We start from the raw sequence: 144,179 nt of genomic DNA, 5'->3' as shown, positions 1-144,179 counted from the left end.
ATAGAAAGTTATTATAATATTTTTTACTATATTCCCTATGCTGTACATTGCATCTTATGACAGTTTAGTTTAGAACTGGAACTTTATACCTCTTAATCTCTTCACCTATTTTGCTAATCCCTCCCCCACTGACAAGCATCAGCCTGTTCCCCATATCTGTGAGTCCCTTTCTATTTTGTTTCTTTGTTTTGTGTTGATTTTTAGACATTACATACAAGCAAAATTACATGGTATTTGTCTTTCTCTGTCTGGTTTATTTCTTTTAGCATAATATCTTCTAGGTCCATCCATGTTGTTGCAAATGTCAAGGTTTCATTCTTATTTATGACCAAATAATATCTCATTGCATATATGTTCCATATCTTCTTATTTTAATTTTTATTAATTATAATTTATTGTGTTAACATGTATTCAAGTGTTCCACTCAATATAACTTCCTCACCCACCACCCTCATGGCCCCCATTGCACCTTAATTACCCTCCTCCCCCTAACTTTCTTCCCTTCCCTCCGGGATTTGCTGTCCTGTTATCTGTATCTATGTGTTATTTATATATACTTTCACTAATCCCTTCACCTTCTCTGATCCCATCCCCTCATCCTCCTTCCCTCTGACAGCTGTCCCTCTGCCACTATATCCCACTTCTGCCTCTATGGAATCCTCAGATCACTTTGTTCATTAGATTTCACATATAAGTGAGATCATATAATATTTGTCTTTCTCTGCCTAGCTTATTTCACTTAGCATAATAATCTCCAGGTCCATTCATACCTTCACCAAAGGTAAGATTTTCTTCTTTTTCATGGCTGCATAGCATTCCAGTGTGTGTGTGTGTGTGTGTGTGTGTGTATACCACCACTTTTTTTTATTAAATTTAATGCAGTGACATTGATAAATCAAGGTACATGTATTGAGAGAAAACATCTCCAGATTATTTTGAGATTTGATTGTGCCCCTCATCCAAAGTCAAATTGTCTTCTGTCACCTTCTATCTGGTTTTCTTTGTGGCCCTCTCCTTCCCCACCCCATATCTCCTTCCTTGCTCCCTCCCCCCTCCCCCCACATCTCCACCCCCGTTGCCATCACATTCTTGTTCATGTCTTTGAGGCTCATTCTTATGTCCCATCTATGTATGGATTCATATAGTTCTTAGTTTTTTCTGATTTACTTATTTCACTCCGTATAATGTTATCAAAGTCCATCCATGTTATTGTAAATGATCCGATGTCATCATTTCTTATGGCTGAGTAGTATTCCATAGTATATATGTACCAAAGCTTTTTAATCCACTCATCCTCTGATAGACACTGGGCTGTTTCCAGATCTTTGCTATTGTGAACAATGCTGACACAAACATGGGGGTGCATTTCTCCTTTTGGAGCAGTTCTATGGTGTTCTTGGGGTATATTCCTAAAAGTGGGATAGCTGGGTCAAAAGGCAGTTCGATTTTTAATTTCTTGAGGAATCTCCATACTGTTTTCTACAGTTGCTGCACCAGTCTGCATTCCCACCAGCAGTGCAGGAGGTTTCCCTTTTCTCCACATCCTGTCCAGCACTTATTCTGTGTTGTTTTGTTGATGAGCGCCACTCTGGCTAGTGTGAGGTGACATCTCATTGTGGTTTTAATTTGTGTTTCTCTAATGATTAGTGATGTTGAGCATTTTTCCATATGCCTATTGGCCATCTGTATATCGTCTTTGGAGAAGTGTCTATTCATTTCTTTTTCCCATTTTTTGATTGGATTGTTTGTCTTTCTGGTGTTGAGATTTACAAGTTCTTTATAAATTTTGGTTATTAACCCCTTATCAGATGTATTGTCAAATATGTTCTCCCATTGTGTGGTTTGTCTTTTTATTCTGTTCTTATTGTCTTTAGCTGTGCAAAAGCTTTTTAGTTTGATATAGCCCCATTTCTTTATCCTGTCTTTTATTTCCCTTGCCCGTGGAGATAAATCAGCAAATATATTGCTCTGAGAGATGTCAGAGAGCTTACTGCCTATGTTTTCTTCAAAGATGCTTATGGTTTCATGGCCTACATTTAAGTCTTTTATCCATTTTGAGTTTATTTTTGTGAGTGGTGTAAGCTGGTGATCTAGTTTCATTTTTTTTGCAGATACCTGTCCAATTTTCCCAACACCATTTGTTAAAGAGGCTGTCTTTACTCCATTGTATTTCCTTGCCTCCTTTGTCAAATATCACTTGTCCATAGAGCTGTGGGTTTATTTCTGGGTTCTCTGTTCTGTTCCATTGATCTATGTGCCTGTTCTTATGCCAGTACCAGGCTGTTTTGAGTACAATGGTCTTGTAGTATAACTTGATATCAGGAAGTGTGATACCTCCCACTTTATTCTTCTTTTTTAAGATTGCTGAGGCTATTGGTGTTCTCTTTTTGTTCCATATAAATTTTTGGAATATGAGATCTATATCTTTGAAGTATGTTATTGCTATTTTAATTGGTATTGCATTGAATTTATAGATTGCTTTGGGTAATATAGACATTTTAATGATGTTTATTCTTCCTAACCATGAGCACAGTATATGCTTCCACTTGTTTGTATCTTCCTTGATTTCTTTTATCAATGCTTTGTAATTTTCTGAGTACAAGTCTTTAGTCTCCTTGGTTAAATGTACTCCTAGGTACTTTATTTTTTTGGTTGTAATACTGAAGGGAATTTTTCCCTTAATTTCTCTTTCTGACTGTTCATTGCTGGTGTATAAAAATGCTTCTGATTTCTGAGTATCGATTTTATATCCTGCCACTTTGCTGAATTTATTTATCAGGTCCAGTAGTTATTTGGCTGAGTCTTTAGGGTTTTCTATATACAATATCATATAATCTGCAAATAATGATAATTTTACTTCTTCTTTTCCAACTTGAATGCCTTTTATTTCTTCTTCTTGTCTGATTGCTGTGGCTAGGACTTCCAGGACTATGTTAAATAAGAGTGGTGAAAGAGGGCACCCCTGATTTCTTCCTGATCTTAAGGGTATTGCTTTTAATATTTGCCCATTGAGTATAATATTGGCTGTGGGTTTCTCATAGACAGCTTTTATCATGTTGAGGTATATTCCCTGTATTCTCACTTTGCTGAGAGTATTGATCATGAATGGGTGCTGGATTTTATCAAATGCTTTTTCTGCATCTATTGAAATTATCATATGTTTTTTCTCCTTCTTTTTGTTTATGTGATGAATCACATTGATTGATTTACGAATATTGTACCAGCCTTGCCTCCCCAGAATAAATCCCACTTAATCATGGTGTATGATTTTTTCCATATATTGTTAGATCCAGTTTGCTAATATTTTGTTGAGGATTTTAGCATCTATATTCATTAGAGATATTGGCCTATAATTTTCTTTCTTTGTGTTGTCTTTGCCTGGTGTTGAAATCAGAATTATGCTCGCCTCATAAAAGGAGCTTGGAAGTCTTCCTTCATCTTAAATTTTTTGAAATAGTCTGAGAAGGATAGGAGTTAGTTCTTTGAATAGTTGGTAGAATTCAGTTCTGAAGCCATCAGGCCCTGGACTTTTCTTTGTTGGGATTTTTTTTTGATAACTGTTACGATCTCATTTGGAGTAATTGGTCTGTTTAGGTTTTCTTGATTCTTCCAGATTGATTTTTGGAAGATTGTATGTTTCAAGGAATTTGTCCATTTCATCTAGGTTGTCTAGTTTTTCGGCATTCAGTACTTTATAGAATTTTCTTACAATATTTTGTATTTCTGTTGTGTCAGTTATTTCTCCACTCTCATTTCTAATTTTATTTATTTGAGTCCTCTCTCTGTTTTTCTTGGTGAGTCTAGTTAAAAAACATCAATCTTGTTTACCTTTTCAAAGGACCAGCTCCTAGTTTCATTGACCTGAATTGTTTCTTTAGCCACTATGTCATTTATTTCTGCTCTGATCTTTATTATTTCCTTTCTTCTACTACATTTGGGCTTTACTTGCTGTTCTTTTTCTAGTTCTTTTAGATGCAGTGTTAAGTTGTTTATTTGAGCTTTTTCTAGCTTCATAAGTGTGCCTGTAGTGCTATGAACTTCTCTCTTAGTACTGCTTTTGCTGTGTCCCATAAATTTTTTGTTGTTGTATGCTCATTGTCATTCATTTCTAGGATTTTTAAAATTTCTTCTTTGATCTCATTCTTTTTTTTTATTAATTTTTTTATTTACTTTTTTAGATTTTATTTATTTGTTTTTTTTAGAGAGAGAGGGGAGAGAGAGAGAGATAGAGAGAGAACAGAGGGAGGAGCAAGAAGCATCAACTCCCATATGTGCCTTGACCAGGCAAGCCCAGGGTTTTGAACCGGCGACCTCAGCATTCCAGGTCGACGCTTTATCCACTGCGCCACCACAGGTCAGGCTGATCTCATTCTTAATCCATTTGTTATTTAACAACCTGCTATTTAGTTTCCATGTGTTTGAGAATTTTTGAGCTTTTCTGTTGTGGCTCATTTCTAGTTTTATGCCGTTGTGATCAGAGAAAGTGCTTGATATAATTTCAATCTTCTTAAATTTGTTGAGACCACTTTTGTGCCCCAACATGTGGTCTATCGTAGAGAATGTACCATGAGCACTTGAAAAGAGTGTATATTTTGCTGCTTTAGGGTGAAAGGTTCTAAAGATATCTATTAAATTGAGTTGATCTGGCCCTGGCCGGTTGGCTCAGCGGTAGAGCATCGGCCTGGTGTGCGGGGGACCCGGGTTCGATTTCCAGCCAGGGCACATAGGAGAAGCGCCCATTTGCTTCTCCACCCCCCCCTTCCTCTCTGTCTCTCTCTTCCCCTCTTGCAGCCAAGGCTCCATTGGAGCAAAGATGGCCCGGGCGCTGGGGATGGCTCCTTGGGCTCTGCCCCAGGTGCTAGAGTGGCTCTGGTCACGGCAGAGAGACCCCCCGGAGGGGCAGAGCATCACCCCCTGGTGGGCAGAGCATCGCCCCTGGCGGGCGTGCCGGGTGGATCCCGGTCGGGCGCCTGTGCGAGTCTGTCTGACTGTCTCTCCCGGTTTCCAGCTTCAGAAAAATACAAAAACAAAAAAAACAAAAAGAACAAAAAATAAATAAATTGAGTTGATCTAATGTGTCCAATAAGTCTGCTGTTTCTTTGTTAATTTTTTTTCTTGAGAATCTTTCTAGTGATGTTAATGGGTATTGAAATCCCCTACTATTATAGTATTGTTGTTAATCTCGGCCTTTAAATCCATCAAAGTCTGCTTTATTTAGGTGTTCCTATATTAGGTGCATAGATATTTACAATAGTTATATCTTCCTGTTGGATTACTCCCTTTATCAGTATGTAGTGGCCTTTATCTCTTACTATATTTTTTGTTTTAAATCCAATTTGTGTGATATAAGTATTGCTACCCCAGCTTTTTTTTCATTTCCATTTGCATGAAATGTTTTTTGCCATCCTTTTACCTTCAATCTATGTGTATCTTTTGTTCTAAGGTGTGTCTCTTGTAGACAGCATATGTACAGGTCCTGTTTTCTTATCCACGCAGCTACCCTATGTCTTTTGATTGGATCATTTAATCCAGTTACATTTAAGGTTATTATTGATATGTAGTTGTTTATTGCCATTTTCTTCTTTAAGGGTGTATTCCTTTTTTGCTATATTCTTTTCCCACTTTGATCTGTTTACAACAGACCCCTTAACATTTTCTGCAGCATTGGTTTGGTTGTAATGAATTCCTTGAATTGATTTTTGTCTGGGAAGCTTTTTATTTCTCCTTCAATTTTAAATGATAGCCTTGCTGGATAAAGTAGTCTTGGTTGTAGGTTCTTGTTCTGCATTACTTTGAATATTTCTTGCCATTCCCTTCTGGCCTCAAGTGTTTCTGTTGAGAAGTCGGATGTCATTTTTATGGGGGCTCCTTTGTAGGTGATAACTTTTTTTTCTCTTGCAGCTTTTATATTTTCTATTTATCGCTTAGGCTTGGTATTTTAATTATGATGTGTCTTGGTGTAGGTTTCTTTGGGTTTCTCTTTAGTGGAGTCTTCTGTGCTTCTTAAACTTGTGAGTGTTTCCTGCATTAATTTAGGGAAGTTTTCAGCTATGATTTGATTGAACAAAGTCTCTATCCCTTGTTCTTTTTCTTCTTCTTCAGGAACCTCTATGATGCACATGTTATTTCTCTTCATGTTGTCACAGAGCTCTCTAAGAGTTTCCTCAGACTTTTTGAGTCTCTTTTCTTTTTTTTTTCTCTGCTTTCATGCTTTCATTCCAATTGTCCTCCAACTCGCTGATTCGATCCTCAGCTCTATCTATCCTGTTTTTAATTCCTTCCATTGTGGTCTTTATTACTGATATTGTATTTATCATCTCTGACTGATTCTTTTTTATACTTGCTATTTATTTATTTAGGTGTTCATAATGCCATCCATTGTTGTTCTAAGATCCCTAAGCATCTGTAAAGCCAGCAGCCAGGGCCAGGGCCGCTATCACAGCAGCCTTCTGGCCTATGCAGGTTCACATTGGATTTGGACAGTAGGTAAAGAAAACAAAAACTGATGGGCCATAGTCTTTAATTCTAGCTTGCACCCGGCGGGCAAGTAAAAATACACACTGGGCTCCAAAACCCAGTCACATTCAGTGCTCACAAAGCCACTGACTTATCCGAGTTTCCTAGAATCAAAGGTTTCTAGCTCATCAGACTTATTCACCTCTGTTCCCCATCTCCTTCCTTATCCCAGATACAAACTCTACACAAACTGGAATCTCACTCAGCACTCCACCATCTTGGCTGCTTCTCCTGGCCTCCTCCACGTGGCCTTTCTCTGCTCTCCTCTGCTCTCTCTTCTAATGATAATCTCAGGAACCAAGAGCGCAAACTCTCATTCCATCCTCATTTTATAGTGTAGAAATCCAAACCGTTAATCCAATATACAAAATAGGGAAGTCTCTAATACAAAGTCACTTCTCTGAGGCATGATTGGATTGTACCGCCCTACATCAAAAAGGGTAGGAAAGGCTTAATCCCAAAACCAAGCCCCAGGCTACAAGGATTCTGCCTGCCTTTAGCCCACCCCAACACACATTAATATCACCTGGGCGATGGCCTCCTCGTGTCATCTTTAACAAAGTGAGCATAATACATTTTATCTGCCCAACAGCATCCTTACAATCATTATTTTGAACTCCGCATCTGGAATTTGATTATTTCTATATCACTCAGTTTATCTCCTGAAGCTTTCTCTTGTGGTTTCATTTGGATTTCACTTTTTTGTCTTCTCATTGTTTATGAGAAGAGTTTTGTTTGTAGAGTTGGTTGAGTCTAGGCTTGGTGTTCTCTGCCTCCTGTTTTCAATTGTGTTATTTTTGGGTCTTCTTGGGTTGGTATCAGCTATTATTTGTAATCTACCTTCGGATTTGGGCAGCTTTGAAGTCTTGATTTGTTTGTTTTCTTAACAGGTGATAGTCTTTTTACTGATCTCAGCAGGGTGCTTTCTTGAAACTGTATCCAGGAATGCGATGGGTGTAACCTGAGACTTTGAAAGCCTCTTCCACCAACTAATCTCTTGGGGGCAGGGTGTTTTCTCAGCTTCAGTAGGGGGAGGTGTATCTCAGATCTCCATGGAGACCTGAGTTACTGCCCCTCCTCCCCACTTCTTGTTTTCAGCTGTGTCTTCTTGTGCTGATTGTAGCTAGAGAGATGTCTGGAGATCTCTGATCCTGAAGCAATTCAGTACTGTTTTGTGGAAGGATCATTCCCTCCCCCAGCTGCCTCCAGCATGGGTAAGTCAGCTTTTTTAGGTCATCTCCTGCATTTTTTAACCCCTCACGGTCTGTCCCTCTCTCTCTCCTTTCCACTTGGGAGATAAGCTGGTCTTTTCAACACACCTCACTCCCTTTTGGCCAGGCAAGTGGCTGTGAGCAATATTTTCTGCTCTTTTCCCTGGAGTAAGATCCCTTCTGGGCTCTCAGCCTCACCGCCCCCCCCCTCCATTCCTGTAAGCAGGGGAGATTGAGGCGCTCCCTACCAGGTTTACTGTAGCTTCTCCTTTGCTCCTTGGTTTTTGAGAGCTGTTCTTGTAGTCCAGAGTTGGTTTTTCAAGCTGATTTTTCCTAAATTGATTTGTATTCCAGTTTGTTGGTGAGCTCTGGGCATCTGTGCATTCGCCTACTCTGCTGCCATCTGTCCCTTGGATGCTGGTTAGGTCCCTGCCCAAATTTTGGCACCAGTTGTGGACAAGTCCTGCCGGGGGTCTATACCACTGCTTTTTAATCTACTCATCTACTGACAGACACTTGGGCTGTTTCCAGATCTTGGCTATTGTAAACAATGCTGCCATAAATATGGGGGTGCATATCTTCTTTTGAATCAGTGATTTGGTACTCTTAGGATATATTTTCTAAAAATTAAATAGCTGGGTCAAAAGGTAGTTCTATTTTTAATTTTTTTTGACAAAACTCCATACTATTCTTTACAGTGGCTGCACAAGTCTGCATTCCCACTAGCAGTGCAGGAGGGTTTCCTTTTCTCCACACCCTCACCAGCACTTATTGTGTGTTGTTTTCTTAATGAGCACCATTCTGACTGGTGTGAGGTGATATCTCATTGTGGTTTTAATTTGCATCTCTCTGATGATTAGTGATGCTAAGCATTTTTTATATGCCTATTGGCCAACTGTATATCCTCTTTGGAGAAGTGTCTATTCAGTTCTTTTGCCTATTTTTTAATTGGATTGTTAACCTTCCTGGTGTTGAGTTTTAGAAGTTCTTTCTAAATTTTAGTTATTAACCCCTTGTCAGACTTACTGGTGCATATGTTGCTCCATTGTGTGGGTTGTCTTTTTATTTTGTTAATGATGACTTTTGCTGTGCAAAAACTTTTTAGTATGATATAGTCATATTTGTTTATTTTGTCCTTTATTTCACTTGCCAGTGTACCACATCATTTTATCCATTTTTCTTTCAGTGAATAGTTTAGTTGGATTGCTTCCATATCTTGGCTATTGTTAATAATGCTGCAATAAATATAGGGGCCCATATATCTTTTTTAATTAATCATTTCAATTTGTTTGGATAAATACTTAAAATTAGATTATATGATAGTTATATTTTTAATTTTTTTAGAAACCCCATACTGTTTTTCATGGTGACTAAACCAATTTACATTCCTACCAGCAGTGAACATGTATTGCCTTTTCTTCACATCCTTATAAATACCCGTTATTTACTGTCTTTTTAATAATAAGCATTCTGAGAGGTGTGAGGTAATATCTTATTGTGGTTTTGATTTGCATTTCCCTGATGACTAGTGATGTTGCACATCTCTGCATGTGAATACTGTCCTACTGTATGTCTTCTTTGCAACAATTTCTATTCAAGTCCTTTGCCCACTTTTTGATTGGATTGTTCATTTTTTATATTGAATTTTAAGTTCCTTGTATATTTTGGATATTAACCTTCCTTGTATATTAACCCTTTATTGAATATACTATTTGCAAATATTTTCTCTCACTCAATAAGTTGTCTTTTTGTTTTGTTATGGTTTATTTCCCTGTGCAAAATATTTCTAGTTTGATGTAGTCACGTTTACTTCTGATTTTGTTGTCCTTTTCTGAAGAGACAGATCCAAAAAAGTAATAAGAAAATAAGAAAGAAAGAAAGAAAGAAAGAAAGAAAGAAAGAAAGAAAGAGCCACTGAGCCACTTCACCCACAGGTGTTGTAAGGTACCAAAAACTACAGAATTAATATTAATATTTTAAGAGGCTTAGGAACATTTTATTAATTTAGGTTAAGGTGTGCAGAGAAATTGTGAGAATAGTCTCTGTACTGTGTGATTGGCATAGTCAGGATGGCCCTTGGCATTGTATTGTAAATGCAAAGGGGAGAAAAAACATGGATCCCCAGACATTCCACCACGCCTGTGGGGAAAAGGGTGAGTGGCTAGCCAGGTACAGGGAGAGAAAAGCCAAAATAAACCTTTTCTCATAGCAATGAGCCATTTGCGGGCATTTGTCCCCACTGAAACTACCTCTCCTATGTAAATGGGTGTGGTTAACACATGTGACTCTGGACAGAGAGATAGCAGATGAACACTAGATAATATAGGAATGCCTTTTAATATGTAAAGAGACATCTTTCTACCATTGTGTTGGCTTGTAAATTTTGTTTTCCCCAAAAGGATGTATGGCTTGCAAATTGAACGTGGTCCTATCATGTTAAAGGACATATGACTATAACCAATTGTGGTAAGGGGCTCCTAATTGCAATTTTTGCTTTTGTACTTCCCACTTACAAAACTATAAAAACTAAGTAGAATAAGGGCCAGCACGAGCTTTCTCTCAGACAACTGTCGGAGTTTGCTGCCGCTTGGCCAAGCTAGACAATAAAGCTTTGATGTGTAAATGATGGACCTGGTTCCTGTCTTCAATGTTTTGGGTCCCTCCAGATTAGGCTTAACATTTGGTGCATTGGCCAGGAGATGAGGTACCACCGTTGGTCTGCACACCATAGCTTTATTGTTCAAACCTGGGTAAGTAGAACAAGGTCATGACCGTTTGGTTGCCACGCGAGCCCTAGCTGACGAGCTGGGAAGGGGCTGGTGGCTGTCTCCGCTCTGACGCAAGGTTGGGAGATTTGGGAGGGCACCCCGCTTTTAGGGAACCTCGTTTGAGTTTAGATATTCCGAGCTCGAGGGAAGGTGGCCCCTGTTTGTCTATCTGTTTTTGCTGTTTATCTGTTTTTACTGTTTGTCTATTTTTTGCTATTTGTCTATCCATTTTTGTCACTGCATTTGTTAAAGCTTTTAGAGAGTGAAGCTTTTAAGTACAGTGTGGGGGGAAAGAAGGGAAGGCGTGATCGTGTGTACGCCAAGGGGGACAGTGGGCATCCTGGGCATCACGGGGTCACCCATGTGTGGCGGTTTTGGGGATTCCCATGTGTTTTCCTGGTAGACCCGCCTGTTGCCCTGAGGGGCTTCCCACACCCGCTTGGTTTCCTCCACATGCACTTGTTGTGGACCCCTCCCTGACACAGGTGCCCAGCTAGCCCCAAGGGTGCATGCCCTCTCTCACCGCGCAGTTCAGCAGCTGCCTCCGGCATCCCAGGGCTGGTTATGTGGGGTGCTTCCCCGGCCCAGCGTCATCATGAGGAAAGCGCCTTTCGGCGCGTGTGGGGGGGGATGGTGTTTGGCTGGGGGGAAAAAGAGGAGCCCAGTCAGTATCCTGGGGCTTTGGGACTGCCTCTGTGCCTGGAGGGGAGCCCGTGGGGACACATTCCAGAAAACACCAGAGGAAGCCCGGTTCCCACCCCCACCAGACCCACCTTCCCCTCCCCCGAAACCCCACGTGCAGCCCAAGGGAAGAGCTCTCAGAGGTACCATGCAGAGGCCCGCAGTGGGCCTCACACCCTCAGGCCTCTCAACCCTGCCTGGGGGTGGCATCCCACAGGATGCCTACCGGGGCACGCACGTGCTTGACCAGTGCGTGGTGGCTTCCCAGGTCAGTGGGGGTTGAGGCTGCTTTCAGCTGCTGGTTGTTGCAGTTCTTAGAATTTATAAATGGTTGGAAGACTGAGATTATATTAGAGGAGAGCAGAGAAAGGCCACGTGGAGGAGGGAGGCCAGGAGAAACAATCAAGATGGCGAGTATTGAGTGAGAAGCCAGTTTGCGCAGAGTTTGTGAAGGGAGAAGGAAGGAGATGGGGAACAGAGGTGAATAAGTCTGGTGAGCTAGAAACTTTTGATTCTAGGAAACTCGAATAAGTCAGTAGCTTTGTGAGCACTGAATGAGTAGGTTTTGGAGCCCAGTATGTGTTTTTGCTTGCCCACCAGGTGCAAGCTAGGATTAAAGATGATGTCATCCCTACAAATTTCTAATTTCAATTGGAGTAAATATAGCATGCTCACTTAAATTTAAATAGGATAGAAATGTTTTAATAAGTTTAGAAATGTTACTTGAAAATGCATTTACTATGTTTTGTTAAGTTAACATAAAGACAAGTATTTCTTACAATTTTGAAGTAAAGATATTATAAAGTGTACTCAACAAATGCTTAAAAATCTGTGTGGTGACAAGGGAGAAAGAAGAGCCACCCCAAGCAAGGCTCTGATTCCATTTGTAAATATAGGAGAGAGTTAAGATTCTGTTAAAATCTAAACTTGTTTCAGGAGTTAAGCTGTCTGAGATGACTACATACTACCTCTTTCTCTTTAAAGACCGGTTTAAATTCTGTTTCCTCTATAAAGTAATTTACATATAACCAGTCAAAATTAATCTTTCATGACACTGGGCTACTGTACCAATTTATAATACCTCTCTAATAGTATTAATACATTGAATACTTTGTTATTGTTATATGGGTATCTTACTTAACATATTAGACTATAAATTACTTAAGTAGATTCATTTTTGTATTCCTGATAGTATCTCACCACTGCAACCATGCATTGTGCAAGTATGTGCTAAAAATTTGTTTTAATCTGTTGGATGAATATTTTAGATACATCAGAACATCTTATTCTTTAAATATTTATTCTGAATGGAAGGTCTATGTAATTTTGACATTCAGGTTTTTATGTTTAAGTTTATTACAATAAATCTGTTTATTTCCTTTAGTGTAAAAAAACCTCTCATTCTTGAAAAGGTACAAATATAAAACTTAGAAAAAATAACTAGAACCATCAGAAGAATGTTTACCAACAGGTTTGCTAATTTTTTTGGAATTGGGACTTTGTTTTGTTTTTTTAATAGTGATCAGAATAGTACAGTACTAAGAAAGTTCTGGGAAATGTCAGTTTTACTTTAAAATGAGAATCTGCTGTTTCTGTATTTTATTGTTTTCAATTAAACTTTGTGTTTTGGACTTTTTAAAAAATTTTACTCTTAAATACTAATTTACAGGTTTATTCAGCAACTGAGAGACTCTAAAATCCTACAAAAGATGCCAAAACTTCTTTTCTCTTTCTGCAAACATCTACCCTCTTTTATTTAATCCAGTTAATAATGCTATTTTGTCTTTTTCCAATCAGCTCTAGGTATATGGAAAAAGTTTATATAGGCAGATGGGGACCATCAAACCCCTCAATGAGATCTTCTGAGCATGGCATTTAAGGTTTATAATGACCAAAAGAGGAACAGAAAAGGCAGACAAAGCCAAAAAGAGATCAGGCAAAATACCAGCTCTTGGCATACACCCATAAAGGCTCCAACGCCCTCGAGAGACTTCATAGGACTCCTATCAGGGCCCTGCTTCAAGAGTGGAAAGGAAGGTCATTGAACTAAAGCCTGCCAGGCTTCTTGGCCCCCACCAGGGACATGCCTTTACTATGGGGAAAAATGGACACTGGAAGGTAAGCTGCTCCCTCACTCCTCCAAGGGAGGGTTTAGTCTCTTCTAGCCCTGCTCTGACTACCTGTGACCTGACTTTGCCAGCCTACTGAGGCTTGCCACTGAAGACTAAAGGTGCCCAGGGCTATCGGCCCCATCTCACATTGCTGTGGATGAGCCTAGGGTATTTCTTCCAAGTAGCAGGTAAATTGATCTCCTTTCTTATGGACACAAGGGCCACTTACTATGCCTTGCCTGAATATTCAGGGTTTTTTTTTTATTCATCCCTCTAAGATCTGTGTTGTGGGTGTTGATAGTCTTATTTTCTGCTGCTTTGTTTAATATTTAGTGTTTCCTTTATTCCTCTTGCTTCAATGCCCCATACCTATTTTAGGCTGGGACTTACTCCTAATTTAGACGAATTTACCTCTGCTACCCAGGACAGTGTATCCACAAGTTCTCTTCACCATGCCATGATTGCAAAGCTCCAGAGAAAGGCACCCTGGGTTCACCTCTCCAGTTTAAAGAAAACAGAAGCTCTGTCTCCATATGTGCTGCAGATGGCTTTTCCAGTTTACCTGAATTGTCACCAGCTAGAAGCAGTGGTCATTGGGACTTGGGCTCTAGCTGCAAAGCATGGAAATGTGACCACAACTCCAGTGCCTTGTGAACTTTTCCTGAATGTATATGACTCCTGCTCCTTGGGACACTTCTCAAACTGAAGTGGGTTAGGTTATATTTACAAATAATAGAACGGTAATAGTGTCAACATGGACTTGGTGAAATTACATTAACATGTTAAGGACATTTAAGACTAAAAATTTTATTTTAAATCCTGTTGTATTAGTTAAGACTTTGCTTAGTAATCTAATAGGTTTTAATCACTTAATTGTATTAGGACACTTGTTATAATATCTGTTAGCATTAGTTGTTTTATTGTTTATTTTATATTTTTCCAGTCTGCCTCCAAATATGAACATGACAATTCAGATGAGTAAGAATCACAACACACAAATTTGAAATTTTAATATCTGTTGGAGACCGAAATATAAACAGGGGTTTTTTTATATCCAGGGGACAGGTGCTGGGCCTAACCACCCATCTCACCTGCCCAGTTAACAAAGAGCAATACCTGATTATTGCTTATACCACCCTGGTCAAATGCCAGCTAGGGGCCGTCAACTTCCTGGTCCATCGACCTACGTTTCAGCCCACCTACCAGCCTCTCCCCTCGGTAGATACCACATCTTATCCTCCCATTCAGAGGGGGGAATGAGGAGCCACTGAGCCACTTCACCTGCAGGTGTTGTAAGGTACCAAAAACTACAGAATTAATATTAATATTTTAAGAGGCTTGGAGAACATTTTATTAATTTGGGTTAAGGTGTGCAGAGAAATTGTGAGAATAGTCTCTGTACTGTGTGATTGGCATAGTCAGGATGGCCCTTGGCATTGTATTGTAAATGCAAAGGGGAGAAAAAACATGGATCCCCAGACATTCCACCATGCCTGTGGGGAAAAGGGTGAGTGGCTAGCCAGGTACAGGGAGAGAAAAGCCAAAATAAACCTTTTCTCATAGCAATGAGCCATTTGCGGGCATTTGTCCCCACCGAAACTACCTCTCCTATGTAAATGCATGTGGTTAACATGTGTGACTCTGGACAGAGAGATAGCAGATGAACACTAGATAATATAGGAATGCCTTTTAATATGTAAAGAGACATCTTTCTACCATTGTGTTGGCTTGTAAATTTTGTTTTCCCCAAAAGGATGTATGGCCTGCAAATTGAACGTGGTCCTATCATGTTAAAGGACATATGACTATAACCAATAGTGAGTAAGGGGCTCCTAATTGCAATTTTTGCTTCTGTACTTCCCACTTACAAAACTATAAAAACTAAGAAGAACAAAGGGCCAGCGTGCACTCTCCCTCAGACAACTGTCAGAGTTTCCCTGCCGCTTGGCCAAGCTAGACAATAAAGCTTTGATGTGTAAACGATGGACCTTGTTTCTGTCTTCAATGTTTCCTGTCCCTCTGGATTAGGCTTAACAAAAAGAAAGAAAGAAAGTTGCTAAGGCTGCTGTCAAAGAATTCACTACATTTTTCCCTAATAGTTTTATAGTTTCAGGTCTTACATTTATGTCTTTAATCTATTTTGAGTTTATTTTTGTGTATGGCACAAGGAAATGATCCAGTTTTATTTATCACATGCAAAAGTTTAAGAGAAAATATATGTCATAAGTTTTTATAGGTATTTCTTACAAATTTAAAATCACCAAGGGTTTATTTAACTTGTTTGGTTTTTACATAATGTTTAAAGTAAAAATGCAGCATAATAAAATGGACACTTTTGTAAGATTCTAATATACATATTACCTATTAATACCTAGAAAAGCAAATGGTCCTGGATAATAGGCTCAAATGAACTAAGGTTCTTTATTTTAATCAAATTGCTGAATTTTGGTTCAAGTAATATAAACATTATTGTGTACTATTTTGTTAAATTTCAATGATACCTAATTTTTTGAAAGATTTTCTTTATTTATTTTACATGGGGCAGTACAGGAGCAAGAAGTATCAACTCATAGACACTTTACTTTAGTTGTTCATTGGCTGCATGTTGTATATGCCTTGACTGAGCAAGCCCAGGGTTTTGAAATGGCGATCTCAACATTCCAGGTCAACAATTTATCCACTGTGCCACACCACTAACCAAGCCCAATGATGTCTTTTTAAAAGAATGAAAATTGAAGTAAAACTTGTACAAGTTGTACAATAAGCAATGTAAAGTCTGATTGATTCTTAGTTTCAAAAAATAACTACACAGATTGGTAATTGTGGACAAGTCCTGCCGGGGGTGAGGATGATGGAGATGCAAAACCTGACTCCAAGGACCAGTTTCAGTGATGCAGATCCACTTTATTCAGGAAGTAAGCTAGCTTATATACACAGGTTCAGCCTATAGGGTGTTACAGTGTATCCTTCATAGCCAATGGCTGAAAAGATATGGGAGTTGTGTGGTTGATGCTGAGTCACTTCCTTATAGTGGGCGAGCTCCCTTCCTGGGTATGCCTAGGAGAGTTCTGGAAGCTGGAGTGTTCTCACAGCATTGCATCAGCCACAGCTGCTAGGAATGGGCTCTGCACTCCACCCACATCTCTCCCTTCTCTTTTAATTAAGGCCAATTGAACTTGATGAATGACAGCTTGCTATTGTTGTAGCTTCTGAATGCTACACATTATGCAACGGAACCCTAGTAGAACTAAAACAACTATAATACCTATTATACTATATGCTAATAGAGTAGCTGGATTAAACAATGAAGTAAGCTTCTGTAATGTTTGACTAGTTATGAAATAACTTAAGCAGGGGATTCCTCCTAGGGGTCGGGATGTCATTTTCCTCCCATTGTGTTACAGAGACCTTCTAGGTGCCATTAAACACAGTTCCATTTTGATTGCAAAAAAATGGATATAGGTCCATGCATGTCCCCTTCCCACAAAGGTCCCAGTGTTCAAACACAGAACGGATGGCTTGCCGTGGGCTGTGTACTGCATATGGTTGCAAGGGACATTACACAAATTACAACAATATGACAAATTATACAATTTCAACAATTACAGAGGTACGTTTTACAAGTCTCTGAGCACTTTGCCAAAAGCACAAAATGTCCTTGGCCTTCTTTCTAGCCATTTGAAAAGCTTCTCAGGGCAGGAGAAGGGCCTACAGGAAGGCTTCTCCCCACCCCCATCAGGGTATTTTACATTGTCCAAAATCCATATGTCCATCCAACAAAGGAGCCAGTGCTTACTCAGGTCGTAGTCTAGGAAATCAGTCTATGCACATGAGGCCTCAGCTACCCCCCTCATCCCTGTCATTCTGGCAAGTCTTACACTGTCCCAAAGAGGAGCATATGGCAATGGCAGTCAGCATTTTTATCTCTGCTCAGAAGAGCATGATGGCATGCACCCCTGTGTCCCAAAATGTCAGCGAAGCCATTAGTGGCTTAGCAGGCACTCCCTGGCGTTCCAGTAGCTACTTGGTGATGCAAGTCTGGCTTCCATTCATCCTCTCACTGCAGCTGCCACCATTTACCTTCTGGAGCCTGTGAATCACAACTCCGGCCCAATTTTCCTCATCTTCCAAAGATGAACTGAAAACACCAGCTCACACTGCTGGATTCGAGCCCTGGGCTGTCACCACCTCTATCTGAAATTCAGCGGTTACTATAGCACACATAAGCAAGAGCAGAGCACCAGGGCCTAGGGGCCCATCAGGGGCAATTCTCTGGGCCCACCCCGCCAAAGCCTCCACTTCCCCCCAGGTGATGGGGCATGCACACTGGCTGGCTGTGAGGTCTTCTTCTGGAGCACTGAGGACCTCCTTCCCTCAGGCGTAGTCAGTGTGGAGAAGGCCAGGGCTATGGCTTTGGACAGGTGAAGATTGAATCATTTAGTGGGTGCCCAAGAAACCCTGTCAAGCAGGTTGGGGGGGTTCCTGGGATCCAAATTGGCTGAAAAACACAAGCATAACCTCTCCCTTGTGTTAGAAGAGGGTGTAATTCCCACCACTGTGCTGTGTCTGGGTCTTCCAGCATCATATCAGAGAGAGGGGTGGGGGAGAGAGAGAGTGAGAGATTCAGAAAAATAGACAAGACAGACAGAAAGAAAAAAGACACATGAGGGCATATAGGCTGGCCCATGGGTCTGCAGCAAGAACATGTGCTGGAGTTAAAGCTGGGGTAGAAAATGGAGTCTGAGAGGCTGGGGTGGGGCATTGAGCCCTGGCAGGGAATATGGAAGTAGCGACTTCTTCTTTTTCCGGTGGCAGAGCTGATGGCACAGTTAGCAATTCGGTTGGTTTTGTTTCTGTGTGCTCAGCCACGATTTTGTCAAACTTGGAGGCTAAACTACTTTCCTCCTCAGTGGAGGGGGGGGGGGATGAATAGGGAGGTAAGGGCTCTTCAGAGAGAGAGGTAGCCTGAAATATCTTTAGCACTGGCAGAGGGTCTTCAGCAGGAGCACTGGTCAGGAAGGCATGTATCACAAGCAGGGCAGGAATGAGGCCGAGAGGGAAGGTTTGTCCCTCATGTACTTCAGCTGAATGGACACACCATAAAGCTTGGGCCCAAGTATCAGGGTCCCAAAGAGGCGAGTCCTGGAGCCAAGGGTTGAAAACTGAGAGGATTTCCCAGTAGGTACAAAGATCCTTTTCACTAACTTTAACTTCCTACTCTGCAATAAGGCATAGAGGGCTAAAGCTTGTGGGGCTCAGGAGTAAGAAAGAAGGTTTCCCATTGCAGAGGGTCACTCACCCATCACTTGGATGCTAGTTAGGTCCCTGCCTGACATTGGGTGCCAGCTGTGGACAAATCCTGCTGGGGATGAAGATGAATGAGACGCAAAGACCCAACTTCAGGGACCAGGTTCAGTGACGCAAATCCACTTTATTCAGGAAGAAAACTAGCTTATACACACAGGTTTAGCCTATAGGGTGTTACAGCATGTCCTTCATAGCCAATGGCTGAAAAGACCAGGGAGCTGCATGGTTGGCGCTGAGTCACTCCTTATAGAAGGGGGAGTTTCATTCCTGGGTGTGCCCAGGAGGGTTCTGGGAGCTGGAGTATTCTCACAGCATTGCATCAGCCACAGCTGCTAGGAATGTGCTCCACCCACAGATAATGTTTAACTAAGCAGGTGTTCATGACAAAGAATGAGATTTTTTAAAACTACTAACATAAATGAAAGTAGAAGGATTAGCATATCAGAAGGAAATCTATATGCATGTGATAGACATCTGGTATAAGAAAAACTGAGCCCAGCCATTGTAATAAATGAGAGGTAATAATTAAAAATGCATATGAAGCCAGTGCTCACTGTGTTAAAATCTCTCTACAAACTAGAAATAAAAGGAAAGTACCATATTTTTTGCTTCATAAAATGCACTTTTTCCCCCAAAACTGGAGAGGAAAATGCCTGTGCATATTATGGAGTGAATGTTCATTTTTTTTTAGCTGCTGCAGGGTGCTGAGCTGGTAAAGATATGTATAATGAGCACCAGTGGGAGCATAATCATACCCACTATGGTGGGATGCAGAACCCTAGCATCTGCTGAGTGATCTCCTGGTTCCAATTTCCACAGTTGCATGCAGTGCAGAAGGGAAGGCAAATGACGTGTGTGGGTGCATTCATCTGGCATCATTGAGGGCAGAAGTGAGAGCTGCGCTGCAGTAGTGGAGGGCTGCACTGCAGTTGCTGGAGTTCTGCATAAAGTGCTGACATCACCTGTTGCCAGCCTAATAACATTTCATTGGCTGACTGGCTAGCAGATAGGGGAGGGGCCAGGGGTGTGAGGCCTGTGCAGTGAACTGTGAAGTCAGTGCGAACACAGAAAAAGCAGTGGCAAACAGAGCAGGCTGTGCTCATCTCCATCAGTTTATTCCACCTGTAATCCAGGTAGTTTACCTACATAGTGACAGAGTAAAAATAACTGGACTTTCCCTAGTGCAGCAGCAGTGGAGGTTCATGAGAAAGGATGGATGAAAGAAAATGGAATAGAGTGTGGATTGAAAAAGTTTGGTCCAAATGTCCTAGAGGGCTTCTGAAAAAATCTGCCCTATTGGTGCTTGACTAGTTTAGAGCACATATTAGTGAAACTACACACACACACACACACACACACACACACACACACACACACAAAACTTTAAAGAAGTGAAGACTCATCTAGCTGTAATTCCTGGCGGTCTTACCAGCCAATTGCAACCTCTGCACATTTCCATCAACAAACCATTTAAAGTCTTTATTTGAGAAGAGTGGAACAAATGGATGGCTGCTGGTAATCATTCTTTTGCATGTGGCTTTCCAGTTTTCCAAGCATCATTTGTTGAAAAGGTTTTCTTTTCTCCATTGTGTTTCTCCCTTTATCAAAAATTATTTGACCATATATATGTGGTTTTATTTCTGGGCTTTCTATTCTGTTCCATTGGTTTGAGTGTCTATTTTTCTTCCAATACCATGCTTTTTAACTGTCGTGGCTCTATAATATAATTTGAAATCAGGTATTGTAACATCCCCAGCTTAGTTCTTTTTCCTTAGGATTGCTTTGGCTATTCAGTGTTTTTTATAGTTCCATATAAATCTGACAATTTTTTGTTCAATTTCTTTAAAAATGTTATTGGAATTTTGATGGGAATTGCATTAAATTTGTATATTGCTTTGGGTAATATGGTCATTTTGATTATATTTATTCTTTCAATCCAAGAACAAGGAATATTTTTCCATTTCACTGTATCTTTTTAAATTTGGCAGAGTTTTACTGGTGGTTTTATTTTGTTTTGTTCTTTGTATCTGGTTGGAAAATCCCCTTTCATATTTCCAGAAGTGGGTGTTTTCTGATGATAAATTTTGTCATCTTTTCTGTATCTGTGAATGTTTTTATCTCTCCTTTGTATTTGAAGGATAGCTTTGATGGATATAGTATTCTTGGCTGGAAGTTTCTCTTTTTCAGAACTTTAAATATTGGGGTCCATTCCTTCTAGCGTGTAGAGTTTCTGCTGAGAAGTCTGATAATAATCTAATAGGCTTTCCTTTTGATGTTGTATTCTTCTTTTCCCTGGCTGCCTTGAGAATTTTTTCTTTGTCATTTGTGCCAATTTCATTATGATGTGCCTTGGAGTAGGTTTGTTGGGGTTAATATAACTCGGTTTTCTGTTTGCTTCTTGAATTCAAGGCTTTAGTTCTTTCCACAGGCTTGGGAAGTTCTCATCTATTATTTGTTTGATTATGTTCTCCATTCAATTTTCTCTCTCTTTTCTTTCTGATATACCTATTATTCTTATGTTACTCTTTTTGATGGAGTCAAACAATTCCTGTAGGGCTTTCTCATTTTTTTAAATTCGTGAGTCTCTCTCTTCTTCTCTCTTTTGTGCCTCAAGTTGCCTGTCTCCTACGTCACTAATTCTCTCTTCTATCTTGCCTGTTCTATTAGCTAAGCTTGTTACCTCATTTTTCAGTTTATGAATTCAAAATATAAAATAATTTCTTTGTGAGTGAGGATCAAATGAGAGGAAAACTAAAAGAGAAAAGAAGAACTAAGAGAGAGGGAGAAAAAAGAAAAAGAAAAAAAAAGAAGGAAAGAAAAAAAGGAGAGAGTTATGTGTTTCGGAGTGTTACCCTCATAGAGAGAAAGAAAAAATAAAAGAAAAAAATGGGAAATGTAACACTTATGGGTAATGTAGTTCAAGATGAAGACAAAAGAATAAGATGAGCAGAGGATAAAAGGACTAAGGTGGAAGAAGAAAAAAAAATAAAGATAAGAAAATGAGACTAAGAGACATGGACAAGAGTGTGGTGGTTATGGGGGCAGGGAGGAAAGAGGGAGAGGGGGAGGGGTGGGGGAGGGGCACAAAGTAAACTAGATAGAAGGTGATGGAGGACAATCTGACTTCGGGTGATGGGTATGCAACAGAATTGAATGACAAGATAGCTTGGACATGTTTTCTTTGAATATATGTACCCTGATTTATTGATGTCACCCATTAAAATATAAATTTATTTATTAAAAAAGAAAATGAAAAAAAAAGTGGAAAATGTTATAAAGACTGTAGATTATTCTTGATTTTGAGAGGTTATCTTCTTCCATTTTCTTTCTTCTCCCTCTTTCTGGTTGGTGGCTCTGTACCCCAGGTTCTTCCCCTGAGGCACACTTAGGTAGAGATTTTCAGTTGATGTGTCACTATAGTGATGTCATATACTAGTCCTCAGTCTCATTGGTAGTCGGGGCTTGTTAGCATTTGCAGGCTCCAACAATGGGAGAGTCTGTTTTCCCGGAGCCTCTCTCCTAGTCTCTCCTTCCTAATTAGTAGCCTGGTGATCCAGCTATGAGGTTGCACCTGCCACTGCCTGGAGAGTAAGAGGCTCAAAGAACTGGCAAATTCCCACTCTATCCCCATTCAGCACAGGGCTCTCGGTTAGGCTCTGTAAGTCAGAGCTGCCAGAGTAATCAGGCATGGCTGGGGCCAATTATTCTCAAGGTGTCTTTCTATGAACCTCCAGGCATGTCTAGTATGCCTCAGCACTCTGTAAGACCACTCTTCCCAGGCTCTTTGCATTTTGTAACCTGTATTGGCTGAGAAGAAGATGACCTAGTCAATGACTGCAAGAACAGGAGGTCTTAAAAGCTGCAAATTCACCTGACCTGTGGTGGCGCAGTGGGATAAAGCGTCAACCTGGAACACTGAGGTTGCCAGTTCGAAACCTTGGGCTTGCCTGGTCAAGGCACATATGGGAGTTGATGCTTCCTGCTCCTCTCCCTTCTCTCTCTCTCTTTAGGCCCTGGCCGGTTGGCTCAGTGGTAGAGTGTCGGCCTGGCGTGCAGGGGACCTGGGTTCAATTCTCGGCCAGGGCACATAGGAGAAGCGCCCATTTGCTTCTCCACCCTCACCCCCCTCCTTCCTCTCTGTCTCTCTCTTCCCCTCCCGCAGCAAAGGCTCCATTGGAGCAAAGATGGCCCGGGCGCTGGGGATGGCTCCTTGGCCTCTGCCCCAGGCGCTAGAGTGGCTCTGGTCACAGCAGAGCGATGCCCTGGATGGGCAGAGCATCACCCCCTGGTGGGCGTACCGGGTGGATCCCGGTTGAGCGCATGCAGGGGTCTGTCTGACAGTCTCTCCCCATTTCCAGCTTCAGAAAAAAATGCAAAAAAAAAAAAAAAAAAAAAAAAGCTGCCAAATCCCTCTTTTTAGCACACAGCCCTGAGTATGAAAACTCTGCCAATCAGAGTCACCAGTTTAAACAGGTAGGGGTGCGTGTTAACTTCTGTTCAGGCTCCTTTCTAAGGTTCCTCGGGTATATCTAGTTAAATTTGCCTTAGTGTTCTGTGGGATTGCTCACTGCAGGCTTCTCCCTTGTTAAAAAGCCTACAGCTTAGCCTTCCCAACTTCTACAGTGTTCTCTGAGGTCTGTTCCATAGCAATGTTTTTCACATGTATCGGCTGGTAGGAAGTTGCTCCCACCACTACATGCAGAGCAAGAGGCACTAAAAAATATTACGTCTCTTGTCTTAGATCAGTGGTTCTCAACCTATGGGTTGCAACCCCAGCAGGGGTCAAACAACCAAAACACAGGGGCCGCCTAAAGCCATTGGAAAATACATATTTATTATACAATACCTTTTTAAATAAAATATGTATTTCCGATGGCTTTAGGCGACCCCTGTGTTTTGGTCATTTGACTCCCGCTGGGATCACGACTCACAGGTTGAGAACCGCTGTCTTAGATCATTGACCTGAGAAAGAAGACCTTGTCAGCCAGAGCCATTTGGGCATTGAGCAGACTGTGGGTTAAGCTAATTTCAGCTATTGGATCCATGGATCTGTTCCAGAGACTGTCTGCAAGCAGCCTGCACACCCTTCCCCCTAGCACTTCCATATTTTTTCATCTCTGGGAATGTTTTTTGTTAGCCTGAATGGCTGGAAGGGGTGCCTCGCCTGCCTGGAGAGGTCTGGGCATAGGAAATTTCACTTTCGTGCACTCCCTGCGTGCTGTTGTTCCAGGAGCAGGGATTACACGAGACTCTGGTCACAACCCATGCAGAAGACTACTGCTGACAGTCTCTGACCCTGCCCCTCTTTCCGGGAATGCAGCCACCCAAGCCCAGGGTGCTAGGAGAAACCACTCGCATACTGTCCGAGCTCTCTGACGAGGATATTGAGGGTAATGGAGAGGCTGCTGCTCTCCTGCCTTTGCTGGGGTCCAGCGCCGGCATTAGCTTATGTGGGCTGAGTCACCATGGGCACACTCTTTCTCAGCTTGAGTGTCTGTGCCCCAGCCCAGCTCTTTCCATGCCCCCAACCCTCACTTTCTCTCAGTTTCAAGTGAAAGCAGCCCTTGTTCAGGTTAGTGAGGAAGGCAGAGTGTTCCATTCTCTGTTGTATTTCCTTCAGGGTTGATTATATATTTAGCCACCTTTTTGCCCAATCATAGATTTTGTTCAGTGTGTAGGACTTACAGACACTCCTGGGATTGTTTTTTCTGTCTCTATTTGAAGATCTTGTTGAAATTTTGGGGAGAGGTATTGGGAGCGCTCCTCACAGCTCAAGTTCTCTGATGTCACCTGGCAATTTTATTCTTAATTTTTTGAGGACTGACCATACTTTATTCCATAATGGTTTTACTACTTTATATTTCCACCAACAATGAATGAAGGTTCCTTTTTCTCCACAACCTATTCAACACTTGTTATTACCTGTCTGGTTGATACAAGCAAATCTAACAGTGTGAGGTGGTATCTCATGGTAGTTTTGATGTGCATTTCTCTATAGCTAGTGAAGATGAGCATCTTTTCATGTATCTATTTTCCATTTGTATTTCTTCTTGGGAGAAGTTTCTGTTCATGTCCTTTTCCCATTGTTTTATTGGATTGTTTGTTTGTTTGTCTGATGTGGAGTTTTGTGAGTTCTTTGTATATTAGGCTCTTATCTGTGCTGTTGTTTGAAAATATCATCTCCCATTTAGTTGGCTGTCTGGTTTTTTGTCAGTTTCTCTTGCTGTGTAAAACTTCTTAGTCTGATGTAGTCCCATTGATTTATCTTTGCCATTACTTCCCTCGCCTTTGCAGTTAAATTATGGCCAAGGTCCATGAGTTTAGTACCTATGTTTTCTTCTATGTAATTTATTGTTTCAAATCTTATATTTAGGTTTTGAAACATTTTGAATTAATTTTGGTATAACAAAACAAACTGTAGCCAAGTCATTCTTTTGCATGAGGCTCTCCAGTTTTCCCAGTACTATTTATTGAAGAGGCATTCTTTTCTCCATTTTGTGTTTTTGGCTTCTTTATCAAAGATAATTTGACCATATAGAAGTGACTTTATTTCTGGGCTTTCTATTCTATTTCATAGGTTTGAGTGTTTATTTTTCTGCCAATACCATGTTGTTTTGATTATCATGGCTCTGTAGTATACATTGAAGTCAGGTATTGTAATGCTCTCAGATTCATTCTTTTTTCTTATAATTACTTTGGCTATTTGGGGTTTTTTATGGTTTCATATAAACCTGATGATTTTTGTTCAATTTCTTTTAAAAATGACATTGAAGAGAGACCTGAAGATGGCAGTGGAGTAGGCAGATACACAGACTCCCAGCTCACACCACCAAACCAGATTACAAATTGATTTAGCAACAATCAGCATGAAAAACCAAATCTGGACTACAAGATCAGTTCTCAAAAACCAAGGAACAAGGAAGAAGCCACATTGAGCCTGGTAGGGAGCACCAATGAGCAGTGACTCTCCCCTGCTTACAAGAACAAAGGGAGTGTGAGGCTGAGAGACCATAAGGGCTCTCATTTCAAGAAAAAGAGTAGTAAATATTGCTCACAGCTACATGCCTAGGGACCTGGGAACGAGGTGTGTTGTAAGGGCTGGCTTAACTTCCTAAAGGAAAGGGAGAAGAGAGAGACAGACGGTGACAGGCAGAGGAATGCATGGGAGGACCTGAGAAGCTGACTCGTCCAGTACTGGAGGTGGCCATAGCTGGGGGAAGGGTTGATCCTTCCACATAATACAAGACTAAAGTGTTTCTGGGTCATACATCTCCAGACATCTCTCCAGGTCCAATCAGTGCAATAAGACACAGCTGAAAAAAAGAAGTGGGGAGGGGGGCAGTAACTCAGGTTTCCACAGAGATTTGAAATACACCTCCCAATATTGAAGTGAAGAAGGCACCCCACCCCAAAAAAGAGTATCTGGCAGATCAGGCCTTCAAAGTCTCAGGACATTCCTGGATACAGTTTCAATTAAGCCCCCTGCTGAGATCAGTAAAGAAGACTACAACTGAGGAGAAAACAAACAAATCAATACTTCAAAGCAGCCCAAATCCGAAAGTGGATTACAAATAACAGCTGACGCCAACATAAGAAAACCTAGAAATAACACAACTGAAAATTGGAGGCAGACAACACCAAACCTAGACTCAACCAGCCCTACAAAAAACATACCCAAACACACAGACATAATAAGACAGAGAAGTGCAATCCAAATGAAACCACAAAATAAATCTCCAGAAAAGGAACTGAGTGATATGAAAATAACCAATCTGCTGGATGCAGAGTTTAGAATAATGATTGTTAGAATGTTTAGGGATCTAAGAACAACAATGGATGGTCATTCGAACACCTAAATAAAGAGATAGCAAGTATAAAAAGGACATTGAAATATTAAAAAAGAATCAGTCAGAGGTGATAAATACAATATCAGAAATGAAGACCACAATGGAAGGAATTAAAAGCAGGATGGGTGAAGCTGATGATCAAATCAGCGAGTTGAAGGACAAGATGAACAAAGGCATGAAAGCAGAGTAGAAAAAAGAAAAGAGACTCAAAAAGTCTGAGAAAATTCTGAAAAAGCTGTGTGACAACATGAAGAGAAATAATATCCACATCATAGGGGTTCCTGAAGAAGAAGAGAAAGAACAAGAAATACAAACTTTATTCAATCAAATCATAGCTGAAAACTTCCCTAAATTTATGCAAGGAAGGGTGTTACAAGTTCAAGCACAGAGAACTTCATTAAAGAGAAACCCAAAAAGACCTACACCAACACACATCATAATTAAAATACTAAAGCTAAGCTAAGTGATAAAGAGAAAATATTAAAAGCTGCTAGAGAAAAGATGGCTATCACCTACAAAGGACCCCCAGAAGGATGAAATCCAACTTCTCAAAAGAAACACTTGAGGTCAGAAGGGAATGGCAAGAAATATTCAAAGTAATGCAGAACAAGAGCCTACAACCAAGACTACTTTATCCAGCAAGGCTATCATTTAAAATTTAAGGAGAAATAAAAAGCTTCCCAGACAAAAAAAACAAAACAAAAAATACCTCAAGGAATTCATTACAACCAAACCAATGCTGCAGGAAATGTTAAGGGGCCTGTTGTAAACAGATCAAGGTGGGAAAAGAATATAGCAAAAGAAGAATACAGCTTTAAAGAATAAAATGGCAATAAACAACTACATATTAATAATAACCTTATATGTAAATGAATTAAATTATCCAATCAAAAGACATAGGGTAGCTGCTTGGATAAGAAAACAGAACCCGTACATATGCTATCTACAAGAGACACACCTTAAAAGAAATAAAGAGCCCTGGCTGGTTAGCTCAGTGGTAGAGCACTGGCCTGGCATGCAGAAGTCACGGGTTTGATTCCTGGCCAGGAGAAGCACCCATCTGCTTCTCCACCACTCCCTCTCTCCTTCCTTTCTGTCTGTCTCTTCCCCTCCCATAGGTGAGGCTCCATTGGAGCAAAGTTGGCCGGGGCGCTGAAAATAGCTCCATGGCATCTGCCTCAGGCACTAGAATGGCTCTGGTTGCAGCACAGCAGTGCCCCAGATGGGCAGAACATCGCCCCCTGGTGGGCATGCTGGGTGGATCCCGGTCAGGAGCATGCGGGAGTCTGTCTGACTGCATCCTGTTTTCCAACGTCAGAAAAATACAAAGAAAAAAAAGAGAGAGAGAGAGAAATAAAGAAAGTCACTACATAATGATAAAGGGAGCAACCCAAAAGGAAGATATAACTATCATAAATATCTATTCACCTCATACAAGAGCACCTAAATATATAAAGCAGACTTTGGTGGATTTAAAGGGTGACATCAACAACAATACTATAATAGTAGGAGATTTCAATACCCCACTAACATCACTAGATAGATCCTCAAGAAAGAAAATTAACAAAGAAATAGCAGACATATTGGACATACTAGATCAAATTGATTTAATAGATATCTTTAAAACCTTTCAACCTAAGGCAGCAGAATATACATTCTTTTCAAGTGCTCATGGTACATTCTCTAGGATAGACCACATATTAGGGCACAAAAGTGGTCTCAACAAATTTAAGAAGATTGAAATCATATCAAGCATTTTCTCTGATCACAATAGTATGAAACTAGAAATCAACCACAACAGATAAACTGAAAAATGCTCAAACACATGGAAACTAAATAGCATGTTATTAAATAAATATGGGTTAACAATGAAATCAAAGAAGAAATAAAATATTTCTAGAAACAAGTGATAATGAGCAAAGAAGAAGTCAAAATTTATGGGACACAGCAAAAGCAGTCCTGAGAAGGAAGTTCATAGCACTACAGGCATTCCTTAAGAAGCTTAAAAAAGATCAAATAAACAACCTAATCCTCCATCTAAAAGAATTAGAAAAAGAACTGCAAGTAAGTTCCAGAAGTAGTAGAAGGAAGGGAATAATAAAATCAGAGTGGAAATAAATGACATAGAAGCTAAAGAAACAATATAGAGGATCAATGAAACCAAGAGCTGGTTTTTTAAAAGGGTAAACAAGATCAATGAATCTTTAACAAGACTCTCCAAGAAAAGAAGAGAGAGGACTCAAATAAATAAAATTAGAACTGACAGTGGAGAAATAACAACCGATAGAACACAAATACAAAATATTGTAAGAAAATAGAACGAAGAACTGTATGCCAAAAAATTAAACAACCTAGGTGAAATGGACAAATTTCTTGAAACATATCATCTTTCAAAAATCAATCTGGAAGAATTAGAAAACCTAAACAGACTGATTACAACAAAAGAGATCAAAACGGTTATCAAAAAGCTCCTAAAAAACAAAACTCCTGGGCTTCACTGGTGAATTCTACCAAATATTCAAAGAAATAATTCCTATCTTTCTCAAGCTATTGCAAAAAATTCAAGAGGAAGGAACACTTCCAAGCTCCTTTTATGAGGTGAGCATAATTCTGATTCCAAAAGCAGGCAAAGACAACACAAAGAAAGAAAATTATGGGCCAATATCCCTGATAAATTTAGATGCTGAAATCCTAAACAAAATATTAACAAACTGGATCCAGCAATACATAAAAAAAAATCATACATCATGATCAAGTGGTACTTATTCTGGGAAGGCAAGGATAGTACAACATTCATAAATCAATTAATGTGATTCACCACATAAACAAAAGGAAGAAGAAAAACCACATGATAATTTCAATAGATGCAAGGAAAAAAAATTTGATAAAATCCAGCACCCATTTATGATCAAAACTCTTAGCAAAATGGGAATACAGGGAACATATCTCAACATGATAAAGGCCATCTATGACAAACTCACAGCCAACATTAATGGACAAAAATAAAAAGTAATTTTCTTAAAATCAGTAACAAGGCAGGGGTACCCCCTTTCACCATTCTTATTCAACATAGTAGTGGAAGTCCTAGCTACAGCAATCAGACAAGAAGAAGAAATAAAAGGCATCCAAATTGGAAAAAAAGAAGTAAAACTATCATTATTTGCAAATGATATAATACTGTATATAGAAAACTCTAAAGTCTCAGTCAAAAAACTACTGGACCTAGTAAGTGAATTTAGCAAGGTGGCAGGATATAAAATTAATACACAGAAATCAGAGGCATTTTTATACATGAACAATAAACTGTCAGAAAGATAAATTAAGAAAACAATCCCCTTCACTATTGCAACAAAAGAAATAAAATAGCTGGGAGTAAATTTAACCAAGAAGGTTAAGGACTTGTACTCAGAAAATTATAAAACATTGATAAGAGAAATCAAGAAAGACACAAACAAGTGAAACCATATACCATGCTCATAGTTAGGAAGAATAAACATCATTAAAATGTTTATATTACCCAAAGCAATTTATAAAATCAATGCAATACCAATTAAAATGCCAATGACTTACTTCAAAGATATAGAACACATATTCCAAAAAGAACACGAATTGCCTCAGCAATCTTAAAAACGAATAAAGTGGGAAGTATCACACTTCTTGATATCAAGTTATACTACAAGGCCATTGTACTCAAAACAGCTTGGTACTGGCATAAGAACAGGCATATAGATCAATGGAACAGAACAGAGAACCCAGAAATAAACCCACATCTTTATGGATAATTGATATTTAACAAAGGAGGTAAGAGTAAAGACAGTTTCTTTAACAAATGGTGTTGGGAAAACTGGACAACTACCAGAAAAAAAATGAAACTAGACCACCAACTTACACCATGCACAAAAATAAACTCAAAATGGATAAAAGACTTAAATATAAGCTGAGAAACCATAAGTATCCTAGAAGAAAACTTAGGTAGTAAGCTCATTAATATCTATCGTACAAATATCTTTGCTGAATTATCTCCACAGGCAAATGAAATAAAAGACAGGATAAATAACTGGGACTATATCAAACTAAAAACCTTTTGCACAGCTAAAGACAATATGAACAGAATAAAAGGACAAACCACACAATGGGAGAACATATTCGACAATACATCTGATAAGGGATTAATAACCAAAATTTATAAAGAACTTGTAAATCTCAACACCAGAAAGACAAACAATTCAATCAAAAGCTGGGCACAAGAAATGAATAGACACTTCTCCAAAGAGGACATACAGATGGCCAATAGACAAATGAAGAAATGTTCAACATCACTAATCATTAGAGAAATGCAAATTTAAACCACAATGAGATACCACCTCACACCAGTCAGAATGACGCTCATCGACAAAACAATACAGAATAAGGGCTGGCAGGATGTGGAGAAAGGGGACCCTCCTGCACTGCTGGTGGGAATGCAGACTGGAGCAGCCACTGTGGAAAACAGTATGGAGATTCCTCAAAAAATTAGAAATAGAACACCCCTTTGACCTAGCCATCCCACTTATACAAATATATCCCAAGGACACCATATCACCGACTGAAAAAAAGAAATGCACCCCGATGTTTATGACATCATTGTTCACTATAGCGATGATCTAAAAACAGCCCAAGTGTTCATCAGTGGACGAGTGGATTAAAAAGCTTTGATAAATATATACAATGGAATACTATGGGGCTATGAAAAAGAAGGAAATATTACCTTTTGCAACAATATGGAGGGACCTGGAAACTATTATGTTGCATAAAATAAGCCAGGCAGAGAAAGAAAAATATTATATGAACTCACTCATTTGAGAAATCCAAAGAATAATGAGAACTGAGAAACGGAATTGAGACAGAAGAGGGATCAAAGGGACCAGAGGAAAAGAGAACAGAGAGAAAGGGATGACAGGATGGGACAAACATGAAGGGAAGGGGGGAGTCCACTGTAGGGAGGGGGACAAGGGAGATGTTGAGGGGAATAGGGGGAAAGGGGGATGCATTTGGTGTGACCCTAGAATCTATGTAAACACAATTAATTAAATAAAAATTTTAAAAGAAAGCTAATGAGATAGGAATAAAATATGGACTTTTGTTTGTAAAAAATAAAAAATGACTTTGGAATTTTGGTGGGAATTGCAATAAATTTGTATATTACTTTGGGTAATATGGTCACTTTAAATTTTGAGTTGTTGCATGCTCATTGTCATTCGTTTCTAGGAATTTTTTTATTTCTTCTTTGATCTCATTCTTAACCCATTCATTATTTAACAACCTGCTATTTAGTTTCCATGTGTTTGAGAATTTTTGAGCTTTTCTGTTGTGGTTCATTTCTAGTTTCATGCCGTTGTGATCAGAGAAAGTGTTTGATATGATTTCAGTCTCCTTAAATTTGTTGAGAGCACTTTTGTGCCCTAACCTGTGGTCTATCCTAGAGAATGTACCATGAGCACTTGAAAAGAATGTATATTCTGCTGCTTTAGGGTGAAAGGTTCTGAAGATATCTATTAAATCAAGTTGATCTAGTGTGTCCAATAAGTCTGCTATTTCTTTATTAATTTTCTTTCTTGAGGATCTATCTAGTGATAGTGGGGTATTGAAATCCCCTACTATTATAGTATTGCTGTTGATCTCGCCCTTTAAATCCATCAAAGTCTGCTTTATATATTTGGGTGCTCCTATATTAGGTGCATAGATACTTATGATAATTATATCTTCCTGTTGGATTACTCCCTTTATCAGTATGTAGTGGCCTTCTTTATCTCTTACTATATCCTTTGTTTTAAAGTCCAATTTGTCTGATATAAGTATTGCTACCCCAGCTTTTTTTTTCATTTCCATTTGCATGAAATGTTTTTTGCCATCCTTTTACCTTCAATCTATGTGTATCTTTTGTTCTAAGGTGTGTCTCTTGTAGACAGCTATGTACAGGTCCTGTTTTCTTATCCACGCAGCTACCCTATGTCTTTTGATTGGATCATTTAATCCAGTTACATTTAAGGTTATTATTGATATGTAGTTGTTTATTGCCATTTTCTTCTTTAAGGGTGTATTCCTTTTTTGCTATATTCTTTTCCCACTTTGATCTGTTTACAACAGGCCCCTTAACATTTTCTGCAGCATTGGTTTGGTTGTAATGAATTCCTTGAGTTGATTTTTGTCTGGGAAGCTTTTTATTTCTCCTTCAATTTTAAATGATAGCCTTGCTGGATAAAGTAGTCTTGGTTGTAGGTTCTTGTTCTGCATTACTTTGAATATTTCTTGCCATTCCCTTCTGGCCTCAAGTGTTTCTGTTGAGAAGTCGGATGTCATCCTTATGGGGGCTCCTTTGTAGGTGATAACTCTTTTTTCTCTTGCAGCTTTTAATATTTTCTGTTTATTGCTTAGCTTTGGTATTTTAATTATGATGTGTCTTGGTGTAGGTTTCTTTGGGTATCTCTTTAATGGAGTCCTCTGTACTTCTTGGACTTGTGAGAGTTTCTCTTGCATTAATTTAGGGAAGTTTTCAGCTATGATATGATTGAACAAAGTCTCTATCCCTTGTTCTTTTTCTTCTTCTTCAGGAACCCCTATGATGCGGATGTTATTTCTCTTCATGTTGTCACAGAGCTCTCTAAGAGTTTCCTCTGACTTTTTGAGTCTCTTTTCTCTTTTCTTCTCTGCTTTCATGCCTTCGTTCCAGTTGTCCTCCAACTTGCTGATTCGATCCTCAGCTCTATCTATCCTGGGGTTTTTTTGTTTTTTTTTTTGCATTTTTCAGAAGCTGGAAACGGGGAGAGACAGTCAGACAGACTCCCGCATGCGCCCGACCGGGATCCACCCGGCACGCCCACCAGGGGCGACGCTCTGCCCACCAGGGGGCGATGCTCTGCCCCTCCGGGGCGTCACCATGTTGTGACCAGAGCCACTCTAGCGCCTGAGGCAGAGGCCACAGAGCCATCCCCAGCGCCCGGGCCATTTTTGCTCCAATGGAGCCTTGGCTGCGGGAGGGGAAGAGAGAGACAGAGAGGAAGGTGCGGCGGAGGGGTGGAGAAGCAAATGGGCGCTTCTCCTGTGTGCCCTGGCCGGGAATCGAACCCGGGTCCTCTGCACGCTAGGCCGACGCTCTACCACTGAGCCAACCGGCCAGGGCCTCTATCCTGTTTTTAATTCCTTCCATTGTGGTCTTTATTTCTGATATTGTATTTGTCATCTCCGACTGATTCTTTTTTTATACTTGCTATTTCTTTATTTAGGTGTTCATAATGACCATCCATTGTTGTTCTAAGATCCCTAAGCATCCTTACAATCATTATTTTGAACTCCGCATCTGGAAGTTTGATTATTTCCATATCACTCGGTTCATCTCCTGAAGGTGTCTCTTGTGGTTTCATTTGGATTGCACTTTGTCTTCTCATTGTCTGTTTTTGGGTTGTTTTATTTCTAGGGTTGTTTGAGTCTAGGCTTGGTGTTGTCTCCCTCCAGTTTTCAGTTGTGTTATTTCTAGGTCTTCTTGGGTTGGTATCAGCTCTTATCTGTAATCCACTTTCAGATTTGGGCAGCTTTGAAGTCTTGATTTGTTTGTTTTCTTAACAGGTGATAGTCTTCTTAATGATTTCAGCAGGGGGCTTCCTTGAAACTGTATCCAGGAATGCGATGGGTGTAACCTGAGACTCTGAAGACCTCTTTAGTCAACTAATCTCACTGGGGGCAGGGTGTTTTCTCAGCTTCAGTAGGGGGAGGTGTATCTCAGGTCTCAGACCTGAGATACTGGCCCTCCTCCCCACTTCTTGTTTTCAGCTGTGTCTTGTTGCGCTGATTGGAGCTGGATAGATGTCCGGAGATCTCTGATCCAGAAGCAATTTAGCTCTGTTTTTTGAAAGGTTCAGTCCCTCCCCCAGCTATGGCCACCTCCAGCACGGATGAGTCAGCTTTTTTAGGTCGTCTCCTTCATTCCTTAGCCCCTCACAGTCTGTTCCTCTCTCTTTCTTTCCACTTGGGAGATAAGCTGGTCTTTTCAACACACCTCGCTCCCTGGTCGCCAGGCAAGTGGCTGTGAGCAGTAGTTTCTGCTCTTTTCCCTTGTGTGAGATCCCTTCTGGGCTCTCAGCCTCACCCCCTTCCCTCCATTCCTGTAAGCAGGGGAGATTCAGGTGCTCCCTACCAGGTTTGTTGTGGCTTCTTCTTTGCTCCTAGGTTTTTGAGAGCTGTTCTTGCAGTTCAAAGTTGGTTTTTCATGCTGATTTTTCCTAAATTGATTTGTATTCCAGTTTGGTGGTGAGAGCTGGGTGTCTGTGCATCCGCCTACTCCGCTGCCATCTTTTTCTCCTGGTCATTTTAACTCTATCTACTCTTCCTATTTAAGAACAAGGAATATTTTTCCATTTCATTGTGTCTTTTTTGATTTCCTTTAACAATTCTTTGTAGTTTTCTTTATATATGTCCTTTAAATTCTTCGGTATGTTTATTCCCAAATTGATTTTTTGTTTGTTTGTTTGTTTGTTTTTGCTGCAACCATAAAAGGGATTATTTTTTTAAGTCATTATCTGAAGCTTCATTGTTGGCATATAAGAAAACAATAGGCTCTCTATATTAATTTTGTATCCTATGACTTTAATGTATTGTTTTATTGTTTTTAACAGTCTTTCTGTGGAATCTTTTGGGATTTCTACATACAGGATCATATCGTCTGCAAAAAGTGAAACCTTTATTTCTTCTTTCCGAATATGAAAGCCTTTTTTTTCTTTCTCTTGTCTGTTTGTTCTGACTAGAACTTCCAGCACTACATTGAATATAAGTAGAGAGAGTGGACAACCTTGTCTTGTTCCTGATTTTAGAGGAGAAGTCCTCAGTTTTATGCCATTTAATATGATGTTAGCAGATGGTTTGTCATAAATGGCCTTTATTATGTTATTTTTTCCCTATAGCCATTTTGTTGAGTGTTTTAAACATAAAATAAAATGCTTTTTTTGCATCTATTGATAGGATCACGCATTTTTTGTTCTTTGTTTTGTTAATATGGTGTATTATTTTATTTGTTTCACATATGTTAAACAATCCTTGTGATTCAGGGATGAATCCCACTTGATCATGGAATATTATTTTTTAAATATGTTGTTGTATTTAATTAGCTAGTATTTTGTTTAGGATTTTAGCATCTGTATTCATTAAAGATATTGGTCTGTGGTTTTCTTTTTTTGTGTTGTCTTTGCCAAATTTTGGTACGAGGGTTATTTTGGCCCCATAAAACGTGTTTGAAGTATTGCTTCTTCTTCAATATTTTGGAAGACATTGAGTAGAATAGGACCAAATCTTTTTTGAATGTTATATAGAATTCACTAGTATAGCAGTCTGGCCCTAGACTTTTATTTTTTGAAAGGTTTCTGATAGTTCTTTCTATTTCCTCCCTGCTTATGGGTCTGTTTAAGCTATCTACTTCTTCATGACTCAATCAAGAAAGCTTGTATTGGTTTAGAAATTTATCCATTTCTTCTAGATTGTTAAATTTGGTGGCATATAGTTTTTCATAGTATTCTACAATAATTCTTTGTATACCTATGATATCTGTGGTGATTTCTTCTCTTTCATTTTGGATTTTGTTTATATAAGTTCTTTCTCTTTTTTCCTTAGTGAGTCTTGCCAAGGGTTTGTCAATTTTGTTGATCTTTTCAAAGAATCAGCTCCTTGTTTCATTGATTTTTCTATACTTTTTCTTTTTTTATTATTTATTTTTTTATTTCTGAAGCTGGAAATGGGGAGAGACAGTCAGACAGACTCCTGCATGCGCCTGACCGGGATCCACCCGGCACGCCTACAAGGGACGACGCTCTGCCCACCAGGAGGCGATGCTCTGCCCCTCTGGGGCATTGCTTTGCCGTGATCAGAGCCACTCTAGCACCTGGGGCAGAGGCCAAGGAGCTATCCAGCGCCCGGGCCATCTTTGCTCCAATGGAGCCTTGGCTGTGGGAGGGGAAGAGAGAGACAGAGAGGAAGGAGGGGGGGTGGAGAAGCAAATGGGCGCTTCTCCTATGTGCTCTGGCCGGGAATCGAACCCAGGTCCCCCACACACCAGGCCAACGCTCTACCGCTGAGCCAACCGGCCAGGGCCTCTATACTTTTTATGTCCTCTATTTCCTTTATTTCTGCTCTGATTTTTATTATTTCCTTTTTTCTGCTGGTTTTGGGTTGCTTTTGTTCTTCTTTTTGTAGTTTCTTAAGATGTGATGTTAAGTTGTTTACTTGGGCTCCCTTTTGTTTGTTCATATAAACCTGTAATGATGAACTTTCCTCTTATTATTGCTTTTGCTGCACCCCAGAGATTCTGATTCTGATATGTCATGTTGTCATTTTCATTTGTCTGAACATATCTTTTGACCTCTGCTTTTATTTCTTCTTTGACTCATTTTTTAGATGTATGTTTTTTAATTTTCACATTTTTGTGGGTTTGTTTATTTCTTTTTTGCAATTGAATTCTAGTTTCAAAGCTTTATGGTTAGAGAATATACTTGGTATAATTTCAATCTTTCTGAATTTGTTGCTGTTCGTTTTGTGGCCCAGCATATGGTCAATTCTGGAGAAAAATGTGTACTCTGAGATTCTGTGATAAAATGTCTTGTAGATGTCTATTATGTCCAATTGTTCTAGTGTTTTGTTTAAGACCAATATTTCTTTCTTGATTTTCTGTTTGGATGAATGATTTAGAGCCATCAGTAGTGTATTGAGGTCTCCAAGTATGACTGTATTTTTGTTAGTTTTTATTTTTAGATCAGATAGTAGATGTCTTATATACTTTGATGCTTCTTGGTTTGGTGCATCTATATTAAGATGTGTTATGTCTTCTTGATTCAATGAAATGACCATCCTTGTCTCTGATTATCTTTGCTGTCTTATTGATATAAATATGGTTATACCTGCTTTTCCTTGGATAGTATTTCCTTGTAGAATCATTTTCCAACCTTTCACTTTGAATCTGTTTTTATCCTTGTAGCTTAGATGTGTTTCTTAAAGGCAGCATACAGTAGGATTTTCTTTTTTGATCTCCTCTGCTACTCTGTGTCTTTTAATTGGTGAGTTCAATTTACTTACATTTAATGTAATTATTGACACTTAATGGGTTTTCTATTGTCATTTTATATATTGCTTTCTAATATCTCTGTTTCTTGATTGGTTTTTCTCTTTTGTTTTTCTGTCATTTGTTTTTGTTTGGTTGAATTCCATACTTCTTTCCTCTGTTTTTTCTTTATTTTAAGCCATGTGTTTCTGTAGTGGTTTTTTCATAACTGGTTACCATTAGGATATTTAAAGAATATATATCATATATATTGTAGTACATTATCTCATGAGTGCTTTTGTACTCCATCTTTATTTGCTACTGCTAATCTTTGTCCTCTTCTCTTTTTTTTGTCACAGACTATTCTTGCCTTTATTGTGATTTTGTTGGAGTTTCTACTTGTGATTTTGTTTTGTTTTGTTCTTTGTATCTGGTTGGATAACTCCCTTTAGTATTTCCTGAAGTAGGTGTTTTTTGGTGATAAATTTCATCATCTTTTCTATATCTGTGAATGTTTTTATTTCTCATTTGTATTTGAAAGATAGCTTTGATGGATATAGTATTCTTGGCTGGAAGTGCCTCTCTTCCAGTACTTTACATATTAGGGTCACTGTCTTCTGGCTTGTAGGGTTCCTGCTGAGTAATCTGCTGATAACGTAGTGGCCCTTCCTTTATATGTTGTATTCTTTTTTTCCCTAGCTGCCTTGGGGATTTTTTTTTGTCATTGATTTGTGATAATTTCATTATGATGTGCCTTGGAATAGGTCTGTTTGGGATAAGGTAACTTGGTGTTCTATTTGCTTCTTGGATTTGAGGCTCTAATTCCTTCCACAGGCTTGAGAAGTTCTCATCAATTATTTTTTCAAATATGTTCTCCATTCCTTTTTCTCTCTCTTCTCCTTTTGATATAACCATTATTCTTATGTTGTTCTTTCTGATGGAGTCTGGCTATTCCTGTAGGGCTTTCTCATTTTTTTTTAATTCGTGAGTCTCCTCTTCTCTCTGTAGTACAGTGGTAGTCAACCTGGTCCCTACCGTCCACTAGTGGGTGTTCCAACTTTCATGGTGGGCAGTAGCGAAGCAACCAAAGTATAAGTAAGAAGACAAATTTAACTATAGTAAAGTTGTTTTATAAATATTTATTCTGCCAAACTTAGCAAAAATCCGACATAAAGTACTTGGTAAGTAATTATTATTATATGCTTTAACTTGCTGTAACTGCTTTATAAATTTTATAATGTAAAGTTACTCCCCTAATTTATAAATCACCATTACTGTGATACTGGTGGGTGGTTAGAAAATTTTACTACTAACAGAGATACAAAAGTGGGTGGTAGGTATAAAAAGGTGACTAACCCTGTTGTAGTATCTCTAGTCTCTAGTTGCCTGTCTTTTATGTCACTTATTCTTTCCTCTATCTGGCCTGTTCTATTAGCTAAGCTTGTTACCTTGTTTTTCAGTTCATGTACTGAGCTTTTCATCTCTGTTTGGTTCCTTTTTATAGTTTCAATTTCCTTGGTGAAGTATTCTTTTTGTTCATTAAATGGATTTTTAAGCTCTCTAAGTTGCCTTTCCAAACTTTCTTTTATTTCCCTGAATATTTTTAAGACTTCAATTTTTAATTCTCTCTAATTTTACTCCGAGGTTTTCAAGTAATTGAAATTTTTTTCTAGAGATTTTTTATCATCTATATGAGCTACATCTCTGTCTTTTGTTTCCAAGATATTTGATTTCTTTTTCCTTAATGGCATTTGAGAGTGGATTGTTAATAACATCAATAATAGACAATTAAAAATAAAATTAAAATTGAAAAGATACAGTGAAAAATGAAAATTTATAATGATAAGTGGAACAAAATCTACAGAGAACAAGGTGCAAGAACTGAGGAAAAAATGACAAAGGAGAGAAAAAAATGAAGTAAAAAACAAGCAAAATGCCACAAAGAAAAATATTAGTCCAAAGTGTAATAATTTGATGATAAATGGTAGAATGAAACAAAAAAAGAATAAAAAAAGATAATGAGGAAATGGAAAGAGAGAAGAGAAAAAAAAGAAAAAAACAAAAAGAAAAAAAAGTTTCTGAAATGAAACCCTCACAAAAAACAAAAATGAAAAATGTAACAACTATGGATAATGAAGTTAAAAAAGAAAAAAGAAAAATGAAAGAACATAAAATGACCAAAATGAAACAAAAGTTATAAAAATGTAATTTTTGCCCTGGCCGGTTGGCTCAGTGGTAGAGCGTCAGCCTGGCGTGCAGAAGTCCCGGGTTCAATTCCCAGCCAGGGCACACAGGAGAAGGGCCCATCTGCTTCTCCACCCCTCCCCCTCTCCTTCTTCTCTCTTCCCCTCCTGCAGCCGAGACTCCATTGGAGCACAGATGGCCCGGGCGCTGGGGATGGCTCCTTGGCCTCTGCCCCAGGAGCTAGAGTGGCTCTGGTAGCGTCAGACCTATGCCCCAGAGGGGCAGAGCACCACCTCCTGGTGGGCAGAGCGTCGCCCCCTTATGGGCGTGCCGGGTGGATCCCGGTCGGGCGCATGCGGGAGTCTGTCTGACTGTCTCTCCCCATTTCTAGCTTCAGAAAAATTAAAAAAAATAAAAAAATAAAAAATAAATAAAAGTGTAATTTTTTCCTGGTTTTGAGAGGTAATGTCTTCCTTTTTTTTTTTTTTTTTTTTTTTTTTTGGTGGCACTGTACTAGAAGTTTTGCCTCTGTGGGGCTCTTGTGAAGAGGTGTGCTGGTGTGTTGCTGTGGCAATGATGTAGGCTGGGCCTCAGTCCCGTTGGTAAGTGATGTTTGTTAGGGCTGTCAGGCTCTAACAATGGCAGTCTCAGCTTTCCTTGTGCCTTTCTCCACATCCCTCCTACCTGAGCCAGCAGCCTGAGGACCTAGCCATAAGCTTCACCCCAACCACTGTCTTCAGAACAAGAGGCTCTTAAGAGTAGCAAGGTCTTTCCTCCAGTACTGCTCAAAGCACAGTTCTGGGTAAGGCAGTGGCAACCAGAGCCAACAGTGAGAACAGGCAGGGCTGGGAGCCGATTGTAGATCAAGCACCTTTCTATGGGTCCACAGGCTGGTCCAGCCCACCTCAGTGTGCCAAAGCTCTAATCTCCACAGGCTTCTCCCTTGTGCACTGTTTGGTAGCCCATAGCAAGTAACATGTGTGCCCAGCTCCCACTACTTCAGCAATACATACAGAGGCCTGCACCCACCCACTCAGGTGCCCAGTGCCTGTGATCTCAGTCAGAGCTGGGAATGCATTCAGAAGCCTGCATTGGCCCACAGAGGTGCCCATCCCAGGCAGTCTCAGGCCAAGGGTTTTGGCCCATGCATGCACCCCGTGCTGGTGATCGTGGAGCTTGGAATGCACAAAGATGTTGGCAACAACCCCTGCAGGTGCCTATAACTGATAATCTCGGGCTAAGCCCTCCAGCCTGCATGCACGTGCCCAAGCCAGTGATGCTGACTAACGAGGTGGAGCCACTCGCAAACCCCCCGTGATGTGGAGCTGAGAACGCACAAAGATGCTGACATCAGCTCTAGCGGGCACCCTACACTGGCAATTCTAAATGGAGCCTGCCATCTGTGCGCATGCCCTGCACCCACAATCTCAGGCAGAGCTGTATGTTCTTTCTTCTGTTTGAGCACCTACCCTAACTCAGGTCCTTCCCCTCTAACTCAGATTCTACACCTCACTGGTCTCCAAACAAAAGCACCGCTTCCTCATATCAATGATGAAAGCAAAATACCCTGTTCTCCGTCTTATTTCCTTCACAGTCAATTATATATTCAGCCACCTTTTTGCTCAGTCATACCTTTGTCTGGTGTGTGTATATTTCAGGCGCTCCTGAGATTTTTTTTCTCTGTGCTTAGTTGTTGAATTTGTTAAAATTTCAAGGGGAGAAATTGGATGTATCCTTCATGGCAGCATTTCTCTAACCTCACTCTCTATCTGGTTTTGAGTAATGCTTACATTAATACATATACATATCTATATATATATGTTTACATGAATACTCATATATATGAATTTAAATAAATATATATATATTTGAACCTCATTGCACTGACAAATTCAAATGTATTCATTTTGATGATAAATTATAGACCATCAACCACCACCATAACACAATCTAAGAGACCAAAAGAGAGCCCCTCATTGGTTATATGTAGTTGTCTGCCAAAGTGACAAATGGATAGGACAAGGGATTTGAAAGTTTGCCTTTAGAAATAATTAGTAATGAACAACAGTAAAATTATTTGAGAAGTAAAATATAAAAATTATTTAACAATTCTTAGTCATTGTAGAAAGATGTAAATTGATGTAACTGTGATACATCATACTTACATGAATTTGCTCTGAATTAAATTTGTATAAATTAGGTGAATATTATGACCAAATTCCTTAAAGCATAACATCTGTAAGCAATAACAAATTTAAACTCTAATACAATTAATAATTTTTTTTACATTTACATTAACTTTATTGCATCTCAGTTATAACAAAATATTTTCCCATACCTTTTTTTTAATAAATTTTTATTAATGGTAATGGGATGACATTAATAAATCAGGGTACATATATTCAAAGAAAACATGTCTAGGTTATTTTGTCATCAAATTATGTTGCAAACCCCTCGCCCAAAGTCAGATTGTCCTCCGTCACCCTCTATCTAGTTCTCTGTGCCCCTCCCCCTCCCCCTAACTCTCTCCCTCCCTCCCTCCCATGTCCTCCCTCCCCCCCCACCCTTGGTAACCACCACACTCTTGTCCATGTCTCTTAGTCTCATTTTTATGTTCCACCAATGTATGGAATCATGTAGTTCTTGTTTTTTTCTGATTTGCTTATTTCACTCCTTATAATGTATCAAGATCCCACCATTTTGCTGTAAATGATCTGATGTCATCATTTCTTATGGCTGAGTAGTATTCCATAGTGTATATGTGCCACATCTTCTTTATCCAGTCTTCTATTGAAGGGCTTTTTGGTTGTTTCCATGTCTTGGCCACTGTGAACAGTGCTGCAATGAACATGGGGCTACATGTGTCTTCACGTATCAATGTTTCTGAGGTTTTGGGGTATATACCCAGTAGAGGGATTGCTGGGTCAGGTAGTTCTATTTGCAGTTTTTTGAGGAACCACCATACTTTCCTCCATAATGGTTGTACTACTTTACAGTCCCACCAACAGTGAATGAGGGTTCCTTTTTCTCCACAAACTCTCCAACATTTGCTATTACCCGTCTTGTTGATAATAGCTAATCTAACAGGAGTGAGGTGGTATCTCATTGTAGTTTTGATTTGCATTTCTCTAATAACTAATGAAGCTGAGCATCTTTTCATATATCTGTTGGCCATTTGTATCTCTTCCTGGGAGAAGTGTCTGTTCATGTCCTCTTCCCATTTTTTTATTGGATTGCTTGTTTGTTTGTTGTTGAGTTTTATGAGTTCTTTGTAAATTTTGGATATTAGGCCCTTATCTGAGCTGTCGTTTGAAAATATCAGTTCCCATATAGTTGGCTGTCTGTTTATTTTGATATCAGTTTCTCTTGCTGAGAAAAAACTTTTAATTCTGATGTAGTCCCATTCATTTATCTTTGCCTTCACTTCTCTTGCCATTGGAGTCAAGTTCATAAAATGTTCTTTAAAACCCAGGTCCATGATTTTAGTACCTATGTCTTCTTCTATGTACTTTATTGTTTCAGGTCTTATATTTAGGTCTTTGATCCATTTTGAATTAATTTTAGTACACGGGGACAGGCTGTAGTCGAGTTTCATTCTTTTGCATGTGGCTTTCCAGTTTTCCCAGCACCATTTGTTGAAGAGGCTTTCTTTTCTCCATTGTGTGTTGTTGGCCCCTTTATCAAAGATTATTTGACCATATATATGTGGTTTCATTTCTGGGCTTTCTATTCTGTTCCATTAGTCTGAGTGTCTATTTTTTTGCCAATACCATGCTGTTTTGATTATCGTGGCCCCATAATATAGTTTAAAGTCAGGTATTGTAATGCCCCCAGCTTCATTCTTTTTCCTTAGGATTGTTTTGGCTATTCGGGGTTTTTTATAGTTCCATATAAATCTGATGATTTTTTGTTCCATTTCTTTAAAAAATCTCATAGGGATTTTGATGGGAATTGCATTAAATTTGTATATTGCTTTGGGTAATATGGCCATTTTGATTATATTTATTCTTCCTATCCAAGAACAAGGAATATTTTTCCATCTCATTGTATCTTTTTCGATTTCCCTTAACAATGCTTTGTAATTTTCATTATATAGGTCCTTTACGTTCTTTGTTATGTTTATTCCTAGGTATTTTATTTTTTTTGTTGCAATCGTGAAGGGGATTATTTTTTTGAGTTCGTTTTCTAATATTTCATTGTTGGCATATAGAAAGGCTATGGACTTTTGTATGTTAATTTTGTATCCTGCGACCTTACTGTATTGGTTTATTGTTTCTAATAATCTTTTTGTGGAGTCCTTCGGGTTCTCGATGTATAGGATCATATCATCAGCAAAAAGTGATAGCTTTACTTCTTCTTTTCCGATATGGATGCCTTTTATTTCTTTGTCTTGTCTGATTGCTCTGGCCAGAACTTCTAGCACCACGTTGAATAAGAGTGGAGAGAGTGGACAACCCTGTCTTGTTCCTGATTTAAGGTAGAAAGTCCTCAGTTTTATGCCGTTTAATAGGATGTTGGCTGATGGTTTATCATATATGGCCTTTATCATGTTGAGATATTTTCCTTCTATACCCATTTTGTTGAGAGTCTTAAACATAAAATTGTGTTGTATTTTATCAAAAGCCTTTTCTGCATCTATTGATAAGATCATGTGGTTTTTGTTCTTTGTTTTGTTGATATGGTGTATTACGTTAATCGTTTTGCGTATGTTGAACCATCCTTGAGATTCTGGGATGAATCCCACTTGATCATGATGTATTATTTTTTAATATGTTGTTGTATTCGGTTTGCCAGTATTTTGTTTAGTATTTTAGCATCTGTATTCATTAGAGATATTGGTCTGTAGTTTTCTTTCTTTGTGCCATCCTTGCCAGGTTTTGGGATGAGGGTTATGTTGGCCTCATAAAATGTGTTTGGAAGTATTGCTTCTTCTTCAATTTTTTGGAAGACTTTGAGTAGAATAGGAACCAAGTCTTCTTTGAATGTTTGATAGAATTCACTAGTATAACCGTCTGGGCCTGGACTTTTATTTTTGGGGAGATTTTTAATAGTTTTTTCTATTTCCTCCCTGCTGATTGGTCTGTTTAGGCTTTCTGCTTCTTCATGACTCAGTCTAGGAAGGTTGTATTGTTCTAGGAATTTATCCATTTCTTCTAGATTGTTGTATTTGGTGGCATATAATTTTTCATAGTATTCTACAATAATTCTTTGTATATCTATGATGTCTGTGGTGATCTCTCCTCTTTCATTTTGGATTTTATTTATTTGAGTCCTGTGTCTTTTTTCCTTGGTGAGTCTTGCTAAGGGTTTGTCAATTTTGTTGATCTTTTCAAAGAACCAGCTCCTTGTTTTATTGATTTTTTTCTATAGTTTTTCTGTTCTCTATTTCATTTATTTCTGCTCTGATTTTTATTATCTCCTTTCTTCGGCTGGTTTTGGGTTGCTTTGTTCTTCTTTTTCTAGTTCCTTAAGGTGTGAAGTTAAGTGGTTTACTTTGGCTCTCTCTTGTTTGTTCATATAGGCCTGAAGTGATATGAACTTTCCTCTTATTACTGCTTTTGCTGCATCCCAGAGATTCTGATATGTCGTATTTTCATTTTCATTTGTCTGTATATATCTTTTGATTTCTGCGCTTATTTCTTCTTTGACCCATTCATTTTTTAGAAGTATGTTGTTTAGGTTTTTGTGGGTTTTTCCCCCTCTTTTTTGCAGTTGAATTCTAGTTTCAAGGCTTTATGATCAGAAAATATGCTTGGTACAATTTCAATTTTTCTAAATTTGCTGATATTGTCTTTGTGGCCCAACATATGGTCAATTCTTGAGAATGTTCCATGTACACTAGAGAAAAATGTATACTCTGTCGCTTTGGGATGAAGTGTCCTGTAGATGTCTATCATATCCAGGTGTCTAGTATTTCGTTTAAGGCCACTATATCTTTATTGATTCTCTGTTTGGATGACCGATCTAGAGCCGTCAGCGGGTATTGAGGTCTCCAAGTATGATTGTATTTTTGTTAGTTTTTGTTTTAAGGTCAATAAGTAGCTGTCTTATATATTTTGGTGCTCCTTGGTTTGGTGCATATATATTAAGGATTGTTATATCTTCTTGATTCAACTTCCCCTTAATCATTATGAAATGACCATTTTTGTCTCTGAGTACTTTTTCTGTCTTGTAGTCAGCATTATTAGATATGAGTATTGCTACGCCTGCTTTTTTTGGTGTGTTGTTTGCTTGGAGTATTGTTTTCCAGCCTTTCACTTTGAATTTGTTTTTATCCTTGTTGCTTAGATGTGTTTTCTTGTAGGCAGCATATAGTTGGATTTTCTTTTTTAATCCATTCTGCTACTCTGTATCTTTTTTTGTAAGTTTAATCCATTTACATTTAGTGTAATTATTGACACTTGTGGGTTCCCTACTGCCATTTTATAAATTGCTTTCTGTTAGTTTTGTATCTAGTTTGATTCTTCTCTTTTGTTTTTCTATCATTTGTTTTTGTTGTTTGTGTTCCATACTTCTTTCCTCTGTTGCTACCTTTTTTAAGTCAAGTGTTTTTGTGGTGGTTTTTTTAAGGGTGGTTACCATTAAGTAATGAAAAGGGTACCTACCATATTCATTGTAGTACCCTATCTTATAAGTATTTCTGCACTTCATCATCCTTTGCTACTGTTAATCTCCATCCTCTCCCCCCTTTTCTTCCTTTGTTGTCACAGTTTAAGTTTGGTTTTATTGTGTTCTTGGTGGAGCTGTTACTTGTGGTGTTGTTTTCTTTTGTTCTTTGAATCTGGTTGGAAAACCCCCCTTAGTATTTCCTGAAGTGGGGGCTTTCTTTTGATAAATTCTCTCATCTTTTCTGTATTTGTGAATGTTTTTATATCTCCTTCATACTTGAAGGATAGCTTTGATGGGTATAGTATTCTTGGCTGAAAGTTCCTCTCTTTCAGGGCTTCAAATATTGGGGTCCACTCTCTTCTAGCTTGTAGAGTTTCTGCTGAGAAATCTGATGATAATCTAATAGGCCTTCCTTTATATGTTGTACTCTTCTTTTCCCTGGCTGCCTTGAGAATTTTTTCTTTGTCATTGGTTTGTGTCATCTTTATTATGATGTGCCTTGGAGTGGGTTTGTTGGGGTTAAGAAAACTTGGTGTTCTGTTTGCTTCTTGAATTTGAGGCTTTAGTTCCTTCCACAGGCTTGGGAAGTTCTCGTCTATTATTTGTTTGAGTATATTCTCCATTCCATTTTCTTTCTCTTCTCCCTCTGATATACCTATTATTCTTATGTTATTCTTTCTGATGGAGTCAGACAATTCCTGTAGGGCTTTCTCATTTTTTATTATTTTTGAGTCTCTTTCTTCTTCTCTCTGTTGTGCCTCAAGTTGTTTGTCTTCTATTTCACTAATCCTATCTTCAATCTGGGCTGTTCTGTTAGCTAAGCTTGTTACCTCGTTTTTCAGCTCGTGAATTGAGTTTTTCATTTCTGTTTGATTTGTTTTTATAGTTTCAATTTCCTTGGTAATATATTCTTTGTGTTCACTGAGTTGTTTTCTGATCTCCCTATATTGCGTTTCTGTGTTTTCTTGTATATCTCTGAGTATTTTTAAGATTTCTAGTTTTAATTCTCTGTCATTTAGCTCCAAGGCTTCCAATATGTTAAGTCTTTTCTCCATAGATTTTTCCACATCTATTTGTGTTACCTCTCTTTCTTTTGTATCCATAATATTCTATTTCCTCTTTCTTATCGGCATCTGAGGGTGGTCTTATTGATAGCACTAATTAGAATTAATAAAGAGTAAAAAGAAAAAAAAAGAGGTAAAACACCCCACAAAAAAAAACAGTAATAATTTATTATTTCCCCCTTTTTTTCTCTCTTCTCTTTCCCTCCTCTCCCCTCCTCAGGGAAATATCGTGCCTATAATGGAGGGCCTGATTTGGGGTGAAGAGTTCAAGGGGCAAAAAAAGGGGCGTAGGGACCTACTAAATGCAAAAAAAAAAAAAAAAGGAAGAAAATTTTAGACAAGCATAAGATGATTTGCTTGTAAGTGATGGTCAACTAAGAGATATAATGAGAGGGATAAGAGGGAATCAGAAAAAAGGACCAAAAAAGAATAATAAAGAAGAAAAAATAAAAATAATAAGTAAAAATCTGTTGTATTAAGTGGAGCGAAGACTAAATACAATGGAGACCTTGGGTTGGGAGACCCCAAAATGCCACAAAAATAAACAAACAAGAGAAAAAAAATTAAAAACAAAAGCAAAAAAGAGAAATAAAGACAAAAAAAGCCTTGAGTCCCAAATTAACTAATTTGTTCATGATTGAGGATTATATGGGAGGAAAGTAAAATGAGAAAAGAAAAAACTAATAGAAAGGAAAAAATAAGAAAAAGAGAAAAACAAAGGAAGAAATAAAATAGGAGGAGAAAAAAACAAAATAAAGCAAGACAAAAAAAAAACAAAAGAGGAGAGAGTGAGAGTTAAGTGTTTTGGAGTATAACCTTACAGGAGGGTGAGGATGAAGAAGAAAAATAAAATGCAACACTCATGGGTAGTGTAGTTCAAGAAAAGGGAATCATAAGATGGGCAGAGAATAGAAGGACCGAGGTGGAGGAAATAAAGGCAAAAAGATAGAAGAAACAAACAACAACAACAACAACAAAAAAAAATTAGTGGATCAAGTTGTAAAGTCTGTGGGTTTTTCTTGATTTTGAGAGGTTAACTTCTTCCTTTTTCTTTTCTCTCCCTTTTCCTAGTCGGTGACTCTGTACCCCAGGCTCTGCCCCTGTGTCACTCTTAGGTAGGGATTTGCAGTTGATGGGATTCTATGGCAATGTCATATAATTGGCTTTAGTCTTGCTGGAAGTAAAGGCTTGTTGGCGTTTGCAGGGTCCAACGATGAGAGAGTTTGCTTTCCTGGAGTCTCTCTCCTAGTCCCCCCTTTCTGAATTAGCAGCCTGGTGATCCAGCTATAAGGCTGCAACTGCTTCTGCCTGGGGAGTAAGAGGCTCAAAGAGCTGGGAAATCCCCACTCTATCCCCACTCAGTGCAAGGCTTTGGGAAAGGCTCTGACAGTCAGGGCCTCCAGTGTAATCAGGCGGGGGTGGGAGTCAATTGTTGTCAAGGTGACTGTTCAGCGCCTATCATTTAGTTGGACCTCTCAACCCAGGCTTTCCACACTTTGTAGCCTGTTTTTGCAGGGAAGAAGAGGCACTAGTCTCTGCTTACGACTAGTGTAGTATAGACCTTATTATCTGCCAAGTCCTTCTTGTTAGCGTTTATCCCTGAATATGGAGGCTCTATCAATCAGAAGTTGCCCCCTGAGAGGCACTAAAAAATATCACACCTCTTGTCTTGGATCGCTGAACTGAGAGAGATCTTATCAATTAGAACCGAGGGTGCGCAGATTTTATGGGTTAAGCTAATTTCAGTGATTGGGTCGCACATGTGTTTCCAAAGGTATTTTAGGCTGCCTGCGCGCGCCCCTCCCCCAACCCCCAACGCTTGATTGTTAGCTTGAATGGCTGGGTGAGGTGCCCCGCCCACGGAGAGAATCTCCCAAGCCTCTCCCGCTCGCCCCGCCACTGGCGGCTGGACTGCACCAGGCGCAGGATAATGGAGCCCCCTGGGTGTGCGGGCCAGTAGGGTGCCCTGGGCGCATGGAATGCCCAAGGCACGCGCACGAATGGGGCGCTCCGGGCACCGGTGGCCGGTGACCCCCACTCGCAGTGTGCGGGCTGCTGGGAACGTCAGCGGTGCTCAACCGGACCGGGCGCGCGCGCGGCGGCTCGTGGCGGCTGCTCGCGGTGGCGGTTCGCGGCGGCCACTCGCGGCGGTTCGCGGCGGCCACTCGCGGCGGCTCGCGGTTCCCAAGTATATAAGCTGACTCACCGCAGGCGCACTCCCTCGCGGCTTGAATGAGCGTCGCTGCTGCGGTAGTTTCCTCCACACCCTCGTCTCTCAGATTCAAGTGATAACAGTCCTTTTGCTTTCAGTTTGTGTGGAACTCCGGAATGCTCCGAGGATAAATTTTTCTGTTTCTAGTTGATAAATTTGTTGTGATTTAGGGGAGAGCTGTCGGACGCGCTTCTCACGGCGCCATTTCCGTGACGTCACTCCACAATTAATAATTTAACTTCTAATATCAGTGTTCCAAAGCTGTGTGTGTGTGTGTGTGAGAGAGAGAGAGAGAGAGAGAGAGAGAGAGAGAGACTGACAGAGATGAAGGAGGGATAGAGAGAAACAAAGAGACATAGAGAGAGGATATCCTGGAAAATTCAAAGATTTTTAAAGCTGGGTTTATATCCTGTATCACCCCCATATAAAACCATGCCTGCATTCTGACTTTGTGTTCTCAGATCTATAAATGTATGCATGTGAATATATATGTAAGTTCCCCTTTTTAATAGAGTCCTTGTCATTTTTCTGTTTTTCACATAAATAGCTCCATTCAGTTCTATGGATAAAAAGCCTTACAACACTTGCCCGGAATCAAATGCAGATTTGGTATTGAAGCTCCATTTCACCCCCAGGTCTTCACATCTTCAGCCATTAGCTTAACCTGTAATCCTGGGGCGCCAGCGAGACAGAGCTCAGAGTAAAAGGAAGCAGAGGCTGGTGCAGCCACTTCTAGCCATGCTAGGTTATGAGGTCTAGATATTAACTAAAATTCTCATGAGAAGATAAGATAGAAACATGGGGCCTATTGATTAAAATATGATGGATTATGGCTCTGGCCAGTTGGCTCAGTGTTGGAGCATTCACCTAGCATGTGGAAGTCCCCAGTTCAATTCCAGGTCAGGCACACAGGAGAAGCACCCATCTGCTTCTCCACCCTTCCCCCTTTTGCTTCTCTCTCTCTCTCTCTCTCTTTCTCTCTCTCTTTCTCTTCACCTCCTGAAGCCATGGCTCAAATAGAGCAAGTTGGCCCTGGATGCTGAGGATGGCTTCATGACCTCTACCTCAGGCACTAAGAAGAGCTCAGTTGGTAAGCAACAGAACAATGTCCCAGATGGGCAGAGCATCAGTCCCTAGTGGGCTTGCTGAGTGGATCCTAGTTGGGGCACATATGGGAGTCTGTCTTTGCCTCCCTGCCTCTCACTGAATTAAAAAGATATATATATTATGGATTATTTGCAAATAAGATAAAATTCTTGCTGATAGAAACAGCAGGAAATACAAAGAAACATCTAATACAAACAATAAAATGCCATGGCATTTCCCCAAAATCTTTCTTAAAGACACAAAGAAAGCACTTAGGAGACTCTGGTAGGTGAACATTCCAGCCTTAAACTCCAGCAGGTATCTCCCTTCACATTTGGGATCAATTAATTTAGTAAACATACCAAAGTCATTTGCACTTTGCAAAATATTCTGTTAGTGACAGCAGAGAAGGTGAAGAACACCAAGGGATTAATCAGAGAGAGATGTAATTAAAACCAGAATGGCTGAAAAGGCTCAGAGGTCATAGGGAATTAAAATCTGACAAAAATTTCCATATAAATGAAAAAAAATGCAATGCACTCTGTTGGGACATTTAACTGCAAATATGCTGCAGTTACCAGAGAGGTTTCAGCAAACCTCTTAGGTCTTCAAACTTTGGAGAAGTTTGTAAATGAACTTGACAATATGTCATGAACATCATTGTCCAAAAGTCTTAGTTGAGACTAAAAATTATTTTTTTTAGAATAAATAACAACCTTCCTAGAAAAAAAGGACATGCTTTTCTGCATTGGTTCTCCATGGCACTTGAAAAACTTGGCTTAAGGCCTTGTGATTATTTTAGTTCTCTATTCTTTGACACATTCCAACAAGATAAGCAGTTCTTGTGCCCACTTTGCCTTTGATAAGGATGAGATGGCACAAGTTGTTTTTTTGAATTGCTCATCATGAGGCTAGCGGGATCCAGACTGTGCTTGAAGCCTAGGTACATGGCTCACTTGGCGAGTTTTAGTTCTGAGCAGTGATTGCATGGAGATGTATATGACCTCCACCCTGCTTTTCTCCCTCTCTGTGTCCCTAAACTTTACATTTGGAAGATGGCCACCCTCTGCCTGTATCAGTAGACTTATTGAGAACCCAATAAAACATTTGCTTTCTACCTGATCCACCAGGGCTCCATGTCACACAGTCCAAAATAAACAGGTATGCTGAGAAGAAAAAGCTCAGCTCAGGACCTAGGCTGGCCCTGTGTCCCAGCAGTTCACTAGCATGTTGTTTAATTCCTCTGAACTTCAGTTTTCTTTGTCATGGTATTAGGGTAATGCTGCCCCTTCCAGTTTCTCTGAAAGTTGTCAAAAAGACAAATGCCAAGCAGGAGGGGACTAACCCTGTGAGGAATGAGTCCCCCACCCCACTCCTTCCAAATCTGCACCCTCACATTGCACAGCACAGGTCTCGAAAGTACGCACACGTCTACATTTCTAAATTAGTTTTTATTTTTTTAAGACAGCCACCTCCAGCTATCTATCCACTGTCCCTTCTGCCTGCATCCTCCCAGAATTGCCAGCTGGTCTGTTGTCCGTCCTGGAAGAAGAGCCCATGGAGAACCCAGCTCCTCCGGGCCCGGTTTTGCTGCCCATGGTTTCAATGTGCTGTCCAAAGGGAGACTTCTTGGGTTGGGCTGCACAGTGAAAAGAAATAAGGCAGATCTGAAGACCCACCTTCCTATATCCTTGATGGCATACTGATCCTGTCCCACTGGTGGGAGCTGTTTTCTTAGACTCTTATGGCCATACGGAGGTCCGCATGTGAACCTTTCACAGAAGAGGGGGGCAGGAGGCAGTAAGGTAGAAGACAGGCAGTAATGGGCCAACTTAACCTGCCAGCAGACCAGGGGTAGCTGATTGCATTATGTTGACTCAGGCCTATAGGATCACCAAGCCCAATGACTCAGATTCAAGGATTCCACAGTGAAGCCAGGTCTCTCTCAGGAAGCCCATGTTCAGGTTCCTGCCTTTGCCCACCTGAGGCTAGAAGGTTTGAAAATTTTTCAAAAGTCCCTCACTGAGCAAGTTAGACATGGGGTCAGCAAGGACAGTGGGTATAAATCTTATTTGGGTTACAGTGTGGGAAATTTCAGCCGCACAAAAATCCAGCTTTTATTTCCCAAACTTCACCCAGGTTGATGTGGCGGGCAAGAAAGCAATTCTCCTGAGTCCACTGCTCATGCTCACAGCTGGGGAGGCCTCAAACACAAAACTTAGATTGTATCTTCTTTTTTTATATATATGCAGGGCTTTCTGTGAATTTGATACATGCTAAAGTTTTTTAACAGGAAAGCTTATTTCTCACAACATAAAAATTCCAAAACAAAATCAGATTAAACTACCTTCTGTTAAACAAAATTCTCAATACTCTTACTTCGTTTTTGTTTTTTGTTGGCTGTGTGTGTGTGTGTGTGTGTGTGTGTGTGTTTATGAGAAAGAGAGAGACAGGGAGTAGAAAGAGGTACAGACAGACAGGAATGAAGAGAGATGAGAAGCATCAACTCATAGTTGCAGAACCTTAGTTGTACATTGATTGCTTTCTCAAATGTGCCTTGACCAGGGGGTGGGAGAGCTCCACCCAAGCCAATAACCCCTTGCTCAAGCCAGCAATCCCATGTTCAAGCTGGTGAGCCTGCATTCAATCTGGTGCTCTGAGTGCCTGAGGTACTATGGAATATTACTCAGCAATGAAAAGGAATTACTGACATGTGCAACTTAGCTAGATCTCAAGGGCATTATGAGTAAAAAAAATCTCAAAAGGTCACATATATATATGATTTCATTTATCTAACATTTTCAAATTGACCAAATTCCATAAATGGCTATCAGATTACTGGTTACCAGGGTTAGGAATGGTGAGTGATGAGTAGGTGTGACTATAGAGAGGTGGCAGAAAGGATATTTTTATGGGAATGAACTGATTCTGTATCTTGGCTGCAGCATTAATTATACAACCTATGTGTGATAAAATAACACAGAGCCACCCAATGTCAATCTCTGGGTTTTTTGTTTGTTTGTTTTTATTGATTTAAATTTATTGTGTTTACATAGATTCAAGTGTCTTACCAAATGCATCCTCCCCCACTCCCGAATTCCCCTCAACATCCCCCTTGTCTCCCTTCCCCTAACACCCTCCCTGCTTTCCTCCAGGATTTGCTCTTCTGCTCTTATAACACTGTGTTATGTATATATTTCACCAATCTCTTTTCATTCTCTGATCTCATCCTCTCATCCCCTTTCCCTCTGTCCGCTTGCCACTGATCCCTTTGATCCCTCCTCTGCCTCTATTCTGTTCCTCAGTTCATATTGTTCATTGGATTCCTCATATGAGTGAGGTCATATGATATTTTTATTTCTTGCCTGGCTTATTTCACTAACATAATAGTTTCCAGGTCCATCCATGTTGTCACAAAAGGTAGTATTTCCTTCTTTTTCATGGCTCCATAGTATTCCATTGTGTATATGTACTACAGTTTTTTAATCCACTCGTCCACTGATGGACACTTGGGCTGTATCCAGATCTTCACTATTGTAAACAATGCTGCCATAAACATGGGAGTGCATTTTTTCTTTTGAACCAGTGATTTGGTGTTCTTAGGATATATTCCTGAAAGTGGGATGGCAGGGTCATAAGGCAGTTAAATTTTTTTTTTTGAGGAATCTCCATACCATTTTCCATAGTGGTTGCTCCAGTCCGCATTCCCACCAGCAGTGCAGGAAGGTCCCCTTTTCTCCACACCCTCACCAGCACTTAATCTGTGTTGTTTTGTTAATGAGTGTCATTCTGACTGGTGTGAGGTGATATCTCATTGTGGTTTTAATTTGCATTTCTCTAATGATTAGTGATGTTGAACATTTTTTCTTTTGCCTATTGGCCATCTGTATGTCCTCTTTGAAGTATCTATTCATTTCTTTTGCCCATTTTTGATTGGATTATGTTTCTGGTGTTGAGTTTTACAAGTTCTTTATAAATTTTGGTTATTAACCCCTTATCAGACATATTTCCGAATATGTTCTCCTATTGTGTGGTTTGTCTTTTTATTTTGTTCATATTGTTTTTAGCTGTGCAAAAGGTTTTTAGTTTGATATAGTCCCATTTCTTCATCCTGTCTTTTATTTCACTTGCCTGTGGAGATAAATCAGCAATATATTGTTGTGAGGGAGGTCGGAGAACTTATTGCCTATGTTTTCTTCTAAGATGCTTATGGTTTCACGACTTACATTTAAGTCTTTTATCAATTTTGAGTTTATTTTTGTGAATGGCGTAAGTTGGTGGTCTACTTTTATCTTTATGCAGGTAGCTTTTCAATTTTCCCAACACCACTTGTTAAAGAGACTGTCTTTACTCCATTGTATGCTCTTACCTCCTTTGTCAAATATCAATTGTCCATAAAGCTGTGGGTTTATTTCTGAGTTCTCTGTTCTGTTCCATTGATCTGTATGCCTGTTCTTATGACAGTACCAAGCTGTTTTGAGTACAATGGCCTTGTAGTATAACTCGATATCAAGAACTGTGATACCTCTAACTTTATTCTCCTTCTTCAAGATTGCTGAGGGTATTTGTGTTCTTTTTTGGTTCCATATAAATTTTTGGAATATTTGTTCTATATCTTTGAAGTATGTCATTGGTATTTTAATGAAAATTGCATTGAATTTATAAGTTGCTTTGGGTAATATAGACATTTTAATGATGTTTATTCTTCTTATCCTTGAACATGGTATATGCTTTCACTTTTTTGTATCTTCCTTGATTTCTCTTATCAATGTTTAATAATTTTCTGAGTACAAGTCTTTAACCTTCTTGGTTAAATTTACTTCTAGGTACTTTCTTTGTTGTTGGTGCAGTAGTGAAGGGGATTGTTTTCTTAATTTCTCTTTCGGACAGTTCATTGTTGGTGTATAAAAATGCCACTGGTTTTTGAATATTAATTTTATATCCTGCCAACTTGCTGAATTCATTTATCAGATCCACTAGCTTTACACTGAAACTTTAGGGTTTTCTATGTACAGTATCATATCATCAGCAAATAATGATAGTTTTACTTCTTCTTTTTCAATTTGGATGCATTTCTTACATCTTAAATCTACATTTCTCTTTTACTAGATTCCTTACCCCCCTCTTGTTCTGTTTACAAAGGACCTTAACATTTCTTACATCATTGGTTTTGTTGTAATAAATTCCTTGAGGGTTTTTTTTTGTTCTTTTTTTGTTGTTGTTGTTTTGTACGGGAAGCTTTTTATTTCTCCTTCTATTTTAAACAATAGCCTTGCTGGATAAAGAAGTCTTGGTTGTAGGATCTTGTTCTGGATTAATTTGAATATTTCTTGCCACTCCCTTCTTGCCTCAAGTGTTTTTGTTGAGAAGTCAAATGTCATCCTTTTGGGATCTCCTTTGTAGGTGATTGACTGCTTTTCTCTTGCAGCTTTTAGTATTCTTTCTTTATTTCTTAGCTTTGGTTTTTTAATTATGATGTGTCTTTGTGTAGGTTTATTTGGGTTTCTTTTTAATGGGATTCTCTGTGCTTCTTGAACTTGTGTGACTTTTTCTTGCATCAATTTCAGGACATTTTCAGCTATAATTTCTTCAATCAGGTTCTCTATCCCTTGCTCTTTCTCTTCTCCTTCAGGAACCCATATGATGCGGATGTTGTTTCTCTTCCTATTGTCACAGAGCTCTCTTAGAGTTTTCTCAGTCATTTTGATCCTCCTTTTCTTTTGCTGTTCTGCTTCCATGCTTTTGCTTATCTTGTCCTCTAAATCGCTGATTCGATCCTCTTTTTCATACCGCCTGCTTTTAATTCCTTCTAGTGTAGTCTTCATTTCTGATATTGTGTTTGTCATTTCTGTCTGATTCTTTTTTATGATTTCAGTGTCCTTTTTGATGCCAGATATCTCATTGTTTAGGTGCTTATGTTGCCTATCTATGGTTGCTCTAAGATCCTTGAGCATCCTGACAATCATTATTCTAAACTCTGCATCAGGCATGTTAGTTATTTCAATTTCTTTCAATTCTTTTTCTGGGGATTTCTCTTGTTAATTCATTTGAATTACACTTCTCTGTCTTCCCATTTTGTCTCTATATAGACTGCTCCTTCAAATATGTTGTTTGTGTAGCTATCTGAGTATAGAGTTGGTGTTGTTTGACTCCAGCTTTCAGTTGTGTAATTTCTAAATCTTCCTGGGATGGCTTCAGCTGTTTGTAATCTGTTGTGGGCTACTTATCTGCTGCTACTTCTCTTTTTGCTGTTTATGACTATGTTTTCTATGCCTTAGCTGGGTCAGGTGTGAGGAGCCTTTCCTTAAGATACCACTCTAACTATGGTTGTTGGGTCTTGATCTAATGCTCTTCGTATCTTGCCACTGGATGTACCAGCCCTGGACCTCCCTGGCCGGATACTGGCGAAGGCCAGTGGGAGTCACTGCTTTTGACTGGCCCTAAGCAACCTTCTTGGAGCTACAGGTGATCCAGAATCATCTTCTCCTCACCCAACACCCAATCCTCCAAGTCAGCCATCTTAGGCTGCTCTGGCCCACCCTGGCGTGAGGCAGGCCAGGAAGGAAGCTTCAATCTCTGGTTTGATGTTATTTTATATCATGGAAGATTGGGCTGGAACAGGTCAAGGGTCCCAAGACCTCTCTGTAATATCTTTGCAACCTCCTTTAAATCTATAATTATTATCTTTTGCAATCTCTGTGAGAAAGCTTTAGATTTTGTCTGAGAGAAACTATGAGAAATAGTAAGAGGATGAGGATATTTTTTCTGAGATCTAGCTGTGCTTTATTTTTAAAAAGTTTGAATATGTCCCAAAGCAAAAATAAATCTAAGCATGAGCTAGTTCTGCAGGAGAAAAAGAAGTTCTTCCCCTCTGAGTGCTTCAAAAAGATAGCTGCTCACTAACTCAATGACTAAGCACAGCGTGCAGCTGGGATGAGTCCATTGACAGGACTGACATGTGAGGGGGGCCCACGCCTTGGGAATCCCCTATTGACCAAAACTTAGGAAAGCCAAACATAGAGGCGACAGAAGACCATGGCCCTACTACTCCTTCCTCCAGGTTTACCCTCCCAGACCCACCACAGCAGTGCCCAGGGGGCCCTGGAGACACCAACTGTGTTGAGGAAGTGCCCTCCTGCTGCAGGAAGTGCATGTCATCAGCTGGGCTCAGAAGCAGGGTGTGTAGCATTGCAGGGCTTGACTTGCAAAATGTGTTGCCTCTGCCTAGCATTCCCAAGCACACAGGAGGCACCCTGAGGGCAGGGGACCAGCACACTCTCTGTGGGCAGCCAGCCCAGCCAGTGTGTTCAGAGGCAGCCAGGAGCCCTTAATCAACATCAGCAATGATAACACAGGTTAAGTCCAGCTGGCGGGTTTCCAGGAAAAGGGAAGTGATAAGCAGGAAAGAAACTGGAGGGTGCAAATGCCCTTCACAAGCAAACATGTTCCTTGGAGTGAACATGTAGGACACTTATTTTTAAGTGTGGTAAAATAGACATAACATAAACTTCCCATTTTAAGTATTTTTTAGTGTATAGTTCAGTGGCATTGATTACACTCACATTATTTGCAACCATCTCCATCCATCTCCAGAACCTTTTCATCATTAAAAACTGGAACTCTGTTTCCCCCTAAACAACATCTCCCACTTCCTCTCCCTCAGCCCCTGGGGACTACCCTTCCACCTTCAGTCCCAGTGCCTCATATACCCATAAAAGAACCATGCAATATTTGCCTGTGCTATCTGGCCTTTTGTGACTGGCTTATTTTACTTAGCATAATATTTTCTAGGTTCATCCATACTATGGCATGTGTAAGCATGTCATTCCTTCTACAGGCTGAACAATAATTCATTACATGTGTATACTATATTTTCTTTATCCATTGATCCAGTGAGGAACATGCTGTTGTTTCTACCTTTTGGCTACGGTGATTAAGCTGGAATGTACACAGGGGCACAAATATCTGTCCAAGTCCTGCTTTCAGAGTCTTCTTGTGAACAAAGGCCAAGTTATGCCCTGGCAACCCATTCTCCACCCTGAGACTACTTCCAAGGTGGCTATGGGTACTTGCTTTCTTACCCTCTCTGAACCTTATTACTGAACCTCCAAAATGGAAACAATGCCTCATCAGGTGTGACTAGTAGGGAGAAGAGTAAGGCAGCATTTTACTGAGAACTCTCAGTTTTCAAATCAACGGAGGCTCATTCAGTCCATTCCTATATCAACACCAGGATAGATTAGGTTTCCGAGAGGCAGGGAGTATGTGTGTAGGTGCCAAATGGGACCATGAGAGGGGGCCATAGAGGTACTGTGAATGCTTGAAGTGAAATCCAGATGATTGTAAGAGGCTACATAACACAACAGCCAGAGGGAAAAGCACCAGCAGGTCAGTGTCACTGAATGGTTGCAATGGGCCTTCAGGAGACCTCAATGAGGTTCAAGGCTCAGCTAGTGGATTGTTAGAGATCCCATAGCATGTTCTCAGTAGAGGCTGCTAGGCCAGGATACAGGCAGAACTCAAGTGCCCACCACAGTGCAGAGCGAGGTTCAGCATGACATCCAGGGCCTGGGTTCCAGAGCACCTGAAGTTATTAGGTCGACAGTATATCCTAGTCTTCCCATAGCAATTCCAGTTCAGGCCTCTTGTTCTGGCATGACCACTTTCAAAAGTGCCTCATTTTTGGCTTAGATGATAAATTATATGTCACCCTGGGTATTAAGGTAGTTACCAATGGGTCAGCATAAAAAGTTGGGCCAAAGATACCATGTCAAGGCCTGTGTCACCAGCAAGGCAGGAAGCATGGCCATACCCAGGTGAGGCAGAAAGAGGGCCTTCAAAATGGTGCCCTGGCAGCCTAGATGAAAATACCCAAGTCTGCCCCACCATTCAATCCAGCCCTGTTGGCACTGAGGCACAGCAGGGTTCTTCAGCAGGACCTGGTGGGGATGAAGCCCTGATAGCTAGAAACTTCAGGCAACCAGGGTTTTCCCACGGCATAGGTGAAGGCTGCCCTCTGAGATCTCCTTTCCTTCTCCTGTCACTGAAAAAACCCTTAACAAAGTACTAGCCATAGAACTTAGTAACACATACAGAGGACACACACTGTGACAAGTGGGTTTATTCCAGGTATGCAAAGCTATTTCCTTATTGAAAAATTTATCTGCCATTTTAATGAAAGAAAAAATACATAGGATCCTATTAATGGGTTCAGAAAAGCTTCAACAGAGTTTAACACCCATTTATGTTAAATCATCTCAGAAACCCAGGATTAGAGAGGAACATCCTCCACCTGATAGAGTATAAACAAAGGCCTGCAGCCAGCATCACGCAAAAGACTAAATGCTTCCCTCCTGATACTGGGAACGAGGAGAGGCGGTCTCCTCACCATTGCTACTCAACACCATTCTGGGAGATCTAGCTAGAGCAACAGGCAAGAAAAGGAAATAGAAGGCATGTGTGCTCCCACCACAGGAATCACCCCAGTGTGTTCTCCCAGCACCCAGGGACTTGCTGAAGCCTTTATCTGGGGACCAACCAAACAAAGACACAAGGGAGCAAACTGTTTACAGGGTAGAGGCCAGAGCTCTGCCACATACATAGCACTGACATGCAACAGTGCAAGTGTCTCTCCTCGGTGTGCCTCAGTAGTTTCATCTGTGAAGTGTGATAACAGCAAGCCTTGCATCATAGGGTCTTTGTGAGGTTTTAAGAAATTAGCAAAACACCTCAAATATGCCCTGGCATGGAAATATCAGGCTCTTATTACAGATTGCAATGATTGTTCTAGATTTTCTTTATGATTAAAAAAAAAAAAAAAAAAAACAGAAAAGAGGCCCTGGCCGGTTGGCTCAGCGGTAGAGTGTCGGCCTGGTGTGCAGGGGACCAGGGTTCGATTCCTGGCCAGGGCACATAGGAGAAGCATCTATTTGCTTCTCCACCCCCCCTCCTTCCTCTCTGTCTCTCTCTTCCCCTCCCGCAGCCAAGGCTCCATTGGAGCAAAGATGGCCCGGGCGCTGGGGATGGCTCCTTGGCCTCTGCCCCAGGCACTAGAGTGGCTCTGGTCGCGGCAGAGCGATGCCCCGGAGGGGCAGAGCGTCACCCCTGGTGGTCATGCCGGGTGGATCCCGGTCGGGCGCATGTGGGGTCTGTCTGACTGTCTCTCCCCATTTCCAGCTTCAGAAAAAAAGAAAAAAAAACCCAGAAAAGAAAAAGTCAGCAGCCTCAAGTTGAACTATGGAAAGTTAAGGGTTTCTTCACATATCCCAGGTTGTGACTTTTCATATACCTTGACACTGTATAATAACATGATAGGCTGTCTTTGGATCAATCAGGCAATTTGCAGAGGGGTAAAACTTGGAATAAGCTCTTTCTCTCCCTTACCCCCTTCCTTGTAGCTCGGACCACAATCTGGCAAATTATTTCTAGTCTGGAACCCCACTTTCAGATTCTCCGAGTTTTTCACACTGGTCTCGAACACCTTTAGTTTCCTGCCTCCGCCACTTCTCTCTCTCAGGCCTGTACCCTTGTGCCTTATGCCTATCATCCTGACTTTTCTACATTAAAGCCTTCTTGTAACTTATTCAGGCTCTTGTGAAACCTCCAGGCAATTAATCCAACTCAGCAAGCTATGGGAGAACTCTGTAAAAAGGCCACAGCTCATGTTTCCCTTACATAGTATTTAAGTAGAACCTGCAAAGATGCACACTGAGCCAAGAAATGAAGAAAGCCACCTTTTATTATTTTATTTAAGGAAGAAATTAAAAACTCAGAGCACATGAATTGGAAACAAACACTTTCTACCCTTAAACCTTTCTCCATGTTTATTGCCCACTATAAATTGTGGGGGAAAGAAAAGAAAAAAAGGCCAACAGCAATAAAACCCCCACAACAAAGCTGGAACAAGTTTGCAGACCACGGCAGAGGCCAGATTTACAGTTAAAAGTGGGAGTGTGTCTCAGCAGGGGCAGGCCATGAAACAGTCCAAGCTAATATCAGGGATGTGAAAACAGGCATTGTTGTTCAGTTAACTAAAGTCAGACAATTAAGCGATTTTCAAAAATCAATTAGCCGTAGGTTATAACCAAGATGACATGTTTTTACAACTTCTCCCGGGATGTTTTATTGCCAGAGGATGCTCATGTGGGCACTAGCACAAGAAAATAAAACACCAGCTCAAGAGGAAAAGTGCAAAAATCCAGCCTTGATTAATTAAAAGACCCCAGTCTGGAATGACAAACTCACCAAATGGGCAGCATGGTGTTGAAGCGATTCCTTGCCTGTGCCTCCATTCCATTGCAAAAAAAAAAAAAAAAAAAAAAAAAGCCATGGATCATTTTTTATCTTTCTCGTGTGTGTGTGTGTGTGTGTGTGTGTCTTTCTTTTTTTTACTGAGCACAGATACAGCTGTGAAAACTACAGATACTGTTTGAACTCACATATTTGTGCTTATAACTGGTGGTTCCAAGGAAACATCATTTTAAAAACTTTCCATGGAAAATGAGAAACGTATTTCTCAGGGTAAAATCTTAGTGGCATGCTATTGTTAATGGCAGGCTTTATTTCCTGACTTCTCTAAACAGGCAAAAAGTGAGAGCAGAGCTGTGCTCCTTCCTCTGTGCTGCTTCAGAGCGAGGTAAGAAATAGACCCAAAGGAGATTTTCAAATGTGTAATATAGAACACTCAGTAGAGCCCATTTGTAAGCAGCCTCATGGTCTTCCCCTTCCCATACCCACCACCCATGGGTGAGGTGTATTCTTCCACCTATGGGATTTTGGCTGGTCTAAGGCTTTAGTCAATAGAACATAGAACAAGTAATGCATGCTGTTCATTATGTTTGGTGTGAAGTCCCACTCTCCCTTCTAAAACTTGGTGACACATCTCAGTGTCACCCAGCCTGAGAAGAGAACTGCCTCCGTGGATCTGGTGGTCTGGTTCTGCTCCACCTTTTTTATACACCAGGATCAAGGGAGGGAAGACAGGGTAGGTTGGAGAAGTGCAGTGGTTTCCAGGACGGCAGGTTCCAGTGAGCCACCCCAGGAATGACAAGCAGGAAAGAAATAGCCTGACTCTCCATGCTCTGGTGTTCCTAATTACTGCTCAAATATGAAATTTTCTTATGATGGTGGCATATTGGCACCTACAAATTCTGCAAACATGAATGATGTGTATTCATGAGCTCACACACATGTGCACCTATATCCGTGCTATGGCATGGGTGCTTCTAGCTATGCATAGAGTTCTTCCTTAAGAGCTTATAAATAAGCAGAAGGGAGAGTAAAAACCAGAGATTTTGTCACTGAGAAGAGCAGTATAATGTGTCCCCTGAGACCCAAAGACCTGTGAGCAGGCAGAGGGCTTCCTGAGGAGAGACAAGGAGAGTGGAAGGGTGTGAGGGGCACCCAGAGGTAGCCCTTGACCTCTGTCTCTGGTTGGTGCATTTTCAATAATGGTGGGACTCTCCTGCCCCAGCTCTAGCCATTGCAGTGGCCAGAACTGTGAACAAATCTGAAGCATCATGACCACAGGGTGAGCCAAGAACATTTGGTCTTTTTAAGAAATTGTTGCCTCTACCTACAGGGCCTGAAGTCCAGGTGAACCGGGCCAGTTGGATGACTAACCATGAACGAGGAAGTGGATAAGAGTCTGGCTGAACCATCAGAGGCCAGTGGGAATGTTACATGGTGAGCAAGTGGCTGCTGGGACCAGCTGCAGTCAGTAGGCCTTCCTGGAGTGAATCTGGGTCTGCTAAGGATGAGTGACCTTTGCGTCTGATGGCAGGTCCTTGATCTGACCCAGAAGGATGGCGATGATAAGGGTGTCTGGGTTCCCAGCTGCAAAAGGTACAGTGCTGAGGAAACTGCTGCCCTTGCTTCTCCTGGCTAAAGAACAGCAGGACCCACCCCACCCCCTGAAATCTGACCTTCAGAGTCTCGAGACTCCATTTGCTATGCCAGTTCCTTCAGCTGAAGATCAGAGGAGAAGAGTGTGCTTACCTTGCATCCCTTTAGGCCGACTTCTAGCCGAGCACCCTGGTAGCCCCAACATGCATCTCCTCACTTATTCCCTAGGGCCCCAATTTTATTATCCTATTTCACAATGAAAGAAACCAAGGCCAGAAGCCATCTCTCAGACCTGGATATAGGATCCCCCGTTTCCCTCCCAGGCCCTCCAGAGGGTAACTACTAGTCAATGGTCCTACATGAGCCTTACTTATTTCTAGACTTCACATAAAGGTAATCAAATAGCAATCACTCCTTTGGCACATGTGTTAGGTGAGATTTCTCCATAGTGGTGCACGTAGTGACCATGTATTATATTGTATTGCAGTGGTATACTTTCTTGTATGGACACCCCACCATTTGTTTATCCACTTTCCTACTTTTGGACATTTGGGTCCTCCTCAGGGCTTGACTATTATGGGTAAAATTGTCTTTAACATGTCTGACATGTGTTTGCTGGGCATAAGCACACTCTTCCGATGGAGATACACCCAGGAGTGAGGCTTTCTATGCATGTACATGTGCTTAACTTTAGAAGATAATTTTAGCTTTCCAAAGTGGTTGTACAAGCTTACTCTTCCACTAGCCACAGAAAAGAATGTGGGCCACTCTTCATTCTTTCAGCACTTAGCTGCTCTGGTTTGAGGGTCTAGTGGCATTTCCCTGTGTTTTAATCTGACTTTCCCTAATGAGTTACATATGAAGAACTGTCTTTGAGCTCAGGTCTATTTAATTCTAAACCAAACTCTTTCCACTGTTACTCTAACATTATAGCCTGATGTGACCACCTCCCTTCAGGGTGACCAGTCTCCTCAGCACAGCTCATCACAGGCAGCTTCTGGAAGGGTTTCTCCAGAGAAGCAATGCTCTGACTGGAGCTGGGGTTGGTGACCAGTCCTATGTCTGCGCGTGAGACATGGTGTGAGGGCTAGCTGTCAGTTTATACACCCACAGCATGGAGCCCATTCTGAGAAGGGCATCTCTATGATTCAATTTTTCTATGACTAGCTCAAAGTTAATTGATAACTATGGTCAATAAAGCCCGAAGAACCCCAGGACAGGCGAGAAGTGTATGGCTGCATTATAAGAACAGGGTTCTCAGAGGTGAGATTGGAGCTGACCCCTGGAGGATGGGTGAGATAACAAGGGACAGATGTTCCACAGAGAAAAGGTGGGAGTAGCAGTGAGCATCATGAGCAAGAAAGCCAGAGAGAAGTGTGACCCACAAGACTTAGGGTGAGCTTTGCTGAAACTGAACCAATGCCTCTGAAATACTCTTACCACCTCTGTCCTTAAGACACCACTGATTTCTGCATGGGGAAGACCTTACATTCTCCTCGCCAGTACAGAAACAATGAGGTTTGCCTTTCAGTCTCTAGAAAAGTAAACTCTGAGCCTGACCAGGTGGTGGTGCAGTGAATAGAGCACCAGCTTGAGCCCAAAGGTTGCTGGTTTGAAGCCCATGGTCACTGGCTTGAGCAAGGGGGTCACTGGCTTGGCTGGAGACCCCCAGTCAAGACACATATGAGAAAGCAATCAATGAACAACTAAAGCAATACAACTACAAGTTGATATTTCTCAGCTCTCTCTCTCTCTAAAGTAAATAAATAAACTAATTAATTAATTAAAAAAATAAAAGGACCTTTAATCGAGGTGAGCAGGAAGCCAGGCTGTAACCTGAGCATGGGGAAGCATATTTTAGCAGTGGATGAGAGCTCTGTTTCTGTGCCTCTGCCGGTGAGGGAGCAGACACCCCAACCACCTCATATGGAGGCCTCTGGAAGGGTCTGCACAGGAACAAGACCCCTATTAGAGATGTCCCAGGGTGTAGACGACCCAGACGGAGTGCAGGCTGGGTGGACTGGTGTGTGTGTGTGTGTCCTGTGGAGAATGTCACTGTTTTGTTGTTCATCCAGTTGTTAGAGTCCTTTTCAAAAATAATCATCAGAAAGTGTGTCCAGCAGAGTAAAGGTGGGACAAATCTGAAAAAAAAATGAGATCTGTAAAAGAAACTTATGAGGAACACACTAGCCTAGCATATAAAATAGTATCTTTTAAAAGAAAAGATAATAAGAATAAATGTCCTGTGGTATGGGCAGATACTGCCATCACCATGCAGCTTCTGACCAGACCACTGTGGCCTTGACTCTCACATCTCTGCAGTGAGGTGTGTGCAGTTGAACAAGGTCAATTCCATTCCAACTTCCTGCTGTAGAACAGCCATTACGCCCTATTGTCTGCAGAAGCAAATGCAGACCCGAGGATGTAAGAACCCTCTCTGTCCTGGGCTCATACTCCCTGTCCCTCTGTGTCCCACTGCGCCACACCTCCCTGCCTGGCTTCCCCCTTTTTCTCCAGGCACCAGAGTGTTGCACATTATGTTAGTTCTACTGGGAGAACCCGTGCCCTCTTCCCAGCCTGGGGAAACCCCGCAGTCCTCACACTCTCTCAGCTGCCACACAGTCCCACACCTGCAGATGTCATGGCCTTTGTGCTTCTCTTCCTGAGCAGTGAGCTCCCCAGGAGTAGCATTGAACCACGAACTAGTATTCCTTCCAATAGCCTTTCCTTCTTCTGCCATTAGTGCCCAACACACTAGTGCTTAGTAATGTTGATTAAAGATATTCTGTATTTTCCTTTTGAAACAATGAACAAAAGGAGAAAAATAAAAGATATGGACTATGTCCTCCTCTCAGTAAAATAATGCAATGTCATCTTTTTAGACAGTAATAAACACGATTCTATGTTGGGATTTATTGAGGCAAATGATGCACACTCACTGGAATCAATCCAGCCCCAAAGCAGGGGGGCACATTAGGAGGGGACTGAGAAAGGGGCTTGAGCCCAGAGACAGTCTGTGTCTATGGGAAGCCCTATAAGAACAGGAGAGAAAGAAGGCAGAGTGGTCCCAGCTGTGGTGCTCAACCCCTGGCTTCCCTGGGCCAGAAGGAGGACATGGGGCCAGCAGCCTGAGGACAGAGCATCGAGCACATTCTATCAATCGCCACATGCAGCCTTTCTTGCATTCGGGGTAAGTGGCGGGGCTTTAATGGTGGGAATGCACTTCTCAGGTGGAGATCCTGGTCCTAGGCTCTCCCCATCTGCTGTGGCGCTGCTGCTCTGACCCTTGTGAGGGCACAGAGGCCTCCAGCTGCACGCAGGCACACGGGGCCATTAATCACTCCCACCACTGATTAATTGGCAGGAGGAGGAGGAGGAGAGCTATAAAAAAGACTTTGAATTCCAATACTTTCAAATCAGGCAATTTATTGCAAACAACAAAAATCTCATTCTCAGGCCATTAGCTACAATAGGAAAATATCAACCACATTCTAAAAATAACAAGGGACACATTATAACAGGATTCCAGTTCTGGACAAGTGGATGAGTACTTTGTGTGATGGAAACCTCAGGAACTTGGAACACAACTTTCTCTTCCCCAGACCCTCTGATAGGCAAGGCCACTGTCTGGAGCACGGCTCCAGCGTCCTTATCGTTACTTCCTTTCTTCTTCTTTCGGGGTTCACAGCTGCAAGGGCTGCCCAGGCATCATGTTTAGGCACAAACCTGGAAACAAAATCCCTTTTTATATAAAGTAAATAAATAGCTGGATTTGATATTCATAGGATTCTGCTGGAAGGGGTCCTCCTTTGCTGTGTGTTGTATTGTTTTGTTTCTGCGGAAAGCGGCAGAGAGTTACAAATGAGCTGAGTCTGGGTCTCATTAGACCACGGGAAACAGGTCGGCCTGATGCTTGAAACTCTCTCCTGATCACCACTGACAGGTCCTTAGACGCTTTCTCTGCCCTCAGTCTAGGCCTGGCTGGGCTTATAACTTCTTAGTGAGGAAGAGGCTGCAGGAGGCTTTGGGTCTGGGTATCTGCATGCAGCACAGAGCAGAGTGTGACATGGCCGTGAATCAATGGTCATCGACACCCTGCAGCCCCAACACTGGTTACATCTCAGGTGGGAGGCTGAGGGAGGCCTGAGTATCTTACGTTCTCAGGTGCGGGGACTCCCTGAGGGTCTGAAGACGTGCCCCCCAGTCCACTGTGAATACTCATAGCAAGTCCTGACTGCTGTATTCCCACAGCTGAGACCACTCTGCCTTCTTTCTCTCCTGTTCTTATAGGGCTTCCCATGGACACAGACTGTCTCTGGGCTCAAGCCCCTTTCTCAGTCCCCTCCTAATGTGCCCCCCCTGCTTTGGGGCTGGATTGATTCCAGTGAGTACACCATTTGCCTCAATAAATCCCAACATAGAATCGTGTTTATTATTGTCTAAAAAGATGCCACTGCATTATTTTACTTAGTTTATCGCAATCATGTTCTGAGAAATAGTTGTCTGAGAGCTGACGGATGAGGAAACTGATTGCAGAGGGCAGGACTTGCCTGAAGTGTCCCCAGCAGAACAGAAGTGACTGGCAGGGCCAGTTGGGGCCCCTCCCCAGCTGAGATCTGCTTTGCTGGGAGCTTGCACTTAAGCCTGCATGTCTGACCTTGTGCCATGCAATCTAGCCTGCAGGCTGCCTGGTGAATTGTCACAGAAAAAAATCAGAACACAAAAAAGGCCCTTGGTGCCCAGGATCCTCCAGGCAGCTGCTTTACTGCAATTTCTGCAGTCAGCAGTGCTGTGTTTATGATAACACGTGGAGACATCTCAGGGTATCTAAGCAGACACTCCAAACAGTCCACAGAGGGCCATCCATTCACACACCATTATAAATCACCATCACTACCATCATAATCATCACACCCCAACTCTACCACATACACACACATGTGCACATACATGCTTATGCACACACGCCATCTCCAAGATCCTCCCAAACCAGTCTGAACCCACAGCCTTCACCTGTGAATCTGAGTTGACCCGCACTGGGCTTGCTGAACTGACCTCAGCCCTGCCCTTTCAGATGCTTTCTTTCAGGCATGAGGTTAATAATCACTTCTGGTCTCAAACACTACCATGGAGGGGCTGGAAAACAAAACAACGCCAGTCAAACATTCTCAGACAGATGGCTCCACTACTAATGCTTCCTGAATGAAATAACAAACATGGGGGAGGGTCTGAGCATTAATTTGGCACTTCTGACAGGAAAGACAGCATGATGGATGGCTAAGAACAGATAATAGCGTCTGTGGCCCTCATAATGACGTAGAAGACAGTCGGACCTTAGAGAGCTGTTTTCAATTATTCCAGTAATGCTTTCATCCAATCGATGATCGATTGATCGATTTCTTTGTCTATCTGTTCAAGGGGACAGCAGGAGTCAGCACAGCCTGTCCGTTTCACTCGACAGTAGGACGTAAACAAGAAACATGTTTTGGAACAGTTTTTAGGAAATGTTTTCTCTTCTGCATTTTCTGTTTTTAAGAGAAGCTGCCCAAGAGAAGACAGCAAGGGGCCAAATCAGCGACGGCCAAGGGTGAAGTGGCTGTGTTCTCATGAGCAAGGAGGGTCTGCTTATACTCACTTGGGTTTTAGGACCCTGAGCACACCTGATTGCAGTGTTTTCCTTTCCACCAAGGTTGCCTTTTCTGAGCTGCCAGACTTGGTCTTTGGTGGTCCCAGGATGATGGAGGTAATTTGGACTAGGCTGGCCTCTCTTTCCCACGCCGTGGGGGAGGGCCCCAAGCTGGCTCAGACTGATGAAAGCCTTGAAGCAGGCTGCTCTGTGGCCTCCTTGTTTGGGGCAGGGGGTTAGTCAGGCAGACCAGGCTTTGAAAACACAGGGGGCTGTCTGCCCCTAGAAGGTGGGTTCAGCCACCCACCAGGGAGGCAAGACAACTGAAAACATCTCCCTGAATGCACACCAGTGACTTTTCTCCCAGGTCCTCCTAAAACTCAGACTACAGAAAGGTGGCAGAGTCTAAGTCTCCATTGCACACTCGGGACAAACATTCATCACACTGAAGGTCAGTGAGGTCACTGTTTTGATCTCTTGTTTAAACAGTCTGGTCTCTGTAGTGTTCCAAGGAATCCATGTCCCACAAAGTACAGGCACCTCCTGGGGCCAGCACCACCTCCTTGTGCCTGTTCTTGCCACATGTGTTTGTGCAATTCAACTGCCTCTGCCCACGTGACTTGATGGCCCTGTGTCTCTCACTGGGCAGCCAGTGCACTTGCTGGAGAAGCTAGCCCTTCACATCTGTGCCCAGCAGGGAGCCAGGGCTGCTCTCCCAGTAAGATTCCCACTATGATAAATAATCCTCTAGGTGGGGTTTTTTTGTTCTTTCTGTCATTCACATTTTAAAGCATTTAAAGCCATTTTTTTTCCCCAGATGAAACACGCCAAAGTTGTCATAAAATAAGAGTATCCAAACATGACTGAGTGAAAGTCCCTTGCCTGCCATGGTTTAGTATCTCGGTAAACCTCCATTCTACAAATGAGGACTCAGCAAGCCTCCTGAGGTCACCCACAGGCCAGCAGTGGCATTGCTGAAACTGCAACGTGGATATGACTGATTCCGAGCCTCCCTTCCTAGCAGCCACGTTGCCCCGCATTTCAAAGTTCTCCCCTGCTTCCCACGGTCTGCTCTCCCTGGCTTCTTTTCCCCACATGCCCCCCTCATTTGGAGATGTCTGAATGGGAAGCAACATTTTCCACCTGTGGGGACTCAGAGACAAAGCTCCAGTGTCTTCCCTGCAGCCGGGGGTTTAGCTGGTCCCCTGCTGTGGGAACATCCAGAAGGGCTTGCATTTCCTCCTTCAGATGGCATCCTGCCCCCACCTGGTTCTCAGTGCTTGGTGCTTGGAGCCCAGACAATCAAATGCAGGTGTGCTGCCCTGAAATCCATCCAGACTTCCAGGGGTAGACATGACCTTTACTACCCCATCAAGTGCATCCCTGAGGACCCTGCTCCAGGCTGTTCTGTGAAACCTCTCCCGCTATTTTTCCCAGACGAGTTTTACATTTCTGGAGTACAGACACTTCTACTCCAGTCAAAAAAGGAAGAAATGCTCTTATTCCCTTAAGAGTCTGATCACTTACCATTCACCATCTTTAATCTGAATTCTATGTCTCTCTGAACTTTAATATCTCCTCCACAGCGTTATAGTCGATGAGTTTAGGAACACAATTGAAAGCTAAACTCATGTGGAGTTTTTGAAAAGATTTAATATTTCTTTTTTATTATTCAGTAAGAAGAGAGGAGACAGAGACAGACCTGTGCCCCAACCGGGATCCACCCAGCAAGCTCACTAGGGGTGATGCTCTGCCCATCTGGGGCTCTGTGCCAGTGCTCAGCAACTGAGCTCTTCTTAGCACCTGAGGAGAAGCCATGGAGCCATCCTCAGTGTCTGGGGCCAATTTGCACCAATTGAGTCATTGGTGCAGGAGGGAAAAGAATGAGACACAGAGAGACAGAAAGAAGTGATAATGGGAGGGGTGCAGAAGCAGATGGGTACTTCTCTGGTGTGCCCTGATGGGAAATCAAAGTTGGGATATCCACATGCCAGGCTGACACTTTATCACTGAGCCAACTGGCCAGGGCCAAGATTCAATATTTCTTTGAAGCACATGAGTCCTTTTGGTGGGTACATACTTCTAGCTGAAGATTCTAATGGAATTTTTGTACTACTTATTATCTCTGTCCAAGGCGAACATTTATTCGGCACCTACCACACACTCATCAATGTTAACACTGGTGGGAGCGAGTGATATAAATATACAAATATATGTAGAAAACACTATGTGTGGCCTCGAGGAGCACATTAGAGACACAGACCTGAAGGCTCCCAGCACTGATGTGACATGAGACTGGAGTATGATGAACTGGCACAGAGTTGTGGTCTCTATAAGGGTGGTAGAAGTATGTTGTGGAGAAGGGGCCTCTGGCATTTGAACTGAAGAAGAAGGAGGCTTTGATAGATAGAAAAATTACCTGCAGAGGCCCTGGCCAGCTGGCTTAGCGGTAGATTGTCAGCCCAGCGTGTGGAAGTCCCAGGTTCAATTCCTGGCCAGGGCACCAGGAAAAATGCCCATCTGCTTCTCCACCCCTCCCCTTCTCCTTTCTATCTCTCCTTTCCCCTCCCGCAGCCAAGGCTCCACTGGAGCAAAGTTGGCCCAGGTGCTGAGGACAGCTCCATGGCCTCCACCTCAGGACCTAAAATGGCTCCACTTGCAGCAGAGCAACGCCCCAGATGGGCAGAGCATTGTCCCCCAGTGGACATGCCGAGTGGATCCCAGTCAGGCACATGCGAGAATCTGTCTCTCTGTTTCCCCCCACCCCCAACTTCTCACTTCGGAAAAATACAAAAAAAAAAAAAAAAGAAAAAGAAAAAGAAAAATTACCTGCAGAAGATGCTTCCCAAATAAGGAAAATACACAGGACACAGTGGTGCAAAGGGTCAAGAGAATTCTGCCATTACTAGGAATTGAGAGGAGAGTTGTGACTGGGGAGGGCACTGGAGATCATGTCCAAGTGTCCAGGTGGTGGCCCCTCTGGAATGTGGGAGCCCTGGGAAGAATGGTCAGGTTGATTTGTCAGCAATGTGGATGCCACCACTTTTCTTCTTGGATATGTGTCCTTGTAGATGAAGAAAGAAGCCATTCCAGGCAATCCTTCCACCTGACCCCCTTCTCTTCTCCTTAAAAACCAGGTAAAATGTGGCCCTGACCAACTTTCCCCCATCCCCTTCTGCCAGTCTTCTTTCTCTCTACTTTCACAAATAGTCTGCATGTGCTTCTCCAAAGGCATTTATTCCATCTATCATGATGGTTTATGGGTCCACCTGCTGCCTTCACTGACATGATAACTTGTATCAATATAAAGGGGAATGGTCTTCCCTTCACCGCAGCACACAGGTCACTTGAGACAGTCTTACAGGGATTCATTTATTCACAGTCACCTGAATACACAGTAAACATACAACAAACGTTTATAGGTGGGGAGGCAACAGGCATCTGGGTAGGTAAAAAATACATCATTTTCTATTTTCACCAGGGCCTCAAAGCCATAAACATAAGAAAACACTGGAATCTCAGAGAGGCAAATAACTAACAGCAAAAACTAGTAACAGGGTGCTGCCATGTTTTCCATGGGTTCCTTCCATGGAGCTCCCCAGAAGTACATAGAACCACTTTTCCCAAACCAAAGATAAACACAGGAGATAGGATGCCAGAAACTCAGCTTTAGGTCGGCCTCCAGGACCCCAAGTGAATTGCAGCCATTTACTGAGAAGTTTCCAAGGACAAGATATTCAACTGGCTACTGTAATGAGTAGGAGATGAATTAATCAGGCTCAGATAAGATGAAGTTTCAAAACCCCTCGGAGGACAGACGAACCCCAAGGGAGAGCTGAGGAATCAGGGCTTGCCTCCAGCTTGGCAGAAAGAGTTAGTTAGGTCCTAACCTATGATAGAATGGGCTTGAACATGTTTAAACCATTCTCCATGACATTATCTAAGCTGAAGAATAAGTCTGTAAAGCATGAGAGAATTAATCTTAAGCAAAGTGATGGAATTGCTAGATAGAACTAAAAATTGGCATCAGTACTGATTTTAAAATTCACTAATAACACAAACTCTTGAACCAGGGTTTCTCAACCTCAGCACTATGGATGTTTTGGTCCAGCTGATTTTGTTGTGGGAAACATTCTGACCATGGTAGGGATTTAGTAGTGACCTGGCCCCAATCCATGAGATTCCAGGAGCACCCCTTACCCCAGCTATGTCAATCAAAACAAACATCACCAAATGCCCTCTGCTGGCCATGTCACCCCAGTTGAGAACCACTTCCTTGAGCTCATTCAGACAGCATACCCACCTCTCCTTCCAGGTGCCACCTTCACACCTTTATCTGCTAGCCATCCTGGCTCAGACAGCACCCAAGCCCAGCAGATGCTGTCCCTGCTTACTCTGCAAGTACCATGTCGAATGTCTGCCACTCGGTCATGACAACCAGAGTGACCCTGTGCTCAACCAGCTCTCAGTTCCCACAGACAATATCCATACACATTCCAATGTCACCACCCATGTCAGTGGCCACCACTCTTCTCATTTGCCCCCTGTGTTCACTCTGATGGCACAATGCCCATTTAGAGGTAGTCTCCCCTCTCCCAATGCCTCCCACATTGATTCTGTTTTACCTTAGAAAGAAATGCATTCCAGGCTTTTATTTATTTCATCTATAAAATGACAATTAGAAATATCTGGTTAAACTCCCAGCCTAAGGCTGCGAGAGTAGAGAAGGTGAGTGTGTTGTCCTTGTACCAGATGGCTCCCTGCAATGGCTGCTTTGTGCCGCTGAGCTCCCTGGGAGGAGGAGTTCTGGGCAGCAGCCCTTCCACACAGACAGGAGTCCTTAAACTCAGTCTGCCACTTTGGGGCATTCAAGGATTCCATGCATGTCCTAGATGCTTAAACTTTCAAAAAAAATGCTAGCCTGACCAGATGGTGGCACAGTGTATAGAACATCAAACTGGGATGTGGAGGACACAGATACGAGACCCCGAGGTCGCCAGCTTGAGTGCAGGCTCATCTGGTTTGAGCAAGGCTCACCAGCTTGAGCCCAAGGTCACTGGCTCAAGCAAGGGTCACTTGGTCTGCAGTAGCCCCCCAGTCAAGGCACATATGAGAAATCAATCAATGAACAACTAAGGAGCTACAATGAAGAATTGATGTTTCTCATCTCTCTCCCTCCTGTCTGTCTGTCCCTATCTGTCCCTCTCTCTGACTCTCTCTGTCTCTGTCACAAAAAAATAAATAAATAAAAATAAAGCAAATGCCAGATGGACACACAAAGGAAATGCTAGATGGAAGTCTACATATTTTCACAGAAATCCTGGTGGAAACTTCAGCTGGTTTGCATACATCATTGATTTGCTCTATCAAGCCTCCCAAACAAAAGAAATCATGCCTTCCTGTCATACTTTGACATTTCAGTGGGGCATGGAAACTGAAAAGCCCTCTGTGTGTCTATCAGGGACAGAGATTTATTTCACAGATCTTAAGGGGCCATGAAGAGAACACTCAATAACCCTTAACAATCCCACCCAGTATGAAATGAGTCTGGTGCTCTTAGAAATGAGCCACAGTGCTTACTCAGCTGAAATGAGTTCAGACCATGAGTGCCAATGATAACAAAGAGTGTGTCACCCTCCAAAAACCATCCCTTACCACTCCTCCAGGTGGACAGCTACCAGGAGTCACAGAACCCATTCTTCAAAGCTGAGGTAGTTGCTCTGGGAGCCCCAGTGTTTCCAAATGTGTCCCCCATTGAGGTAAATGTACACCACCTGCCAAGAAGGAGCTGTGACAAGCCACATTTGATGTCCGTTAGCCCTGGCTTGACCCTGGTTTACTGGGAGTGAGACCAATAGTCAAAGGTGATTCCATAAGCAAATGAGGCCATGTGAGTCTCAGGTATCCGGTTCAAGGCCTTTGTTTCAAACAAAGTTTCATCATCTGGGAAAAGGGGATCATACTAGTTGTAAAAGGCTCCCCACATCACAGAGCTGCGTGATAATTTCATGGGATGCTACATGTGCGACGTGTTTACAGCTCCGGAAACATCACTTTGTGTGTCTAGTGCATGCAGAGTGTTTAGGTTGGCGACGCTCCTAAACGTCTCACATTGTTCATATTCTTGCTCAGCTTTCTGCAGATTCGAGACACTGCCAGGCACACGGCACCCCTGAGCCTCAGGGCTCATCACGGGGGTGGGGGGCTTCTCCCAAACACAGGCAAACTCTCCGGCTGGTCTCCCAGAGTGTACACACACCCTTTCTCCTCTCCTCCTGGCTTTGGTTGGGATCGTCCTAAATGAAAACACAATAGAAACTATTATTGTTTATTGCTGCAAGGCAGGCATTCTAATGACTCAGTTTAAGACTGGAACTTGAATCTGAGTTGACTTTCCAGACCAGACCCAGATACCGTTGGAGTTTTGTTTATCCCCACCTAGTTGGGAAAATTGTCTCAATGATTTGTGCGTCCGTGGCCTTAGGCACAGAATAAAATTTAGAGTCTGGGACATTTTCATTGGAAAACTGGGGTATTTGTTTGGAAGGGAATACTCCAAGTTCTGGACTCAAATGTTATATAGTCTTTATGTTACCTTTTTTTACCACATCAAGACAAGCGCTACAAATAAAGTTCCCATCTCTCCTCTTTCTTTCTGTCTCTTTCTCTCTAAAATAGTGGCTAGAACCACACTCTCTTCAAAGAAATTTACTAACTCACACTAAATAAATAATGTGTGAAGCATTTAGAGAATCACAGAGATTTGATATCATAGAGATATGATAATTAGAATCCACTGAACTCAACGAGGGCAGCTTGCCTGAGAGGGAACACAAATGTTTACAGATGCGGATGGTAATAGTGCTAAGAAGGGAGATTGCATTTCAAGATGACCTACACAGATGTGAGCAGAAAGGGGGGAAATGAGCAGCAAAGCAAAGCGATCAGGTTCTGGGATGACAAAGAAAGCTGGTTCCACACCTGGGACCATACCTCTTCATTGGCTGCTCATGAGCCATGCCAAGGGCTTCAGGGGACTGAGTGGGAAAGAACCAATTGTTGGGCATGGAGTTCTGCTGGGAAGTATGGGCAGAGGAAAGGAGGCCACAAAGGTTGTCAGTTACAGGGGACAGAGGCCAAAATCTAAAGATGAGCTGTGCAAAACAACTGAGCTCACTCTGATGTGTATTTAAATAGCTTTTGAGTAGAGTATAACAACAAAGTACCCCAGTCTCACTGGTGACCAAAATCATACCTGCAAGACCATTCCCTCTTGCCGTCACCAAAGCCTCCCAGTACAAGGCATGAGAATGACCCCCCTCTGCCCTTTCCTCACACCCAGATGAAGATACTGGAATCTAGAATTTAGGGATGTTCTGGTTATTCTACCTCTAGCGTAATCCCAGGTTCCCAGCAAGACTTGCCTTGAACTAAAACATCAGAACAGAAAGATTTTTGAAAATGTTTCTGACCTCAAAGCATATTTTATTTAATAACAGCAAAAACCACAACAATGATAAGGTCCTGGGAAAATATCACAAGGATGTGATCCAAAAAAACAAAAGGGTTGAAAATCACAGAACTTTGTAAATTAACAGGCACACTGTAGGACATTGAGGGCAGGAAGTTTCCCCTGCACTTTCTCTCTCTTTCTTCTTTCTATAAGAATTCCCAAACTACTCATTAAGAGACAGCACGGATAAAATACGGTAAAAAAAAAAATCAATTGCCAAAGAGCATCATGTTGGACACAGCATAAGATCAGCATGTTCAAGGACATGTAAGCAACCAGAGCCTTAGGAAACGCCAGGACTAGCTGTGATTGTCCTGGGCTACTGACGTGTATATATACACTGACACATAAATGATCACAGTACTATCTTTTCACTTGTTGCTAGGAAGCTCAAAGGTAAATGTGTGTCCTACCTCTAGCAGGGTTACGGGGTCTCCTGGAATGTGTCTGACTTGCTAGTGTATAACTTCTGCACTCATCTATTTTTCATATGCATTATGTCTCTTTGCTAGTTTCTTCAATTAACATTTTTACATAGGATTGTGTTATATATTTAGGTTATCTTAAATCATTTTTAGGATGGATAAGGTGAAGAAATCGTTTTATGGAAATAACTAAAAATAATCGTTCATGTTTACAAAACCAAAAAACCAAAGAGGACCTATGGATGTGTAAGTTCAATGTGCATAACAAGTCATGTGGTCCAGGATGTCTTTAGCCATACTGGTCTGATCACTGTCTGAACTATCATGAACTACGTCAGTCAAACAAGATGTGTTACGAGTGATAGTGAACGACTTCAAACAAGAAAAGATACAAGAATATGGATAATTTGAGAAAGCATCAAAGAAATGTGGTTAATCTAGAAAAGTCAAGATTTGGTAGAATATTCTAGAAGCCTCAAGGTTTTTGAAGAGCCATCAACTGGAAGAGAGAATGCATTCATTCTATTTCAATTCAGGCAACAGAATTAGAACCAGAGCTTGGTAGCCGAAGATGGGGCAGATCAGAGGTGAATACAGAGGGAAGTCCCCACCAGGGCATCTGCAGATCACAGGTGTCACTGTGCTGGGAGAGGGGAGTGATGAGGAAGCCAAGGCTGCACTGCCGAGAAGGGGCCCTCTCCAAGCTTCCTGATTGGGTAGCTGTGCTCAAGGTCTCTTACTAACCAAGAAGGATTCCAGACTCCAGAACTCTCCCAGATCAGACACCTTGGGCAAAATGGCTTTCCTTCCTGAGTCTCATTGTCCTCATGCCCAGTGTCAGGTTGGTGAACTTAAGTCAAGCTGGACACGCAAGGTGTCCCTCATCTGTAGATAACTGTCTGTTACACACTGCACCATTTTCCAAAGGGAGATTTACCAATGAGTGAAAGGCAGCTTTACTAAGTGAAGTACTAGTGTGAGACTTAGACCCTCCTGTCACGGGGTGATGGACACGGATATGTATTTGATCAGCCAGCCATGCAGTCCACTGCTCAGCCCTGTCCCCCACCTCCACCAGCAGGAGGAAGGAAAACACGCTTCTCTGAGCCCCACTGCAGACAAAGGGGAGGTTCACTGGTAATTGCACAGGACTGACCTGGTGCAGGATGGTCTGGGGAATTAAGGAAAACAAACTAGGCGAGACTCAAGTCATAGGCTGACAAGGAAACCAAGAGGAAATGAAGTCCACAAGGGCTCCTATGTGCATTTTAGAGTGGACAGAGCATAAGCCTAACCAGACAGTTGCTGATTTATGAAGTCTTTTTATTATACTACCTATTTTATACTATATTGCCTATTTTATATCATATTACCTATTTTATATTATATTGGAGGCTCTGCTCTTTAAGCCAGAAAAATAAACAGTAGTCCCACCCTAAACCCCTACCCCAATAGGTCTAGGTAGAAGAATATAAACTCTTACAATCTTCTGGCTCAGAATAAATGTTTCTATCAGAAGTTGGACTCAGGTGTTTGGACTTCTGGAGTTGGCCTTTCTGTGTTGAGAAAGCAAGGTTCACGTGAAACACAAATATTTTCAAAAAGTGAAGGGTTAAGGTTTGCAAATAAAAGGCAAAAATAGCTCTGTTGCCTACTGCTACAAAAAATATGTGGATTTCCTATTATTTCCTATTTTCTCTGTGTAATGGCTACAAAGTTCCTCTTGGGCCTTGGCACTCATGTCAGCAAACATGATGTTGTCAGCCAACTTGCTCCCAAGATGCCCTTCACCTCTGGGGTTACTAGCCTGGCAGAGCACAGGTCTGCCTTCTGCTCCTCACGGGAGTTTTCTGCTTCCAAGAAGCAGCTCTTCCATGTGAGATGATGCCAGTTCCCATGGAGTGCTCACCTGGGGCTTTTCTGACTCGAACAGCGAATTAGTAAAGTTTTCTGCTAACACAGGGAGCACACCCCCGCCCCAGGCTTTGTGGCTAGGAGCACTGCCTTGTGCTCTCAGTCGGCACCTACCATGGAGCAGCGCCCAGGACCATGCTGGCTGCTATGCCACACAACCCATGGAGCATGGGGAGGGTGCAGATGAAATAGTGACAACTCATCTGCAGGCCTCCTCACAGGGACATATGTGGGCATGTGCTTCCTGCTCTTCAACTTCATCTAGTGAAGTTAAACTTATTTCCCAAGAGCAGACTAAAAGCTAGAGTCTGACTGTTTACAGCCTTTAAAGGGATCAGTGTATGTCAGATTCAACATTCCTTGTAGCCTGGGACCGAGCTGCATTTTTCTAACACTGTACTGACCCCCAACCTGCTCTTGGTAAAAAAGATTGCTAAAGGGTGAATGGGAGAGTTAACAGAACCATCGCTGATACACCTGCATGAAGGTCAGCAGCTTGTGCCAACACTGAAACACTGAACAGTCTAACCAAGGTTCACTTCCTGCCATAGCAATGCTTGCCCTTTATGATATGCCAGAATTAGGAATTAACAGTCTTGGTGAACAAGGATGTATGGCGTCAGCACCGCCATGGGTAAGAACATAAAATCAGGAGAACTACCAAGGCGATAGAGCCTGGATTCAGAACCCTGGTGGCCTTTCCCACATAGCTCAGGTTAGCAGGGTCTGTGCCAGTCAGCGGTGGTAAGTGTATTCACATTGTTGTGCAACCATTATCACCATCCATCTCCACAATTTCTCCATCTTTCCCAAGTGAAGCCATGACTCTCCCCAGCCCCCCAGCCTCCAGGAACCACCAGTCAACTTCCTGTTTCCATTACTTTAACCATACTAAGTCCCCCATACGAGTGAAATCCTACAAGACTTGTTCTTTTGTGACAGAGCCTCTGTCACACAACGTAGCACCCTCAAAGAGCATCCATGCTGCCCGAGCCCCTTCTCTGTGCAGGATGCCATGCCTTACCTCCCAGCCCTCATCTCCTACCCCCGCCCCCCAGCATCCTCATCACAAACTGGAAGGAAGCCTGTCTGCCCCGACTGATTGGCTGAATGGTGTCTCATTAACTGTGAGCTAAATTATGCATATAAAAGTGGGACTTTGCTATATAACTATGGAAAATGCAGCTTAAGTGAATTGGCATTTCCCCACTCTCATTAGAAGGTCAACTTGGTTGAAAGGGAAAAAGCTGGGTTGGATCAGCTGGTGGCCCAATTAGGAAGCTCAGAAAGTTTCAAGCCCCTATTTTCACTCTCCTAAATAAGGAAACATGGCAGCTGACGCTGTGAGTAGCCTGAGGGTCCAGAAACAATGCTGGCCATCTGGACTTGCCTCTAATGGAAGGCTCAGAATTGCAGTCCCTGAAGCCACAGAACTGAGGACTTTCACAGGAAAAATTTCTATGATTTCTGGGCCCCACCATTGCCCACCCAGCCACTTGGGGTGTGGATGGGGATGACTAGAGATGGAGTAATAAGACCAGAACACTCCTAATTACCCTCCTGGGTACATGCTCTTTTTTTCCTACTTTGAGAATGCCCTGTGATTTCTACCAGCTGAGGGGGCAAAAACTCCCAACCCCTGCAAATACCTTAGTTTGCTGTGGCCTCTGAACTGTGGATGAAGGGTCACATCCTTATGGACTAAGCACAGATGGATGAGCTGGAAGAGAAAAGCTCATCTCGCCCTGGCCAGATAGCTCAGTTGGTTAGAGCATTGTCCCAAAGCACAGAGGTTGCTAGTTCGATCCCCAGTCAGGGAACACATAGGAACAGATTGATGTTCCTGTCTTTCTCTCTCTCTCTCTCTCTCTCTCTCTCTCTCTAAGATCAATATAATAAACATTAAAAAAATAAAAATAAATAATAAAAAAAGAAAAGCCCGTCCAACCCAGCCTCCCCTGGACACCAGTGGCCAGCCAGCCCTGGAGCTCTGAGAATCACAGCATTCAAACCCCAAGGCAAATGACTGAGTCAAACTCAGCAAGCTTTGGTACAATGACCTGGCCCAGCGTGGTCCATGGACTGATCACCCTGTGCCATGTGAGAGACACACCCAGAGCAGAGGTCTCTGAGAGCTTGGCCTTGGGTTAAACTCAGACTGATGCTGACAGGCCAGGAGAAAGTGAAGCAGGAACATGCCAGGCATAAGCAGGACATCTGTTGAGGAAGAACTACAGGCCTGTGCTCAGCGGCAAAAAGGCCAAGTCTTTCTACTGCTTTGAGCTGGGCCTCTGAGAAGCTTTCTCAACCAGATCCACAAATTAAATCAGGCTGAACTCATACCCCTGATATCCAAAAATCCATCAGGAAAAGTTAGGCTGCTGTTTGAAATCTTCCCCCCAAGGGAGTGCATATGTTTAAAAGTCCTTCGTAAATTATCTAAAAAAGAAATCTAAACCTTTCTAGGTCCTTAGAAGAGTCCCTACAAAGACAGCAAGACATGTTGTGGACGTGTGTGTCTGTGGAAGCTTCCCCACGGCCCCCGTCCAGTTGGGCTGAGGATCAGAGGGAAACCTGACACTTCCATGGCCACTTCTCCCCTCCTCCCCACAGGCAGGCTCACTGGGTACCTCGGCAGGATCTTCTAGGTGATTGTTTTCTTGATAAACAGTCCCTGCACAGTGTTTGAATTGTTTAATAGTCTCATTGCTTCATAGTTCCTGAGAAAACAATACCATGGCGGAGAGCCTGAAAATGAAGCTGAAATAACTGGGGAGTGAATAAAGAGTCGATTCCGTTCTAACTCCTTGAATTCCAGGAAAGTGGGGATGTGGCACAGTCCTGTGCAGAGTGAGCCCCTGGCAGACGGCCCAGCACACAATGGGCCCGCCACAGAGTCACCAGTTTCTGGTGAGGACAATGGGAAGCAGCAGCCACCCAGGCCCCACTGTTTGCTGAGCACAGGCAGCCAGCAGGACAGGCTGCCTGCTCTTCCACTCAGTTGAGGGCTCAGAATACGGTCTGGCAGGAGGTCCAAACTGAAGGCCAGATTTTTATGAGGAGATTTGCCAAATTAGCTCCCTTTTGCAGAGCAGATCCTGGGCCCGAGATAGGAAGCCACACTTAGGAGCCCAGGACACACCAGGGAAGAGGGGGGCTGGGACCATGGAGGCAGGAGGCTGGGCCAGGCTGTCCCTCTTTCCCTTCCCAGAGTTGTCACCACACCTACACTCTGCCCTTGTGACCCAGTTCCCTCACCAGAAAACAAGAGGGACAAGTTCCATCTCTGGGAGCACACCAACAGCCACGGAGAAAATACCTGAACCATTAAGACTCAGAACTGTCCTAGGTGGACAAGGAATTGAGTGAGCCTGGAGTAAAGGGCCTGCTTGCCAGGGGTGCCCTGACACTGAGCCCTCCCCATGAAATCAGACACACTCTGAGTTGCGTGAAGCCGACAGGTCACATGACATAGGTCCAGACATTCTCTCTTTGGCTATACAAAAGTCCTCCAACTATGGGTACACCTAATTGGTGGCCTATGTTTTGTTCACATCTTTCTTTATTTCTTGTATTTGAAGACTCTCTGGGTACTTTAGAAGGAAGCTGGGAAGCCCAGATGAGGTCCAAGCCACCCAGACACAGAAAGCAGAATCAGAGCTAGAGGGGAAGTGCAGGCAAGCAGCCCTGAGCTCCATGAAGGTGAGGGCTTCCCAGCAATGGTATTCCCACCACAGGCAGCAGGAGCAGTGCAGCCCTGCCAGTGCCCACAGGAATGGAACCACGACCACTGGGGGGGGGTATACAGGACAAACCCTGGTCCTTCAAGTCCCCAATGCTCTGTCACTGAAACTACTCTGTACCCCTAAACTGATGCTCAGTACTTGAAAGTTTTCTCTTTACTTTATGGATCTAACAGGAGAAAGGAAAGAACATTGGAAACCAGGCCATTCTGAATGGACTGCTCAGGCCATGGGCTCAACTCTTTCTCCCAGGCCTCCTCTAGAAAATCTGTCTCCCCATGTTCACTTAGTAAATCTGGAATTCTTATCCCTGTACCTAGAACATTATGGGTATCACCAGGTCATACTGTGCTGGGCCCATTAAAGCAAGTACAGGGTCTTATTCTGGGGCCCAAAATAGCAATGGGCGCAGCATTGATGCCCAATACATATATGTTGGTTAAAATGGGAACTGTGGGCTGCTATCTCCTTAGGTCTTGGCAGCAGACGTGATGTGGGGGACCCTGCACAGGCTTTTCCATGTGAATCTGGATCTGACCAGTACTGTCTTTCTACCTTCATAGCACCTCTTGTTAGGGAAAGTGAAAGGTTTCAATTTTCTTTCTGGATTCCTGTTGATACTTAACTTGGTATCCATGCTTCAGCACATGTCTAAGGCGAGGAGGCTGCCCTGTACCATCTGAAAACCTCAGGTCTGTGGGGCTGGGCCCTGGTAGACTGATAACCTTAGCAGATTGGCCTACATTTCTGAGCCAGAGGGCACTTGGGTTGGAAATGGCTAAAAAGAGCTCTTTTACCAACATTTACTTCACCTGTTTATTTAGGATATTGGGTTTATTTGTTTTCAGAATAAACAAAGGATCTAGAACATCTATTCTTATATCACAGGAGCTTAATTTGGTGCTGGGAGTGGTTCAACATCCATGACCCAGAGTAGGAAAGACATGCATGATGGGTGTGGTACTCCTACGTGTTTCCACTTCACCACACCCTGTGAACCTAGTATTGTATTGTCAATTTTATTGTGCACAGTGGAGAATTAGAAACCCTGGTGATTTGATCAACCTTGAACTGGTTGCAAGATTTGGGGCTTTTTGCTTTTCCCTGTGATTGGGATATTATAGTTTTCCAATTCCCATTTCTGAAAGAAGCACTAAAATGTCATTTTATGAACACATCAGTCCAGGAATGGTCCAGCAAAAAGCAGTAGCCCATCTGCTGTTTGGCCTGTGATGTCTCTAAAGCAAGAAGTCCTAGGTTGGGAATCAGGAGACAAATATCTGGTTTCTCTTTCTGAGTTTTACTGTTTAATGCAATATGTGCCCTTTCTTCCGGATGTCCCCACCTAAATATCAGGAAACTGGGGTCACAAAAATTAAACAGAACACTCACAGCCGTGTTCTCAGTCCTGGCCTGGCCCACCCCAAGTCCACGAGTGCTCTCTGCACTACACCAGTGTTTACATATTTCTCTGTAAGGAGGCTCCCATCTTTTTCTTTTTAAGCCATTCTCTCTGTGCTTCAGTTTGGATAGCTTCTATAACTATGTTTCAGTTCACTCATGGTTTATTTTCCAATGTATATAGCTTTTCCTTGAGTCCATGTGTTGAGCTTTTCACTTTAGAGCCAGCAGTTTTTAGTTTAGGAATATGTATTTGGTTCACTTTCTAGCCTCAGTGTCTCTGATGAGATTCCCTTTCTGTATAACTATTATCCCAACCTTTTCATTAAAACATTTCAATAGATTTATATTGGCTTTCTTAGAGTCCGTGCCTGCTATTTGAAAGATTTTTCTCATCTCTGGGACTGTTATATATTAACTTTTTAAATTATGTGTTACATCTTCCTGCTTCTTCTTATGTCTAGTAATTTTTTTTTATCATTTATTACCCTACTGAAAGACTAGGTTTAGTTTTCTTCCTTCAAAAAGCATTGATTTTGTTCTGTCAGGCAATTTATTTACTTGTGGATCTGCATGGTCAGTTCATGAATGAACTTAAGCTTTGTCTAGACCAGATTTTTTCTCTAAGACTGAAATAGCCCCACTCTTAAGATATTCCCAATCTAGGACCTCAACTTAATGCCTTAGGTGTTTGGTGAGATCTTTCTACTCTTGCTGTTGAAATTCCAAAATTTTCCAGAAATATGTGACTTTTAAAATCCCTGTTTTATGCACAGCCCCAGTATCTTCCAGGTCCCTCAGTCTTGTACCTGTAGCTTAGCACTTGGCCAGAGGCTCAAAGGGGTCTTTGTGAGTTCATGTACTGCCCCTTCCCTAAACAGTGCCTTCCTCTCCAGCAGCATGCCCTATAAACTCTAGCCATCTTCATTGCCCTGAACATCACTCAGGTTTATCTGACTTGTGAGACCACAGCTCTCTGTTTGACTCTATCTCCTTGGGCACCATTTGGAAAGACCCTCCGTGAAGAAAGCCAGAGTGAATATAAAATCCACTTCCTGTTTCCCTTCTCTCAGAAGTCATGGCTTACTCTTAAAATAATTATACTTCTTTTATCCCCAAATCCTTTGAAACTGATTAGGTGCTCTCAGAATCATTATAACCATACTTTTGTGAAGGCCATGAAGATGATATGGAAACAGAATTTCCAAGGAAATACCTTGAATGCCTAGCCTAGTAAGTGGGCAGACAAGACCTCCGCAAAGGTTGAAAGTAGATAGAAACTAACCATTCCTTCCACCACCTGTCAGTCTATAATTCAATCATTGAGAGCCACCACTGAAGTTGGATATATTCCCAATAACAATTGTTTTCATAATAAAATTTCACCATTGGTTCACAGTGCACATGTAGTAAATACATGTACCAACATCTGTTTTTAAGCTGCACACGGGGACTAAAAATGAAGTAAATTCAAGGCAATGCACTGGAGTTTAAAATATATATGCTTCTGGTTTATTGACTCTTTGAGGCTTTGCTTTTCATTAGAAAGAACACAAAAATGTTATTCTAATATCTCTCAGGACAATACAATTACACATCAGCTCTACACCGTTTCTTACCTTGGCAAGCTTCTGCTGTTTCCTTTGGCATCTCCATGACTGAATTAGGACTGGATAAATTAAGATCCATGTTTGAGTCAACCCACATTTGATTTAATAAAAGCATAAAAGAATTAAAATAGAATCAATCCATGTGTAAGTAAAAAGAGACTTGATCTAAGCATACAATCTCTTCCAATAAAATTTTACCTTGAACTGCTTTAACTAGTGAGCAGGTTGAACTGTGTTTCATTTTCCTAATGTTTGTTGATTATTTGTACCTTACTTTAAGTAAAATTTCTTGTTGTATTTTTAACACTTTATTTATTTACAACTTCTTAGAATTTTTACAAATTTGAATAACACAGATTTTTCCCGTCATAGTTGTCACAATTATTTATTTTTTATTTTGTTAGTGTTTGTGAATCAGAAGTCTTAAAGTTTCTCATATTTTCAAATTGATTGAACTCATTATAATTTTTCTACTCTCTTAATCTTTAGAAAATTCTTATTTTTTAACTTAGAATAAAATGTATTTTCTAATTTTATTTTCTCCTGCTTTACTCAAAATAATTTTATTTTGTTGTATAATATAAACTACGGATTTTTTTTTTCAGAGAGAGGAGGAGAGGCAGAGATGGACACCCCAACTGGGATTCACCTGGCAAGCCCACTAGGAGGCAATGCTCTGCCCATCTGGGGCCCTTGTTTTGTTGCAATTGGAGCCATATTTTAGCACCTGAGGCGGAGGCCATGGAGCCATACTCAGCGCCTAGAGCCAACTCATTCCAATCAAGCCATGGCTGCAGGAGGGGAGGAGAAGAGAGAGAGAGAAGTGAGAGAGGGAGAGGTGGAGAAGCAGAAGGTGGCTTCTCCTTTGTGTCCTGATTGGGAATCAAACCCAGGACATCTACATACAAGCTAAAGCTCTATCATTGAGCATCTAAATTACTACCACTAGATCTAAATTACTTTTTCTCCATATTGTTGCAAATTACCTCCAACTTGTTTTTAAAAAATATATATTCTTGGCCCAGGCCTGGTAGCTCAGTTGGTTAGATAATCATTCTGATACACAAAGGTTGCAGATTCAACTCCCAGTCAGGGCACATACAGGAACAAACTAATGAATGCATAAATAAGTGGAAGAACAAATCAATGTACCTCTTTCTCTCTCTTTAAAATTAACAAATAAATAAAGTTTAAAAATGTATATTTTTATTGTATATGAGAGTTATTTACAAATTAAATTTATGTTTAAAAAGAGTCAGTGTTTTGGATCCCTTGTCTGTTCCACTGTTCCATATTTTATTTCTTAAAAATATATTTAAATATCAGATAAATTTGATCATACATTTTTATATTATTTAAGTTTTAGAATATCCTATTGAAATACTCCCAAATTTACTGCCCACACCATTTTTAATATAATTTTATTAACTTTAAACAAACAATACATCACTACATATGACAGTTCTTTTGAATAGAGTCGTGCTTAAAGACATTTATAATACAGTGGTACCTTTATACACAAGCACTTTAAATCAAGAGCAATTTGAGAGACAAGGAGTCATTCGCGGGATTTTTTGCTTTAAGTCACAAGCAGATATTTGAATCATGAGCTTCCACCACCATCCACTAGATGGCCTGCCGAATGTTCTGAAAGGGAGGAAGAAACAAACTTCCATGGAAGGGTTTTTGTTGAAACGATCTCTAAGTGAAAGCAAGGGAAGTATGGCAAGAAAAGCCAAAAGTCAGTGAAAAAAAATGATGATTGTTGGGCAAATGAGTTTTTAAAATTTGTATTTTCTGAATTTGCTCACTTTTATTGTTAAAAATGGCCCTGGACAACTGTCTGTGAAATTGCTAATTACCTTCCTGCTTGGGAAGGGCCATTGTTATGCTAATGTCTCTCCCCCTCCACCAGCATCTTTGCCTGACCTTGAAGGTAAATACACTTTATAAACCAGTTTATTTTTTTACATTCTCTCTTATTATGTGTGTGTGTGTGTGTGTGTGTGTGTGTGTGTATATATAATTATATATATAATTTTATATATATACATATGCATGTTATTTATAAAATGTATTTTCTTATTTAAAAGCATATAAAACAAAAAATTTATGTGGTTTTTGGAGGCCGGAATGAATTAATTGCATTCTCAGTAATTTAAATGGGGAAATTTGATTTGACACATGAGCAAATTGAGTCAGAAGCTTGGCCATGAAACAAATTAAACTCATGTGTCAAGGTACCACTGTAGTGTTTTTAATGACATAAAATATACCTAGATGTCAAATAGCAGTGGTACAAGTTACACCTTAATACTGGATATCATAGCCCAATTAAAATATGATAGAATAACATGTAACATCATGGACAAAGTTCTTACTATAAGCTTAACTAAAAATGACAGAATACATTGTTCTTTATATACAATGATCTTAATTTTAAAATGTCTTCATACATATTCATTTGCATAATAGTTATTTATGAAACTTCTCCTGTGGGCCAAGGACTACTTGGAGTGCTGAGGTTATTGCAGTCCACAAAACTTATACACACACCTACCCAGGCAAGCATTGCAAAGGGTTTCCCAGTGGCTCAAACCCATTGAGCCACTGGGAATGGGCATTGGCTCAAACCCATTCACAAGAACAAATTGCGAAATCAGGAATATGCAATCCAGTTGTTAAACATAGCCATTCTTGCAACTGGGCATAGTGAAAATATTTACACCACTGGCAAACACTGCCCAACAGGGCCTTCACAACCCTCTCCTGCCCACAGATCCAGTTGTTAAACATTTGACAGAACAACATGGGGAAGTCACACAATGAAGAATATTAATAAGCCTAAGATATGTATGGAAAATTGGGTGATAGTGCTTACTAAAGAGAAAACTAAAGCCGTGAAGTAGGATAAGGAGTGTTCAAAGACGAGGTATGTAGCTTGGTTAAGGTGGCCTGAGCTCACTGAAAAGGTAGCAATTGAGTAAAGATCTGAAGGGGCTGTGGGAGAGAGGTCTGGATGAGCTTGAACCCTAAGTGCCAGTGGCTACACAACTAAGAAAAGCTATTAGCCCTGAACCATGAGGCAAATCACTTCCATCCCCTTACGGCAGGGTCAGTGAGGTGTCAAAGAGAAGCAAGGCCATGTATCGCCTACTCATCCCAAGAACAAAGCAGTATTTTTTGAGCAGAAACATGAGAACTGAGAAAATTTTTGTTTCTTTGCTGTAGTTGGGACAGTCGCTCAGGTGGAGAGAATTTCCAAAGGCAAAGGGTTCTGCTGGACTGGACTGGACTAACTAGATAGGAGCTTGAGTCAGAATGCTGTGTCTTCACCAAATGGTCCAAAATTCAATGATGAAAAGAACATAGAGTCAACCCTCCAAAGCAGAGCAGAGGTCCAGCAGATGAGTCTGCATGGACAGGGGCAGATTTCATTCCATCCTGGGAAGCCCAGCACCAGTTCTGAGCAGCAAGATAATCACAGACCCCTTTGTTAATCAGTGAGAGGGTGAAAAGGGTGGTGGGAACTTTCAGTAATTCAGAGACCATAGGATTCCAGTCCATTACTGAAGAGTCTGTAGATACTTAAATATGTACTGGAACTGGTAAGGGTGTTCTCTTAACTTCTTTAAATTTCTAGAATATTAATAATACCAAAAATCCAGCCCTCCATACTCACCATTTTTAGCTGTATTTATGAGAATGTGCACAGGTGACACTGACCAAAAATTAAAAAAAAAAAAATTTGCAAAACATACTCACTCGTCTTTTCATGATTTTCTTTATTTATTTATTTTATCAGTTTTAATAGGGTGACATCAATAAATCAGAGTACATACGTTCAAAGAAAACATGTCCAGGTTATCTTGTCAATCAATTATGTTGCATACCCATTACCCAAAGTCAGATTGTCCTCTGTCACCTTCTATCTAGTTTTCTTTGTGCCCCTCCCCCTCCCCCTTTCCCTCTCCCATTCCCCCCTCCCCCCCGTAACCACCACATTCTTGTCAATGTCTCTTAGTCTCGTTTTTTATGTTCTACCTACTTATGGAATAATGCAGTTCTTGTTTTTTTCTGATTTACTTATTTCACTCTGAATAATGTTATAAAGATCTCACCATTTTGTTGTAAATGATCTGATGTCATCATTTCCTATGGCTGAGTAGTATTTCACAGTGTATATGTGCCACATCTTCTTTATCCAGTCATCTATTGAAACGCTTTTTGGTTGTTTCCATGTCTTGGCCACTGTGAACAATGCTGCAATGAACATGGGGCTGCATGTGTCTTTACGTATCAATGTTTCTGAGGTTTTGGGGTATATACCCAGTAGAGGGATTGCTGGGACATAAGGTAGTTCTATTTTCAGTTTTTTGAGGAACCACCATACTTTCTTCCATAATGGTTGTACTACTTTACATTCCCACCAACAATGAATGAGGGTTTCTTTTTCTCCACAACCTCTCCAACACTTACTATTACCTGTCTTGTTAATAATAGCTAATCTAACAGGTGTGAGGTAGTATCTCATTGCAGTTTTGATTTGCATTTCTCTAATAACTAATGAGGATGAGCATCTATTCATATATCTGTTGGCCATTTGTATTTCTTCCTGGGAGAAGTGTCTGTTCATGTCCTCTTCCCGTGTTTTTATTGGATTGTTTGTTTGTTTGTTGTTGAGTTTTATGAGTTCTTTGTATATTTTAGATATTAGGCCCTTATCTGAGCTGTTGTTTGAAAATATCATTTCACATTTAGTTGGCTGTTTATTTTGTTGTCAGTTTCTCTTGCTGAGCAAAAACTTCTTTAGTCTGATGTAGTCCCATTCATTTATTTTTGCCTTCACTTCCCTTGCCTTTGGAGTCAAATTCATAAAATGCTCTTTAAAACCCAGGTCCATGAGTTTAGAACCTATGTCTTCTTCTTCTATGTACTTTATTGTTTCAGGTCTTATATTTAGGTCTTTGATCCATTTTGAATTAATTTTAGTACAAGGGGACAAACTGTAGTCCAATTTCATTGTTTTTCATGTAGCTTTCCAATTTTCCCAGCACAATTTGTTGAAGAGGCTTTCTTTTCTCCATTGTGGATTGTTGGCTCCTTTATCAAAAATTGTTTAACCATATATATGTGGTTTATTTCTGGACTTTATATTCTGTTCCACTGGTCTGAGTGTCTATTTTTCTGCCAATATCATGCTGTTTTGATTGTTGTGGCTCTATAATATAGTTTGAATTCAAGTATTGTAATGACCCCAGCTTCATTCTTTTTCTTTAGGATTGCTTTGGCTATTTGAAGTTTTTTATAGTTCCATATAAATCTGATGATTTTTTGTTCCATTTCTTTAAAAAATGACATTGGAATTTTGATGGGAATTGCATTAAATTTGTATATTGTTTTGGGTAATATGGCCATCTTGATTATATTTATTCTTCCTATCCAAGAACAAGAAATATTCTTCCATCTCATTGTATCTTTTTTGATTTCTCTTAACAATGCTTTGTAGTTTTCATTATATAGGTCCTTTACATTCCTCGTTATGTTTATTCCTAGGTATTTTATTTTTATTGTTGCAATCATGAAGGAGATTATTCTTTTGAGTTCATTCTCTAATGTTTCCTTGTTGGCATATAGAAAGGCTATGGACTTTTGTATGTTAGTTTTGTATCCTGCGACCTTACTGTATTGGCTTACTGTTTCTAGTAGTCTTTTTGTAGATTCTTTGGGGTTTTCGATGTATAGGGTCATGTCATCTGCAAAAAGTGATACCTTTACTTCTTCTTTTCCGATATGGATGCCTTTTATTTCTTTGTCTTCTCTGATTGCTCTGGCAAGAACCTCTAGCACCACATTAAATAAGATTGGAGAGAGTGGACAACCCTGTCTTGTTCCTCATTTAAGGGGGAGAGTCTTCAGTTTTGTGCCATTTAATATGATGTTAGCTGATGGTTTATATATATGGCCTCTATCATGTTGAGATATTTTCCTTCTATACACATTTTGTTGAGAATCTTAAACATAAAATGATGTTGTATCTTATCAAATAACTTTTCTACATCTATTGTTAAGATCATATGGGTTTTGTTCTTTGTATTGTTGATATGGTGTATTATATTAACCGTTTTATGTATGTTGAACCATTCTTGAGATTCTGGGATGAATCCCAATTGAATATGATGTATTATCTTTTTAATATGTTGTTGTATTTGATTTGCTAGTATTTTGTTTAGTATTTTAGCATCTGTATTCATTAGAGATATTGGTCAGTAGTTTCCTTTTTTTGTGCTGTCCTTGCCTGGTTTCGGGATGAGGGTTATGTTGGCCTCATAAAATGTGTTTGGAAGTATTGCTTCTTCTTCAATATTTTAGAAGAGTTTGAGTAGAATAGAAACCAAGTCTTCTTTGAATGTTTGATAAAATTCATAGTATAACCATCTGGGCCTGGACTTTTATTTTTGGGGAGGTTTTTAATTATTGTTTTTATTTCTTTCCTACTAATTGGTCTGTTTAGGCTTTCTGCTTCTTGACTCAGTCTAGGAAGGTTGCATTGTTCTAGGAATTTATCCATTTCTTCTAGGTTGTTGAATTTAGTGGCATAAAGTTTTTCATAGTATTCTATAATAATTCTTTGTATACCTATGATATCTGTGGTGATTTGGCCTCTTTCCTTTTGGATTTTGTTTATATGAGTCCTTTCTCTTTTTTCCTTGATAAGTCTTGCCAAGAGTTTGTTCATTTTGTTGATCTTTTCAAAGAACCAGCTCCTTGTACTATTAATTTTTTCTATAGTTTTTTTGTTCTCTATTTCATTTATTTCTGCTCTGATTTTTATTATCTCCTTTCTTCGGCTGGTTTTGGGTTGTCTTTGTTCTTCTTTTTCCAGTTCCTTAAGGTGTGAAGTTAAGTGGTTCACTTGGGCTCTCTCTTTTTTTTCATAAAGGCCTGACGTGATATGAACTTCCCTCTTATCACTGCTTTTGCTGCATCCCATAGATTCTGATATGTTTGTTGTACTGTCATTTTCATTTCTCTTTATATATCTTTTGATTTCTGTGCTTATTTCTTCTTTGACCCATTCATTTTTAAAAAGTATGTTGTTTAGTTTCCACATTTTTGTGGGTTTTTCCCCCTCTTTTTTGCAGTTGAATTCTAGTTTCAAGGCTTTATGATCAGAAAATATGCTTGGTACAACTTCAATTCTTCTGAATTTATTGATGTTATTTTTGTGCCCCAACATATGGTAAATTCTTGACAATGATCCATATATACTGGAGAAAAATGTATACTCTGTCACTTTGGAATGAAATGTTCTATAGATGTTTATTGTATGCAGGTGTTCTAGTGTTTTGTTTAAGGCCAATATATCTTTATTGATTCTCTGTTTGGATGACCGATGTAGAGACATCAGTGGTGTATTGAGGTCTCCAAGTATGATTGTATTTTTGACAGTTTTTGTTTTAAGGTCAATAAGTAGCTGTCTTATATAGTTTGGTGCTCCTTGGTTTGGTGCATATATATTAAGAATTGTTATGTCTTCTTGATTCAGTGTCCCCTTAGCCATTATGCAATGGCCATTTTTGTCTCTGAGAACTTTTGCTGTCTTGTAGTCAGCATTATCAGATATGAGTATTGCTACGCCTGCTTTTTTTTGGATTGTATTTGCTTGGAGTATTGTTTTCCAGTCTTTCACTTTGAATTTGTTTTTATCCTTGTTACATAGATGAGTTTCTTGTAGGCAGCATATAGTTGGATTTTCTTTTTTAATCCATGCTGCTACTCTGTGCCTTTTTATTGGTGAGTATAATCCATTTACATTTAGTGTAATTATTGATACTTGTGGGTTCTCTATTGTCATTTTATACATTGATTTCTGTCAGTTTTGTGTCTTGTTTGATTCTTCTCTTTTGTTTTTCTATCCTTTATTTTTGTTTGGTTGTATTCGATACTTCTTTCCTCTGTTGCTATCTTTTTTAAATCATGTGCTTCTCTGGTTTTTTCAAGGGTAGTTATCATTAAGTAATGAAAATGGTTTCTACCCTGTTCATTGTAGTGCACTATCTTCTGAGTACTTCTGTACTCCATCGTCCTTTGCTACTGTTAATTTCCATCCTCTTCTCCTTTTTTTTTGTTTGTTTTTGTTGTCACTGTTTAAATTTGGTTTTATTGTTTTCTTCGTGGAGCTTTTACTTGTGGTTGTGTTTTGTTTTGTTCTTTGTATCTGGTTGGAAAACCCCCTTTAGAAGTTCCTGTAGTGGGGGTTTTCTGATGATAAATTCCCTCATCTTTTCTGTATCTGTGAATGTTTTTATTTCTCCTTTGTATTTGAAGGATAGCTTTGATGAGTATAGTATTTTTGGCTGAAATTTTCTCTCTTTCAGGACTTTAAATATTGGGGTCCACTCTCTTCTACCTTGTAGAGTTTCTGTTGAGAAATCCAATGATAATCTAATGGGCCTTCCTTTATATGTTGTATTATTCTTTTCCCTGGCTGCCTTGAGAATTTTTTTTTGCCATTGGTTTGTGCCAATTTTATATGATGTGCCTTAGAGTAGTTTTGTTGGGGTTAAGAAAACTCGGATTTCTCTTTGCTTCTTGAATTTGAGGCTTTAGTTCTTTCCACAGGCTTGGGAAATTCTCATCTATTATTTGTTTGAATATGTTCTCCATTGCATTTTCTCTCTCTTCTCCCTCTGATATACCTATTATTCTTATGTTATTCTTTTTGATAGAGTCAGACAATTTCTGTAGGGCTTTCTCATTTTTTTAAATTTTTGAGTCTTTTAATTCTTCTCTCTGTTTTACCTCAAGTAACTTGTCTTCTATTTCACTAATCCTACCTTCTGTCTGGCCTGTTCTATTAGCTGAGCTTGTTACCTTGTTTTTCAGCTCATGAATTGAGGTTTTCATCTCTGTTTGATTTGTTTTTATAGTTTCAATTTTCTTGGTAATATATTCTTTGTGTTCACTGAATTGTTTTCTGAGCTCCCTAAATTGCCTTTCTGTGTTTTTTTTGTATATATCTGAGTATTTTTAGGATTTCTATTTTAAATTCTCTGTCATTTAGCTTCAAGGTTTCCAATATATTAAATTTTTTCTCCATAGATTTTTCCTCATCTGTCTGTGCTATCTCTACCTTTTGTATCCATGATATTCCATTTTCTCTTCCTTAATGGCATCTGAGGGTGGTTTTTTTGATAGTACTAATGAGAATTAATAAAGAATAAAAAGTTAAAAAGTTAAAAAATAATAAAGAAAAATTATTATTTCCCTTTTTTATTCACTCCTCTCCTCTCTCCTCCTTCTTGAGAAAATCTTGTGGTGAACTGTGAATTATATTGTGCTAAATAGAACAGAAACTACCTATGGAGGGCCTGCATTGGGGAGAAGTGCTAAAGGGGCAAAAAAAGGGGGGTATGGACCCAAAAACTGCAAAAAAAGATAAAAATTTGGGTCAAGAATAAAATGATTTGATTTTAGGTGATGGTTAACTAAGAGATATAATGAGAGGAATAAGAGGAAAACAGGAAAAATGAAAAATAAAATTAAAAAATTACTATTGTATTTAGTGGAGCAAAAACTAGATAAAATGGAGAGCCAGGGTTGGGAGCACTGCTAATGAGTTAAAAAAGCAAAGTAAAAAACCCCCAAAGCACCACAAAGAAAAATTGAGTTCCAAATAAAATCATTTGTTCATGATTGAGGATTGAATGAGAAAAAAAGTAAAGGAGAAAATAAGAAACTAATATAGAGGGAGAAAAAAGGAAAGAAGAAAAAAGAACAAAAGGAGAGAGACAGAGAGGGAGAGAGAGTTAAGGGTTTTACAGTGCAACCCTCATAGAGAGAAAGAAAGAGGAAAGGAAAGATAATGAGAGATGTAACACTTATGGGTAGTGTAGTTCAAGGAGAGGAGAGAGTAAGACCGGCAGAGAATTAAACGACCATATTGGAAAAGGAAGAAAATAATCAAGACAAAAAGATAAGAGAAACAAATGAAATGGGATAGGTTATAAAGTCTGTGGATTATTCTTGATTTTGAGAGGTTATCTTCTTGCTCTTTCTTTTCTCTCCCTCTTCCTGGTCGGTGACTCTGTACCCCGGGTTCTGCCCCTGTGGCACGTTTAGGTAGAGGTTTGAAGTTGATAAGTCTCTATGGCAATGTCATATATTAGGCTTCAGTCTCGTTGGCAGTCGAGGTTCGTTAGCATTTGCAGGCTCCAACAATGAGAGAGTACGTTTTCCCGGAGCCTCTCTCGTAGTCTTTCCTTCTTGAATTAGCAGCCTGATAATCCAGCTATGGGGTTGCTGCTGCCTCTGCCTGGAGAGTAAGAGGCTCAATGAGCTGGCAAATCCCCAGTCTATTCCCACTCAGCGCAGGACTCTGGGTAAGGCTCAATCAGTCAGAGCTGCTAGCATAATCAGGCGGGGCTGGGAGCCAATTGTTTTCAAGGTGCATTTCTATGCACTTCTAGACACATCTTGAATGCCTCAGCACTCTGTGAGACACTTTTCCCCAGGTTTTTGGCACGTTGTAACCTGTTTTGGCTGGGTAAAAGATGCCCTAGTCACTGTTTGAAAAGCAGGAGGACTTACAAGCTGCCAAATCCCTCTTTTTAACATATAGCCCTGAGTATGCAAGCTCTTCCAATCAGAGGTTGCCCCCACCCCTATGTGCATAGCATAACAAGAGGTACTAAAAAATATCTTCCCTCTTGTCTTAGATCGCTGACCTGAGAGAGATCTTGTCAGTTAGGGTCACATAGGTCAGTTGATAGGTGAGCAGACTGTGGGTTAAGCTTATCCTTCATGGGTCTGTTAGCTTGTATGGCTGGGTGAGGCACCCCACCCACCTGGAGAAATTCAAGTGGAGGGAATCTTGCTTTTGCATGCTGCTCTTCAGGGCACAGGGTCAGTGACACTGAGACTCCAGTCACAGCCCACGCAAAGGCCTCTGAGTCTGCCCCTCTGTCCAGGAACACAAGCACCCACTCCCAGGGGAATCTCTCGCCCACTATCTGCACTTGCCGACCAGGATATCAGGCCAGCTGCCTCTCGCCCTGGGTGATGTGCCATGCCCACCAGGAGAAGTTCCAGCATTGGGAATTTCACTCCTGCTCACTCCCCACACATCACTCTTTTCGGGCGCAGGGGGTCTCAGTGCGCAGGGCAACCCTGAGACTCTGAATTTGGCCCACACAAAGGCCTCTGACTCTGCCCCTCTCTTCAGTAACACAGGCACCCACTCCCACGACTCTAGAAGGAATCTTTTGCACACTATCTGTGCGCGCCAACCAGGAGATCGGGGTGGATGGCTGCCCCACTTGTTTTTTTTTGTCTGGATTTGGTGCGAGCGTTAGCTTGTGTTGACTGGGTTGCCACAAGCACAGTTTTTCCTCGGCTTGGATGTCCATGCTACAGCCTGGTTTGGATGTTTGTGCAGCAGCCTGGTACTATTCACACCCTATGCCCGCCTCAGTTCCTATACTCTCAGTTCCCAGTGAAAGCAGCCCTTATTTAGGTTAGTGAGGAAGGCGAAGTGTTTCTTCCTCTGTCTTATTTCCTTCGGTGTTGATTATATATTTAGTCAATTTTTCACTCAATCATACCTTTGCGTTTAGTGTGGAACTGCTGGAGGCTCCAAAGATAGATTTTTCTGTCTCTGGTTGAAGATCTTGTTAAATTTTGGGGAAGATTTATAGGTATCACTCCTTACGGTGGTATCACTCATTTCTCTGACATCACTAGTCCTTTTCTTGATTTTAGATGAGGAAATTCATGACCAAGTTTTTGGTGACAGAGTCCTGGGGAAAATAAATTAAAATGTTAACAAAGAAATGCCAGAAAGTGTAGTCATCAGGGATGTACAAAAAGTACTATTAGTAAACCAGCAAACATAGCAATGAAAATAGCCGGTGGGTATGATTAGGTGGAGTCCGGAAGACATCAGCCCTTGCCTCTCTTCTTTCTACATGCTCACCTGACTCACACCGTCATCTATACACAGGGCCCTATTTTGACTTACTAACTTAGTACTTTTGTTTTAGGGCCTGCTAAACAAAAGCACAAGTTTTGCTCTTGCTTCCCTGGTGGTTGACGGTGTTTCAGTTTCTGCTGGCTTTCCTGCAAGGCCTGCCAGGTCCCCTGGTGGTGGAGCCAGAATCTCTCACCTGACCCTTGTGTGCTGCTGCTTCCTCCCACCTCATGTCCTTTCCAGGGAAAAAGTCAGGCTCAGAGTTCACTGTAGTTTAGCCTTTGAAACAAAGGTAGGAATTTCTCAGTAAGCTCTGCTTTGCTTTGTTCTTCCTTCAAATTGCAAAATACTTTATTGGTCCCTTGGATTCTGTGGCATGCTTTGGGGTTACTTTGTTTGTTTCTCAAATTATTGCTTTTAGATTTTTTTATTTTTTTATTTTTTTGTTTGTTTTGTTTTGTTTTTCTTGGTGTCTCCTGGAAGTCTCTCTTTTGACATCTGACCTCATGCTTTGAGTCTCTGAGCAATGTGGACTTCTCATTCATGATACCAGTAAAGACAAGAGCAATCATGAAAGTCACTGTGTGTGTATTAACTGTTATAGAGTTTTACTTTATAATATTGTGAGAACTATTCAAAATTAAAAGAAAATGATGAATGCAGAGTGATTAGCATATAGTAGGCACTCAATAAATATTTGCAGAATGTTAAGGTGCTTTACAGGCTTCCAGACCCTTACGAAATTTTAATACCTCCTCTTGTAGTCCGTGGCATGCCTCACTTCTGTGATATAGCTACCAATATGCTTGCCTTTTTCACTTGGTGCCAGGGAGTGTCTGAGCTATGGAGGCAGCAAATATACGCTTACTTCTCATGGAATCTCCTATACTCACCACTGAGCCAGGGGAAGCAATAAAAGTAGTAACATCAATAGCAACACTATCATATAAGAGCAGTAAAATATGGTTGTTGAGAAAACCCAACAACCAATATTTAAGAAATATTAAAATATTTCTCTAAGTAACTTACTCCTTTATTTATTTATTTATTTATTTATTTATTTATTTATTTATTTTTTGCCTAGTGAGGCATGATGGCCTTAGTCGTCATGGAGCATTGCTACTGAGATTTTCATTTAAGGCTCTTATTTCCAAGGAAAGGAGATATAAACATCCCAAAGTGAGAATATCTCATTGTATTTATGAATTTTCATAATGGTCCATTTCCAGAACGTGCTAGGTTGATTACCAAAAGATACTACCAAGGGAGAAGTGCTATTTGGATTGTTTGCACAACATTCAATACAAATCCATTTTACCTAGCAGCTGTCAAATTATCACATTTTCTGTAGAAACCTATTTTTCTAGCCACTGTCATAATCATTTTTTCTAAATAGAATCACTGTACTTATTCAGCCAAACTACTTTGGTTATTAAAACAACTTAAAACATTCTAAAAACAGTGAAACCTGGGCATGCAGTGAATTACAGGAAATTTAGGAGAATAATTTGCTACAAAATTTACAAATATTTCTTCCCCCACCACTTCAAATTTTCTCCTTGACGTGACTAGACTGAACTCACATGGATACTGTTCCTCCAAGGAAATAAACCACTCAGACAGTGTGAGCTCCAAAGGCCACATGCTTTGAAGTTACCTGCTGCCAGAAAAATGGCTTCCATTTATTTTTCAAGTAGAAAGTTTATTTTCTTTCTGTTCATGAAACTAAAAATGTCTCCAGTACTTTAACTCAGACTGACTAACCAAACAGAATGAGCACATTTTAAGTTGTGACAAGACCCAGAATGTCTGAGTCTGCAAAGAGAACTATTTCAAAATTTCTTTTGGATGCTAGGTTTCCAGTCAATAGGTTATTGTCTCAAAATCTAAGCTTCGCTTTTTCTGTCACCTTATAAATATAAGGCAAGAAACCTTAGGGTAAAAGGCCAGGATTCTCTTAGAAGATAAAATTAAGTTAAGCTTTAAAAAGATGCGACCAGAGATTTCTATCTAAATCTCTTTGATTAGACACTTCTTTCAGCCTGAAAAAGAATGAGATCTAGTGCCCCAATTCATAGGAGGTCATCACTGAAGTTTTGAAGTTAGCAATGTGCATAAAATTTCAAACGCAAATGCCACCACCAGAATTTACCAAGGAAGTTTCCAAGAAGTGGTTTCATTCTGAACCCTGAGCCTGACCAAGTTTCAGAGGACTCAGGACACTGTGACCTGGAAGAGCTCGTGCTGGCCAGCCATTTGTGTTCAGGCCAGACCTCTGAAGGTTCCTGCTGCATCTCCCTATACACACCTGGAGCTGGCTCTGTGGACTCACCCCTCATCTCTGGCAGTATTTAGTGCCATGATAGGGTGCCACCCGGGTAGCCCTAATCACACCAAAGCTACTATTTCTTCCTCAGACCCACACTGCACAGTCCCTCCACCGCTGTGTCATACCAGCTGTGCCCTATTCCTGGTGGTTCCTCTGTCTCTCTAGGCTAAAGCTTTAAGGTAGCAAAGACCCCGCCTTGCTTACTTCCTTGGCACCTAAAAGGCACTTCGCACAGGGTCACCCTGAATAAAACTTTATTTGCACTGATAACAGACATTTGGATGCAAGCTTCCAAGGGACATGGACAGATCTTTGTCCTTTTGTCTCAAGTCCCCCACTCAGCATTCAGTCCAGGCAAAAAACCCAGAGCTTCATTTTAATGAAAATGAAGCCCCTACAAAAACCCATGCTACCAGGATGTGCTTTGAAATTAGACCAGCTAGGATAAGATCATCTCAGTATTTGAAGAAAAGCATGAGGTTGCTGATGCAAAATATGTACATTTCAGAAGGAACTCCCAGTTTATATCTAATTATCATCCTGGAAGACATAGGTTGGCAAAATCAGGTTTTGCATGAGAAGTTGGGTGTTAAGTAGAAACTTTTCCAAAATATTATTCCCTTTGTTCTAAGAGTACTACAGTGTTGTGTTTGTGAGGCTGTGGATAAGACTGAAATATCTCCAGACTCTGAATTACTAGAAACACTTTATGGTCACTGTCAGCCTCTGCAAATGTAAACATCTGCTTCACTAGTGTGTAGAGTCCTTACCATAAATTTTTGAATAACAATTTTGCCTCATTGCTCTTCTAATGTCGTCCCTGTGTAATAACTGAGTCTATCTTTTTTTCAGCCTTTTCACTAACCTTATACCCTGATTTTTTGTAATAATACATAGAAAAGACACCTCAGAACAAAAATGTGTGCAGGACTCAAATATGTAACTTCGAGTCTAGAGTCTTAAAAAATGCAGTTGAGAGTTACTTCAGAGAAATGGCGCTGTGAGAAGTGCTCCTGATACCTCTCCCTGAAACTTCAACAAATTCAACAACTAGCAACAGAAAACCAATCTCAGGAGCATCTGAAATACACATACATCAAACAAAGGTACGATTGGGTGAAAAGGCAGCTGAATATATAAACCACTCTGAAGGAAATAAGACAGAGAATGGAGTATTCCACTTTCCTCACTGACCTGAGCAAGGGCTGCTTTCACTTGGAACTGAGAGAAAGCGAGGGCTGGGGGGCATGGAAAAAGCTGGGCTAGGGCAGAGACGTCCAAGCTGAGGAGAGAGTGTGCCCACAGCTCAGCCCACATGAAGCTAACACCAGCAGCAGACCCCAGCAGAGGTGGGCGAGCAGTTGCCTTGTTTACTCCTGGTATCCCAGTCAGTGTGCATGGGCAGTGTGCAAGTGGATCCACCTGGCACTTCAGGTATGGGTGCCCACATTCCCAGCCGGACGGGCTGGGTCAGAGACTGTCAGTAGTGACCCTCTGTGTGGGCTGTGGCCAGAGTTTCTGAATAATCCCAGCTTCCCAAACAACAGCATGTGGGAAATGCACAAAAGCCGGCTTCCCTACACCCAGACCTGTCTGGGTGTGATGCCTCTGACAGCCATACAGGCTAACAAAGCACACTCCTGGGGAAGAGAACTGTGGAAGTGGTGGGGGAAAGGGCACGCAGGCAGCTTGCAGACAGCCTCTGGAGAGTAGACCTGCAGAGTGCTGAGGCATACTAGACATGCCCAAGGCTCATAGAAAGACACTTGAAAGGTAATTGGCTCTCAGCCCTGCCTGATAACACTGGCAGCTCTGGCTGGCAAAGCCTTACCCAGAACCCTGCATTGAGTGGGGATAGAGAGGGGATTTGGCAGCTCTTAGAGCCTCTTGCTCTCCAGGCAGTGACTGGGGCAACTTCACAGCTGGGTCCTAGGCTGCTTGTTCAGGAAGGAAAGATTTGGGGAGAGGCTCTGGGAAAACAGACTCCCCCATTGTCGGGGACTGCAAAAGCTAACAAACCCTGCCTAGTAACAGGACTGAGGCCTAGTTTATGTCATCACCATAGCTATACAACAGCAAATCTCTGCCTAAGAGTGCCACAGGGGCAGAAGCTGGGGTACAGTACCACCAGCCAAAAAGAGAAAGAAGAAAAAAAGAAAGAATATAACTTCTAAAACCCAAAAAAATCCACAATTGTTATAACTTTTTCATTTTTTTCTTATCTTCTTTTTTTTCCTTTCCACCTTGGTCACTTTATCCTCTTTCTGTTTTATTATTTTCTTTTTATTTTAAACATTATTACCCATATGTGTTATATTTTCCATTTTTTTTATTTTTTTCTATGAGTGTTACATTCCAAAACACTTAACTCAATTTCTTTTCTCTCTCTCTCTTTGTTTCTTCTCTTCTCTTTCACTTTATCTCTCATTCGAATCTCACCCACAAATAAATTATTTTATTCTGGATACAAGTTTTTCCTTTGTGCATTTTGTGTGCTTTTTATTTCACTTTTTATCTCTTTAGCATTTTCCCCCAACTCTGGCTTCCAATTCTATAGTTTTTTGGGACACTTAATACAATAGAATTTTCATTTTTAACTGCACTTTTTTCCTTTTATTTCTTTTTCTTTTTTTTTTCTTTTCTCTTACACTATTTCTCTCACTCAACCATCATTTACAAACCAATTATTTTATTCTTGACCCACATTTTTTCCTTGTGGTATTTTGTGGGTTCTTGCTCCTTTTTTGCCTCTTTGTCACTTCCCTTCAAATCAGGCCCTCCATTCTACATATTTTTGTTCCACTTAGCACAATAGAATTTTCAGTTTTTCACTGCATTTTCTCAAAAAGAAATTTTATCAACTTTTATTACTGTTATGAACAATACCACTCTCAAATGCCATTAAATAAAAAAAATCAAATATCATAGATACAAAGGACTGATGTAGCTCAGATAGAAGAGGAAAAATCTATAATAAAGAATTTCAATAGCTTAGAAACCTTAAAGTTAAATGACAGAGAATTTTAAATTGAATTCCTAAAAATACTCAGGGGTATACAAGAAAGCACAGAGAGGCAATTTAGGGAGCTCAAAGAACAATACAATGAACAAAAAGAATACTTCACCAAGGAAATTGAAACTATGAAAATGAATCAAACAGAGATGAAAAACTCAATTCATGAACTGAAAAATGAGGTAACAAGCTTAGCCAATACAACAGGCCAGAGAGAGGAGAGAATTAGTGACATAGAAGACAGGCAACTAGAGGTACTCAGAGAAAAGAGGAGAGAGAGAGTCATGTATTAAAAAAGTGAGACAGCCCTACAGGTATTGTCTGACTCCACCAAAAAGAGCAGCATAAGAATAATGGGTATAACAGAAGGAGAAGAAAGGAGAATGACATCAGAGTAATGGCACGGTAGGAAGCGATACCGATAAATCTCCCCCAAAACTCAACAAGATCTTCAACCAGAAACAGAAAAACCTATCCTTGGAGCCTCCAGATGTTTCGCAATACACCCGAAGGTATGGTCGAGTGAAAAATTGGCTAAATATATAATCAAACCCCGAAGGGAATAGGGAGTAAGAAATGTTCCGCCTTCCTCACTAACCTAAACAGGATGGCTTTCACTGAGAACTGAGAATATAGAAACTAAGTCCGGAAAAGGGGGTGAATAGATCCAGGCCGTGGCACAAATGGCCAAACCAGGCTGTGGCACAGAGATCCAAGACAAGGAAAAACTGTTCCTGTGGCAACCTGGACAATACAAGCTAACACTCACACCAAACCCAGACAAAGAAAGACAAGCGGGGCAGCCATTTTCCCCGATCTCTGGGTTAGCGCACGCAGATAGTGGGTGAGAGATTCCTTCCAAAGCCCCAGGAGTGGGCACCCGTGTTGTCCCACAGAGGGGCAGAGTCAGATGCCTTTGCATGGGCCGAAAGCAGAATCTCTGGGCCGCCCCAGCACCCTGAGAAGGCCCTCACGGGGAGGAAGTGAGAGCTAGTTCCAACGCTGCAACTTTTCCGTGCGGGAGGGGGATATACTCAGAGGGTGAGGCGGCTGGCCTGATATCCTGGTCTGTGCGCACAAAGTGTGAGCAAGAGATTCCTCCGAGCACAGCAGGAGTGAGCGCCCGTGTTGCCCCACAGAGGGGAAGGGTCAGGGGCCTCTGTGTGAGCCAAAGGTGGAATCTCCAGACCGCCACAGCGCCCTGGGAAAGCCGCGCACGGGGAGGGAGCAAGAGCCAATTCCAAAGCTGGAACTTTTCCGTGCAGGTGGGGGTGTCACTCAGATGGTGAGATGGCCGGCCTGATATCCTGGTCTGCGTGCACAGATAGTGAGCGAGAGATTCCTCCGAGTGCCTCGGCAGTGTGCATCCGTGTTATCCCATAGAGGGGCAGAGCCAGGGGCCTTTGTGTGGGCTGGCCTGATATCCTGGTCTGCGCGCGCAGATAGTGGGTGAGAGATTCCTCCAAGTGCCTTGTCAGTGTGCGCCCATGTTATCCCACAGAGTGGCAGAGCCAGAGGTCTTTGAGTGGGCAGAAGCCCTGCCTGATTATGTTAGCAGCTCTGACTGACTGAGCGTTACCCAAAGCCCTGTGCTGAGTGGGAATAGAGTGGGGAGTTGGCAGCTCTTTCAGCCTCTTACTATCCAGGTAGAGGTAGCAGCAACCCCATAGCTGGATTATCATGCTACTAATTGAGGAAGGAAAGACTAGGAAAGAGGCTCCAGGAACACGGACTCTCTCACTGGCAGAGCCTATAAATGCTAATGAGCCTCAACTGCCAACGAGACTGAAGGACAATACATGACATCACCATAGAGACTTATCAACTGCAAACCTCTACCTGAGCATGCCAAAGGGGCAGAACCCGGGGTACAGAGTCACCGACCAGGAAGAGGGAGAGAAAAGAAAAAGCAAAAAGATAACCTCTCAAAATCAAGAATAATACGCAGACTTTATAACTTATTCCATTTTATTATATTTGTTTGTTTGTTTCTCTTATCTTCATTCTCGATATTTTTTTTCTTCCTCCAATTTGGTCATTTAACTCTCTGCCGGTCTTACTCTCTCCTCTCCTTGAACTACACTACCCATAAGTGTTACATCTCTCATTATCTTTTCTTTCCTCTTCCTTTCTCTCTATGAGGGTTGCACTCCAAAACCCTTAACTCTCTCTCTCTCTCTCTCTCTCCTCTTTTTTCTTTTTTCTTCTTTTAGTGGTTCCCTGTATTTTTCTCTCTGTCTCTCTTTCTTTTCTCCCTCTATATTAGTTTCTTCCTTTCTCCTTTATGTCTCCACGCATTCAAACCTCAATAACAAACAAATTAACTTATCTGGGACTCAAACATATGTTTGTGGCATTTTGGGGGGTTTTTACTTCACCTTTTTAACACACTATCAGTGATCCCATCCCTGGCTCTCCATTTTATCTAGTTCTTGTTCCACTAAATACAGTAGTAATTTTTTAATTTGTCCCCCTATTTTCCTGTTTCCCTCTTATTCCTCTCATCATAACTCTAAGTCAACCAACACCTAAAAGCAAATGATTTTACTCTTGACCCAATTTTTTTTCTTATTTTCTTTTTGTGGGTCTATATGCCCTCTTTTTTTTTCTTTTTGCCCCTTTATTACTTTTCCCCAATTCAGGCCCTCCATTACGGGCATTCTTTGTTCTATTTAGTACAATATAATTCACAGTTCATCACAAGATTTTCTCAAGAAAGCGGGGAGTGGAGAGGAGAGAAAAAAAGGAGGGGGGAATAATTTCTTTTTTTAAAATTTTTATTTTATTTTATTTTCCTTATTTCATTACTAATTTTTTTAAAGAAAAACAACTCTTTGATTTTTAATTTTTTTAACATTTAATTCTTTATTAAATCTCATTAATACTATCAACAAAACCACACTCAGATGCCATTAAGGAAGAGAAAATCGAATATCATGGATACAAAAGAAAGAGATGTAACACAGCTACATGAGAAAAAATCTATGGAGAAAAAATTTAATATATTGGAAATGTTGGAGCTAAATGACAGAGAATTTAAGATAGAAATCCTAAAAATCCTCCGAGATATACAAGAAAACACAGAAAGGCAATTTAAGGAGCTCAGAAAACAACTCAATGAACCAAAAAAATATATTTCCAAGGAAATTAAAACTATAAAAACAAATCAAACAGAGATGAAAAACTCAATTCACGAGCTGAAAAACGAGGTAACAAGCTTAGCTAATAGAACAGGCCAGATAGAAGAGAGGATTAGTGAAATAGAAGACAAGCAACTTGAGGCACAACTTATAGACTCAAAATTTATAAAAATGAGATAGCCCTACAAGAATTATCTGACTCCATCAAAAAGAATAACATAAGAATAATAGGCATATCAGAGGGAAAAGAGAAAGAAAATGGAATGGAGAACATAATCAAACAAATAATAGATGAGAACTTCCCAAGCCTGTGGAAAGAACTAAAGCCTCAAATTCAAGAAGCAAACAGAACTTCGAGTTTTCTTAACCCCAACAAACCTACTCCAAGGCATATCATAATGAAATTGGCACAAATCAACGGCAAAAAAAAAATTTTCAAGGCAGCCAGGAAAAAGAAGAATACAACATATAAAGGAAGGCCCATTAGATTATCATCAGATTTCTCAGCAGAAACTCTACAAACTAGAAGAGAGTGGACCCCAACATTTAAAGCCCTGAAAGAGAGGAACTTTCAGCCACGAATACTATACTCATCAAAGCTATCCTTTAAATAAGAAGGAGAAATAAAAACATTCACAGATACAGAAAAGATGAGGAAATTTATCATCAGAAAACTGCCACTCCAGGAATTACTAAAGTGGGTTATCCAATCAGATACAAAGAACAAAAAAAAAACACAAAGCCACAAGTAAAAGCTCCAAGAAGAACACAATAAAACCAAATTTAAACTGTGACAATAAGAAAAAGAAAGGGGGGGGAGAGGATGGAGATTAACAGCAGCAAAGGACAATGGAGTGCAAAAGTACTCACAAAATAGTGCACTAGAATGAACAGGGTAGAAACACTTTTCATTACTTAAAGGTAATCACCATTGAAAAAAACCACCAGAGAAGCACATGAGATAAAAAAGATAGCAACGGAGGAAAGTTGTATGGAACACAACCAAATAAAAACAAAAAATAGACAAATGAAAGAGAAGGATCAAACAAGACACAAAACTAACAGAAAGCAATCTATAAAATGGCAATAGGAAACTCACAAGTGTCAATAATTACACTAAATGTAAATGGATTAAACTCACCAATAAAAAGGCACAGAGTAGCAGAATGAATTAAAAAAGGAAATCCAACTGTATGCTGCCTACAGGAAACTCATCTAAGTAACAAGGATAAAAACAAATTCAAAGTGAAAGGCTTGAAAATAATACTCCAAGCAAATAACATCCAAAAAAAAGCAGGCGTAGCAATACTCATATCTGATAATGCTGACTACAAGACAGCAAAAGTACTCAAAGACAAAAATGACCATTTCATAATTGCTAAGGGGGCACTGAATCAAGAAGACATAACAATTCTTAATATATATGCACCAAACCAAGGAGCACCAAAATATATAAGACAGCTACTTATTGATCATAAAAAAAAAACTGACAAAAATACAATCATACTTGGAGACATTAATACACCGCTGATGGCTCTAGATCAGTCATCCAAACAGAGAATCAACAAAGATATAGTGGCCTTAAACAAAACACTAGAGCACCTGGATATGATAGACATTTCATCCCAAAGTGATGGAGTATATATTTTTCTCCAGTGTACATGGATCATTCTCAAGAATTGACCATATGTTGGGCCACAAAAAAAAAAAACATCAGCAAATTCAGAAGAATCGAAGTTGTACCAAGCATATTTTCTGATCATAAAGCCTTGAAACTAGAATCCAACTGCAAAAAAAAGAAAAAAAATCCCGCAAAAATATGAAAACTAAACAACATACTTTTAAAAAATGAATGGGTCAAAGAAGAAATAAGTGCAGAAATCAAAAGATATATATAGACAAATGAAAATGACAATATGACATATCAGAATCTATGGGATGCAGCAAAAGCAGTGATAAGAGGGAAGTTCATATCACGTCAGGCCTTTATGAAAAAAAAGAGAGAGCCCAAGTGAACCACTTAACTTTACACCTTAAGGAACTGGAAAAAGAAGAACAAAGACAACCCAAAACCAGCCAAAGAAAGGAGATAATAAAAATCAGAGCAGAAATAAACGAAATAGAGAACAGAAAAACTATAGAAAAAATTAATAGAACAAGGAGCTGATTCTTTGAAAAGATCAACAAAATTGACAAACCCTTGGCAAGACTTACCAAGGAAAAAAGAGAAAGGACTCATATAAACAAAATCCAAAATGAAAGAGGAGAAATCACCACAGACACCATAGATATACAAAAAATTATTGTAGAATACTATGAAAAACTTTATGCCACTAAATTCAACAACCTAGAAGAAATGGATAAATTCCTAGAACAATACAACCTTCCTAGACTGAGTCAAGAAGAAGCAGAAAGCCTAAACAGGCCTTTAATAGAGAAGAAATAGAAAAAAAAACATTAAAAACCTCCGCAAAAATAAAAGTACAGGCCCTGACGACTATACCAGTGAATTTTATCAAACATTCAAAGAAGACTTGGTTCCTATTCTACTGAAAGTCCTCCAAAAAATTGAAAAAGAAGCAATACTTCCAAACACATTTTATGAGGCCAACATAATCCTCATACCAAAACCAGGCAAGGTTGGCACAAAAAAAGAAAACTACAGACCAATATCTCCAATGAATACAGATGCTAAAGTACTAAACAAAATACTAGCAAACAGAATACAACAGCATATTAAAAAGATAATACATCATGTTCAAGTGGGATTCATCCCAGAATCTCAAGGATGGTTCAACATACATAAAACGGTTAATGTAATACACCATATCAACAAAACAAAGAACAAAAACCACATGATCTTATCAATAGACGCAGAAAAGGCTTTCGATAAAATACAACACAATTTTATGTTTAAAACTCTCAACAAAATGGGTATAGAAGGAAAATATCTCAGCATGATAAAGGCCATATATGATAAACCATCAGCTAACATCATATAAAATGGCACTAAACTGAAGGCTTTCCCCCTTAAATGAGGAACAAGACAAGGTTGTCCACTCTCTCCACTCTTATTTTATGTGGTACTAGAGGTTCTAGCCAGAGCAATCAGACAAGACAAAGAAATTTATTTTATGGATGCCTTTTAAGGCATCCATATCGGAAAAGAAGAAGTAAAGGTATCACTTTTTGGAGATGATATGATCCTATACATCGAAAACCCCAAAGAGTTTACAAAAAGACTACTAGAAACAATAAGCCAATACAGTAAGATCGCAGAATACAAAATTAACATACAGAAGTCAATAGCCTTTCTATATGCCAACAATGAAACATTTGAGAACAAACTCAAAAGAATAATCCCCTTCACGATTGCAACAAAAAAAAATACTTAGGAATAAACATAACAAAGAATGTAAAGGACATATATAATGAAAACTATAAACCATTGTTAAGGGAAATCAAAAAAGATATAATGAGATGGAAGAATATACCTTGTTCTTGGTTAGGAAGAATAAATATAATCAAGATGGCCATATTACCCAAAGCAATATACAAATTTAATGCAATTCCCATCAAAATTCCAATGACATTTTTTAAAGAAATGGAACAAAAAATCATCAGATTTATATGAAACTATAAAAAATCCCGAATAACCAAAGCAATCCTAAAGAAAAAGAATGAAGCTGGGGGCATTACAATACCTGACTTCAAACTATATTATAGGGCCACGACAATCAAAACAACATGGTATTGGCAGAAAAATAGACACTCAGACCAATGGAATAGAATAGAAAGTCCAGAAATAAAACCACATATATAGTCAAATAATTTTTGATAAAGGTGCCAACAACACACAATGGAGAAAAGAAAGCCTCTTCAATAAATGGTGCTGGGAAAACTGGAAAGCCACATGCAAAGAATGAAACTGGACTACAGTCTCTCCCCCTGTACTAAAATTATCTCAAAATGGATCAAAGATCTAAACATAAGACCTGAAACAATTAAGTACATAGAAGAAGACATAGGTACTCAACTCATGGACCTGGGTTTTAAAGAGCATTTTATGAATTTGACTCCAATGGCAAGAGAAGTGAAGGCATAAATTAATGAATGAGACTACATCAGACTAAGAAGTTTTTGCTCAGCAAGAGAAACTGATAACAAAATAAACAGACAGCCAACTAAATGGGAAATGATATTTTCAAACAACAGCTCAGATAAGGGCCTAATATCCAAAATATACAGAGAACTCATAAAACTCAACAACAAACAAACAAACAATCCAATAAAAAAAATGGGAAGAGGACATGAACAGACTCTTCTCCCAGGAAGAAATACAAATGGTCAACAGATATATGAAAAGATGCTCATCTTCATTAGTTATTAGAGAAATGCAAATCAAAACTGCAATGAGATACCACCTTACACCTGTTAGATTAGCTATTATTAACAAGACAGGTAATAGCAAATGTTGGAGAGGCTGTGGAGAAAAAGGAACCCTCATACACTGTTGATGGGAATGTAAAGTAGTACAACCATTATGGAAGAAAGTATGGTGGTTCCTCAAAAAACTGAAAACAGAATTACCTCATGACCCAGCAATCCCTCTACTGGGTTTATACCCCAAAAACTCAGAAACATTGATACGTAAAGACACATGCAGCCCCATGTTCATTGCAGCATTGTTCACAGTGGCCAGGACATGGAAACAACCAAAAAGCCCTTCAATAGATGACTGGATAAAGAAGATGTGGCACATATACACTATGGAATACTACTCAGCCATAAGAAATGATGATATCAGATCATTTACAGCAAAATGGTGGGATCTTGATAACATTATATGAAGTGAAATAAATAAATCAGAAAAAAACAGGAACTGCATTATTCCATACATAGGTGGGACATAAGTGAAACTAAGAGACATTGATAAGAGTGTGGTGGTTACGAGGGTAGGGGGGAGAGGGAGAGGGAGAGGGGAAGGGGAGGGGGAGGGGCACAAAGAAAACTAGATAGTAGGTGACAGAGGGCAATCTTACTTTGGGTGATGGGTATGCAACATAGGTGAACAACAAGATAACCTGGAGTTGTTATCTTTGAATATATGTATCCTGATTTATTGATGTCGCCCCATTAAAAATAAATTTTAAAAAAAGGAGAAGTTTGAGAAAATGGAATGGAGAACATATTCAAACAAATAATGGACAAGAACTTCCCACGTCTGTCGAAATATCTAAAACCTCAAATTCAAAAAGCAAACAGAACACCAACTTATCTTAACCCTCGCAAACCTACTCCAAGGCACATCATAATGAAATTGTCACAAACCAATGACAAAAAAAAAATTCTCAAGGCAGCCAGGGAAAAAACAAATACAACATATAAAGGAAGGCCCATTAGATTATCCACAGATTTCTCAGCAGAAACTCTACAAGCTAGAAGAGAGTGGACTCCAATATTAAAGTTTTGAAAGAGAGAAACTTCCAGCCAAGAATACTATACCCATCAAAGCTATGCTTCAAATATGAAGGAGAAATAAAAACATTAATAGATACAGAAAAGATGAGGAAATTTATCACCAGAAAACCCCCAAGTCAGGAAACACTAAAGGGGGTTTTCCGACCAGACACAAAGAACAAAACAAAACTACAAGTAAAAGCTCCATGAAGATCGCAATAAAAACAAGATTAATCTGTGACAAAGAAACTGAAAACGAGAGTACAAAGATTAACAGTGCAAAGGAGGATGGAGTACAAAAGCACTCGTGAGATAATGTACTATAATGAACATGATATGTATGTATGCTTTCCATTACTTAATGGTAACCACCCTTGAAAAAACTACACAGAAATACATGGCTTAAAAAATAATTAACTGAGAAAAGAAGTATGGATTACAACCAAACAAAAACAAGTGATAGAAAAATAAAAGAGAAGAACCAACAAGATACAAAATTATCAGAAAGCAATATATAAAAAGGCAAAAGGAAACCCTCAAATGTCAATAATTACACTCAACGTAAATGGACTGAAGTCACCAATAAAAAGACACAGAGTAGCAGAATGGATTAAAAAAGATAATCCAACTGTATGCTGCCTACAAGAAACACATCTAAGCTACAAGGATAAAAACAAATTCAAAGCGAAAGGCTGGAAACCAATACTCTAAGCAAATAACATCCAAAAATATGCAGGTGTAGCAATACTCATATCTAACAATGTTGACTACAAGACAGCAATGGTAATCAGAGACAAAAACGGTCATTTCATAATGATAAAGGGGATATTGAATCAAAAAGACATAACACTTCTTAATATATATGCACCAAACCAAGGAGCACCAAAATATATAAGACAGCTACTGACTGACCTAAAAACCAAAAACTCACAAAAATACAATCATATTTGGAGACCTCAATACACTGCTGATGGCTCTAGATTGTTCATCCAAACAGAAAATCAATAAAGAAATATTGGTCTTAAATGAAACATTAGAACAATTGGATATGATAGACATCTACAGAACATTTCATCACAAAATGCCAAAGTATACATTTTTCTCTAGTGTACATGGAACATTCTCAAGAATGGACCATATGTATGCTGGGCCACAAAGATAACATCAACAAATTCAGGAAGATTGAAATTATACCAAGCATGTCTTCTGATCATAAAGCCTTGAAACTAGAATTCAACTGTAAAAAAAGAGGTAAACACACCCACAAAAATGTGAAATTAAACAACATACTTTTAAAAAATGAGTAGGTCAAAGAAGGAGAAGTGCAGAGATCAAAAGATACATACAGACAAATGAAAATAACAGTACAACATATCAGAATCTCTGGGATGCAGCAAAAGCAGTAATAAGAAGAAAGTTCCTATCACTAGAGGCCTATATGGACAAAAAGAGAGAGCTCAAGTAAACCACTTAACTTCTCATCTTAAGAAACTAAAAAATAAATAAATAAATAACAAAGACAACCCAAAACCAGCAGAAGTAAAAAAATAATAAAATTCAGAGCAGAAATAAATGAAATAGAGAACAGAAAAACTATAGAAAAAATCAATAAAACAGTGGTACTTTGAAAAGATCAACAAAATGACAAACCCTGGAAAGGACTCACCAAGGAAAAAAGAGAAAGGACTCATATAAACAAAATCCAAAATGAAAGAGGGGAAATCACCACAGATATCATAAATATTCAAAGAATTATTGTAGAATACTATGAAAAACTATATGCCACCAAATTTAACAATCTAGAAGAAATGGATAAATTCCTAGAACAACACAACCTTCCTAGACTGAGTCATGAAGAAGCAGAAAGCCTAAACAACCAATAAGCAGGGCGGAAATAGAAACAACTATTAAAAACCTCCCCCAAAATAAAAGTCCAGGGCCAGACGGCTGTACTAGTGAATTCTATCAAACATTCAAAGAATACTTGGTTTCTATTCTACTCAAAGTCTTCCAAAAAATTGAAGAATAAGCAGTACTGACAAACTCATTTTACCAGACCAGCATAACCCTTAAACCAAAACCTGTCAAGGATAACACAAAAAAAGAGAACTACAGACCAATATCTCCAATGAATACTGATGCTAAAATACTAAACAAAATACTAGCAAATCGAATACAACAACACATTAAAAAATAATTAATCATGATCAATTGAGATTCTTCCCAGAATCACAAGAATGGTTTAACATATGTAAAATGGTTAACATAATACACCACATCAACAAAACTAAAAACAAAAACCATACGATCTTATCAATAGATGCAGAAAAGGCATTTGATAAAATACATCATTTTATGTTTAAAACACTTAAGAAAAAGGGCATAGAAGAAAAATAGCTCAACATAATGAAGGCCTTCTACGATAAACCATCAGCTAACATCATATTAAATGGCACAAAACTGAAGGCTTTCCCCCTAAAATCAGGAACAAGACAGGGTTGTCCACTCTCTCCATTCTTATTCAACATAGTGCTGGAAGTTCTAGCCAGAGCAATTAGACAAAAGAAAGAAATAAAAGGTATTCATATTGGGAAAGAAGAAGTAAAGGTTTCACTTTTTGGAGATGATATGATCCTATGCATCAAAAACCCCAAAGACTCCACAAAACGACTGCTAGAAACAATAAACCAATACAGTAAGGTCACAGGATACAAAATTAATATACAAAAGTCCATTGCCTTCCTATATGCCAACAATGAAATATCAAAAAACAAGCTAAAAAAACAATCCCCTTCATGGTTGCAACAACAAAAAAAATAAAATATCTAGGAATAAACATAACAAAGAATGTAAAGGACCTATATAAAGAAAACTACAAAGCATTGTTAAGGGAAATCGAAAAAGATATAATGAAATGGTAAAATATTCCTTGTTCTTGAATAGGAAGAATAAATATAGTCAAAATGACTATATTACCCAAAGCAATATACAAATTTAATGCAATTCCCATCAAAATTCCAATGTCATTTTTTAAAGAAATGGAACAAAAAATCATCAGGTTTGTATAGAACTATAAAAAAATCCCAAATAGCCAGAGCAATCCTAAGGAAAAGAACAAAGCTAGGGACATTACAATACCTGATTTCAAATTATATTATAGACCCACGATAATTAAAACAGCATAGTATTGGCAAAAAAAAAAAAAAAATGGACACTCAGACCAATGAAACAGAATAGAAAGTCCAGAAATATAATAAAACAACATGTATATGGTCAAATAATTTTTTTTTTGTATTTTTCTGAAGTTGGAAACAGGGAGGCAGTCAGACAGACTCCCTTATGCGCCCGACCGGGATCCACCCAGCATGCCCACCAGGAGGCGATGCTCTGCCCATCTGGGGTGTTGCTCTGTTGCAACCAGGGCCATTCTAGCTCCTGAGGCAGAGGCCATGGAACCATCCTCAGCGCCCGGGCCAACTTTGCTCCAATGGAGCCTTGGCTGCAGGAGGGGAAGAGAGAGACAGAGAGGAAGGAGAGGGGGAGGGGTGGAAAAGCAGATGGGCCCTTCTTCTGTGTGCCCTGGCTGGGAATCAAACCCGGGACTCCTGCATGCCAGGTCGACACTCTACCACTGAGCCAACTGGCCAGGGCCCCAAATAATCTTTGATAAAGGGGCCAAGAGAAGTGAAGGCAAAAATTAATGAATGGGATTACATCAGACTAAGAAGCTTTTGCACAGCAAAAGAAACTGACAACAAAACAAACAGCCAACTAAATGAGAGATAATATTTTCAAATAACAACACAGATCAGGGCCTAATATCCAAAATATACAAAGAATCCATAAAACTCAACAACAAACAAGCAAACAATCCAATAAAAACATGGGAAGAGGACATGAACAGACACTTTTCCCAGGAAGAAATACAAATGGCCAACAGATATATAAAACTAGAAAGCCTGGCGATCATATGAAATGACCGCTGTTCTAGATATTATAAATTGTAATTAAAATGATTTGTGCAAATGTGTCTGCTAATTCAAACTGAATTACCCAGTGCAGGCAGCGAGGACGCCCCTTTGCTTACTGCTCCATGGGGTTTCCCCCTTCTACTTGCTTAATTGCTTAAAGTAGAGTGCAATGAAGGAAACCACTGGTGGTACATTTCTTAAGAGCCGCTGCTAGCTCAATAAATAAAGGTGATTTAAATAATAAAATATTAATTCACATGTCAAAGATCTCTTTGTACACAACATTTCTTGTGTAGATCTTTCCATCATTTTTAAGCTTGCCTTGCAGAGGACCATCAATTATTTTTAATTTTATGTCCATTCTTTCACAAATTCTTGAACAGGCAACATAAAGTTGACCGTGTCCAAATGCAGGCTCAGGTACAAAAATGCCAACACGTTTAAGCGTTTGGCCTTGAGACTTATTGATGGTCATAGCAAAGGCAAGTTTTACAGGAAATTGTCTACGTCTCAATTGAAACGGCAACCCTGTTTGAGATGGAGCCAAATCAATTCTTGGAATGATATGTATTTCACCTTTAGAGGAGCCAGTCAAAGACTTAGCTATTATGACATTATTTTTCAATTGGAGAACCTCTAGTCTTGTACCATTGCAAAGACCCCTTCTGGTGTTAAGATTTCTTAACAGCATAATAATTGCTCCAATCTTTAACCTCAATTTGTGAGGTGGCATTCCAGAAGGCAGGACTATTTGAATGCCAAGGCAACTTCACCCCATTGGCTAGTACAGTTACGCAAGCAACCAATAAGCTATCGGTGACAGACACTTAAGCCGCATATAATAAAGAAGATGCTCATTTTCATTAGCTATTAAAGAAATTCAAATCAAAACTACAATGAGATACCACTCCACACCTGTTAGATTAGCTATTATCAACAAGACAGGTAATAACTAGTGTTGGAGAGGCTGTGGAGAAAAAGGAACCCTTATACACTGTTGTTGGGAATGTAAAGTGGTACAACCACTATGGAAGAAAGTATGGTGGTTCCTCAAAAAATTGAAAATAGAACAATCATATGACCCAGCAATCCCTCTATGGGGAATATACCCACATAACTCAACAACACTGGTACATAAAGACACATGCAGCCCCATGTTTATTGCAGCATTGTTCATAGTGGTCAAGACATGGAAACAACCATAAAACCCTTCAATAGATGACTGGATAAAGAAGATGTGGCACATGGATGAGTAGATGGAGTACTACTCATCCATAAGAAATGATGACATCAAATAATTTACAACAACATGGATGGATCTTGATAACATTATACTGAGTAAAATAAATAAATCAGAAAAAAACTAAGAACTGCATGATTCCATACTTAGGTGGGACATAAAAACGAGACTAAGAGACATGGATAAGAGTGTGGCGGTTATGGGGGAGGGGGGAGAGGGAGGAGAGGGAGGGAGAGAGTGGAGGGGAGGGGCACATAGAAATCCAGATAGAAGGTGATGGAAGACTATATGACTTTGGGTGATGGGTATGCAACATAATCAAATATCAAAATAACCTGGAGATATTTTCACTGAACCTATGTACCCTGATTTATTGATGTTGACCCATTAAAATTAATAAAAACAAAAGAAAGAATACAATTAATAAACTGAAAAAGATTTTTTAGGATAAATAATATAACATATGCAATGATTTGATGCAGGAATGTAGGACATTAGAGTAATGACAATGAAAATAAGAACAGCTTATTTGTTGTACACTTTAGGACAGATAAACATGGAAGTGGGAGCTTAAGTTACAGGATCTTGTTTGGTCCTTGCCATAATGCTAGGTTGGAGATGTTGTTATTAGACCCATTATGCAGATAATTGGACAGATAAGCAATGACACTAGGATTCACACCCAGAGGTTTATGACTCCAACTGTGTAACTATGATTGTCTTAATTCATATACTTATCTCATACAACATTATCTGTGGTTTGCATCCTCTCCCCAAGTCAGTAGAGAGACTACTCTTAGGACAGGCTAGTCATGATTGTTTCTGCTGTAATTAATGACATGTATATGGGACAACTTCTAAAACTAGATTTTCAAAAGAAGTAAAACAAAATATGTTCGCAGTTTTAAAAAATGACAACATGTCTTCTTTCATTGTCAGAAGCAGAATCTATATAATATCCACTAGAGTAAGCTTATGAATACATTTTCTGATCTTTTCCACCCTGACAATGACTTTGCTTATTAACTCAGTTTCTCCCAATGTGACTGTAAAGTTATTATTTCTGACTGTGGTTCTCTGAGTTTTGATTTATAAATTTTAAGACTGCTGTTAATGGCATTTAAGAATAATTCTAGCTTACTAAAAAATTCATATTTTATTATTAAATGGTAAATAGTTTAAAATATAAAATGCTTTACCTTTAATCTAATATTAATATTGCCACAACTTCCTGTTTGTTAGCATTTCCATGGTATATTTTTTCACCTACTTACTTTTAAATTTTTTTCTCTGCCATTTTACTTTAGATGGAAGTTTAAAACTTTTATTTTGTTTTGTTTGCTATAATCAAATATAAAAATCTCTCAATTTATAATTAAAATTTAGAGTTACAGTCTAGTTACTCCTATTTGCACTTTAGCCATTTTATTTGTTTTTCTCTGCACTGTTTTGTTTGTTTGTTTCTTTATTCATCTTCTGTCAAATTTATTAGGTTTCCTTAATTTGCTCCTCTCTCTAATATTTTAAAGTTTGTATTCTATCCATTTATGTAATTATCCTAAATTTTTTATTTTATTGACTTAACTTGGTAAATACAAAATTTGTCACTTCCAATTTCTTCCCTCCACCCACTATGTTCATGTTTTTAGTATTTGAATTGCACCTTATTTTTAAGCCTTCCAAAATCTGTCTTTTTTACCTCATTAAATGTTCTTTAATTTTTTTTTTTTTTGTTTTTCTGGGATTTTTTTTTTTACTTTTTAAATTGATTGTTTGGGGCTAATTTGTTGATATAATTATACAGGTTTCAGGTGCCCCATTCCACAACACATCTTCCTATTCCACATTGCATGTTTACTGCCCCCAAGTCAAGTCTTTATTATAACTTATCCCCCTATACTTTCCTCCACCTTTTCCCCAGCAATCACTATACTATTATCCATGTTCATGAGTTCTTTCTCTTTTCTAACTCAATTTCTCCACCCCTATTACCCAACACCCAACCCTCTAGGCCATGACAGCTATCAGCTGCTTTCTATGTATGAATCTGTCTCTATTTTGCTTGTTAGTTCATTTTGTTCATTAGATTCCAGATATGAGTGAAATCATATGGCATTTGTCTTTCTTTGACTGGCTTATTTTACTTATCACGATAATCTCCAGGTCCATCCATACTTCTTTTTTCTAGCTGCATAATATTTCAAATTGTGAATGCCCACAGCTTTATTCATTCATCTACTGATGGTCACTTAAGTTGTTGCAAGATATAGGCTGTTGTAGATAATGCTGCAATGAACATAGGGGTGTATATAATCTTTGGAATTAGCGTTTCGGGATTCTTAGGATATATTCCCAGAAGTGGACTTGCTAGGTGACAAGACAGTTCCATTTTTAATTTTTTGAGATAACTCCAAACGGCTTTCCACAGTGGCTGCACCAATATGCATTCTTACCAGCAGTGCAGGAGGGTTACCTTTTCTCCACACCTCACCAGCACATGTTGTTTGTTGATTTGTTAATGAATGCTATTCTGGCCGGTATGAGGTGATATTTCATTGTAGTTTTAATTTACACTTCTCTAATGATTAGTGATGTTAAACATATTTTTATATGATTATTGGCCATCTGTATGTCATATTTGGAGAAGTGTATATTCAGTTCCTTTGACCATTTTTTAAATTAAATCATTTGTTTCTTTGGTGTCGAGTTTTATAAGTTCTTTATAAATTTTGAATATTAATACTTTATCAGATGTATTGGTGAATATATTCTCCCATTAAGTAGGTTGTCCTTCTTTATGTTGATGGTTTCCTTTGCTATGCAAAAACATTTTAGTTTGATTTAGTTCCATTTGTTTTTATTTTTTTCTTTGTTCCCCTTGCCTGAGGACATATATCAGAAACAAATTGTTACAATAAATGTCCAAGATTTTACTGCCTATGTTTTCTTCTAGGATTTTTATGATTTCAGGATTTAAGCCTTCAATTCACTTTGAATTCATTCTTGTGTATGTTGTGAGAAGGTAGTCTGGTTTTATATTTTTGCACATTTCTGTTCAATTTGCCCAACACCATTTATTGAATAGAATGTCTTTACTCTACTGTATGTTCATTCCCATTTTGTCAAATATCAATTGGCCATATAGGTATGGATGAATTTCCAGGATCTTTATTCTGTTCCATTGATCTATACATCTGTTTTTATGCCAGTACCAGGCTGTTTTGATTACTGTAGTCTTGTGTACAGTTTGATATTAGGGAACATGATACCTCCAACTTTAGTCTTCTTTCTCAAGATTGCTATAGTTATTCAGGGGTTTTGTAGCTCCATATGAATTTTTGGAATATTTATTCTAGTTCTGGGGAATCGCCATTGGCATCTTGATAGAAATTGCATTGACTCTATAGATTGCTTTGGCTAACATGGACATTTTAATTATGTCTATTCTTCCTATCCATGAATACGGTATATGTTTCCATTTATTTATATTTTCTTCAATTTCTTTCTTCATTGTCTTATAATCTTCTGAGTACGGGTCTTTTACATCCTTGGTTAAATTTGTTCCTCAGTATTTTATTCTTTTTGAAACACTTATGAATGGTACTGTTTTCTTTTCTTAGTTTATTATTAGTGTCTAAAAATGCAACTGAGCTCTGAATATTTATTTTGTAGCCTGCTACTTTATAAATTCATTTATCGGTTCTAATAGTTTTTTAGTGAGCTCTTTAGGGTTCTCTAAATACAATATCATGTCATCTGCAAAAAATGACAGTTTTACTTCTTTGTTTCCAATTTGGATGCCTTTATTTCTTCTTTTAATCTGAATGTTGTTCCAGTAATATATTAAATAAAAGTGGAGATAGTGAAAGTCGCTGTCTTGTTCCTGATCTTAAGGAAAATGTTGTAAATTTAGTCTTAGTTATTATCTCATTAAATATTGCTGGTAGTTTATTTTATTCACTTTTATCTTCTCTTTACAGAATTCACATTTCAAGCAATCAGCATTTTCTATTCTATATCTCTTTCAACTGATCTGTTTATATCTTTTTCTTCTTTTTCAGCATTCTACTTGACTTCCTCAGAACTACTTTTTAATTTACTAATTCTTCAGCTGTGTGTTTAATCTGAGTTTATTCTGCCCACTGAGCTCTCTTCAATGACATTTTTCACCTAGACATCTTATACATGGCTTTCTTAAATCACTGTCTACACTGATTCATCTTTTCATTATGATTTTTATTTATTTTTTTATCTCTTTAATACTTTGAAACATACTTATATCATTCTTTTCAAATGAATGAACTCTTTCCAGTTCTAAAAGTGCTGATTCTATTTTATTTATTGATTCTCCCTCATTTTCTTGGGTGGTTGGTTTGCAATTCTGAATATGGCACTGTTTTTTCGTGTGTGTGTTTTTTTTTCCTGTGGGAGTCGCATGACCCCTGGGCTGTGGAAGTTTCCCTACAACAGTTACTTTGCATTTGCCTCTGCTAAAAATGTAAGATTTTTTAATGATCCTGAAAGGTTATTTTAATTTCTTTACTTGCAGTTCCCACACCAGGCTATTAGTGTAAATTTGGATCGCACACCTGTGTGTGCACAGCCCAGATATTTCAATTTTCCTTTTTTGGGGGTGGGGTATTTTTCTAAAGTGAGAAATGCGGGAGGCAGACAGACTCCCGCATGCACCTGACTGGGACCCACTGGCATGCCCACCAGGGGGTGATGCTCTGCCCATCTGGGGCATTGCTCTGCTGCAACCAGAGCCATTCTAGTGCCTGAGGTGAAGGTCATGGAGCCATCCTCAGTGCCCAGGCCAACTTTGTTCCAATGGAGCCTTGGCTGTGAGAGGGGAAGAGAGAGACAAAGAGGAAGGAGAGGGGGGGGGTGGAGAAGCAGATGGGCACTTCTCCTGTGTGCCCTGGCTGGGAATCAAACCCGGGACTTCCACACACCAAGCCAATGCTCTACAACTGAGCCAACTGGCCAGAGCTTCAATTTTCCTTTTTTAAAATATTTCATTTACTGATTTTAAAGAAGAGAGATAGAGACACAGAGAAAGACAAAGGAGAGGAGCAGGAAGCATCAACTTATAGTAGTTTCTTCTTGTATGTGCCATGACTGGGTAAGTCTGAGTTTTGAACCAGTGACCTCGGCATCCCAGGTTGATGCTTTATCTGCTGTGCCACCATGGTCAGGCAGGCATTTCAATCTTTCATGATGTCTTTTCTCTCTTCCCTACCCAGGTAGCAATTTTATTTTTTACAAAATTCTTGAGTACGTTAGTTTCTATTAAAAGGCTTAGAAGTTATGTAGGGGCTCAATTCTAGCTGCTGCCCTCAGGGACAGTCCAATAACCTATATCCTACCCCACAGCAGGTGAAAGCCCCTGCCTCCCCCAGAGATCTCTGCCATCAGGCTTCCTCACAGGATACCTGGCAGAGGTGGATTAAGGTTGGTTGAGGCCCCAGGCACAAAAGAAAATATTGGGCCCCAAAGGGCCCAATGAGGGGCCTCCCCTTTAATAGAAAAAAGTGTTAAGTTGGGGTTTTTCTGGGCCCTTCAGAAGTCAGGGCCCTGCATGCATGCCCGGTGTACCCACCATTAAATCCACCTCTGACAACTGGAGATTTCATGTTTTCCTTTTATGTCTAAGGTTACCTAAGTGTAACATTGTGCTCTTCACAACTTTTCCACTGTATACGCTCCACTCAGACATATATACATACACACATGCATGCATGCACACACACACACACCTGTGGCCTGACTAAATGCTACTGTTTTTCAGGCTCCCATTTAGATGCATTTTCCCAGGAAGCTTCTTCTGAGCTTCCTCACTCCAGAAACAGCCAGACATACCCTTTCCACATGCCCCAGGCCTCTACCTGTCAGAGCACTTCTCACCAATTCCTGCAACAGACTCTAAGACCCCTGAGGGCAGCATTGAGCCTGATTCCCCATGTATGCCCAGCAGCTGGAGCAGACCCCAGCTCAAGCTAGACACTCTTCACACATGCTATGATTACCTCCTATGGTCTGGACACTGTCCTGTATGATGAGAGTATGCAGTGGCATTAGGCAGAGTCCAGAGTCTTCTTGGACGAGCAGACTCTTGGCCCCTTGGCCCCAGGTAGCCCTGTCTGGATTTCACTTAGTGCCTTTCTTATGGCAGTTCGCTTCCAGAACTTTCCCCATGGATTGGGAGTTTCCCGTGTCCAAACGAGAGAAGAAAGAATTAACATGTGTTGAGTAGCTCTCATGTTCCTGGTCCTAGTCTAGGAATTTTTTATATATGTTATCTCATCAATTCTCATAAAAACTCTAAGAGGTAGGTCTACTGAGGCATTTTGCAGAAAACAAAACTAAGTCTCTTAGTGGTTAATACTCACATTGATGGTCACATTGTTAGTGAGTAGTTTTCTCATCCAGACTCAAAGGGTTTGGCCCGTATGTTCTCTTCTCACTGAGAGGACCTGTGCCATCCTGTTCATAATGTCCCTGATATTCAGACCAGAGCTTGGAGCATCAGGAAGTGCACGTGCTTGTGGAACACATGCTTGCAGAGCAGAGGGTGAGCTGAGGGACACTGAAGCCATTCACAGTGAGCACAGAAACTCTTGTGTTCCTGTTCATGTGTGAACCTGCTGTGTAGCTGACCTCCCAGGAGCTAGTGGCAATGCCCTACCCAAATCTGCTCAGTTACAATCAGTTTTTTTAAAAAAAAACAAAAAACCTGTGATTCATGTCACCCTTCTAAGTCTGAGAGGTGCTGGCCAGCCAAGAAGTCATATAGAATGCACATGTGAGGGGCCAGGAGCCAAAGGGAGGTGGGTTGAGCATGGCGGGGCTGAGAGTGGGGCTCACAGTTATGCTGGTCTTTTGCCATACACTGCCAGTCGGGGCATGAGGGTTTCCCTCTTGAGAAATCCTAAGGCCAAATAATAATTAATCTCAGTCTGTTCCCCAATATAAGACTCCCCCAAACTGAGTATTCCTGAGACCCCTGAGGCCTTTCTATTTTTTATGTTCCTGGAAAAGACCAGCTTTGTCCAAATGCCCACTGTAGACAAAAGACTTTCCAAAATGAGGGCTACATTAGCAACCCTGCTTGACCTTCCCTCTTGGGTTGCACCAGATTCCAAGGCCCCTCCTGTGGCTCTGGGTTTGAAAAGACAGCCAGGCTATGAGGAGAGAGGGCCCTATGTTAGCTTATCAAGCTGCTATAACAAAGGACCACAGGGCTGGGGGCAAACAACACATTCATTTCCCACACTTCTGGAGGCTGGAAATCTAAAATATAGGTTTGGTTTTATTTTAGGTGCCTCTCCTTGGCTTACCGATGATGTCTTCTCACTGTATCTTCACTGGCCCTTTTTTCTGTCTCGCACGTGTGCCCTCTATCTCTTCTTCTTCTTTTAGGGACACAGCCCTAATGGATTAGACCTCATTTAACCTTAATAATGCCTCTACAGGCTCTGTCTTCAAAAGCAGTCACATTCTGAGGATCTGGGGATAGGGTGTTAAAGTGCAAGGTTTGAGGGACACAGCCCAGGCCATAGCAAGTCCCAAGCTGTCCACACAGGAAAGGTTCCCACAGCAGAACCTGCTGCGTCCACAGCTGCAGTTCACCTTGATGTTGTATCTGTCGTGTCCTTGCAGAGCCTGTTCAGTAAGAGAGGAGGTGAGTGAGAAATGTGGCCAAGTGAGGAAACACACCAGAGTGTGAATGTGTTTTTTCTTTGGCCAAACCCAGATGTTCTCTGAGTGCCTCTGCTCACTCCAGCGTGTGCTCCAGGGCATGAGTGCTGCTGGGGCAGCCAAGGTATGAGACCTCTCCCACTCATGGCAAAGCTCCATCCGGCTCTTTTTTGTTGTTTTTCAGCAAGAATGCTTATTTTGACCTCAACTACACTTCCCAAGCTGGAATTCAAATGGCCATAAAAAAAGTGTTTCAAAGACACGTTTAAAATCCACTATCCCAAGGACACTATATCACCGACTGAAAGAAAGAAATATACCCTCATGTTTATGGCAGCATTGTTCACAATAGCGAAGATCTGGAAACAGCAAAACAGCCCAAGTGTCTGTCAGTGGACGAGTGGATTAAAAAGCTGTGATATATATATACAATGGAATACTATAGGGCTATAAAAAAGAAGGAAATATTACCTTTTGCAACAATATGGAGGGACCTGGAAACTATTATGTTAAGTGAAATAAGCCAAGTAGAGAAAGAAAAATATCATATGACATCACTCATTTGAAGAATCCAAGGAATAATGAGAACTGAGGAACAGAATTGAGACAGAGGAGGGATCAGAGGGACCAGAGGAAAAAGAGAACAGAAGGAAAGGGGATGATAGGATGGGATAAAGCTGAAGGGAAGGGGGGGGGTTGCTGTAGGGAGGGGGGCAAGGGAGATGTTGAGGAGAATATGGGGTATGCATTCAAGGTGACCCTAGAATCTATGTAAACACAATTAATTAAATAATAAAAAATCAATATATATTAAAAAAAGAAAAAAAAACACTATCATGAAGTCTCCTGAGAGGACCTGCGACTTCTCTGCAAACCCCTCTGTCATGCTCTCCGTCCTGCTGAGGTAGGGGAGAGGTATGGACTTTATTTTTGAAAAGATTTTGAACTCTTCAAATCTACCTCCTAGCTAGCTGAAAGGCTGAAAAAAGAAAAAAAAAATCTTATTTGTATTTCACTAGTGCTCAAAGTTCTGACCATAAGTGCTTTCATCAATCAAGACTTATGTTTTGATTTCTCCTCGTTTTCTCTACTATTTATTGACTCATAGTTAAAATATACAGTGACCCAGAAGAGATTTTTAAACAGCTGAAATTATACTCAAAAGCCAATCAAACTGGATAAAGACAGGCTGGTGAGGATAGAGGCTGTGTGTTCACCTTGAGAGAAAAGAAGCCTGGATATGTCCCTAGCTCAAGGACACCCCCAAGCTACTGTGAGCTTCTGACCACAAGGGTTGAGACAAAACAGAAGTCAGCTCAGGGTAATGTCTGAACAAGAGCTCTGAGCAGCACCCACTGCGGCTGGAGGTGTTCCTCTGAGGACCCTCTAACCCCAGCAGACTCACAGTGTTGAGAGCACTGCCTTGCTTAGCAATTCCTTCCACAAACAGAGGTTATGTCTTTACTATAATTGTAGGAGTCAATAAAATATGCATAGAAAACAAGGGAACTATAGTCAGACCTTGTCAAACTTTACAAGGAAGCTGAGACTAGAGTCTGGACCTGCTGAATGAGGGATGCACCAGGGTGAGCTCTTCATACCTATCCAATGATTTCCCTGTTTTTTTCAGAAAGCTACCGCACTTTTTTTTAACCACTTCCTCTGCCATGGTGGCCAACTGCTTTACTCCCAAAGAGTTCTAGTTCTACTCTTAAGATGGGCTGCTGGAAGAATCGCCACTGCTCACTGAGCAGAATCAAACTTAAAGTGTGACAGGAAATTCTCTCTCATCAGTCACTGGGGAAACTGAGGCTCTGGCCTGGCCAAGGCTCAGGTCAGGACAGAGTGTTCTGGCCACACTTGGAGGCAAAGGCCTACATGGATTTTCCTGAGAAACTTGATTATGATTCTTTTCCCGACATCTGTGTACTTCCATGGATTTAGAAAGGAATGGAGGGTGTTGGTCAAACAAGTTTGTAAATATGATATATATGTCCGCTCACTTATAGTTTGCATTGGGTGTGGGGGACAGGCTGTAAGCAGGCAAGGTTGTGATAGCCTAAGGCTTAGTTTTAAGACTAAGCCTTTCCCACCCTAAGTGACTTTGTATCAGAGACTTCCTTGTTTGTATATTGGATTAAAGGTAAACCTACACTATAAAATGGGGCAAAGGAGCCCATGCTAGAGAGCAGAGAAAGGCCACGTGGAGGAGAGGAGAAGCAACCAAGATGGCAGAGTGCTGAAGGAGAAGCCACTTTGTGCAGTTTGTACAGAGAGAAGAAGATGGGGAACAGAGGTGAATAAGGCTAGTGAGGTAGGAACCTTTGATTCTAGGAAACTCAGATAAATCAGCGGCTTTGGGAGCCCTGAATGGAAAGGGAAGTGTTTTCCCACTATATGTATTTCTTGCCCGCCAGGTGCAAGCTAGAATTAAAGCTAATGGCCCACCAGTTCTTGGCTCTGTTGCTTCATTACCATCTGTCCGAATTAAATGAGAACCTGCACTGGCCAGGCAGTTCTGATGGTGGCTGTGGCTACTGGCCATATAGATGGGTTCCTAAAAAAAAAGTCCTGGGAGAATGAGCCTCTTCTCTTTACTGAGGCTCAGAGATGTGAGAACATGACTGGCAGATGGAAATGCCCACCTAGACCAGGCTGTGAGGGGTAGGGGCTCAGACAAGGGAAATCACCTTAAAAACAAGGACCATGGTTATTGGAAGGCAGCAAAAACATTCAACTGACAATGAATCTGTCTCCACACCACACATTGCCAGTATATGTAAGCCCAGAGGGAAGAAGTGTGCCTTGGGGTTAAAAAGTAAAGTAAGAACACTCTTTCACAATTCAGGCTGATTGCCTTGAAGACATGCCCCAGGGATGAATCCAAAGTGCCTGGCACTCAGATCAGACTGCACTGAGGGTGGGAGCCTGCACCACCCAGGACTCTGGGAAACAAGGGTCCTTGGAGAGAAAGCTCAGTGTCTGTGTTGTGTTTTATTGGAGACCACTGACTTGTGCAGCAATTTGTATTTCAACAGTTGCTAGAGAAAAATTGAGGGAGGGGGGTGAGCAGGGACAATTCCCTCTGAGCACAGATCTGAGTCATCAATGCTCACCCCACCCCAGACATACTGTGAGGACAGCCTGGCCTGACACTAAAGTCAAGGGTAGGCTCTGTTCAGAATCCCTGGGAATGTTTGTGGAGAGAAGTCCCAGGGTAACACCAGACCTCTCCCTGCTAAGAGGAATAGGAGGGAGAGTGTGCCATTGTACAGAAATCCAGTGTTTATGGGACACAAATGTAAATATGACTGCCTTTGTCCTATCCAGCTGATAAAGTGTGAGACTTGCTGGTTTGGTTATGTGGACATTGTTTTTACCAGATCATTCCTCATTTCTCTTCTGTCCAGTGTAATATGGCCCTGGGCCTCCAAGGTACCCGTGTTAGGGAAATAAATATCAAGCCCATGGTATTACTTTCTAGTATGTTTATTCTGAGGAAGCCTGAAAGGCCAGATAGGTACATGAGATTTCACCTAATGTGGGTGAGAGGGGTAGGCAAGAGGAGTGGGTGTTTCTGAAGTCAGTAATTGGAAGAAAGGGTTTATCAGAGAGGAAATAGGAATTTCCCATCTACTAAGGCAGAGAGATAAGGGGCCTCTGCATCTCAAGGAGCTCATTTTGCTTTCTGGGCCTGGAGGGATATAGGAGGTGGCAATGACTAGCTATAGGCTTCTGCTATGGGGCACAGAGACAGAACCTGCCATCTATAGGAAAACAAAAGCTTAAATGCAAATGTCCTCTGAACATCCAGAATTAGGGAGCCAGACCACCCAGCTTCATGCTGCCTTTCATCTGTCTCCCATAAGTGATGCCCAAATGCAGCACAGTCTTATTTATCTACATGGCATGGCTTTGCCTCAGTTTTGCTGCAGAGGAAGGACCATCTGTCTCAAGGTTATGTTGCTCAGCAGTATGGCGTCCTCCCAAGGAGGATGGAAGTATCAGGGCAATCACACAGAATCCAAAGGCAAGGGTGAATGTCCATGACCGACTCTGGAGAAGCTCTGTTTGACCTCAATAATACCTCAATCTCCCTACTACGAAGACTAGAATTAACAAGATGAGAGGTAATAGGAAGACTTGAAGGCACCTTTAGTGGGTAGAGGAAGCTGGGTACTTGGGTATGCTGTCCAAGTTAACAACAGCCTATGCTAACTTAGCTGTCCTGGGATGCTGAGTGCTGACGACAGTTCCAGAAGCTCTACTTCACTGAGCCAGCAATATAGGAAGTGCACCTAGTGTGTTTCCTGGGCAGTCTGATTTTCCTTTTTTTTTTTTTTTTTTTTTTTTTTTTTTTTGAAGTTAGAAGCAGGGAGACAGTCAGTCCCACGTGCGCCTGACCGGGATCCACCTGGCATGCCCATCAGGGGGCGATGCTCTGCCCATCTGGGGCATCACTCCATTGTGGCCAGAGCCATTCTAACACCTGAGGCAGAGGCCTTGGAGCCATTCTCAGTGCCTCTGCCAACTTTGCTCCAATGGAGCCTTGGCTACGGGAGGAGAAGAGCGGGAGGGGTGGAGAAGCAGATGGGCACTGCTCTTGTGTGCCCTGACCGGAAATTGAACCCAGGACTTCCACACGCCAGGCTGATACTCTACCGCTGATCCAACCAGCCAGGGCCCTGGACAGTCTCATTTTTTATTTTAGTGTGTGTGTGTGTGTGTGTGTGTGTGTGTGTAAAGTTCTTTTGGGACCTCTTTTGGGCTTGGAAGTTTAGGAAGTAATGAAGTTAAATATTTCAGCAGAACTTCTCAGAGGCACCCAAAAAGTGTAATAGAGGGAAGGAACTGAAAATTCACTTTTAATATGTCACTGTCCCTTGGGGATTTCTCACGGGAATGCATAGTTCACAGAGTGAGAGGGGATGCAGAATGCAGATTCATGGACCAGACAATGTGTGCTCCTTTTTGTCTGGCTTGCTTCACTCAGTATAACAATCCTGAGAATCACACATGTTGCATGTATTCGTAGTTTACTTTTTTTTTTAATTTTTATTTATTTATTTATTTATTTATTTATTTATTTATTTATTTTTTACAGAGACAGAGAGAGTCAGCGAGAGGGATAGACAAGGACAGACAGACAGAAATGGAGATAGATGAGAAGCATCAATCATCAGTTTTTCATTGCATGTTGCAACACCTTAGTTCATTGATTGCTTTCTCATAAGTGCCCTGACCACGGGCCTTCAGCAGACCAAGTAAACCCCTTTCTGGAGCCAGCGACCTTGGGTTCAAGCTGGTGGGCTTTTGTTCAAACCAGATGAGCCCACGTTCAAGCTGGTGACCTTGGGGTCTCGAACCTGGGTCCTCTGTATCCCAGTCCGACGCTCTATCCACTGCCCCACTGCCTGGTCAGGTCATAGTTTACTTTTATTGATGATCAGTGATCCATCATATGTATACACCACAGATTGTTTACCCATTAGTCTGTAGATGGTCATATACATTGTTTCTAATTTGGGGCTACTGCAAAGTTTCTAGTAACATTTAAGAACAAATCTTTGTATGAAAGTATGCTTCCATCTTTCTCAGGTAAATATATAGGAGCAGAATAGATGGGTTACACTAGAGATACATATTTAACTCTTTAAGAACCTGCTGAGCTCCTTTCCAAAGTGTGAAAGTTTCACTTCTCCCTCATTCCTGCCGATGCTTGGTGTGTTCAGTCTTTGTCATCTAATTTGTTTCCCCAGGATGTTTAGTATATTGTCATGTGCTTACCTGCTGTCCTCATGCCTTCTGTGGCGAAACATCTGTTCAAATCTTTTGTTCACCTGTGGTGGCACAGTGGGATAAAGCGTCGACCTGGAAGTGCTGAGGTCGCCAGTTCAAAACCCTGGGCTTGCCTGGTCAAGGCACATATGGGAGTTGATGCTTCCAGCTCCTCCCCCCCTTCTCTCTCTCTATCTCTCCTCTCTCTCTCTCTCTCTCTCTCTGTCTCTCCCTCTCCTCTCTAAAATGAATTAAAAAATATGAAAACAAATCTTTTGTTCAACATTAGTAAAATGCAAAGATGTTGTGTGCAGTTTTTTAAGTTCTGACAGAGGTTTATACCACCCCAGTTAAGACACAGCACATTTCCATGACCTTACAAAGAGGCCACATGATTTTTTCCACAACCCCCCCAAAACTACTGCTTTGACTTCTGCAATCATAGTTTGGTTTCACTTGTTCTTGAATTCAATATTAATACAATTATAAGTAGTATTTCAGTACACTCTTTTGTATATGTACATAAAACTTTCAAAATTTATCCACATTATGTTATCAATTAGTAGTTTATATTTTACTGGTATTTCATTATATGAATATATGTAAGTTGTTTAATCATGCTTCTGTTTATGAAAATTTGGATTGTTTCCAGATTTTGGCTATCTTGAATAAAGCTGATAAAAAAATTCTGTACAAAAAAAATTCTTTTGTTCATTGAGTTATTAGAGTATTCTTATTTTTTTATTAATTTTTAATTTATTGTGTTTACATGGATTCAAGGGTCCCACTGAATATAACTCCCTCACCCCCCACCCCATTGTCCCTTTTTATATGCCTCTGCCCCCTCCCCCTATCACCCTCTCCACTCCCCTCTAGAATTTGCTGTCCTATTATTTGTATCTGTGTGTTATATATATATAGTTTCACTAATCCCTTTACCTTCTCTGATCTTATCCCCTCATCCCTCTTCCCTCTGACTGCTGTCCCCTCTGGTCCCTGTGATCCTGCCTCTGCCTCTATTCCATTCCTCAGTTCATTTGTCCATTAGATTCCTCATATATGTGAGATCATATGATATATTACTTTCTCTGCTTGGCTTATTTCACTTAGCATAATAATCTTCAGGTCCATCTATGCTGTCACAAAAGGTAAGATATCCTTCTTTTTCATCACCAAATAGTATTCCATTGTGCATATGTATCACTGTTCTTTCATCCAGTCATCCACTGATGAACACTAGCATTGTTTCCAGATCTTGGCTATTGTAAACAATGCTGCAATAAACAAGGGAGTGCATATCGTCTTTTGAATCAGTGGTTTAGTACTCTTAAAATATATTCCTAAAAGTCGGATAGCTGGGTCAAAAGGCAGCTTCATTTTTAATTTAATGAGGAAACCCCACACAATTCTCCACAGTGGCTGCACCAGTCTGCATTCCCACCAGCAGTGCAGGAGGGTTCCCTTTTCTTCCACATTCTCTCCAGCACTTATTATGTGTTGTTTTGTTAATGAACCCCATTCTGACTGGTGTGAGCTGGTATCTAATTGTGGTTTTAATTTGTATTTCCCTGATGATTATTGATGTTGAACATTTTTTCATATGCCTGTTGGCCATCTGTATGTCCTCTTTGGAGAAGTGTCTATTCAGTTCTATTGGCCATTATTTAATTAGATTGTTTACCTTCCTGGTGTTCAGTTTTAGAAGTTCTTTATAAATTTTGGTTATTAACCCCTTATCAGACCTATTGGCAAATATGTTCTCCTATTATGTGGGTTGTTTTTTATTTTACTAATGGTGTCTTTTGCTGTGCAAAAGCTTTTTTGTTGTGCAAAAAAGTTTGATATAGTCTCATTTGTTCATCCTGTCCTTTATTTGACTTGGCTGTGGAGATAAATCAACAAAAATATTATTACAAAAAATATCGAAGAGTTTAATGCCTATGTTTTTTTCTAAGATGTTTATGATTTCACAACTTACATTTAAGTATTTTATCCATTTTGAGTTTATTTTTGTGAATGGTGTAAGTTGATGGTCTAGTTTTATTTTTTTGCATGTACTTGTCCAAGTTACCCAACACCATTTTTTAAAGAGACTGTCTTTATTCCATTGTATGCTCTTACCTCCTTTGCCAACTCTCAATTAACCATAAGGGTTAATTGATAGTTGGGTTAAGTTCTGGGTTCTCTGTTTTATTCCATTGACCTGTATTCCTGTACTTATGCTAGTACCAAACTGTTTTATTATTATTATTATTAAATTTAATGCAGTGACATTGATAAATTTAATGCAGTGACATTGATAAATCAGGGAGAGAAATGTTGAAAGAAAACATCCCCAGATTATTTTGACATTTGATTATGTTGCATACCCCTCACCCAAAGTCAAATTGTCTTCTGTCACCTTCTATCTGGTTTTCCTTGTGCCCCTCCCACCCACCCCCACCCCCCTCTCTCCTTCTTCACCCCCATTCCCCCCACCCCACCCCCGTTACCATCACATTCTAGTCCATGTCTCTGAGTCTCATTTTTATGTCCCATCTATGTATGGATTCATATACTTTTTAGTTTTCTCTGACTTACTTATTTCACTCCATATAATGTTATCAAGGTCCAACCATGTTATTATAAATGATCCGATGTAATCATTTCTTATGGCTGAGTAGTATTCCATAGTATATATGTACCAAAGTTTTTTAATCTACTCATCTACTGACAGATACTTTTACGAATATACACTAAGAACACCGTAGAACTGTTCCAAAAGGAGAAAAGCACCCCCATGTTTACAGCAACATTGTTCACAATAGCAAAGATCTGGAAACAGTACCAAGCTGTTTTGAGTACAATGGCCTTGTAGTATAACTTGATATAAGGAAGTGTGATACCTCCCACTTTATTCTTCATTTTCAAGATTGCTGAGGATATTCATGGTTTTTTTTGGTTCCATATAAATTTTTTGAATATTTGTTCTATATCAATAAAGTATGCCATAGGTATTTTAATAGAAATTGCATTGAATTTATAGAATCCTTTGGATAATATAGACATTTTATTGATGTTTATTCTTCCTATCCATGAACACAGTATATGCTTCCACTTGTTTGTATCTTTCTTGATTTCTTTTATCAATGTTTAAAGTTTTATCCATACAAGTTCTTTACTTCCTCAATTAAATTTACTCCTAGATACTTTATTTTTTGTTGTTGCAATACTGAAGAGGATTGTTTCCTTAATTTATTTTTCAGGCACTTTATTGTTGATGTATAAAAATGCCACTGATTTATGAATATTAATTTTATATCCTGCCACCTTGTCGAATTTATTTATCAGATCCAGTAGTTTTTTGAGACTTTAGGGTTTTCTATATACAGTATCATGTCATCAATAAATAATGATAGTTTTACTTCTTCCTTTTTAATTTGGAAGCCTTTTATTTCTTATTCTTGTCTTATTGCTGTGGCTAGAGCTTCCAAAACTATATTGAATAAGAGTGGTGAAAGGGGGCACCCCTGCCTTGTTCCTGATCTTAAAGGGATTGCTTTTAACTTTTGTCCATTGAGTATGATGTTGGCTGTGGGTTTGTCATAAATGGCCTTTATTATGTTGAGGTAAGTTCCCTGTATTCCTACTTTGCTGAAAGTTTTGATCATGAATAGGTGCTGGATTTTATCAAATGCTTTTTCTGCATCTATTAATATTATCATGTGATTTTAACCTTTCTTTTGTTTATGTGATAAATCGCATTTATTGATTTGAGAATATTGTACCAGGCTTGCCTTCCAAGAATAAATCCCACTTGATCATGATGTATAATTTTCTTTATGTATTGCTGGATCTGGTTTGCTAATATTTTGTTGAGAATTTTAGCATCTAAGTTCATCAGGGATATTGGCCTATAGTTTTCCTTCTTTGTACTGTTTTGAAATGACAATAATGCTTGCCTCATGAAAGGGGTTTGGAAGTCTTACCTCCTCTTGAATTTTCTGAAATAGCTTGAGAAGGATAGGACTTAGTTCTTCTTTGAGTATTTGGTAAAATTCGCCTGTGAAGCCAACTGGTCCAGGGATTTTGTTTGCTGGGAGTTTTTAATAACTGTTTCAAATTCATTTGTTGTAATCAAATTTAGGTTTTCTGATTCTCCCAGATTCAGTTTTGGAATACTATAGGTTTTTGTAATTTTTTTCCATTTTTTTATTAAATTTAATACAGTGACATTGATAAATCAGGGTACATATGTTGAGAGAAAACATCTCCAGTTTATTTTGACATTTGATTATGCTATATACCCCTCACCCAAACTCAAATTGTCTTCCGTCACCTTCTATCTGGTTTTCTTTGTACCCTTCCCCTCCCTCAACCCCTCTCTCCTTCTTCACCCCATCCGCCCCTCCCACCACCCGCACAACCCCATTGCCATCACATTCTTGTTCATGTCTCTGAGTCTCATTTTTATGTCCCATCTATGCATGGATTCATATAATTCTTAGTTTTTTTATGATTTACTTATTTTACTCCGTATAATGTTACCAAGGTCCATCCATGTTATTGTAAATGACCTGATGTCATCACTTCTTATGGCTGAGTAGTATTCCATAGTATATATGTACCAAAGCTTTTTAATCCACTCATCCTCTGATGGACACTTGGGCTGCTTCCAGATCTTCGCTATTGTGAACATTGCTGCCAAAAACATGGGGGTGTATTTCTCCTTTTGGAGTTGTTCTACGGTGTTCTTGGGGTATATTCCTAAAAGTGGGATAGCTGGGTCAAAAGGCAGTTCAATTTTCAATTTGAGGAATCTCCATACAGTTTTCCACAGTGGCTGCACCAGTCTGCATTCCCACCAGCAGTGCAGGAGGGTCCCCTTTTCTCCACATCCTCACCAGCACTTATTCTGGGTTGTTTTGTTGATGAGCGCCATTCTGGCTGGTGTGAGGTGGTATCTCATTGTGGTTTTAATTTGCATTTCTCTAATGGCAATCTGTATGTCCTCTTTGGAGAAGTGTCTATTTATTTCTTTTTCCCATTTTTTGATTGGATTGTTTGTCTTCCTGGTGTTGAGATTTACAAGTACTTTATAAATTTTGGTTTTAACCCCTTATCAAACGTATTGTCCAATATGTTCTCCCATTGTGTAGATTGTCTTTTTATTCTGTTCTTGTTGTCTTTAGCTGTGCAAAAGCTTTTAGTTTCATATAGTCCCATTTGTTTATCCTATCTTTTATTTCACTTCCCCGTGAAGATAAATCAGCAAATATATTTTTCTGAGAGACATCAGAGAGCTTACTGCCTATGTTTTCTTCTAAAATGCTTATGGTTTCACGCCTTACATTTAAGTCTTTTATCCATTTTCAGTTTATTTTTGTGAATGCTGTAAGCTGCTGATCTAGTTTCATTTTTTTTGCAGGTAGCTGTCCAATTTTTCCAACACCATTTGTTAAAGAGGCTGTCTTTACTCCATTGTATTTCCTTAACTCCTTTGTCAAATATCAGTTGTCCATAGAGCTGTGGTTTATTTCTGGGTTCTCAGTTCTGTTCCATTGATCTATATGCCTGTTCTTATGCCAGTACCAGGCTGTTTTGAGTACAATGGCCTTGTAGTATAACTTGATATCAGGAAGTGTGATACCTCCCACTTTATTCTTCTTTTTTAAGATTGCTGAGGCTACTTGTGTTCTTTTTTGGTTCCATATAAATTTTTGGAATATGTGATCTATATCTTTGAAGTATGTCATTGGTATTTTAATTGGTATTGCATTGAATTTATAGATTGCCTTGGGTAATATAGACATTTTAATGATGTTTATTCTTCCTAACCATGAGCACGGTATATGCTTCCACTTGTTTGTATCTTCCTTGATTTCTTTTATCAGTGCTTTGTAATTTTCTGAGTACAAGTCTTTAGTCTCCTTGGTTAAGTTTACTCCTAGGTACTTTATTTTTTTGGTTGTAATAGTGAAGGGCATTGTTTCCTTAATTTCTCTTTCTGACTGTTCATTGTTGGCATGTAAAAAATGCCTCTGACTTCTGAGTGTTGATTTTATATCCTGTCACTTTGCTGAATTCATTTATCAGGTCCAGTAGTTTTTTGATGGAGACTTTAGGATTTTCTATGTACAATATCATATCATCTGCAAATAATGATAGTTTAACTTCTTCTTTTCCAACTTGAATGCTTTTTATTTCTTCTTGTTGTCTGATTGCGGTGGCTAGGACTTCCAGGACTATGTTAAATAAGAGTGGTGAAAGGGGGCACCCCTGCCTTGTTCCTGATCTTAAGGGTATTGCTTTTAATTTTTGCCCATTGAGTATGATGTTGGCTGTGGGTTTCTCATAGATGGCTTTTATCATGTTGAGTTATGTTCCCTGTATTCCCACTTTGCTGAGAGTTTTGATCATGAATGGGTGCTGGATTTTCTCAAATGATTTTTCTGCATCTATTGAAATTATTATATGATTTTTCTCCTTCCTTTTCTTTATGTGATAAATAACATTGATTGATTTACAAATATTGTACCAGTGTTGCCTCCCAAGAATAAATTCCACTTGATCACGGTGTATGATTTTTTCCATGTATTGTTGGATCTGGTTTGCTATTATTTTGTTGAGGATTTTAGCATCTATATTCATCATTGATATTGGCCTATAATTTTCTTTCTTCATCTTGTCTTTGCCTGGTTTTGGAAACGGAATTATGCTCGCCACATAAAAGGAGCTAGGAAGTCTTCCTTCCTCTTGCATTTTTTTGAAATAGTTTGAGAAGGATAGAAGTTAGTTCTTCTTTGAATATTTGGTAGAATTCAGTTGTGAAGCCATCAGGGCCTGGACTTTTCTTTCTTGGAAGTTTTTTGATAACTGTTTCGATCTCATTTGGTGTAATCGGTCTGTTTAGGCTTTCTGATTCTTCCAGATTGATTTTTGGAAGATTGAATTTTTCAAGGAATTTGTTCATTTCATCTAGGTTGTCTAGTTTTTTGGCATACAGTTCTTCATAGTATTTTCTTACAATATTTTGTATTTCTGTTGTGTCAGTTGTTATTTCTCCACTCTCATTTCTGATTTTATTTATTTGAGTCCTCTCTCTCTTTTTCTTGGTGAGCCTAGTTAAAGGTTCATCGATCTTGTTTACCTTTTCAAAGAACCAGCTCTCAGTTTCATTGATCCTCTGTATTGTTTCTTTAGCCTCTATGTCATTTATTTCTGCTCTGATCTTTATTATTTTCTTCCTTCTACTACATTTGGGCTTTACTTGCTTTTTTTTCCTAGTTCTTTTAGATGCAGGGTTAAGTTGTTTATTTGAGTTTTTTCTAGCTTCTTAAAGTGTGCCTATAGTGCTATGAACTTTCCTCTCAGTACTGCTTTTGCTGTGTCCCATAAATTTTGAGTTGTTGTATGCTCATTGTCATTTTTTAGGAATTTTTTTTATTTCTTCTTTGATCTCATTCTTAATCCATTCATTATTTAACAACCTGCTATTTAGTTTCCATGTGTTTGAGAATTTTTGAGTTTTTCTGTTGTGGTTCATTTCTACTTTCATGCCGTTGTGATCGGATAAAGTGCTTGATATGATTTCAATCTTCTTAAATTTGTTGAGAGCACTTTTGTGCCCTAACATGTGGTCTATCCTAGAGAATGTACAATAAACACTTGAAAAGAATGTATATTCTGCTGTGTTAGGGTGAAAAGTTCTGAAGATATCTATTAAATCAAGTTGATCTAGTGTGTCCAATAAGTCTGCTGTTACTTTGTTAATTTTTTTTCTTGAGGATCTCTATCTAGTGATGTTAGTGGGGTATTGAAATCCCCTACTATTATAATATTGCTGTGGGTCTTGCCCCTTAAATCCACCAAAGTCTGCTTTATATATTTAGGTGCTCCCATAGTAGGTGCATAGATATTTATAATAGCTATAACTTCCTGTTGGACCACTCCCTTTATTGTTATGTAGTGGCCTTCTTTATCTCTTACTATATCCTTTGTTTTAAAGTCCAATTTGTCTGATATAAGTATTGCTACCCCAGCTATTTTTTTCATTTCCATTTGCATGAAATGTTTTTTTCCATTCTTTGACCTTCAATCTATGTGTATCTTTTGTTCTAAGGTGTGTCTCTTGTAGACAGCATATGTACAGGTCCTGTTTTCTTATCCATGCAGCTACCCTGTCTTTTGATTGGATCATTTAATCCATTTACATTTATGGTTATTATTGATATGTAGTTATTTATTGCCATTTTATTCTTTAAAGCTGTATTCCTTTTTTGCTATATTCTTTTCCCACTTTGATCTCTTTACAACAGGCTCCTTAACATTTCCTGCAGCATTGGTTTGGTTGTAATGAATTCCTTGAGTTGTTTTTTGTCTGGGAAGCTTTTTATTTCTCCTTCGATTTTAAATGATAGCCTTGCTGAATAAAGTAGTCTTGTTTGTAGGTTCTTGTTCTGCATTACTTTGAATATTTCTTGCCATTCCCTTCTGGCCTCAAGTATTTCTGTTGAGAAGTCAGATGTCATCCTTATGGGGGCTCCTTTGTATGTGATAGCTTTTTTTTCTCTTGCAGCTTTTAATATTTTCTTTTATATCACTTAGCTTTGGTATTTTCATTATGATGTGTCTTCGTGTAGGATTCTTTGCGTTTCTCTTTAATGGAGTCCTCTGTGCCTCTTGAACTTGTGAGAGTTTCTCCTGCATTAATTTAGGAAAGTTTTCAGCTATGATATGATTGAACAAAGTCTCTATTCCTTGTTCTTGTTCTTTTTCTTCTTCTTCAGGAACCCCTATGATGTGGATGTTATTTCTCTTCATGTTGTCACAGAGGTCTCTAAGAGTTTCCTCAGACTTTTTGAGTCTCTTTTCTCTTTTTTTCTTTGCTTTCATGCCTTCATTCAAGTTGTCTTCCAACTCGCTGATTCGATCCTCAGCTCTATCTATCCTGTTTTTAATTCCTTCCATTATGGTCTTTATTTCTGATATTGTATTTGTCATCTCCAACTGATTATTTTTTAATATTTCAATATCCTTTTTTTATACTTGCTATTTCTTTATTTAGGTGTTCATAATGACCATCTATTGTTGTTCTAAGATCCCTAAGCATCTTTACAATCATTATTTTGAACTCCGCATCTGGAAGTTTGATTATTTCCATATCACTCAGTTCATCTCCTAAAGGTTTCTCTTGTGGTTTCATTTGGATTGCACTTTTTTGTCTTCTCATTATCTGTGTTTGGTGTTTTGTTTGTAGAGTTGGTTGAGTCTGGGCTTGGTGTTGTCTGCCTCCAGTTTTCAATTGTGTTATTTCTAGGTCTTCTTGGGTTGATATCAGCTATTATTTGTAATCCACTTTCAGATTTGGGCAGCTTTGAAGTCTTGATTTGTTTGTTTTGTTAACAGGTGATAGTCTTGTTTACTGATCTCAGCAATGGATTTCCTTGAAACTCTATCCAGGAATGCGATGTGTGTAACCTGAGACTCTGAAGGCCTCTTCCACCAACTAATCTCTCTGGGGGCAGGGTGTTTTCTCAGCTTCAGTAGAGGGAGGTATATCTCAGATTTCCATGGAGATCTGAGTTACTGCCCCTCCTCCCCACTTCTTGTTTTCAGCTGTGTCTTGTTGCACTGATTGGAGCTGGATAGATGTCTGGAGATCTCTGATCCTGAAGCAATTCAGTACTGTTTTGTAGAAGGATCAGTCCCTCCCCCAACTATGGCCGCCTCCAGCATGGATGAGACAGTTTTTTTTAGGTCGTCTCCTGCATTCTTTAACCCCTCACAGTCTATCCCTCTCTTTGTCCTTTCCACTTGGGAGATAAGCTGGTCTTTTCAACACACCTCACTCCCTGGTGGCCAAGCAAGTGGCTGTGAGCAGTATTTTCTGCTCTTTTCCCTGGAGTGGAGCCTCACCAACTCCCCCATTCCTGTAAGCAGGGCAGATTCAGGCGCTCCCTACCAGGTTTATTGTGGCTTCTTCTTTGCTCCTTGGTTTTTGAGAGCTGTTCTTGTAGTCCAGAGTTGGTTTTTCATGCTGATTTTTTCTTAATTGATTTGTATTCCAGTTTGGTGGTGAGAGCTGGGCATCTGTGCATCCACCTACTCTGCTGCCATCTTCCTGAATCTGGTTTTTGTAATTTATCCACTTCACCTAGGTTGTCCAATTTTTTTGGCATACAGATCTTCATAATATTTTCTTACAATACTTTGTATTTCGGCAGTGTCAGTTGTTACTTCTGAATTTTTATTTCTAATTTTATTTATGTGAGTCCTCTCTCTTTCTCTTGATGAGTCTGGTTAAATGTTCATCAATCTGGTTTACTTTTTCAAAAAACCACCTCTTGGTTTCATTGATCTTCTGTATTATTTTTTAGCCTCTATGTCATTTATTTCCCCTCTTTTCTTTTTTATTTTCTTCCTTCTACATCCCCTGGGCTTTACTTGCTCTTCTTTTTCTAGTTCTTTTAGCTGCAGGGTTAAGTTGTTTATTTGAGCTTTTTCTTGTTTTTTAAGGTATGTCTGTAATACTATAAACTTCCCTCTCAGGAATGCTTTTGCTTCGTCCCATAAATTCTGAGTTGTTGTATGTTCATTTTCATTTGTTTCAAGAAAATATTTTATTTTTTTCTTGATCTCATTGTTAACCCATTTATTATTTAATAACATGCTATTTAGCCACCATATATTTGAACGTTTATCAGTTTTTCTATTGTAGTTGATTTCTAGTTTTAGTCTACTGTAATCAGAGAAGATTCTTGATATGATTTCAATCTTCTTAAATTTGTTGAAACTTGTTTTGTGTCCTAACATGTGGTCTATCCTAGAGAATGTACCATGAGCACTTTAAAAGAATGTATATTCTGCTGCTTTGGGGTGAAAGTTTCTGAAGATATCTATTAAATCCAATTGATCTAGTAAGTCATTAAGGCCATTGTTTATTTGTTAATATTCTGTCTGGAGGGTCTATCCATTGATGTTAGTGGGGTATTAAAATTTTCTACTATTATAGTATTGCTGTTGATCTCACCCTTTATGTGCATCAAAATCTGCTTTATATATTTAGGTGCTCCTATATTAGGTGCATAGATATATACAATGGTTATATCCTCCTGTTGTATTGCTCCTTTTATCATTATGTATTGACCTTCTTTATCCCTTACTATATCCTTTGTTTTAAAGTCCATTTTGTCTGATATAAGTATTGCTACTCCTGCTGTTTTTTCATTTCCATTTGCATTAAATACATTTTTCCATCCTTTCACTTTTAGTCTACATGTATCTTTTGCTTTGAGGTTGGTTTCTTGTAGAAAGCATATGTACAGGATCTGTTTTCTTATCCATGCAGCTACCTTATAACTTTTGATTGGAGTATTGAATCCATTTACATTTAAGGCTATTATTGATATGTACTTGTTTGTTTTGATTTTATCCTTTAAATCTACAATCCTCTCTTTCTCAATCTTTTCTTTCTCTTTTTACATCAGTCCCCTTAACATTTCTTGCAGGTATGATTTGGTTGTAATAAATTTCTTGATTTTTTTTTTTTGGTCTGGGAAGCTTTTTATTTCTCCTTAAATTTTAAATGATAGCCTTGCTGAATAAAGAAGTCTTGGTTGTAGGTTCTTGCTTTGTATCACTTTGAATATTTCTTGCCAATTCTTTTTGGCCTCAAGTATTTCTTTTGAGAAATTGGATGTCATACTAATGGGGGCTCCTCTGTAGGTAATTAACTGCTTTGCTCTTACAGTTTTTAGTATTTTTTCATTGTCTCTTAACTTTGACACTTTAATTATGATATGTCTTGCTGTAGGCCTCCTTCAGTTAGTTCCTCTTTAATGGAACTCTCTGTGCTTTTTGAACTTTTGTGTTTTTCCTTCATCAATTTAGGAAAGTTTTCAGCTATGATTTCTTCAAACAGCTTCTCTATTCCTTGTTCATTCTCTTTTCCTTCAAGAACTCCTTTGATGCAGATGTTTCTCTTCATATTATCAGAGAGCTTTATTAGAGTTTCCTCAGACTTTTTGAGCCTGTTTTCTTTTTGCTGTTCTGCTTCCATGCTTTCATTTATCTTGTCCTCTAAATCATTGATTTAATCCTCTGCTTTATCCAGCTTGCTATTAATTCCATCTAGTGTAATCTTCATTTCTTATATTGTATTTGTCATTTCTGACTGGTTCTTTTTCATGATTTCCATGCCCTTTTTGATACTTGCTATCTTTTTATTTAGGTGCTCATTATGTTCATCTATTGTTGCTCTAAGATCCTTGAGCATTCTAAAAGTTATTGTTTTAAACTCTGCATCTGGTATTTTGGTTACGTCCATCTCATTCAATTCTTTTTCTGGGATTTCTGTTGTTGATTCACTTGGGTCACATTTCTCTGTCTGCCCATTTTGTCTGTGTATTAGGTAGTGCTATTTACCTTTGAAAGATTTGTGTGATCTTTATGAAAAAGATGGGCTTTGTGGTACTCTCCTCCAGGCCACTTGTTTTTCTTGTTCTAGGAATGCTTCTTGAGGGTACTATTTTCCCTCTTGTTGTATGTGAGTATTAGATGCAGTTGGTCCTTTCATGGGCATGGTTATCCATATAGGTTGGCTGGTTCTAAGGGTCAACTTTGATTATGTGTATTGTACACTATGCAATGGCTGCTAGACTTCATTTTGGGTGTGCTGCTTGTATAGGTAGTTGAGTCTAGGGCTGGTGCTTTCTGACACTCACTACCAGTAATGTTGGCTCTAGTTCTCCTTGGGTTGGTGTCAGCTGTTATTTGTTACCCACTGTGGGTCACCAGTCTGTAGCTACTGCACTTTTCACTGTATGTGTCTGCATTTTCTGTATCTGGGTACTGTGTGAGGGGCCAACCTTTGTATAAGGATAAGATTCCTCCTGCTTAGAGATGACCACAGCTCCATAAAAGTCCCAAGGTCTGTAAAATTTGTCTCCACTTTTCAGCTGTTCCTCCTCCTCTTGTAGCTGCCTGGTCTTCCCACAGAGTATTCTGCAGTGAGACTGTACTGTGGGCTCAGATTGGCTTCACCCAACCAACACCTCTACAGGTTGCATGCTTGGTGGGTTAGGGCAGCTGTGGTTGCAAATACATCATTTGTGGGACCCCCTACTTCAGGAGTCTCTTGATCAGGAGCTCAGTACAGGGAATGTGGTCCCTACTCCAGAGTTTGATTCCTCAGCCACTACTATATACTCAAATTTTATTTCTCTCCAACAAGATGAGCAGCAGGTTCAGACTGAGTGTGGCTGACAGTCCCCTCTGCAGGAGTTCTTTCAGCTGTTGAGAGCCTAATCTCAGGAAAGAAGACTGAGAGAGTCCTTTCCTGAGGCTGACTGTGCCCCTCCCAAAGGTGGCTAAGCCCCTCGACCAGATCCAACAATTGACTAACAGGAACTTACACTTTAATGTCCATGCTCCAAGCCTCTCTCCTTTTCTTCTAAGGAATCTAGCCTAGCAGGACAGAAAATCCAGGGCCCAAGCCAGTTGACTGTGAAGCTCCATCCTATCCAATGCATATGAGCTGCTGATCACAGAGAGTGGAATTCTCCTCAGCTGGGCTGGGTGTGAGGAGATTTTCATTAGGATATCACTCTAGTAAGGGTTGTTAGGTCCTGAACCAATGCTTTCTATAGCTGGCCCTTGGATGTGTCAGCCCTGGGCCTCCCAAGCAGAAACCCAGTGCAGACCAGTGGGAGACACTGCCAGTAAATGCCCTTTAACAACCTTTTTGGAGCTACAAGCAATTCAGAGTTTGTGGCTGCCTCTGCTGGGTCCAGGTGTACATGAAAATACCAAGCTGCATTCCTAGGCTGACTTTTACCCATTCTGGGCCACTCTGGGCCACTCTGACCCA

Source organism: Saccopteryx bilineata, chromosome 9 (genome assembly GCF_036850765.1).
Source record: "Saccopteryx bilineata isolate mSacBil1 chromosome 9, mSacBil1_pri_phased_curated, whole genome shotgun sequence".
In the NCBI taxonomy this organism is placed as follows: domain Eukaryota; kingdom Metazoa; phylum Chordata; class Mammalia; order Chiroptera; family Emballonuridae; genus Saccopteryx; species Saccopteryx bilineata.
Note: the sequence above shows the minus strand (reverse complement) of the source record.